The sequence below is a fragment of the Syngnathus acus genome, unplaced genomic scaffold (genome assembly GCF_901709675.1).
Source record: "Syngnathus acus unplaced genomic scaffold, fSynAcu1.2, whole genome shotgun sequence".
In the NCBI taxonomy this organism is placed as follows: domain Eukaryota; kingdom Metazoa; phylum Chordata; class Actinopteri; order Syngnathiformes; family Syngnathidae; genus Syngnathus; species Syngnathus acus.
Window position 1 is genome coordinate 124,552 of NW_023590221.1, and position 118,062 is coordinate 242,613.

Here is a 118,062-nt window from a genome sequence, read left to right on the forward strand (position 1 = left end):
CCCTAAATAGCCCGCGGACCGGCTGGCGGGACTTCCGTGAATGCCTATCCGCCCTCCGAGCACTCCTGCCGGGCCTGAGTTTGAGACCGCGCCCGGTCAGTTATGGGACCCTAAATAGCCCGCGGACCGGCTGGCGGGACTTCCGTGAATGCCTATACGCCCTCCGAGCACTCCTGCCGGGCGTGGGTTTGAGACCCTTATGGGACCCTATTTGGCCCGCGGACCGGCTGGCGGGATTTCCGTGAAAGCCTGTCCGCCCTCCGAGCACTCCTGCCGGGCGTGGGTTAGAGACCGCGCCCGGTCACTTATGGGACCCTAATTGGCCCGCGGACCGGCTGGCGGTACCTCCGTGAATACCTATCCGCCGTCCGAGCACTCCTGCCGGGCCTGAGTTAGAGACCGCGCCCGGTCACTTATGGGACCCTAAATGGCCCGCGGACCGGCTGGCGGTACCACCGTGAAAGCCTATCCGCCCTCCGAGCACTCCTGCCGGGCGTGAGTTCTTGGGTGCTTCAGAGTGCCGGGTTTATCACTGCGCATGCAGAAATGACCACCTGCAACGTTTGGTTTATGTTTTATAAGCATTTTTTGTTTTATTGCTTAAATCGCATTTTCTCGACGAGCTGAGCACGTTTTCTGGATGGTGCCTCTCCCGTCACTCTGGTTAGGTTGGCATAGTAAAAAGCGCTCTTGGGGGCTTCAGAGTGCCCAGTTTATCACTGCGCATGCAGAAATGACCACCTGCAACGTTTGGTTTATGTTTTATAAGCATTTTTAGTTTTATTGCTTAAATCGCATTTTCTCGACGAGCTGAGCACGTTTTCTGGATGGTGCCTCTCCCGTCACTCTGGTTAGGTTGGCAAAGTAAAAAGCGCTCTTGGGTGCTTCAGAGTGCCGAGTTTATCACTGCACATAAAGAAATGACCACCTGCAACGTTTGGTTTATGTTTTATGAGCATTTTTAATTGTATTGCTTAGAGCGCATTTTCTCGACGAGCTGAGCACTATTTCTAGTAAAAAGCGCTCTTGGGTGCTTCAGAGTGCCGGGTTTATCACTGCGCATGCAGAAATGACCACCTGCAACGTTTGGTTTATGTTTTATAAGCATTTTTTGTTTTATTGCTTAAATCGCATTTTCTCGACGAGCTGAGCACGTTTTCTGGATGGTGCCTCTCCCGTCACTCTGGTTAGGTTGGCATAGTAAAAAGCGCTCTTGGGGGCTTCAGAGTGCCCAGTTTATCACTGCGCATGCAGAAATGACCACCTGCAACGTTTGGTTTATGTTTTATAAGCATTTTTAGTTTTATTGCTTAAATCGCATTTTCTCGACGAGCTGAGCACGTTTTCTGGATGGTGCCTCTCCCGTCACTCTGGTTAGGTTGGCATAGTAAAAAGCGCTCTTGGGGGCTTCAGAGTGCCCAGTTTATCACTGCGCATGCAGAAAAGACCACCTGCAACGTTTGGTTTATGTTTTATAAGCATTTTTAGTTTTATTGCTTAAATCGCATTTTCTCGACGAGCTGAGCACGTTTTCTGGATGGTGCCTCTCCCGTCACTCTGGTTAGGTTGGCAAAGTAAAAAGCGCTCTTCGGTGCTTCAGAGTGCCGAGTTTATCACTGCACATAAAGAAATGACCACCTGCAACGTTTGGTTTATGTTTTATGAGCATTTTTAATTGTATTGCTTAGAGCGCATTTTCTCGACGAGCTGAGCACTATTTCTAGTAAAAAGCGCTCTTGGGTGCTTCAGAGTGCCGGGTTTATCACTGCGCATGCAGAAATGACCACCTGCAACGTTTGGTTTATGTTTTAAAAGCATTTTTTGTTTTATTGCTTAAATCGCATTTTCTCGACGAGCTGAGCACGTTTTCTGGATGGTGCCTCTCCCGTCACTCTGGTTAGGTTGGCAAAGTAAAAAGCGCTCTTGGGTGCTTCAGAGTGCCGAGTTTATCACTGCGCATGAAGAAATGACCACCTGCAACGTTTGGTTTATGTTTTATAAGCATTTTTAATTGTATTGCTTAGAGTGCATTTTCTCGACGAGCTGAGCACGTTTTCTAGTAAAAAGCGCTCTTGGGTGCTTCAGAGTGCCGAGTTGAGTGCGTGGTTTAGCGTCCGCCCCCGGTCCCTTATGGGACCCTATTTGGCCCGCGGACCGGCTGGCGGGAGCTCCGTGAAAGCCTGTCCGCCCTCCGAGCACTCCTGCCGGGCGTGGGTTAGAGACCGCGCCCGATCACTTATGGGACCCTAATTGGCCCGCGGACCGGCTGGCGGTACCTCCGTGAATGCCTATCCGCCGTCCGAGCACTCCTGCCGGGCCTGAGTTAGAGACCGCGCCCGGTCACTTATGGGACCCTAAATGGCCCGCGGACCGGCTGGCGGTACCACCGTGAAAGCCTATCCGCCCTCCGAGCACTCCTGCCGGGCGTGAGTTCGAGACCGCGCCCGGTCACTCATGGGACCCTAAATGGCCCGCGACCGGCTGGCGGGAGCTCCGTGAAAGCCTGTCCGCCCTCCGAGCACTCCTGCCGGGCGTGGGTTAGAGACCGCGCCCGGTCACTTATGGGACCCTAAATGGCCCGCGGACCTGCTGGCGGTACCACCGTGAAAGCCTATCCGCCCTCCGAGCACTCCTGCCGGGCGTGAGTTCGAGACCGCGCCCGGTCACTTATGGGACCCTAAATAGCCCGCGGACCGGCTGGCGGGACCTCCGTGAATGCCTATCCGCCCTCCGAGCACTCCTGCTGGGCCTGAGTTTGAGACCGCGCCCGGTCATGTATGGGACCCTGAATGGCCCGCGGACCGGCTGGCGGTACCTCCGTGAATGCCTATCCGCCGTCCGAGCACTCCTGCCGGGCCTGAGTTAGAGACCGCGCCCGGTCACTTATGGGACCCTAATTGGCCCGCGGACCGGCTGGCGGTACCTCCGTGAATGCCTATCCGCCGTCCGAGCACTCCTGCTGGGCCTGAGTTAGAGACCGCGCCCGGTCACTTATGGGACCCTAAATGGCCCGCGGACCGGCTGGCGGTACCACCGTGAAAGCCTATCCGCCCTCCGAGCACTCCTGCCGGGCGTGAGTTCGAGACCGCGCCCGGTCACTTATGGGACCCTAAATGGCCCGCGGACCTGCTGGCGGTACCTCCGTGAATGCCTATCCGCCCTCCGAGCACTCCTGCCGGGCCTGAGTTCGAGACCGCGCCCGGTCATGTATGGGACCCTGAATGGCCCGCGGACCGGCTGGCGGGACGTCCGTGGATGCCTATCCGCCCTCCGAGCACTCCCGCCGGGCGTGGGTTAGAGACCGCGCCCGGTCATGTATGGGACCCTGAATGGCCCGCGGACCGGCTGGCGGGACCTCCGTGAATGCCTATCCGCCCTCCGAGCACTCCTGCCGGGCGTGGGTTAGAGACCGCGCCCGGTCAGTTATGGGACCCTAAATAGCCCGCGGACCGGCTGGCGGGACCTCCGTGAATGCCTATCCGCCCTCCGAGCACTCCTGCCGGTCCTGAGTTTGAGACCGCGCCCGGTCAGTGTTGGGACCCTAAATAGCCCGCGGACCGGCTGGCGGGACTTCCGTGAATGCCTATCCGCCCTCCGAGCACTCCTGCCGGGCCTGAGTTTGAGACCGCGCCCGGTCAGTTATGGGACCCTAAATAGCCCGCGGACCGGCTGGCGGGACCTCCGTGAATGCCTATCCGCCCTCCGAGCACTCCTGCCGGGCGTGGGTTTGAGACCGCGCCCGGTCAGTTATGGGACCCTAAATAGCCCGCGGACCGGCTGGCGGTACCTCCGTGAAAGCCTATCCGCCCTCCGAGCACTCCTGCCGGGCGTGAGTTAGAGACCGCGCACGGTCACTTATGGGACCCTAAATGGCCCGCGGACCGGCTGGCGGTACCACCGTGAAAGCCTATCCGCCCTCCGAGCACTCCTGCCGGGTGTGAGTTCGAGACCGCGCCCGGTCACTTATGGGACCCTAAATGGCCCGCGGACCTGCTGGCGGTACCTCCGTGAATGCCTATCCGCCCTCCGAGCACTCCTGCCGGGCCTGAGTTCGAGACCGCGCCCGGTCATGTATGGGACCCTGAATGGCCCGCGGACCGGCTGGCGGGACGTCCGTGGATGCCTATCCGCCCTCCGAGCACTCCCGCCGGGCGTGGGTTAGAGACCGCGCCCGGTCATGTATGGGACCCTGATTGGCCCGCGGACCGGCTGGCGGGACCTCCGTGAATGCCTATCCGCCCTCCGAGCACTCCTGCCGGGCGTGAGTTCGAGACCGCGCCCGGTCACTTATGGGACCCTAAATGGCCCGCGGACCTGCTGGCGGTACCTCCGTGAATGCCTATCCGCCCTCCGAGCACTCCTGCCGGGCCTGAGTTTGAGACCGCGCCCGGTCAGTTATGGGACCCTAAATAGCCCGCGGACCAGCTGGCGGGACCTCCGTGAATGCCTATCCGCCCTCCGAGCACTCCTGCCGGACGTGGGTTTGAGACCGCGCCCGGTCAGTTATGGGACCCTAAATAGCCCGCGGACCAGCTGGCGGTACTTCCGTGAAAGCCTATCCGCCCTCCGAGCACTCCTGCCGGGCGTGAGTTAGAGACCGCGCACGGTCACTTATGGGACCCTAAATGGCCCGCGGACCTGCTGGCGGGGCTTCCGTGAAAGCCTATCCGCCTTCCGAGCGCTCTTGCCGGGCGTGAGTTAGCGTCCGCGCCCGTTCGCCTCACGTCACTGTGGTTAAGTTGGCATAGTAAAAAGCGCTCTTGGGTCCTTCAGAGTGCGGAGTTTATCACTGCGCATGAAGAAATGACAACCTGCAACGTTTGGTTTATGTTTTATAAGCATTTTTAGTTTTATTGCTTAAATCGCATTTTCTCGACGAGCTGAGCACGTTTTCTGGATGGTGCCTCTCCCGTCACTCTGGTTAGGTTGGCAAAGTAAAAAGCGCTCTTGGGTGCTTCAGAGTGCCGAGTTTATCACTGCACATAAAGAAATGACCACCTGCAACGTTTGGTTTATGTTTTATGAGCATTTTTAATTGTATTGCTTAGAGCGCATTTTCTCGACGAGCTGAGCACTATTTCTAGTAAAAAGCGCTCTTGGGTGCTTCAGAGTGCCGGGTTTATCACTGCGCATGCAGAAATGACCACCTGCAACGTTTGGTTTATGTTTTATAAGCATTTTTTGTTTTATTGCTTAAATCGCATTTTCTCGACGAGCTGAGCACGTTTTCTGGATGGTGCCTCTCCCGTCACTCTGGTTAGGTTGGCATAGTAAAAAGTGCTCTTGGGGGCTTCAGAGTGCCCAGTTTATCACTGCGCATGCAGAAATGACCACCTGCAACGTTTGGTTTATGTTTTATAAGCATTTTTAGTTTTATTGCTTAAATCGCATTTTCTCGACGAGCTGAGCACGTTTTCTGGATGGTGCCTCTCCCGTCACTCTGGTTAGGTTGGCAAAGTAAAAAGCGCTCTTGGGTGCTTCAGAGTGCCGAGTTTATCACTGCACATAAAGAAATGACCACCTGCAACGTTTGGTTTATGTTTTATGAGCATTTTTAATTGTATTGCTTAGAGCGCATTTTCTCGACGAGCTGAGCACTATTTCTAGTAAAAAGCGCTCTTGGGTGCTTCAGAGTGCCGGGTTTATCACTGCGCATGCAGAAATGACCACCTGCAACGTTTGGTTTATGTTTTATAAGCATTTTTTGTTTTATTGCTTAAATCGCATTTTCTCGACGAGCTGAGCACGTTTTCTGGATGGTGCCTCTCCCGTCACTCTGGTTAGGTTGGCAAAGTAAAAAGCGCTCTTGGGTGCTTCAGAGTGCCGAGTTTATCACTGCGCATGAAGAAATGACCACCTGCAACGTTTGGTTTATGTTTTATGAGCATTTTTAATTGTATTGCTTCGAGCGCATTTTCTCGACGAGCTGAGCACGTTTTCTAGTAAAAAGCGCTCTTGGGTGCTTCAGAGTGCCGGGTTTATCACTGCGCATGAAGAAATGACCACCTGCAACGTGTGGTTTATGTTTTATAAGCATTTTTAATTTTATTGCTTAAATCGCATTTTCTCGACGAGCTGAGCACGTTTTCTGGATGGTGCCTCTCCCGTCCCTCTGGTGAGGTTGGCATAGTAAAAAGCGCTCTTGGGGGCTTCAGAGTGCCGAGTTTATCACTGCGCATGAAGAAATGACCACCTGCAACGTGTGGTTTATGTTTTATAAGCATTTTTAATTTTATTGCTTAAATCGCATTTTCTCGACGAGCTGAGCACGTTTTCTGGATGGTGGCTCTCCCGTCGCTCTGGTTAGGTTGGCATAGTAAAAAGCGCTCTTGGGGGCTTCAGAGTGCCGAGTTTATCACTGCGCATGTAGAAATGACCACCTGCAACGTTTGGTTTATGTTTTATAAGCATTTTTAGTTTTATTGCTTAAATCGCATTTTCTCGACGAGCTGAGCACGTTTTCTGGATGGTGCCTCTCCCGTCACTCTGGTTAGGTTGGCAAAGTAGAAAGTGCTCTTGGTTGCTTCAGAGTGCCGAGTTTATCACTGCGCATGAAGAAATGACCACCTGCAACGTTTGGTTTATGTTTTATAAGCATTTTTAATTGTATTGCTTAGAGCGCATTTTCTCGACGAGTTGAGCACGTTTTCTAGTAAAAAGCGCTCCTGGGGGCTTCAGAGTGCCGAGTTTATCACTGCGCATGAAGAAATGACCACCTGCAACGTTTGGTTTATGTTCTATAAGCATTTTTAGTTTTATTGCTTAAATCGCATTTTCTCGACGAGCTGAGCACGTTTTCTGGATGGTGCCTCTCCCGTCACTCTGGTTAGGTTGGCACAGTAAAAAGTGCTCTTGGGGGCTTCAGAGTGCCCAGTTTATCACTGCGCATGCAGAAATGACCACCTGCAACGTTTGGTTTATGTTTTATAAGCATTTTTAATTTTATTGCTTAAATCGCATTTTCTCGACGAGCTGAGCACGTTTTCTGGATGGTGCCTCTCCCGTCACTCTGGTTAGGTTGGCAAAGTAAAAAGCGCTCTTGGGTGCTTCAGAGTGCCGAGTTTATCACTGCACATGAAGAAATGACCACCTGCAACGTTTGGTTTATGTTTTATGAGCATTTTTAATTGTATTGCTTAGAGCGCATTTTCTCGACGAGCTGAGCACGTTTTCTAGTTAAAAGCGCTGTTGGGTGCTTCTGAGTGCCGAGTTTATCACTGCGCATGCAGAAATGACCACCTGCAACGTTTGGTTTATGTTTTATAAGCATTTTTAATTTTATTGCTTAGATCGCATTTTCTCGACGAGCTGAGCACGTTTTCTGGATGGTGCCTCTCCCGTCACTCTTGTTAGGTTGGCATAGTAAAAAGCGCTCTTGGGGGCTTCAGAGTGCCGAGTTTAGACTTAGACTTAGACTTAGACAGAACTTTATTGTCATTTTGTCAACACTAGGTGTGTACAAAACGAAATTTCGTTGCATATGGCTTTCAACAATGTAGTGGTATTTCGGCTGGTTAAAAAGTGACATTCTATATATAAAAATATGAAATAAGATAATTATAAAGTACAAAGTGCAGCAGTGATAAAGTATGTAAACAGTGCAGGAGACAAAAGCAGTATTTACAAGTGTGCAGAGGAATGCTACGTTTGAATGTTCAACAGTCTGACGACAGCAGGGAAAAAACTATTGCAGAACCTGGTGGACCTGCAGCGGATGCTGCGAAACCTCTTCCCAGAGGACAGCAGGGAGAACAGTCCATGGTGGGGGTGTGATGGGTCCCTGATAATATTACGGGCTCGGGACACGCAGCGCTGGGATGACAAGTCCTGAATGGAGGGAAGAGGAGCCCCGATGATCCTCTCTGCTGTCCTCACCACTCTCCTCAGGTTCTTCCAATCGGAGGCGCTGCAACCTCCACACCACACCGAGAGACAGCTTGTCAGAATGCTCTCTATGGTGCTTCGGTAGAACGTCCTCATGATGGGTGGGGGCAGGTGGGCTCTCCTCATCCTCCGCAGGAAGTACAAGCGCTTCTGTGCCCTCTTGACCAGTGTTGTGGTGTTCACAGTCCAGGTGAGGTCGTCTGTGATGTGGACTCCCAGGAATTTAGTGCTGCTGACCACCTCCACAGCTGAGCTGTTGATGATCAGTGGAGCGTGGTGAGGCTGGTTCTTCCTGAAGTCGACGATGATCTCCTTCGTCTTCTCCACATTCAGGATCAGGCTATTTTCTCTGCACCAGCCCACCAACTGCTCCACCTCCTCTCTGTAGTCCAGGTCGTTGTTGTCCCTGATGAGGCCCACCACCGTTGTGTCGTCTGCAAACTTCACGATGTGATTGGTGGTGAACCTGGGGGCGCAGTCGTGTGTCATCAGGGTGAACAGCAGGGGGCTCAGGACGCAGCCCTGAGGGGAGCCTGTGCTGAGGGTGATGACATCTGAGGTGTTCTGTCCGACCCGGACTGACTGAGGTCTGTTGGTGAGGAAGTCTAGCAGCCAGTTCCGAAGGGGGGTGCTGAAGCCCAGGTGTTCCAGTTTTTCCACCAGATGTTGTGGAATGATGGTGTTAAACGCTGAGCTGAAGTCCAGGAACAGCAACCGCACGTGGGTGTTCCTCTCCTCCAGGTGAGCCAGGCTCAGGTGAAGAACGGAGGAGATGGCATCCTCAGTAGAGCGGTTCTGCCGGTAGGCAAACTGGAACGGATCGAATGTTGGGGGGAGTCTGGAGACGATGTGATCTTTGAGCAGCCTTTCGAAGCACTTCATCATGATGGGAGTCAGTGCCACAGGTCTGTAGTCATTCCATGAGGTGATTTGAGGTTTCTTCGGCACCGGAATGATGGAGGCAGCCTTGAAGCACACTGGCACTTTGGCTTGGTCCAGCGAGATGTTAAAAATGTCTGTGATGACACCAGCCAGCTGGCCTGCACATTCCTTGAACACCCGCCCAGGTATGTTGTCGGGGCCTGGGGCCTTACGTGGGTTGACTCTTCTCAGAGTCTTCCACACGTCGGCTGAGTCAAGGCAGAGGGCCTCCTCTTCCTGGTGGGGAACAGTTTTAACTGCAGGAGTGCTGTTTAGTGCCTCAAAACGCCCAAAGAAGTTATTTAGACCATTTAGGAAGTCAGTATCAACCTCACCCACCGGGGGGGAGGGTAAGTTGTAGTCCGTGATCGCCCGTATGCCTTGCCACATACTCCTGGTGTTATTGGCGTCGTGGAAAAAATCCTGAATTTTCCGACTGTGGCTTCGCTTCGCTAGCCTGATGGCACGGTTCAAGTTGGCTCTCGCTGTCCTCAGTGCCTCCTTGTCGCCAGACTTGAAGGCTGAGTTCCGTGCTCGTAGCGTATGACGTACATCCTCAGTCATCCAGGGTCGTTGGTTGGCTCGGGTGATGATGTTCTTAGTGGTGCTGACGTCCTCGGAGCATTTGTTGATGTAGGCTGACACAGTCATGGCGTACTCATCAATGTCGATCTGATTGTCATATGTTGCTGCTGATTTGAACATGTCCCAGTCAGAGCACTCAAAGCAGTCCTGGAGTGCCTCCATGGCCCCCTCAGACCACACCCTCACCTCCTTCACTGTGGGTTTTGCTCTGATCAGCAGGGGCCTGTATGCAGGGATTAGCATAACAGATAGGTGGTCTGAAGAGCCGAGGTGGGGGCGGGGGGCTGCTCTGAATGCATCCTTTATATTGGTGTAAACCAAGTCCAGAGTGTTCTCTCCCCGAGTTGGAAAATCCACGTGTTGGTAAAAATGAGGGAGAATAGTCTTCATGCTAGCCTGGTTGAAGTCCCCAGCAATGATGAAAACCCCCTCTGTGTGCGTGGATTGCAGCTCACTGATTGTCCGATAGAGAACCCTCATGGCCTCTTTAGTGTTAGCGCTAGGAGGCACGTACACAGCCGTGATGCTAACAACAGTAAACTCTCTGGGCAGGTAGAAGGGTCTGCAGTTAACAGTCAAAAGCTCGATGTCCGAAGAGCAGAAGCTGGCGACAGATCTAGCATTTTTGCACCAGTTGTTGTTGATGTAGACACACAGCCCACCTCCTCGGGATTTACCGCTTAGCTCGCTGTTTCTGTCGGCGCGGAATGTAGCGAGCCCCTCCAGGCTAACGGCGTTGTCCGGCATTGATGAGTTCAGCCATGTCTCCGTCAGGATGAGAGCGCAGCAGTTTCTAACTTCCCTCTTTGAAGAGAGTTCCAGTTTAGATGGTCCATTTTATTATCCAGTGAGCGGACGTTGGAGAGGAAGATGGATGGAAGCGGCGGTTTGTAGGGGTTAGCTCTAAGCTTAGCCGTTAGCCCACCTCGACAGCCGCGCTTTCGCCGCCGGTCACACCGCCTACGCTTACTCCTCCTCCGGCGTGTGCTGCCCGGCGAGCCCGCTGCGTCGTGAGCTTCTGGGGCTAGCGCCCTAAGCACTCCGAGGCTACGCAAACAGACTAGGGTAGTTGTGGCTACGAGTCCGAAAACACTTGATGACCGTACCTCCAGCAGGCGCTGGCGATCATACACTAATCTACTGGATGGATAAACTAAACTTTGTGTTGTTTGTAGTGTCCTAGGCGACATATTTTGTGAAAATCCTCGTCGATTGTTGAGACCCGTGGCGGCCGCGGCCAACTGGGGCGCCGCCATCTACCATGCTACTATTTTGCGAGCAAGCAAAGCAAGATAGCTGGGCCAAGTTTGAGAACCAGTTAGTGTTCTCGAACCTCATAGCTGGTTGAAGCGCTGGTCTTGGAAAGCAGGGTCGAGTCCTGATTTTGATTCTCCTTTATGTACAAGTTTGAATGTGACAACAGTCATGCCTAACGAGCAAAAGGACAAGGTGTGTCTTTTCATCAAAAAAGATGTGGCCAAAGATTCTCTCAGAAGCGACATTTAAAAACACATGCAAGAACACACACAGGTGAGAAACCTTTTTCCTGCTCAGTTTGTGGTCAAAGAATCTCTCAGAACAGTCACTTAAAAATAAACACAAGAACACACACAGGTGAGAAACCTTTTTCCTGCTCAGTTCCTGGCCCAAGATTGTTAGGGTTGACAAATTGTCTTGATTGTACGATTGTGTTGGAATGGAGACTATATTGATTAACCAGTTGCTGAGGGGGAAAAAATATTCTGTTTGTTCCCACAACATCGTAAACAAAGTGCTAAGACCTCTGCACTGGTTAACCAGCTGCAGAGGAAGCAATCAAGTTGTTCTGTTTCCCCCAACATCATAAAACACCCCCTGCTCTGATTTGACCAGATGTCGGGGGTTCACCAAACCTGTCCACTCTCAGCCCCCCCCCCCTGTTTTCTCTCAATCAATATGTCCTTATATGTTCAGAGTTTCTGAATAGATATTTGAAAGAGTAATATGGGAAATGACTTTAAAATATACGTATGTAGTCTCCGCTCAGCATCCGTCGCCATTTAACGAATGCCAGTTTCAAGGCTGAATTCGTGTGTCACGTGATGTGCGTTCGCGTCGCACCGGGAGTCACGTCATGCAGCCCTATAATTGGCAATAAAAAAATAAAAAAACTTTCTAAGGATGCAGCCTGTGAATTTGGACTCAGCGAGTGAATCCTTTTTTGCAAGACCAGTTCTCTTGCTAGCAATGAGGCTTTAGCACCTACCGCTAATCAAAAATTCAAACACACTACTATCAGGCAGGGTTATGTTGCGTTTTGTTCAAGATGTCCGTCGTTGAGCAAAGAAAACAAAGATGTGGAGTAATAGTTGGTTCTTTATTTGCAAGATCTTGGGTTGATTCACGGCAGTCAGTACAAGTGCAATTCAGCAGAGGAGAACAACCACGTCAGACTCCAGATCAGAAGGTTTTATATTCTCCGCAAGCAGGAATACGGAAGGGAAGAAAAGGGAGGGGAAAAGAAGGAAAAACATATCCTCATAAGAATGTCTTGTTGTCTACTGAATGTTTTGTATCAATGTGTCATGACGTTAATAAGCTCTGCCTTATGTGTAATGGAAAAGTTACCAAGCTGTGTGTGCCGTGTCTGTGCTCTGATGGAGCAACTATGTTTTCATAAATTAATATAAAATTAATATGAAATATTTAGACATTGCTGTTGCTCCCTTTTCAGTATGTATACTGCTGGGGCCTGAATTTCCCCACCCCCGGGGATCTATAAAGTTTCAATCAATCAATCAATCAATCAATCAATCAATCAATCAATCAATCAATCATCTGACTTAGCTCCCACAATAGCTCCTACAAGATGTCTCCCGGGTCTCTTAGCTGGCTCGTATCTTTGTTTGTTAGCCTTGGAAACTCCTCTATCTTGTTTAGCAGTGTGTCCTCAATTGCTTCTGAGGAACGGTGACACTCTTCAACCCGTTCCCAAATCATCTTTACGCCTCCAGCGGGTACTCCATGAACCCTTTTCACCTGTTCTGCAGATCTTGGACCTAGCCACCTTGTTAGTAGGTCTAACTCCTCTCTTTCTGATAAATTTAAGTCTTTAGTCGTGCCAATAAATGATGCTTTCTATGCCCAATAGTTTTGCGGTTTGTCGTCAAATTGCAGTAAACCAGCGCTGACGAGTTACCGTATTTTCACGATTAAAACGCGCACCGTAATAAAAGGCGCAGTCTCCGTTATGTGTTTCATGACTGTGTTTAACACACATAGGGCGCACCGCGTCATAGGGCGCGGGTTTTATATATACAATCCACGCCCACACTTGCCCCTTCAACGTTCTCATGGCGCTCTTAACTACGTCCGCCTTACAACAACATACACACACACACGCACATATACACACACACACACACACACACACGCACACACACACACACACACACGCACACACAGGGCAGTGACTCTCCAATACACATAGATACCAAATGGTCAGGTGACGCTTTCCCGCCTTTTCCGGACAGTATAAAACCTTCTGATCTGGAGATGGGGGGTGTTGTTACATCTGCTGAAGTGCCATGCGTACTGACCGCCATTAAACAACCCAAGATCTTGCCAATAAAGAACCAACCGTTACCCCACATCTTTGTTTTCCTGACCAAACAACGGACATCATCAACAACACACAACAGTCGTTGATGGAATCAAACCGGCACTTTCTTAACTGTGAAGCGGACATTCTAACCAGTGTACCACCGAGCTGCCAAAGAGTATAAATATTACTATATTGAGTCAAATACAAACCAGATTACAGATACAGTGGAGCCTCGGTTTTCGACCACAATCCGTTGCAGAAGGCTGTTGAAGTGAATCGTTCAAATTCCGAATCATGGAAAGAAATTAATCCGTTCCAAGCAAAGAAAAACCCGCCTTTTTAAAGTATTTTTTCATTTGCGCATTTTTGTCCGATCCCGCAACTGCAGTGCTTCGCCGATGCTGGTCGCATTATTGTGACAGAGCGGTCGCTAAAACTTAGAAAATATTTTTAAAGTCCTGATGTACTTTCCAAAATTTAAGTGGGTGGACCTCAGTGCGCAGAGAGCTTAATTTGGTCCGATCGCGCAACCGCAGCGCGCCGGGCGCTCACTGTTGCATTGCTTTAGGAGCAATTTCGAATTTCGTTCGACATCCGAAGCAAAAAATTCTCGAATTTTTTGTTCAAATAATGATTTGTTTGAGAACCAGGCCCCACTGTACAACAATTTAACATCAACTTTCGACGAGGATGGGATTTGAACCCATGCGTGCAGAGCACAATGGATTAGCAATCCATCGCCTTAACCTCTCGGCCACCTCGTCTTGTTCATCTGGTGATGACAATTCACGTTATGTACGTTGTGCCAAGCTACTTTGTGAAGAGAATGAAAATCCGACGAGGATGTGATGAAATTATGAGTGGAGAGCACAATGGAGTAGCAACCCATCGCCTAAATATCTCAGCCATCGCATCTCATGCATGAGTTGTATGGGCGACATGATATGGCATGTACGGTGTAGTATAAGCTACAAGGTAAACTGATACGATACTTTAGATGTGAAACGAAGAAGAGCTAAGCCACAAAAGAAGTGACACTGTCAACAAAGAAAAACGCTTTTTCAATGTTGTCTCACCCCAAATCTTTGGGATCATCAGATCTGCGCAGTTGGATAGTTCCACCAACATTTTAACAACATTCTTTCATGGTCTGCCTGGGTATCTCGGCTGAAGATCCTAAAGAAAAGACCCTAAATTTCTTGTATGCTATTGCATGATCGTATAGCGTTGTGGCCGTAGCATCCCCGGAACGAATCTGGGTCATGGCGTAATTAAATTACCTTGCTGAATTTGTCCGTTGTTCACTGTTACCAAACAGCCTTCTGTTGAACACAAGCTTCCAGACATTACATCCACCTACGTTTTAACATCAACTTTATTTCATAAAGTTCTTCCTAATTCATCTTGGCAAAACTCCCTCAGGCGTTCCCATCTTTTTTTAGGCCTGGCTGCCACGAGGCAGCGGTAGACACACAATTATGACCCTGACAGGACACGTCCAAACCGGCTATGATAGTAATCAGAATTCATTAATCATAATGTCATTAATGTCATATTTGCTACTAGGGGTGTAACGATTCATCGATACACATCGATTAATCGATATAATGCTCTACGATTTATTGGCATCGATGCTAAACGTAAACATCGATTTATATCGCCGTGTTTGACCTCGGACATTAGACGCGACTTTATTTTGAAATCCAGTTCATTGTCGCTTGCTTCCTCTTTCCGGGAGCAGCACGCGGTGTGTTGTGTTGTGAGCAGAGCAGGCACGTGAAAGGGGAGCCGACAACTACGCGGCTCCTGGGCTGGTGCTATGGCTAGTGTCCAAGAAGACGAGGAAATTCGCTCCCCTTTGGGCTTCAAGTCATTCGTTTGGAAGCACTTTGGATTCCAAAGAAAAGATGGCTCAACGGACAATTAAAATTATTGTAAATAAATAGTTCAGTAATGCACTTTAAAGTTAATGGTATTACAAAAAAAGAAAGAATATTCATTTTTCTTTACTTATATGAAAAAAAATATAGGAATTTGATAAAGTTCAGTGTTAAAATAAGCACTTTGTATACTACAATACTCTTGTAATTTCCTAAATAAAGAGTTTGCAGTACCTTGTTGATTTTGCGTATGAATTGTTATAAATCAGGATATTGTTCTATATTTTTTATTTTAAAAAAAATAAAAATAAAAATATCGATCGTGGAGCACTATATCGTGATGTATCATGAATGAATCACAGCAGGCTTTAAGATATCGGCAAATATCGTATCGTGGTTCTTTGTATCGATATGATATCGTATCGTGACAAAACCCGCGATTTACACCCCTATTTGCTACCAATCGGAATGTAACGAAGCTGTTTCCACCCAGTCACGAACTGGGGACTTTCCGCGTGTTAGGCAAACGTGATAATCACTACACTATGGAAACATCTGCTACAGTGGTGCACCTTATTTACTGGACCAAAGGTGAGTGCTACTGGGCACCAGGCGCACCCGAACCATCACTATTTTAGATCTTTACGGTTACTCCCTCATTCATTCACATGTTCGGTAAAACCTCCCCAAATCCCCACTCAAACATGCAAAGCATACGATTCGACATGAAAGCAAATCCATTTGTATAATATAAGGACTTTTGACGTGTGATCTGGTGCTCCCTGTGTGGAGTTTGTAGGTTCTCCCCGTGCCTGCGTAGGTTTTCCCCGGGTTTTCCTCCCACATCACAAAAACATGCTTCGTCAGCCGATTTTGTAATCCAAACTGCCCATAGGTGTGAGTGCAAGTGCGAATTATTGTTTGTCTCTGTGTGCCCTGCGATTGTCTGGCAACCAGTTACAACGTGTCCCCCGCCTACTGTCCGATGACTGCTGGGATAGGCTCCAGCACGCCTGCGACCCCCAGCGGTACAGATAGTAATGGACGGAATGGATGGAATTGAATGCCGATCAGTTTAGGGCCTGAAGAGGGAGCAACAGCAATGTGCAGATACTCTTAGTTTACACAAACATATATACTTCATCATATCAATCAATGTGTAAATAATTTACCCAATCATAGTCGCTCAATCAGACCACAGACACGGCACACAGAGCTTTGTGACTTTCACTTACACATAAGCAGTGAGCACAGACACGGCACACAGAGCTCAGTTAAGTTCAGAGCTCAGTTAAGTTCCATGACACATAGTCACAAAACATTCAGTAAATAACAGTACATTCAGGTGATAACAGAACAGACCTTATCCTTCCGTCCCATTCCCTTCCTAGTTCCTGCTTTTCGTCAGTATAAAGCCTTCTGATTTGAAGTTTGACGTTGTTGTTTCTTCTGCTGAAGTGCCTTGTGCACTGACTGCCATTAAACAACCTAATATCTGTTACAAAAACTGTTACTCCACATTTTTTGTTTTCCTTGCTTAACGATGGACATCTTGAACAAAACGCAACAGGCCGTTTTAGCTATACTATTCACGGCCTCGGCTCGGAAAACTGAGGTTCAATTCCCCAACGCGGAGTCTAAAATCAAAAGGATCATAAGACTTGTTTCCAACCAGGGACCTTCAGCGTGTGAGGGAATGTGATAACCACTACACCATGGAAACTGCGCTGACACACATAGCCTTTTGAAGAGCCTGGCAAAAGTTAAAGAAAAGTGCGAAGCCTGGTTTTCACCCAGTCTCAAATCAGGTACCCTTTAGCGAAACGACTCACAGCCTCGGCTCGGCAAATCGGGCTTCAATTCCCCGACGCGGAGCTTATTTCGTTGTATGAAAAAATTGCTTTTGCTGGCACAGTTTTGAAAAGCAAATCAAAAAGTTCAGAAGTGCCTGCTTTCTTCCTCACTCACTTTTGTTGAACTTTTGCCGGGCTTCTCAAAATGCTTTGGACGTCACCGCAGTTTCCATAGCGTAGTGGTCATCATGTTCTTCTAAGACGCGAAACGCCCCCTGTTTGAGACTGGGTGGAAACAACATTTTCTAAATCTATTTGTCAGTGTTGTCTGCTTTGCAAAGTGTGCCAGGGACACCTCGGCAAACAGGAGCCAGAAGCTCTCTGAGTCAGCAACAACCAGGCGTGCGACACTCCGCTACAATGCTCCCCTGACCACGTGTAGGGCGAAACCAGCCTCTAATCTGTGTTTCCATTTTTTTGTTTTTCCTTCAACTGTCAAGTCAACGCTTTACTTCTTGGCTTGGCCAGCTGACTGCAGACCCACTCCAGAACGGCCTCCAGTTCATCCATCCAAGAAGACATTCAGTGAGTGCAATTTATCAGGGTACAAACTACTGGAGCTTAAACTGTTGGTTCATGGTCACCCCTTATGAATATTAAAACCATTTCATCCCCATATCGCTTATTTCGAGTTGCTTTTATTGTTCATCTTGTCATTCGATGATATTCTCATTCTTTGCTATCCTTTCGCAATCAATCAATAAATCAATAAAGCAATCAACCAACCAATCAATCAATCAATCAATCAATCAATCAATCAAATAATGTTTGCATGCTGTGATTGTGAGCACTCTGAATCTAGCAATCCAAGTTCAAGTCTTGGTGGAACTTCCAATTTGTAGTCATTTACATGGAACAAAAATTTGAAAATTCCAATTCAGTACTTTGTGTACAGCCCTATGAGTGTGTAAGCCCTGCCTCCACTACTTTTGTCAATTTCGTAAAATGAGCCTTAGTTAGTGCATTGTGCTCAGAAAAATTATGCTCCTCGTTTGTTCATTGCCAGGGTTCTATGGTGTAATGGTGAGCACTCTGGACTCTGAATCCAGTGATCTGAGTTCAAGTCTCAGTGGGACCTCAAATAATTTGTCATTTAGCTGGGAAAAATTTGCAGATGGCAGCAGCTTGTGTGCTGCCCCATGAATTCGTATGCTTCCCTACACAGTGTGTAAGATGGCGGCGCGTGCACACGCTGCGGCTTCTCTCTGTCCCGAACGGTGTTTTGTTTTGTCGTTTAATGTGGGTTTGTCCGCCAGTTTTGTGTGTTCGTCTCGTCGTACCGGGTTGTGCTTCAAGTGCGGCTGGCTGGTTCTGCTCGACATCGGCGAAAGCGAGTTTTGTGGCGATCTGCACTTTGAAGCGGGGACATTAAAGGCGCTCGGTCTGCGCCGTCCTGGAGCGTCGCCGGACTCGCCTGCTATTCTTCCCCCGGTTGGGCGTCCGGGCCTGGCTGGCGGCCACCCCAGCTCGCCCGGCCGTGCCTTCCATTCTTCTGGCGGACGTTCGATCGCTGGACATCAACATGCCTGCTGAGTTCTGCGGACCGGACAGTGCGTAGCTGCTGTGCGTCTGGAGCGGATGGCGCGCTATCGGGCGGACCGGGCCATTGTACGAGGGGGAACATCGCGTGGAGGTGGACTGTGCGTCTACATCCGTGAAGAATGGTGCCGGGACTTTGTTGTGGGATGCCAGCACTGCTCGCCACTGGCGAAGTTTGTGATCTCCGGGCTGTTGGGGTCCTGAACTCTCTCCCCGTTGTTTTACTTGTGTGTTAATCGTGTGCTGTGTCTCGTCACCGTGGGATAGGGGGAACGGTATTTCGGTTTCTTTGTGTGTCCTAGCATGAAGGAATTGACAATAAAGCTGACTCTGACTCTGACTCTGACTACACCTGAGGGTTCCATGAGCGCTCTAGACTCTGAATCCAGTGATCTCAGTTCTCGTCTCGGTTGGACCTCAAATCTTTAGTCATATACAATCATATGCAAAAGTTTGGGCACCCCTAATCAATTTCAAGATTTTCTTTATAAATCCTTGGCTGTTCGGATCAGCAATTTCAGTTAAATATATCATATAGCAGACAGACACAGTGATATTTGAGAAGTGAAATGAAGTTTATAGGAGTTACAGATTTGTCAAGAAGAATGGACCATTATACCTTCAACCAGAATCCACACTCTCATTGGAAGCTATAGGAAGTGTTTAGAGCAGTGGTTCTTAACCTTGTTGGAGGTACCGAATCCCACCAGTTCCATATGCGCAATCACCGAAAAAATATTTTTTTTTTTCAAATTCAAGACATAGATGTTTTTTACTGGCACACAAAATGAGCCGTGCATGAACATCACCTTGTTCAAAGAATAAAACCAACACAATGCATGAATTCACAAGAAATGACATACCAGCAAATCAGTGTGACGTCTGCTTTTGCCTTTGCGAGACCAGTTCAGATATGCGGATATATAAATCAGGTGTGTTCGGACCTCTGCAGTGGAGGCTCTGCCAAACCCCTGAAACCCACTCACCGACCCCCCAGGGTTCGACCGAACCCAGGTTAAGAACCACTGGTCTAGAGGCTGTTATTTCTGCAAAAGGAGGATCTACTAAATTTATGTACCTGCCTACTTTTGTTGAAATAATAATTGCACACTGTCAGCAAATCCAATAAACTTAATTTCACTTCTCAAATATCACTGCCGCCATCCACCGTGTACAGATTCGGGCTCGCGCCCAAGATTAAATTGGGCTAATTGATCAACAGCAATGTTTTAAAGAAGGGCTCGTCTGGGAGTTGAACCCAGGACCTCCCACACCCAAAGCGAGAATCATACCCCTAGACCAACGAGCCACAACGAGCACTGGCAGACCGTGTTACATTCCGTGTAACGTTGGCCTGTCAAACGCTCCACACAATGATAGACAACAGTGTTTGCAAGAAGAGCTCGTCCGGGAGCTAAACCCGGGCAATCATGCACCCTAAGCAAGAATCATGCAAGAATCATTCCCCTGTACCAATGAGCCCCATAGTAGACCAGCTGACCCCGTTACATTCCGATTGGTAGCCCATGTGACATTGACCTGAAGACTGAATGTCAGTGATTAATGGAATAAATGTAATCTGGTTGGCCTAAGGCTCCTAATTCCCTAACTTCAAGCCCTAACGCTAACTCTAAAACCCTAACAATAACCAAACTCTAATAATTAACCCCTAACCTGCTAACTCGCTAACGGTAACCCCCTCACCTTTAACCCTAACCTCGAATGCTCCCCCTGAAGGTAGTGCCCTCTAAACCTGAAGGCAGGCATATATGAACCAGACCAGCAGATTGCTCCATTTCAGTACTGTTTTAGAAAAGTTAACAGATGGTTAAAATCCACATAATAGTTATGCGCGCATGTGTACTGTGAGTGTTCCCCTTTCTGCCTCCTCCCTTTCCTTTCTCCTGCTAAGCAGTCCATCTTGCCCCAACACAGGGCATGTTCCTCGTTAGTATCGTGGATAGTATCTCTGCTTGTCGCGTGAAAGGCTGGGGATCGGTTTTCAACCCAAGTGTGTTAACCTATGTTTGCAGCAGAGTTATTATATAGCTGCATTGGTTGTGCGTGCATCTGAACTTAAGTGAGTGACCTGTAAGTTTTTCAAAATGAACTCAAACTTTTATCTGTAGCCGCCTTCTACTGAATCAGTGGTCCCCAACCTTTTTAGCGCCACGGACCGGTTACATGTCAGAAATATTTTCGTGGACCGGCCTTTATATAAATAAATAATACATTTATATACTATGTGCCTTCTTATTTTTACTTTGTGTATTGTTTACTTGAATGTTTTGTTTGTCTGTGGACCAATTGGGTGTAATATGTCTCGTCTCCACCGTGGGATAGTAGGAAACGCAGTTTCGATCTCTTTGTATGTCTTGACGTGAAGAAATTGACAATAAAGGAGACTTTGACTTTGACTTTGATAATGCGTTACAGTAGTCCAGGCGCGACATAATAAACGCATGTATAATAGTTTCCGCATCACCGGTCGAGAGAATCGGACGAATCTTACCAATATTACAGAGGTAAAAAAGCGCAATTTTAGTTATGTTCTTAATGTGCTTTTGAAAGGAGAGCGTTTGGTCAAATATTACCCCGATATTAGATACAGTATCGCTCTGTGATAGTACAGTTATCCATAGTTATAGTGGTTTCCTTAAATAAGTGGTGATAACAAGCTGGACCAATTATCAACATCTCAGTTTTATCTGGGATAAGACGAAGGAAATTGAGAGACATCCATTGCTTGATCTCCGCAAGGCACGCCTCAAGATTACAACAGTCCCGCGGATTTGTCATCGATAACGGCATATATAATTGAGTGTCATCCGCGTAACATTGAAAACTAATGTTATATTTACGTATTATGTCCCCAAGCGGAATCATATACATATTAAATAGAATTGGTCCGAGTACCGATCCCTGCGGGACACCACAAGTAACGTTATAGAGCTCAGAGGTCGCATTACCATGGACTACTCGTTTTGCGATGAATGTGAGATTTGAAACCGGCCTATATCGGCTTATAATCAATAAGCTGCTGCGCTACTACTTTTTCTACTACTACTTTCTACTACTTGAAAGTCTGCACTGAGCAGCTGGCGCCCACCTTTGCACGGATCTTCAACCGTTCTCTGGAGCTGTGTGAGGTGCCCTCGTGCTTCAAGAGCTCCACCATTTTTCCAGTGGCCAAGAAGCCAGCCATCACAGGTTTGAATGACTATAGACCTGTCGCACTGACATCTGTGGTCATGAAATCTTTCGAGAGGTTAGTGCTGAACCACCTGAAGGATGTCACGGGCCCCCTGCTTGACCCCCTCCAGTTTGCCTACCGGGCAAACAGGTCGGTGGATGATGCGGTCAACATGGGACTGCACTACATCCTGCACCACCTGGACACCCCAGGAACGTACGCCAGGATCCTGTTCGTGGACTTCAGCTCGGCGTTCAACACCATCGCTCCTGACATCATCCAACAGAAGCTCATTCAGCTTGCGGTGCCTGCCTCCACCTGTCAGTGGATCACCAGCTTCCTGACCAACAGGAGACAGCGTGTGAGGCTGGGGGGCATCACATCTGACACCCGGACCACCAATACTGGAGCCCCTCAGGGGTGCGTCCTCTCCCCACTGCTCTTCTCTCTCTACACCAACGATTTCTCCTCAGGTGACTCTCCTGTGAAGCTCCTGAAGTATGCAGACGACACCACTCTCAACGGACTGATCCAGGATGGTGATGAGACTGCGTACAGACAGGAGGTGGAGCGGCTGGTCCATTGGTGCAGCCAAAACCACCTGGAGCTGAACCCGCTCAAGACCGTGGAGATGACAGTGGACTTCAGGCGTGACCCTTCACCACTTTTACCCCTCACTATCCGCAGTAATACTATTCTCTCCAGAGACACCTTCAAGTTCCTGGGAACCACAATCTCTCGGGACCTGAAATGGACCGGCCACATAGACTCTGTCCGGAAGAAGGCCCAGCAGAGGCTGTACTTCCTGAGACACCTCAAGAATTTCAACCTTCCGCGAGAGCTTCTGAAGACCTTCTACACTGCCATCATCCAGTCTGTCCTCTGCACCTCCATCACTGTCTGGTTTAGATCGGCCTCCAAACAAGACAAGCACAGACTGCAACGGACAATCAGGACTGCAGAAAAGATAATTGGAATCAACCTCCCATCTATCCGACTTGTACCTGTCCAGGACCAGGAAACGTGCAAGGAGCATCTCTAAAGACCCTTCTCACCCAGGTTGCAGTCTGTTTGAACTACTCCCCTCCGGACGGCGTTATAGAGCTCGGTACGCCAAAACCAGCAGACACAGAGACAGCTTCTTCCCCCAGGCTGTTGCTCTGATGAACTCACACCACTCTTAGAGTCTCAGAGTCATTACTGTGCAATGACATCCTGCTCTCCACACCTTTTTTGAATTTCTCTACACTGTTTGTACTATGTGTCCTCTCTGCATCCATTGCAGCCTGGTCATCCTGGATAAGGGACCTTCCCATCTGTGGTCTCTTCTCAAGGTTTCTCATTTGCCCTAGTTGGAGTTTTTCCTTGCCCTTTTGGGAGTTTGAGATCAGGGGATGTTTGAGAATATTTGCCATTTTTCACATGTCCTGAGTGTTGTTAGTCACCTAAATGTTGAACAGAGGGTGTGATTTACCGAAGTCAAATTCCTTGTTTGGCACGCTCAAACATGGCGAATAAAAAACTCTTGAATCTTGAATCTTTCAAGAAGTTTTGCTATGAATGGGAGGTTTGAAACTGGCCTATAATTACTGAGACAGTCCGGGTCAAGATTTGGTCGCTTAAGTAACGGTTTAATGATAGCGGTTTTAAAGGCTGTTGGCACTATCCCAGAGGAGACAGACAGATTGATTATATTTAAGACGGACGGTCCTAAAATTTGAAATAATTCTTTAAATAGTTTGGCTGGAAGCAGGTCGAGTGAACATGTCGTTTGTTTAGCCACACTAACCAATTGCGTAAGCCTTTCAAGGGACACACTTTTAAAATTTGATAGGGTTATTGCATGTTCGTCAGCGCCGGTAATGGGCGGTCTCGACTGAGCGATTGGAACTGTCATCTTGATCTCATCCCTAATGGATTCAATCTTTCAAGCGAAACATTTCATGAACCCGTCGGCTGAGTGGAAGGAGCTATCGGAGGTCGGATGGCACCGCGTCAGCTTTGCCACTGTATCAAATAAGTATTTAGGATTGTTTTTATTGAGATGAATAATTTGCCAGAAATAATTAGTTTTTGCTAAAATAAGCGCATCTTTATATTTCAGGAGGCTGTCGCGCCATGCCTGATGGAAAACCTCAAGTTTGGTTCAACGCCATTTTCGTTCATGCTTTCTACATAATTGCTTAAGCGTCCGTGTTTCACCTGTGATCTGTGTAGTAGGCTTTCTACGGCGAGTTTTCAGACGTAGTGGCGCTACCGATTCGATGGCATTTAACAATGTCGCATTGAATTCATTTGTAAGATTATCAATAGAGCCGATATATGCTTGAAATATATAATTGGAGCCACCGTGTATCACTATATCCGAGTGGCTAGTGTTGTTGGACCTACGCTGTTGACGAGACCTATTGCGAGCTAGCGCCCTTAGATTAGCTTCTATGTCGGGTGCTCTGCCTCCAGGGATACACAATACCGTGGCTGGATTTTTAAGTGTGATGTTTTTCGGGTAATGGAGTCAACTATGACCAAGGTGCGAGAGCCAGTAGGCCGAGATGGCTTGGGACGGCTATGCGTCTTAACTGGCTCATCGCGGTTAGCAAGCCGCTTGGGGGTAATGCTAACTGGGCTAGCAGGCTGACTACAGTCCGCATCTGGGTCCGCCACATCTACTGTTATCACACTATTCTGCTCCAGCTGGCGGACACGTCCCTCTAGCAGGGACAACCTCTCTAAGAGAAGGGTGCAGTTGGTGCACAAAGCCGTACAAACCTCTTGATCCGCAGCCATACTTACGTGTCCGATGATCGACGGTAGACAAACAGCCACGAAGCCTCCGCTGAGAGCCAAACAGTGACGTGATTGAAATGGCAGGAATTGACGGTCCGCGACTTTCAACAATAGTAAACTCCCAAAAGTGGAGTAAAAAGCGAGGAAAAACTAGAAAAGCATTGAAGGAATAGGGTCAAAAGACACAAAACCCGCCTAGCCACAATAACAGATACGCTGATATAAGATAATAACAGAGGTTGCTACAACTTCACGATTCAATATGTATTTCTGTGCACTGCAAAATAAATGTCTTTTGATATGTTGCCTAAATAGCTTAATGACCCTTAAGGAACTGTGTAATGCATGCCTGATGTCTTTTCTCTAAATCATGGACACGGCCAGAGTCGTCTTGACCGTTCAGTACTTGATTATATCTTGTGTTTTGACTAAACGTCATATGTCGCCTAGATGTGAGACGCCAGCTTTTCGATTACTACTGAACGCTCTGCACAGAGGGAAATGTTTTGCCTAACAAAGAAAAGATATGGTGGGAGCATGATTAAACTAAGAATATAATGATGTGAGCAAAGACATGGAGTATCAAAAGAACTAACTTTGCATAGTCAGGGAACAGTAATAGATTAATGATGTGACAGTCAAAAGCTCACATAAATTCGTACAAAATGACAAAATTGAAAGAATGAGGTCCGACAGTATATGTGCAAGGATGGAGGAGAATGTTTACAGGAAGGTCACTTGGAGATAAAAACCAGCTGGTGCCAGAGGGAGACAGCCAAGGACTCGGCCAAAGATGATCACCAAGGCCGAAAGACGGGATGGAAGACAACAGCCCCCACACACACACCGAATCTTCCATAACCAGCACCCACTCCCATGGAATCAAACTCTACTGCGAACTCGCCCCACCCCAACGACTCATGACCCATCAAACTCGCCCCACACCAACTGAATATAAGCTGACCAAAGAACCTTGAACGTTGCCTTTTCTGAATGGAGACTTTCTGCTCTTGAAGGGTCCAGCGCTGTATTGTACTTTCCTGAAAACAGAGCTTTCTTAACAAGAATTATGATTGAACTCAACCAACCTGTGTAAGTCTAATTTCTGCTTCAGTGTCTTTGCATTTTCCTAAATCTGAAGAAATTAAACGAGCACGCAGTGAGTGAATTGGATAACAGGTGATTGGCAATGGCTTTTGCCGTGAGGCGCAGATAGCGCGCTCCCTAAATTGTGGACCAAATCCAACAGCATATAGAAATGTAGGAATGTAGATCGTCTCTCTAGTGACGCTGCGGCGCTCTACGTGGCAAACCGGAAGTATGATACAAAGTGAGGTTAAAAAGATGTAAAATAACACAAAGTAATAGAGAGCGAGTCACCGAGGTGGCCATCTTACGATGTAATGATATCAACCAATGCATCTATATAATAACTCTGCTGCAAACACTGGTTAACCACCAATCACATCGTGAAGTTTGCAGACGACACAACGGTGGTGGGCCTCATCAGTGACAACAGCGACCTGGACTACAGAGAGGAGGTGGAGCAGTTGGTGGGCTGGTGCAGAGACAATAGTCTGATCCTGAATGTGGAGAAGACGAAGGAGATCATCGTCGACTTCAGGAAGAACCAGCCTCACCACGCTCCATTGATCATCAACAGCTCAGCTGTGGAGGTGGTCAGCAGCACTAAATTCTTGGGGGTCCACATCACAGACGACCTCACCTGGACTGTGAACACCACGACACTGGTCAAGAGGGCACAGAAGCGCTTGTACTTCCTGCGGAGGATGAGGAGAGCCCACCTGCCCCCACCCATCATGAGGACGTTCTACCGAAGCACCATAGAGAGCATTCTGACAAGCTGTCTCTCGGTGTGGTGTGGAGGTTGCAGCGCCTCCGATTGGAAGAACGTGAGGAGAGTGGTGAGGACAGCAGAGAGGATCATCGGGGCTCCTCTTCCCTCCATTCAGGACTTGTCATCCCAGCGCTGCGTGTCCCGAGCCCGAAATATTATCAGTGACCCATCACACCCCCACCATGGACTGTTCTCCCTGCTGCCCTCTGGGAAGAGGTTTCGCAGCATCCGCTGCAGGTCCACCAGGTTCTGCAATAGTTTTTTCCCTGCTGTCGTCAGACTGTTGAACATTCAACTTAGCATTCCTCTGCACACTTTGTAAATACTGTTTTGTTTCCTGCACTGTTTACATACTTTATCACTGCTGCACTTTATACTTATCTTATTTCATATTTTTATATAGAATGTCACTTTTTATTCAGCCGCAATATCACCACATTGTTGGAAGCCGTATGCAACGTAATTTCGTTTTGTGTGCACCCAGTGTTTACAAAATGACAATAAAGTTTGTCTAAGTCTAAGTTAACGCACATGGATTGAAAACCTGCTTAAATGCTATTTCGCACAAAGAAGTGAACCCCCCGTCGTGGAATCGAACCCCGGTCTTCCGCGTGACAGGCGGAGATACTTTCCACTATACTAACGAGGACTGTGCGCTGTAGGGGGCAAATTGCTACTTGGCGGGAGAAAGGAATGGGAGGAGGGGGGAGGGTGGGGGGCGAGAACGCTCACGGAACACATGCGCGCATAACTATTATGTGGATTCTGTAAAGGTTTCTAAAACACTTCTGAAATGGGGCAATCTGCTGGTACGGTTCGCATATGCCTGCCTTCAAGTTTAGAGAGCACTACCTTTAGTGGGAGCATTAGAGATTAAAGGTGAGGGGGTTATGGTAGGCGGGTTAGCAGGTTAAGGTTTAATTATTAGGGTTTGTTAATTGTTAGTGTTTTAGGGTTAGCGTTAGGGCTTGAAGTTGGGGAATTGGGAGCCTTAGGCCAACCAGATTCCATTTACCGTTTTTTTCCGTGTATAATGCGCCCCCATGTATAATACGCACCCTAAAAATCGCATGTTGATGCTGGAAAAAAGCCTGTACCCATGTATAATACGCACCCAATTTTTCTTTTTTTTTTTTTTTTTTTTTTTTTTTTTTTTTTAAGTCCCAATGATCGTCACACACGCAGGGAGGCAATGGGTCCCATTTTTATAGTCTTTGGTATGGTCTTAACTAGGCTGGATGTATATTTTTTTGTTGGCGTTGATTTCTCCGACTGCCCATAAAGGCACCACCGCGATCAGATGAAAAGAGAGGAAAGTGACGTGTGGACATGTGAAAAAGGCGGCTCTGTATGGGAGAGACGTTGAAGAGGAATAAAAACACCCTTGGAAACCAAAACTTGCCCCTCGTGACTCGGAGCCGCAACAAATGTTTCGGATTTGTGTAGGGTACATTGTGACAGCAAACGAGCAGGTGATCGAGCAAGCGTCTGATACGAGAGCATTGCGTTCGTATGGAGCGTGTTTGAAGTGAACAGCAGAGACGAAAGGAACAAGGCAAAGTGTTGTGAAATAAAATATTACCTGTAATACGCATTTTGTTATTTGCTGATTGTATTAAACTATCACATTCATTGTCAGTCAAGAAGAGAAGAGGACTATTATCCCTTCTTTGACGAAATGACCAGAGCACAGTACAAACACACTATTGTCGGTCAGTTTTGTTGTACCATGATTTTCTTAAAAAAAAAAAAAAAACAAAAAAAAAAAAATTTTTTTTGAAAAAAATTAAAAAAAAATTTGTACCCATGTATAATGCGCACCCCAGATTTTAGGACAATAAATTAGTTAAATTTTGCGCATTATACACGGAAAAAAACGGTATTCCATGAATCACTGACATTTAGTCTTCAGGGCTTCCAATCGGAATGTAACGGGGTCAGCTGGTCTACTATGGGGCTCATTGGTGCAGGGGAATGATTCTCGCCTAGGGTTCTTTGATTACCCGGGTTAAACTCCCGGACGAGCTCTTCTTTGAAACACTGTTGTCTGTCGTTGTGTGGACTGTTTGACAGGCCAATGTTACACAGAATGTAACATGGTCTGCGAGCTTTCTTTGAGGCTCGTTGGTCTAGGGCAGGGGTGTCAAACTCATTTTTGTCGCGGGCCACATTGTAGTCAAAGTTTCCCTCGACGGGCCATTATGACTGTCAACCCAAATAAATAAGCGCCTCATATTATATACACTATAAGCTACAAAACAAACTGAAAAATAATTGTTTTTTCAAATCAGACTCGTGGAAACTTTTCAAATATTTCAAAAATAATTTTAAGAAGATTCTTGAAAGTTACGACAATTTGCAATTTTAGTATGACATAAATTTAATGCACAATTTGTCGTTGCGGGCCACAGAAAATGATACGGTGGGCCATAACTGGCCCTCGGGCCTCGAGTTTGACACCGGTGGTCTCGGGGTATGAATCTTGCTTTGGGTGTGAGTGTCCAACTCCCAGATGATCCCTTCGTTAAAACATTGCTGTTGATCAACTAGCCCCATTTCATCTGAGGTGCATGTCACATGGGCTGTCAATTGAAACGAAACGGGTTGAATTAATTTACCTTGGGTCTCTTAAATCTGTTGTTTTGATTCTCATCACTTGCCGTCATGTGTCATCCATTCGCCACTCACCCTACAAGACTGTATCGACTGTAAACTTGTGTGGAAAACTGTCATTGTCCAAAGGAAGGCTGTTTAGCAACAGTGACCAGCAGACAAATTCAACAAGGTAATTTGATTAAACCATAACCTGGATTCGAATCGAACACAACCATTAACCACTACACGATCATGGCCTGTATGCAGTAGCGTTAAATAAGTTGCGCATATTGGCCATGATCGTATAGTGGTTAGTACTCTGCGTTGTGGCCGTAGCAACCCCCGTTCGAATCCGGGTCATGGCATAATCAAATTTCTTTGAAGAATTTCTCCCTGGGTCACTATTGCTAAACTGCCATCTTTTGGACAATGACGATTTTCCACACAAGTTTACGGTCAAGAGCCGTAACTTGTCGGGCGAGTGACGCAATGAATAAAGCATCATGGCATATTCAAATAATGTCACCCATTTTTTTTTTTTTGTCATTTTTGCAAAAGGGTTACACACAAGCTTACAAACCACATATTCCCGTGGGGCCCGTGGAGCAATGGGTAACGCATCTGTCTACAGATCAGAAGATTCCAGGACTCCTGGCCAGCTCACATGCCATTTTGACGTCGTGATGGCGCCGCGGATGGCAGCCACGGTGAGTCGCTCTCTGTTTATTTGTCTTATTTTGTGTGTTTTCTGTGTCCTCTGCTGTCCATCCCGGATCACTTTTACTAGAGAAGCGCTGTTAAACATCGGACAGTCTTCTTCTGGTATTTTCTCTCCTGTTCTCTTCGATTCAGACTGTTTGTCGGAGATTCTAGCCGGAGCGGCGGTGCTGTACAAGCTAGCACGACGACGGCGGCGCGGAAAACGAGCGGGAGCACTCGTAAGGCTGAGGCAGAGAGGGTTCCGTTCTGCCCTACCGTCAATTCATCTGGCGAATGTCCGCTCCCTGGCGAACAAGATGGACGAACTGCTGCTCCTCACTTCAAGGAACACGGACTTCAGCAGATCCGCCGCGCTGTGCTTTGTGGAAACGTGGCTCAGCGAACGAACGCCCCACCACGCCGTGGAGCTAGCGGGCTTCAGGCTAACGCGAGCAGATCGCAGCGCGGAGCTCTCCGGAAAATCAAAGGGAGGTGGTCTCTGTTTCTACATTAATGAACGTTGGTGTACTGATGTCACGGTGTTGAAAGAGTTTTGCAGCCCTCTCCTAGAAACACTTTTCATAAACTGCCGGCCGTTCTATTCACCACGGGAGTTCTCCTCGATCGTCATGGCGGCTGTTTACATCCCACCACACGCACGTGCGAGTGAAGCCACGCAGATGCTGGCTGACCAGGTAACAGACATGGAGAAACTTCTACCAAACTCACTAATCATTGTTCTGGGTGATCTTAACAGGGCGAACCTCGCACACGAACTCCCCAGATACAAACAGCACGTAACGTGTCCCACCAGAGGGGCACAGACTCTGGACCACTGCTACACCGTGATCAAGGATGCATACCACTCTGCGGCTCGTGCAGCTTTAGGACTCTCGGACCACTGTCTAGTTCATCTGATCCCGGCCTACAGGCAGAAACTAAAAACTTCTAAGCCTGTGGTGAGGACTGTGAGGAAGTGGACAGTGGAGTCAAGGCAGGACCTCCAAGCCTGCTTTGACTGCACCGATTGGGGAGCTTTCGAAGCTGCAACTTCAGACTTGCATGAACTCACTGACACTGTCACATCATACATCAGTTTTTGTGAGGATCTGTGTGTGCAGACTAAGACCTTCTGCACGTACAACAACGACAAACCTTGGTTTACACCGAACCTCAGGAGGTTGCGCAAAGTCAAGGAGGAGGCCTTCAGGAGCGGCGACCGCGACCTGTTCAGGCAGACCAGAAACACACTGAACCGAGAGGTCAGGAAAGCCAAGAGGTGTTACGGGGAGAACCTGAAGAGACACCTCTCTGCCAATCCTGATCCCTCAACAGTGTGGAAAGGTCTGCAGAGCATCACGGGCTACAAGAAACGAACCCCCCGTCCTGTGGAGAGCCCAAGGCTTGCTGACCAGCTGAATAAGTTCTACTGCAGGTTTGATCGGTCCTCCCACACAACGGGACTTCCTGCAGCACAATCTACATACTCACCTCTCCCCACAACTGCTCTGTCCACACCTCTATCATCGTTGTCACCCACTCTCTCTCTTGCAGAGGCCGCGCCCGCACTCCAGGTCCGCGAGGAGGAAGTGCGCCAGATGTTCCGGAGACAAAAGACCAGGAAGGCACCGGGCCCAGACGGCGTGTCACCTTCCTGCTTGAAAGTCTGCGCTGAACAGCTGGCGCCCACCTTTGCACGGATCTTCAACCGTTCTCTGGAGCTGTGTGAGGTGCCCTCGTGCTTCAAGAGCTCCACCATCGTTCCAGTGGCCAAGAAGCCCGCCATCACAGGTTTGAATGACTATAGACCCGTCGCACTGACATCTGTGGTCATGAAATCTTTCGAGAGGTTAGTGCTGAACCACCTGAAGGAGGTCACGGGCCCCCTGCTTGACCCCCTCCAGTTTGCCTACCGGGCAAACAGGTCAGTGGATGATGCGGTCAACATGGGACTGCACTACATCCTGCACCACCTGGACACTCCAGGAACGTACGCCAGGATCCTGTTCGTGGACTTCAGCTCGGCGTTCAACACCATCGCTCCTGACATCCTCCAACAGAAGCTCATCCAGCTTGCGGTGCCTGCCCCCACCTGTCAGTGGATCACCAGCTTCCTGACCAACAGGAGACAGCGTGTGAGGCTGGGGGGCATCACATCTGACACCCGGACCACCAATACTGGAGCCCCTCAGGGGTGCGTCCTCTCCCCACTGCTCTTCTCTCTCTACACCAATGATTTCTCCTCAGATGACTCTCCTGTGAAGCTCCTGAAGTATGCAGACGACACCACTCTCATCGGACTGATCCAGGACGGTGATGAGACTGCGTACAGACAGGAGGTGGAGCGGCTGGTCCACTGGTGCAACCAAAACCATCTGGAGCTGAACCCGCTCAAGACCGTGGAGATGACAGTGGATTTCAGGCGAGACCCTTCACCACTTTTACCCCTCACTATCCGCAGTAATACTATTCTCTCCACAGACACCTTCAAGTTCCTGGGAACCACAATCTCTCGGGACCTGAAATGGACCGGCCACATAGACTCTGTCCGGAAGAAGGCCCAGCAGAGGCTGTACTTCCTGAGACAGCTCAAGAAGTTCAACCTGCCGCGAGAGCTTCTGAAGACCTTCTACACTGCCATCATCCAGTCTGTCCTCTGCACCTCCATCACTGTCTGGTTTGGATCAGCCTCCAAACAAGACAAGCACAGACTGCAACGGACAATCAGGACTGCAGAAAAGATCATTGGAATCAACCTCCCTTCTATCCAAGACTTGTACCTGTCCAGGACCAGGAAACGTGCAAGGAACATCTCTACAGACCCTTCTCACCCAGGTTGCAGTCTGTTTGAACTACTCCCCTCCGGACGGCGTTATAGAGCTCGGTACGCCAAAACCAGCAGACACCGAGACAGCTTCTTCCCCCAGGCTGTTGCTCTGATGAACTCACACCACTCATAGAGTCTCAGAGGCATTACTGTGCAATAACATCCTGCTCTTCACACCTTTTGAATTTGTCTACACTGTTTTTGCCATTATTCACATGTCCTGAGTGTTGTTAGTCACCTATATGTTGAACAGAGGGTGTGTTTTACCGAAGTCAAATTCCTTGTTTGGCACGCTCAAACATGGCGAATAAAAACTCTTGAATCTTGAATCTTGAATTTTGTGGTCAACATTAGCTATGTGTAATTTATGTGAACTTTTGGGTTGAAGTAACTCACAGACACTGTCAACAAATAGTCTTTCCAATTTTGTCTCATCTCAAGTCTTAGGGATCATCGGATCTGCGTAGTTATTGGATAGTTCCACCAACATTTTAATATCAACATTCTTTCATGGTCTGCCTGGGTGTCGTGGCTGAAAATCCTAGAGAAAAGACCCTAAACATGCAACTGCATATTGGCCATAATATAGCATTGAGGCGGCTGCAACCCCAGTTTGAATCTGGTTAATAGCAGAATAAACTTGTTACAGTTATTTTTTATTCACCCTAAACAGTCTTACGTTGGACCATGACAAATTTACATACACACAAGCTTACAGAAAATGACAACTTCCCGTGGGGCTCGTGGCTCGTTCCTTGCTCTGAACGGACAGCCAAAACGATTCCTAACACTTACTAATCAAGTCCTAACCAATTCCTGTGTGTGTATGGGGGGGGGGCAAAGGAACCAATCAGATGACCCGAATCCATGCATGGCCGATGACGGCAGTGATCAACACAGTGATATTTGAGAAGTGAAATGAAGTTTATAGGATTTGCAGACAGTGTGCAATCATTATTTAAACAAAAGTAGGCAGGTGCATACATTTGGAAACCCCAACAGAAAAATGACATCAATATTTAGTAGATCCTCCTTTTGAAGAAATAACAACCTCTAAACCAGTGGTTCTTAACCTGGGTTTGGTCAAACTCTAGGGGGTCGGTGAGTCGGTCTCAGGGGTTCAGCAGAGCCTCTACTGCGGAGGTCCGAACACACGTGATTTATAAATTCGTGATAACGCATATCTGAACTGGTCTCGCAAAGGCAACAGCAGAAGTCCTACTGATTTGCTGGTATGTCATTTGTCGTGAATTCATGCATTGTGTTGGTTTTATTCTTTCAACAAGGTGGTGTTCATGCACTTCTGCATGAGTTCCGCTCCAACTCTTTCGGCGCAGCTGTTAGGTAGATATGATGACCATGGAAAGTTCTTTGCGAATTATCAATCTTTGCCTTTCATGTTCATCGGGACTACACTTTTAATAGGTACCTACACTGGGCCGCCTTCCTGCAAGGAGGCGACTCTGCCTAGCCTGTGTGATAACGTGTGACCTTGTAGTCTTAACTGAGAGCGACTTCTGCATATGTGCAAAGGGTGTCATAGAGAAGAGAAAGCTAATAAAGCAAGAGAAGGGTTACAGCGATATAACGGCATAGCTCAAGCTACCTAGCTAATCACATGTGCCAAAGAGGCCTATTCTAACAAACCGTTGGTGAGAATGGGTATACAGGGAAGCCTGTAAGCAAGTCCGTCACTCGTATACTCCATCGCTTCTCGGCCTTTTGGCTAAAATCAAGTGTAGTATCTGTTCTTGGGTTTGGGGGATTAAGAGAGCTGACCATAGAAGAGAGAATTTTAACCATAAAAGTGGTGATTTGACCCTTGCTTTTACTAATCAGTTCTGTTTTCATCCCAACAATGAAGGTGCTTTTAGAGTTGGACCGAGCCATTTTTTACGTCATCTGGAAATCCAAGTTGGAGAGACTGAAGAGGGACACCATGAAGAAAAACAAAAAAAAGGGAGGAAAAGGAGTGCCGGACTTAAAGCTCTTGCAGATATGTTGCCCTGCACCTGCGAAGCGCGCTCGTTACACCAAATGCACCGAAAAGCCAAGCAATGACACGATTCTGGATGGGCTCATACCTCCGGAAACTAAAGCTAATAACCACCGACCAAAGAATTCCTGTGTCTTTTAACCTGCCACCTTCTTATTCCTTAATCAAGAAGTTTTTGAAGAACTTTAAATTAGAACAAGAAAATAGTGAAATTTTAACAAATCCCAGATCTATGATCTCTGTCGTACAGGAGCGGGAAGCGGTGTGTCCAGTGCGCGGGCTTGCATTCGGCGAGCCCACAACAGTTTGGCACAACGTCAACCACCCCGCCCTCTCGAAACAAACTTCGGGACCTGTCATGGATGGTGGCCCATGATGTCCTCCCAGTCAGGTCCGTTATGCACTCTCGGGGCATGTGAGCGCTCTCAACGTGCCCCTGATCTGGCTGTGGCACCCAGGAGTCGGTGTGGCACCTGCTCTGGTAGTGCAGGGCTGCCGTAGACCTGTTGGCGACCTGCCATGTTGTCTGGGGCTTCATGCCCCTGGTCGGGTCACCCATGGCAAACGGATCCTAGGTGAGGGGCCAGACAAAGCACGGCTCTCGCAAGCCCCTTATGAAGAAAAACATAATTGGATTTCGTTTTCCCTCACCCGGACGCAGGTCACCGGGGCCCCCCTCTGGAGCCAGGCCTGGAGGTGGGGCTCGAAGGCGAGCGTCTGGTGGCCGGGCCTTCGCCCATGGGGCCCGGCCGGGCACAGCCCGAAAAGGAAACATGGGACACCCTTCCCATGGGCTCACCACCTGTGGGAGGGGCCAAAGGGGTCGGGTGCAGTGTAAGCTGGGCGGCGGCCAAAGGCAGGGACCTTGGCGGACCGATCCCTGGCTGCAGAAGCTGGCTCTTGGGACATGGAATCTCACCTCTCTGGCTGAAAAGGAGCCCGAGCTGGTGTGCGAGGCAGAAAAGTTCCGACAAGACATAGTCGGACTTGCCTCCACACACAGTTTGGGTTCCGGTACAAGCTAGCCCTGGACTCTCTTCCACTCTGGAGTTGCCCACGGTGAGAGGCGTCGAGCAGGTGTGGGTATACTTATTGCCCTCCGGCTGGGCGCCTGAACATTGGAGTTCACCACGGTGACCGAGAGACAACCCTAACCCTAACCCTCCGCCTTCGGGTGGGGGGATGGGTCCTGACTTTTGTTTGTGTCTATGCACCAAACGGCAGCTCAGAGTACCCACCCTTTTTTGAGTCCTTGGAAGAAGTGCTGGAGAGCGCTCTGTCTGGGGACTCTATCGTTTTACTGGGTGACTTCAATGCTCACGTGGGCAATGACAGTGAGACCTGGAAGAGCGTGATTGGGAGGAACAGCCCCCAGATCTGAACCCGAGCAGTTTTCTATTATTGGACTTCTGTTCTTGACACAGATTGTCAATAATGAACATCATGTTCAAACATAAGGGTGTCCATGTGTGCACTCTGTAACAGGACACCCTAGGCCACAGTTCAATGATCGACTTTGTAGTCATGTCATCGGATTTGCGGCCGCATGTTTTGGACAGGGGCGGAGCTGTCAACTGATCACCACCTGGTGGTGGGTTGGCTCCGACGGTGGGGGAAGATGCCGGTCCGATCTGGCAGGCCCAAACGTATTGTGAGGGTCTGCTGGAAACGTCTGGGAGAATCCCCTGTCAGGAAGAGCTTCAACTCCCACCTCCGGCAGAGCTTTTCCCACGTTCCGGAGGAGGCGGGGGACATTGAGTCCGAGTGGACCATGTTCCGTGCCTCCATTGTTGAGGCAGCCGACCGGAGCTGTGGCCGTAAGGTGGTTGGTGCCTGTCGTGGCGGCAATCCCCGAACCCGCTGGTGGACACCGGTGTTAAGGCATGCTGTCAAGCTGAAGAAGGAGTCCTATCGGGCCATTTTGGCCTGCGGGACCCCGGAGGCAGCTGGCAGGTACCGGATGGCCAAGCGGTACGCGGTACGCGGCTTCGGCGGTAGCTGAGGCAAAAACCCGGGCGTGGGAGGAGTTTGGCGAGGCCATGGAGAACGACTTCCGGACGGCTTCGAGGAAATTCTGGTCCACCATCCGGCGTCTCAGGAGGGGGAAGCAGTGCACCGTCAACACTGTTTACAGTGGGGATGGCGTGCTGCTGACCTCGACTCGGGACGTCGTGAGTCGGTGGGGAGAGTACTTCGAAGACCTCCTCAATTCCACCGACACGCCTTCCATTGTGGAAGCAGGGCCTGGAGACTCTGAGGTGGACTCTCCAAACTCTGGGGTCGAACTCACTGAGGTAATTAAAAAACTCCTCGGGGGCAAGGCCCCAGGGGTAGATGAGATCCGCCCAGAGTTTTTAAAGGCTCTGGATGTTGTGGGACTGTCATGGCTGACACGCCTCTACAGCATTGCGTGGACATCGGGGACGGTGCCTCTGGATTGGCAGACTGGCGTCGTGGTTCCCCTCTTTAAGAAGGGGGACCGGAGGGTGAGTTCCAACCATAGGGGAATCACACTCCTCAGCCTCCCTGGTAAGGTCTATTCAGGGGTGCTGGAGAGGATGGTCCGTCGGGAGGTCGAACCTCGGATTCAGGAGGAGCAGTCTAGCTTTCGTCCTGGCCGTGGAAGAGTGGACCAGCTCTACACCATCGGCAGGATCCTCGAGGGGGCATGGGAGTTCGCCCAACCAGTCCACATGTGTTTTGTGGACTTGGAGAGGGCGTTCGACCGTGTCCCTCGGGAAGTTCTGTAGAGGGTGCTTCGGGAGTACGGAGTGCTGAGCCAACTGATAAGGGCGGTTCGGTCCCTGTATCACCGATGCCAGAGTTTGGTCCGCATTTCCGGCAGTAAGTCGGATTTGTTCCCAGTGAGGTTTGGACTCCGCCAAGTCTGCCCTTTGTCACCGACTCTGTTCATAACTTTTATGGACAGAATTTCTAGACGCAGCCAAGGCGTTGAGGGTGTCCGGTTTGGGGACCTCCGTATTGCGTCTCTCATTTTTGCAGACAACGTGGTTCTGTTGGCTTTTTCAAGCCGTGATCTCCAGCTCTCACTGGGGCGGTTCGCAGCCGAGTGTGAAGCGGTCGGGATGAGGGTCAGCACCTCCAAATCCGAGGCCATGGTCCTCGGTCGGAAAAGCGTGGGATGCCCTCTCCGGATCGGGTATGAGATCCTGCCCCAAGTGGAGGAGTTCAAGTATCTTGGGGTCTTGTTCCCGAGTGAGGGCAGGATGGAGCGCGGGATCGACAGGCGGATCGGTGCAGCGTCAGCAGTAATGCGGACTCTGTACCGGTCCGTCGTGGTGAAGAGAGAGCTGAGCCAAAAGGCAAAATTTACCGGTCGATCTACGCTCCTATCCTCACCTATGGTCACGAGCTTTGGGTCGTGACCGAAAGAACGAGATCCCGGATACAAGCGGCCGAAATGAGTTTCCTTCGCAGGGTGTCCGTGGTCTCCCTTAGAGATAAGGTGAGAAGCTCGGTCATCCGGGAGGGACTCGGAGTAGAGCCGCTGCTCCTCCACGTTGAGAGGAGCCAGATGAGGTGGCTCGGGCAGCTCACCAGGATGCCTCCTGGACGCCTCCCTGGGGAAGTGTTCCGGGCATATCCCACCAGTAGGAGACCTCACGGCCTACCCAGGACGTGCTGGAGAGACTATGTCTCTCGGCTGGCCTGGGAACGCCTTGGGATCCCCCGGGTTGAACTGGATGAAGTGGCTGGGGAGGGGGAAGTATGGTAGTCCCTCCTAAAGCTGCTGCCCCCACGACCCGACCCGGATAAGCCGAATAGAATGGAAAAATGGATGGATGATAAACGAGGGATTGTCTGTCTGCACTCGGCATAATTTCTCTGTTGATGTGTACATGATCACATATGTGTCGGTATGAATTATGTGAACGTATGACTGTTGCACGGAGTATGATATAGGCGGCTATCCGTTGCGATATTGATATTTTAACAAAGAAAGAACGCTCCGCTTTCGCAGAGCATCAACAAACTGAGATATACTCTTCTTGTTCCTCTCCACGGAAATCTTCAGTAAAAGGCGAAAGATTTATTCGATCTGAAGAGAAACGACTGATCTGATAATCTGGGTCAAAACGGGCCACCCCACTGCTGGTCTCACCAAATTCACAGGCGGTCTCACACTCAAATGGCAGCATCATTCCTTCTAATACAAACAATAGACGTTGATAGAGTTACTATACTTAGAAGGACTCAACCTAAATAGAAGGTTTAAACGAGTATTTTGTGTTGATGGCATGAGTGAGTCTTTTGGGTTGTGTCGCTCTTGTATGCATGTCCTGCAGTTCAGTATTATTTCGTTCACTTGCTGGCTGAGTCCCGGCCACCACACAGATTGACGTGCACGTGCTTTACATTTCACGACACCTAAGTGTCTTTCGTGTAATTTGAATAGCACGTCGTTCCTCATTGCAGAAGGTATTATCAGTCGTGTGTCCTTTAGCAGTAAGCCATCTTACACTGTTAATGTAGCTCGCGCCGGCCAGTAGTTTTTCAGCGCTGGTTCCCGTTTTGCATGTGCTGGCCATCCTTCCATGCACATGGTCATGACACGCGAGCAGACACTGTCGGCTTTCAACTGCCCTTTCAGGTTTTCTGTATATGATGAGCTGACAGGTAGACTCTCAGTGACACAGTCTACAAAGATGTTTGTGCTCTCCATCAGCTCCTGGTCATCAGTGGACATGCGTGATTTTACAGGTGCAAGTGAAAGTGTGTCTGCTGTCCAAAGCGATTTTCCTGGTACGTGCACGATGGAGTATGAGTAGCGCATCAGCCTCATCCTGAAACCCTGGATTCTCTGTGGCAAAAGATCCAGTGCTTGGGCTCCGAGCAGGCTGAGAAGGGGTTTATGGTCGGTCTCCAGGCAAAATTCCTTTCCGATAAGGAAATCCCGAAACCGTTCACAGGCCCATGTGAGGCCCATGTGAGGCCCATGTGAGGCCCAGAGCCTCCTTCTCCACCTGTGCGTATCATTGCTCAGTTGGAGTGAGTGACCGTGATGTGTAAGCCACAGGCTTCAATCCTTCCCCCCATTTCTGGAGAATTACACCCCCCAACCCATACGATGATGCATCAGCAGATACTTTGGTGTCTCTGCCCGGGTCATACATAGCCAGCACCGGAGGAGAGGACAGCGCTTTCCTTAGGTCTTCAAACGCTGCTGCCTGGTCCACGTCCCAGACCCAGCAGTTTTTCTTTGAGAAGAGGTCACGAAGCGGTTTATCTTTTTCAGCTAGCTGGGGAATAAACCTTCCCAGCTGGTTGACCATGCCAAGAAAACTCCTTAATTCACTAGCATTTGTGGTCTCTGTCATGTCTGTGATGGCCTCTGTCTTTCTTGGGTCAGGGCGGATGCCTGTGGCTGTGATTATATGGCCCAGGAAGACTACTTCGCTCTTGGAGATTTCACACTTGTCCACATTCAGTGTGATGCCTGCTTTTTCTAGTCTTTGTAGCACGGCATTAAGTCGAGTGTCATGCTCTTCCTGGTCCCGCCCCCACACCAACAGATCATCGATGTGACAAACCACACTGTTCCTGCACTGGAAATGTTCGGGCGCAGAAGCGATGCCAAATGGAAGGCGGTTAAAGTGGAACCGTCCGAAGGGCGTTATGAATGTAGTGTACTTGGCTGACTCCTCCGTTAATGGAATCTGCCAAAATCCCAAGTTGGCATCCAACTTGCTGAACAGTTTTGCTCCAGTCAGCGTTCCCAGGCTTTGTTCCACAGATGGGAGAATGTATTTTCCACGGCACATATACACATTCAAGCCGGTTAAATCCACACACAACCGCACCTTTCTTTTGTCCTTTTTGGGCACGACCACCATGCCGGCACACCAATCAGTTGGCTCCTCCACCCGGCTGATGACGCCCAGAGCTTCCATGCGCTGGAGCTCGCTCTTGACTTCACCCACCAGAGGTAGTGGAATCCTCCTGGGTTTTTTTTACTGAATATGGCACGGCACCTGGCTTGAGCTTTATGGTGTATGGTTGTTGTAGCTTACCCAGACCGCTGCGCAACTTGGGGTAACTTGCCTTGAGGGTCTCCTTGTCTATGCTGTCGACTCGGATAAGCAAGCCAAGGGCTTTAATGGCTGGCAACCCAAGCAATGGCGTGCTCAGGTTTTGAACAACATAAACACAACCTTCTCCATGGTCTGCTTGGCTCCTTTCCTCAGCTGCAGTCTGGTGAACCCTGACACGTCCAGTGGAATCCGTCCTGGACCCAACAAGGGTTTTTCTGGCTTTTTGAGAACAGGCTGCTTTGTGTTGGAAAATAAGTTTTTAAACTCAGTCTGTGATACAGCAGTAACATCCGCACCAGTATCGAGTTTGAAGGTGACATTTTTATCTATTATGGTTATATCAGCAGTCCATGTATGGCTATCTGATGTCACTGAGCCCAGAAAGAAGCTTTCCTCCTCTTCCTCTATACCGTGCACAGCTTTACCTGCATGACACACGCTGGTAGTGACCTTTTTTTCCACACGTGTGGCACTTGGCATCGTTGGCAAGGCACTCGTGCTTAGAGTGAGGTGCGACACCACATTTGTAGCACTGGTTTATGTTGTTGAGTGGCTTAGCTCCATTACTTTTGAACTTATTGAATCTTGGCTTTTCTTTTTGCTTTCGGCCTTTACATACTCTGTCTACAGAGTAAACATCCATCTGCTTTACACCAGTGGCGTCACTCCTCAGTGTGTTTTGCTGCTTTTTAATCTCCTCAGATTGTCTAGCCATGTTATAGCCTTTTCAAGATTCAAATCTCTCCATTTGCATGCGTTCTGAGAGCCGTGTGTCAGCCAGTCCAACCACTATCCTGTCCCTGATCAGCTCATCATGCAATGTCCCATAATTACAGTGTTCAGCTAATGCATACAGAGTGGTGATAACAGTCTCAACAGTCTCATTTGTTTCCTGTTTTCGCATATTAAAGCGTGCTCGTTCATAAACAATGTTCTTTTTCACTATAAAGAACGAGTGGAAACCATCTCTCACTTTAATGTAGTCACGCTGGTCTGCTTCAGTGACCTTCAAGCCTCTCAAAACGTCATCTGCTTCGTCTCCCATACAGTATATCAAGGTATTCACCTGATTTTCTTCGGCGCTTGCTGTTAAGTTGCTTGCCTGACGGAATCTCTCATAACTCCTTATCCATTTTGTCCACTCGTGCGGCTTGGACAAATCAAAGGACTCCGGTGGTTGAATGCTAAACGTAGCGCTGGCTGTGTTAGCCATCATGCTAGCTCCTTCCCCACTCCGCTCGTCTTCTCCGTCACTCATTTGTCTTCCTCACCCGTCTCGTCCTTTCCCTCCGCGGTGGACGTTTCTCCATGTGGGTTACTGTTTCACAGCACTTCTGACACCATGTTGTGTTTATACGGAGTAGAGATGAAGGCTAATGCAACTTCTTTATTCAGCAACTTTTTATTTCCTCCCCACTCGTGTCTCACATAGCAGTACAATACCCTGGTGCACCACAGCGCCCCCAACTGTCAATAATTATGCGAGACCTCCAATAACACATAGTTTCAACATACGATAATACCACAGCAGGGAAGAGAATCTTCCGCGGATCCGCGGATTTCCGTGTTTTTTTCCGTCGGGAGTATCATTTTTGTGAATCGTGTAGATCCGTTGAGAAAATTGTTTTTATATGGGGGGGCTGGCAGCAGTATTGCAACGACAACTGAATTATTTTCGGCAGCATTTTGGCGCTACTTTCGTCACATCATCAGCCCCCCCCAGTGGGGCATGTGGCACCCATACCCCGGCTACTTTTCAGTGTTTTTCTTCATTTGCCGTTCTCATCCCTGATGTTTAGCTCTGCTTCAAAATGAGGCTTGTCATCTTTCTTTGGTAACTGTGATTTCTTCTGTGGCTCATCACCTGACACCTACCCACAGTTTGCGGTATATTTGTCTCCCTAGACTCAATATATATATTTGTGTGTGTGTATATAAACAGTGATCTCCAAGTACCACCATCATGTGTTCTTTTTTTTTTTTTTAACAACGATTACTTCTAGAACATTCCTTGAAAATAATACGTCCTCATCAGTCAGCTGTTTTAGAACAGGCCTGTCGGCTACTCATGTGGTAGTTGGGGGCTGCCTTTTGCCGATGGGCACAACTGTAGTGTCACTGCTAATGCAAATTTCCTGTGTTGCAGAGAAGAACTAGCGGACACACATAGTCATTGCCTGTCTTTTTGTACCTTTAATCAGGATTCTGCTATTGGCTGTAATGAAGATTTGGCACACAAAACGTACGTATATTCCTGAATTGTAAAAGCAGTGCTTTCAGGCCTCCTCATTTCAACATTGTTTTAGTGATCAACACACCAAAACATCTGCAACAGAGGAAACTTGGCATTTTTTCTTTTGGTTTTTGTTGAACTGAAAACTGACATTGGAGGGTTCTGCAGTCCATCTCGGGCCATGGTAAAGGGGCTGATCGGAAACCAGTTTATGGGGACAAGGACCGGGTGGATGAACTCAATCTGTTCTTCAACAGATTTGATTCCGCCCCTTCACCTCGCTCCGCACCTCATTCTGCCACATTCGACACTCCAGCCCCCCCCGCCAGCTCACCAACCCCCTCTCACCCCCACCGGAGTCACTCTTCTGTTTCCACTCCATCACCCCGGTCTTCCGACATCCCCCTCTCCTTTACAGATCTTCAGGTGAGGAGTCACCTCAGAAAGATCGAGGCAGGGAAGACCCCGGACCCAGACGGCATCTGGCCGAGACTGCTCAGGGACTGTGCAGACCAGCTGAGTGGTGTGGTCAGGTACCTGTTCAACCTGAGCCTGAACAAGGTCCCAGGACTGTGGAAGACCTCCTGCGTGGTCGCTGTACCGAAGGTGCCGAGCCCCAAGGAGCCTAACCACTTCAGGCCTATTGCCTTGACTTCCCACCTGATGAAGACTATGGAGAGGATCATCCTGGGTCACCTGCGTTCACTAGTAGGAGCGCAGCTGGACCCCCTCCAGTTTGCTTACCGGCCTGGTGTTGGGGTGGACGATGCAGTGATTTATTTACTGCACAGAACACTGCTTCACCTGGAGGACAACAGGAGCACTGGGAGGATCATGTTCTTCGATTTCTCCAGCGCTTTTAACACCATCCAGCCGTCACTGCTTAGGGTGAAGATAAAGAAGCCGGGTGTGGACCAGCGCCTGGCTGCATGGACAACGGACTTCCTCACCGACCGGCCGCAGTACGTGAGGTTACATCGTTGTGAGTCTGACGTGGTGCGCTGCAGCACTGGTGTTCCCCAGGGTACGGTGCTCTCTCATTTCCTTTTCACCCTGTTCACTTCAGACTTTACCCATGACACCGCTCACTGCCACATCCAGAAGTTCTCCGACGACACGGCCATTGTTGGAAATGTCTCGTAGGGGAACGATCTGTAATATCGATTGATCATCAAGGACTTTGTTAGCTAGTGTGAGCTCAACCAGCTTCAGCTGAACACCAGCAAGACAAAGGAGTTGATTGTGAGCTTCGGGAGGACAGCACCCATCTTCACTCCGGTGAACATCCAGGGATCGGGCATTGAGGTAGTGGAGAACTACAAATTTCTGGGTGTTCCCCTTAACAACAAACTGGACTGGACTGATCACACCCACGCCCTGTACAAAAAGGGCCAGAGTCGCCTCCACCTGCTGAGGAGACTGAGGTCCTTCGGTGTGTGCAGGGCTCTCCTCCGGACCTTCTATGACTCTGTGGTGGCCTCGGCCATCATCTACGCTGTGGTCTGCTGGGGTGGGGGCAGTACTGACTGGGACAGGGGGAGACTGAATAAGATGGTCAGAAGAGCGAGCTCTGTTCTGGGCTGTCCCCTGGACTCCATTGAGGTTGTGGGTGAGAGGAGGACGTTGATTAAGCTTAAATCCATCATGGACAACACCTCTCACCCCCTCCATGAGATTGTGCGGTCCCTGAGCAGCTCCTTTAGCGGCAGACTTTTGCACCCTCGGTGTAGGAAGGAACGGTTCCGCAGGTCCTTCATTCCCTCTGCTGTCAGACTTTACAACATGCATGCCACCTGATAAAATGAATGTGTTTTGCCTCTACTAGCAGCACTTGTGTTTATCCTTGTCTGTTATTTACCCTTTTTTGTAATTCTGTCACTTGTTTTATTCTTGCACTCGTATTATTCTTGCACTCATATGCGCTGCTGTGACAAGTGAATTTCCCCGCTGTGGGATGTATAAAGTTCAATCAATCAAGAGTTGGTTCAGACTGAAGTAAAGTTTTTGATTTCTAAAGCATGACACATTAAATTGACTATGACGGGACTCGAACGCTCAATCGTCTGATCCGAAGTCAGACGCCTTATCCATGAGGCCACATCGCCATGTGAAAGACTCAATTTTTTAAGTGTGGCCTTGATAAGACTAAGAATTCAACGGCTCCCGACAAGCAGGGACACCCAATGTGGGGCTTGAACCCACGACCCTGAGGTTAAGAGTCGCATGCTCTACTAACTGAGCTAACCAGGCTTCTCCTATTGAGAATTGTTTCATTATTTCACTTTTTTTAATGGGTTTGGTTCACGAAAACCAGCAGCCACGTTTTAAATCTAGCCTCTGAAACACATTCGTTGATAAGACTAAACATTTAAAGGTTCCCAACAAGTGGCAGCTGTCCAATGTTGTCTCTAGTTGCAAACCCCAGCCCAAGTTGGAAACCCTAATTGGAAACCCTTGCCCCAGTTGGAATTCCTAGTTTGAAACCCTACCCGGAGTTGGAACCCTAGTTGGAAACCCTAGCCCTAGTTGGAAACGCTGGCCCTAGTGTGTAATAGAGAAAGCATTTTTTCTTTTGGTTTTTGTCACTTTGTTGCACTGAAAACGGAGATTGGGGGGGAGTCAGCACAACAAAAAAAGAAATCAGAAACCAAAACCCTTTCTGACAGTATACAAGAGTTGGTTCAGACTGAAATAAAGTCATTGATTTCATATGAATTATATTAAATTGACCATGAAGGGACTTGAACCCTCAAGCTTCTTCTTCTTCTTTCGTGTAACGTCAGATGTCCAACTCGGTGTCGCGTAGCCATGCCCGCATCTCTGGTCCTAGATCGAAGAGGCTGGCTTCCGAGGGTGGTCCATATAAGGGGCAGATGTTGATTATATGGTCGGCGGTCTGCTCAGGGTCACACTCGCATGCCGCACTGTCCGCCAAGCCCCACGTCTTCATTGATGACCCAAAGCGACTGACCCCAGTCCGTAGGCGGTTCAGCGTGGTCCATTGCCGGCGTGGTAGGTCGTCTCCTCCGATGGCGCCATCTCCTGGGTCCCAAATGTAGCGGTGGACTCGGGAGGGTCCGGCCGACTCCCACTCCTGCTTCCAAGCTGCTGCCAACCATGCATCTCTGGAGATGTCCTCAGAGGTGGAGTTGAGCATCTCTTGTGCTGCCTTGTTGTAAGGGTGGCGGGACTTGAGTCTGCTTGGAGGTGCTGGTGTTATTGTGGTGTTGTGCAAGATGTGCCAGTCATATTTTTGTGCCTTCCTGGCCAGGGCGAGGGTGGCAGCCTCCCGTCGGAGGCCGGCCGGTGCTATTCCCGCGAGGACCGGCAAGAGGGACACAGGAGTAGGTTTCAAGCATCCAGTTATTATCCGGAGGGAGGTATTAATAGCCACGTCGACCTTTCTCGCATGCGGGCTTCTGCTCCAGACTGGGCTGCAGTATTCTGCTGCAGAGAAGACCAGGGCTTAAGTGGATATTCGCAGCGTCTTAGCGGAGGCTCCCCAGGTTGTTCCAGCGAGGCGGCGGATCAGCGCGGCTCTGGATGTCACCTTGGCCTTGACTTCTTCCAGGTGTTGTTTGAAGGATAATGTCCGATCCAGACGCACTCCAAGGTACTTCGGGGCTTGCTGGACCTCCAGACATTTGTTGTCAACGCGCACCTCAAGTTCCCTCCTGGCTTCTCTGGTGCTAAGGTGGTATGCCGCTGCGACTGTCTTTCCGACGCTGAGCTGTAGACGCCACCTCCGAAGGTATGCTACCAGTGTGCCCATGTCTTCATTAAGACCCTCTTCCATCGCCTTCCACGTTGGTCGGCTCAGCATGATGGCAAGGTCGTCTGCGTAGCCATACTTTCTCGATGCTGTATCAGGTAGGTCGTGGATGTAAACATTGAACAGCATCGGCGAGAGGACAGACCCCTGCGGTACCCCGTTCCTCAGTCTTCTGAGCCTACTGCACTGGCCACTGCTGGTCTGGAGGATGCAGCTGCGGTTGGAAATTGTCTCCATGATGAACTTCACCATGTGCCGGTCTGGTATTGTCCTCAGCAGCTTCAGGTGGAGTCCCCGGTGCCACACGGTGTCATATGCAGCCGTCAGATCCAGGTACACTACCCCAGCTTTCTCACTGTCCTGGAAGCTGTCCTCGATGTCCTGACAGAGTAGTGTTACCTGGTCTGCTGTTGATCTTCCATGACGGAAACCAGCTTGTTCCCGTGGGAGCTGTGAGTCCACCACTGGCTCGATGCGGCTATGGATCATCTTCTCCAAGATCTTAAATGGGACACAGAGCAGCGAGATTGGTCTGTATGACTTAGGATCTTCTGCAGGTTTATTTGGCTTCGGCAGAGCTATGACAGAGGCACGGCGCCAAGTCTTTGGGAGCTTTAATCTCCGGTAGCATGATGTAAAGAAAGCACAGAGCCAACCAGATGTTGTTGTGCTCTGGTGGATGACAAACTCTGGGTGGATGTTGTCACGGCCAGGGGATTTGCCTGGCTTGAGCTTGCTCAAGGCCTCACTGAGTTCCTCTGCTGTGAATTCTCCCGAGAGGTTGGAATCGACATTGGCCGCTCCCGAGAGGCCAGACACCTCACACGATATCAGTCGGGCAAAAACTTTGTCAGCATCCGGGAAGCGGCCGTTCTTCAGGAGATGGGATGCAATGGCATTTGCTGTGACTGGGCAGCTGTGGGGTGTTGTATTTCTGCCTGTGAGCTGGTTGATGGTCTGCCACGCCTTGCGACTAGAATGGGTGAAGTCGATTGATTCGACGACTTCTGTCCATCTAGCCCTACGGGTGATATCCAGCTTCTGGAGCAGTGCTGCTGCAGTCATGTCCACCTCTTCTCTGGAGCTAGCCCTCTGGTGATCACACAGAAGGCGGCTGCATTCCTTGTCCCAACCTGGGATGTAGTTCCTGTTATAGCCCCGTGGGATGGTCTTCTTTGCCGCACCCAGGAGGACCTGGCAGTAGGCTGCATAGGCCGCATCCAGATCGGCTGTGTCTGGGTCTGGCAGGCCAGCTGACCTTCTTTCAGTCTCCTCAGCATACGACTCCCAGTTGGCCTTTCGGAAGTTCCATCGCTTGACGGGTTTCCCTGGTACCGGTTCCACCAGTGCTGGGACTTTAATGATGGATGGCCGGTGATGTGATCGGGGAAACCTATCCAGGATGCGTCTCTCCAGTTTCGGGTCGTTACAGTGGCAGATGGCGAAGGCCAGGTCCGGGTTGGTGGAGGTGTTCCAGTGTGCAGAGAAGAACGTTGGAGGCTCCTTGGGGTCGTACAGCAGCAGAGCATCAGTGTTGGAGGCCCATTCACTCAGCGCCACTCCATTAGGTGTTGTGTGGTTGTAACCCCAGTCTGTGTGCTGACAGTTGAAGTCACCTACATAGATGGCAGGTGCAGTTATTGATGGGAGTGATGTCACGGACAGCTCCGATGGTGGGGGTTTGTATACATTGACTGATGTTTCCTGGATTTTTGGAACCAGCCACTCGATGTTAGAGCCTGGTGGGGATTGGCTGCTGGCTGACCAGCTTAATTCAGTCCTGACGAACGTTGCCACACCGTGTTGCTTGCTGTAGATCAGCGGTGTCCAAACTACGGCCCGCGGGCCAACTGCGGCCGGCGGCCCAGTTTTTATTGGCCCGCAGCAAATTCTGAAAACATAATAGAATATGGCCCGCACAAGAAGCTTGAGCTGAACTCTGTTGCACTTCTCAGTTTCCACACTAGATGGAGCCCGCCACACAAAGCGTTTGACGTCCCATTAGCCCCCCCCCAGAAGAGAAGCGAACGCGCAGCGTTTGACGTCCCATTAGCACCCCCCCCCCCACCCCGGACCTTGCAAAAAGTTTGGACACCCCTGCTGTAGATGGACCCAGCAAGATGGAACCCAGGAATCTTGAGGATGTTGTCGGATGTGCAGTGTGTCTCCTGCAGGAGCAGAACCGCTGCCTCGTTGGAATCAGCCAGGTGACGCAGGACTTCGAGTTTGGCGGTTGTTAGGCCCTCAACATTGAGTTGAAGCACTGACAGGCCTCGGTTTTCGACGGTCGGGATTACTGCCCGTCCGCCGGTCCTAAGCCTGCCAGCTCGAGCTCGACGAGCTCGACGTTTGGTTGACGACATTTGTTTCACAAGTTGGTCTTGCACCATTTCTTGCTACTTGCAGAGGAGGCCACGTGGAGGCTGTCGTCTTCTCCTCCCTCAAGCTTCTGATCCGAAGTCAGACGTCTTATCCATTAGGCCACATAGCCATATGAAAGACTGTACCAAGTGAAACATGGCAACAACTTCTGATGACTGCAGCCTTTTGTGGCAAGTGAAGTTCACAATTGTTACAGACATAAATGGCCTGTGGATTAATCAATTTACAGTAAAAGGGAATTGTAATGCAATTGACATATTACCTTGTTAGTGCAAGTGGTCGTGCATCAGTCTCAAAATCTGAAGGTCGTGAGTTCGACCCTCACACGGGGCACACTTTTATATAGTCCTAACTCGAGCCCTAGTTGGAAACCCTCATGCTCGTTGGAAACCCCAGTTGGAAACCCCAGTTGGAAACCCCAGTTGGAAACCCCAGTTGGAAACCCCAGTTGGAAACCCCAGTTGGAAACCCCAGTTGGAAACCCCAGTTGGAAACCCCAGTTGGAAACCCCAGTTGGAAACCCCAGTTGGAAACCCCAGTTGGAAACCCTGGCCACAGTTTGAAACCTTAGTTGGCCTCCCTAACCTGAGTTGGAAACCCTAGTTTCAGAATGGTCAGACTTAAAGTCACTTTTTCTTTCTGTGAAGTTCAGTTTGATTGAAATGGCCGGTGGTTGGATCAATTTTACAGTAAAAAAGAGTTTTAACACCGCAAATGCACAGCCTCATAGTGCAGGTGCTAGCATGTCAGTCTCACAATCTGAAGGTCAAGAGTTCGGTCCTCAGGTGGGGCAGACTTTTTATATACCTAGTCCAAACTAGCCCTGACCCTAACTCTAGCCCTAGTTGGAAACCCTAGTCCTAGTTGGAAACCTTAGCTGGAAACCCTATTTTCAGTAGGGAGCAGGTTGCTCAGACTAAAATAACTTTTTCTTCTTGTAAGGGGTAGGGCAGCAAAGTAAGCAGGGATTGTGAATATCAGCAAGCACAGGTTGCTCGACTGGAGTCAAGAGAAACAAATTAAAAATTGTACATACGATGAAAAATTTGCCTCTTTCTTTTGGCTTTTGTCACTGACATTTGGGGTCACCACAACAAAGATCAAAACAGCACACAAACAGTTTACCTAGTATATTTTCCTCTTTCAATTTGATGATACACTAGACATGAAGACCTGTTTAGATTTAGACACGCCTGGAAGTCGATGCCGGCGCTTGGGGCCGTGTGGCGGTGAACTATTTCTGTTATAGTTATTTGATATATTTTATTTCTTGTAGCAACTTGTATATGTTTTTATCGTTACAGTTCAGTAGTTGTTGGCTCGTTGAACTCTTTTTTGTTAAATAAAGAGCCGTTTACCAAACCCACGTCTTTCCTGGTACTTTGTTAACGCTAAACAATATTGTTATATAGTAATCTGTGGAATAATGACAAGGCTGACATCAGCGGCGCACGCGCGGCGTTGTTGACAAAGGACGAGGAATTTGATTGATGGATTTAATGATTTGGAGTGACACAGATGGTTTGATAATATTGTTGTTTATATGATAGTTATTTGATATATACTTTATATATCGTTATATGGGTCTGTGGAATATTCAGGATATTTAGACGTCAGCGGCGCGACACATACGTGGCATCGTTTCCATAAAGGACGATCGATGGATTTTTTATTTTTTTTATTTTTTATTTCGAACATTAAAGAAATACAAGAAAAAAGTAAAAATACAGAGAATGATAACTCCATAGTACAATAGAACATAAAAAGAAAGAAAAAATAAAGATATTGCATTATAATTTTCCCTTTATCGTAAAATCATATTTGTTCAAAATGGAGTAGAAGGAAGCCTAAGCTTATCTGACTCTACCCCATGTAACGACATGTTTCTGTTTGATTCTGTCAAAAAATTCGACCATAGTCAAATATATTAAAGAGAAAAAATATATATATATATTTTATATATATATATATATATATATATATATATATATATATATATTCTTTAGATAAATACAAAAGCAACTTAAACAACTTCACAGCATGTTACGGTATCCCGTCAATATTTTGTCCTTATACATTTTTTTAAACTTAGGTAAGGTACTACAGTTCTTTAGTTCTTCACTGCTGGTGTTCCATAATTCCACACCTTTAACTGTTATACAATGTAACTTTAAGTTTGTTCTCACCAAATCTCTTTTAAACATAAGTGTTCCTCTTAAATAATAGGTACTTTCCCTCCACTCAAACAACCTCTGGATACTGTTTGGCAATTGATTATTTTTTATTTTGTACATGAGTTTGATGGTTTTAAAATCGACTAGGTCGTTGTATTTCAGTGAGTTCAGTTTAATAAAGAGAGGGTTAGATGGTTCTCTATAATCAGCATTATTTGCAAGTCGTATTGGTTTTTTTTGAAGAATGAAGATTGGATCTGTTTGTTTTGTATGTATTGCCCCACACCTCCACACAGTACATAATGTATGGGAGTATGAAGGAGCAGTACAAGGAATATAATGATGACTGCTTTATAAGGTATTTTACTTTATATAATACTGCTAGTGATTTTGAAATTTTTGATTTGATATACATTATATGTGGTTTCCAACTTAATTTATTATCTATAAGCACTCCAAGAAATTTTACTTCATTTACTCTTTCTATTTCTATATTATTTATTGTAAGAATTTTGTCTGTTAGTCGGACGGTTTCCAAATATAATATACTTTGTTTTACTTAAATTTAGTGTAAGTTTATTTGTGTCAAACCAACAATTTAATGAATTGGAGTGACACAGATAGTTTGATAAACGTGTTATTTATGTAATAGTTATTTGAATAACTCTGAATGTTACGTCAGACCCGTCCTCAGCTCTTTGTTTGTGTTTATGTCACATTAGCATACCTATCGTTTAGCCTGTTGTTGCTCGTTCATGTCTGTTCTTGGTGTTGGATTTTTCGAATAAATTTACCCCAAAATGCGACTTATACTCCGGAGTGACTTATATTGTTAGGGTAGTGTTCACTCTAACTTATTTTGCAAGAACCACACTGGAGACAAGTTAGTCGTTTCAGACACCTGCAGGCGGAGAGTTCACTCGTCGCTGTGCTTACAGCGATGGTCGAATGAAGTCTGAAGTCAGGCCTCATCAGGTGCATATTTATTGAGAAGAAACACAGTGGGGTTGAAAGTGGGGGTGTGGGAACACAGGATGGGGTGAAGCCGCTCCCCTGCTGATCAAAGCATAGCAGGGGGCCTTTTACGACTTTGTGGAAACAAAGCAACTTTGATTGCTTCCTCTGCAGCTAGTCAATCAGGTGAAAAGATCTTAGCACTTTGGTCTACTACTTTTGGTAAGACAGGACAAGCTAGGTAAATTATTACAGGTTACATTCCAACATAATCATACGATGAAGATATTCTGCAAACCCTAACATATCCCCCCTGTTTTATCGTATGAGTATGTCAACCCCGACCAATCAAACATAAGTGTAGCTGCCATAAGAAAATGCACTGATATGTAACGTTTTGAGCTAAGCTCTGTTTCCAAGTGGGAACCAATTTTTGTTTTTGTGTTAGCGGTTCCTTTTTTGTGAGTTACACAAGGGCGAGTGTGTCTGATTTTGAGCCACCGGGTGGCGACGTTTTCCGTTTTGTATAAGCAAGTGATGAAGAAGGCAAGGAATGCTTATTTAGTTTCCTTTCTGATAGCATTTTTGTTTATTGGTGAAACCGGAGTTTTGAAGACCTGTATTGTCAAGATTTACGTTTTTCTTCGTTTTCTCCCTCGAGCAAATGCGGCAATGAGGTAATCCTTAGCTGTTAGCCATGATGTTAGCCATGCTATGTTATGTTAGCAAGAACATGACGAATGTGTTTTAAGTGCATGAGCAGATTTAAGTTATTTTGTGTGTAACGTTTATTGTTCTCTGTGAGAACGTTTTATGTTAATAGTCTTTATGTCTTTTAGTTCTCACGGCATGTGTGTGGAGAAGGAGTTTAATAAATGCCCGTTTTGAAGAACTGCTTGTACGCCTGATTGACAAGAGGGAGCTACAGTGAGAACTCAGCCAGCCCGGCGCCAGAACAAGACGGTGTTCGGCAGAGCTACAAGCAAGTCACTTCACTCACCTCTTCCATCGGACAGATAAGAGACTGTACATTCACCTGCCTACACAAGTAGCTACCTGAGTCCAGAGAGCTTGGGGTGCCAGTCAACAATAAGTAAACATTTGAACAAGTTAAATGTTTAAAGGTGGACTAGCCTCAATTGCTGTAAAGGGACCTACAAGTGCTAAATTGTGCAATGTTATGGTGATGTGTGCATGTTGTAAGGTTTAAGTGCTTGCTTATTTGCACCTAGTAATGTCTGATTGAGGTGTGAACGACCATTCATAGCATTTGAAAACAAGTTCATTTGCGAACATTTAAAGGTGTAGAACAACATTTAAGTGATTAAGTCATTGCAATGAAAAATTAAGTTTATTGTACATTTAGTCAATATATTAGACAGGTTGGTTGATAAAGTAAATTACAGGAGTCAGTAGTAATTCAAGATAGCCTACTGTAGTCAAGTGATAAAACTATAACATCATTACATTAGTAAATCAGATAAATACTGAGTTCATGAGACTTCCTAAAATGGATGTGTCCAAGATAGAAGGGATAACTCCAATCTTAGAAGGCATTGAGGATGCTGATAGTGAGCAAGCAGATAAAACTCTTAAGGGGGAGACTGAAATAAGTGAAGGCAAACGACCTGCCCCAGAAGATGAAATAAGAAGAAGTGAAAGATCTAGAAGGCTCACTGAGAAGGGACAAGAACTCGAAGAGACTAAACTCAAAGGTCTCCAACATCGTTTCTCACGTACCTATGACAAGTGGAAGATTCTTGCTAAGAAATCAAGGAAGGAGATAGAGGGAGCCTCTTCTCAAGAGAACCTACAAACTCTCATCAACAAGATAAAAGAAGCATCAAATGATGTACAGCAGGCGTACGAAGACCTGCGCAAATGCATAATCCCTGATAAAGAGACACGCCGTCGAACAGACACCTGCGACACTGTCTCAAGGCAGATATTAGAGCATGCTTGGAACCATCTCCAAGACAAAGATAACGAGCAAGAAATAGAGTGGTTTGAGACTGGCTCTGTGTTCTCATTAGAAGTATCAGAAGCATGCAGTGCAAGCTCAAGATCATCACTCTCAAGTAGATCCTCATGTAAATCTTCAAAAATAAGTGAAGCTGCAGCAGAATTAGCAGCAAATGAAGCCACTTTGGAAGTCCAAGAGCAAGTGGAGCGTGAGGAACGTGAACTCAGAAACCTAGAAGCTGAGTACAGACAAAGGCTTGCACAACAAGAAGAAGAATGTGCTGCAAATAAACAGGTCTTGGAAGAAAAGCGCAGAAAGATAGAACGCTTAGAGACCATAAAAAAGATGAATGCCGCCAAGGCCAAACTAGAAGTGTATAAACAAGAACAAGGCTCAACCTCAGACTTGCTGGATCTATTCAAGGATTATAAGCCCAAACGAGAAAGGCTTACATTCGACTCAAAACCTGCTGTCACGCCACAACTAATCACAAGGATGCAATCTTCTATAACTACTCCCAAAGAGGATAGCACAACTGATTTCGCCAAGGTACTAGCAGAGTCCTTCAGTGTAAGCCGTCTCCCAGCACCAGAGCCTGCTGTTTTCAGTGGAAATCCACTAAAGTACAAGGGCTGGAAAATGTCCTTTCAAACGCTGATAGGCAGAAAGAATATACCAGCGAATGAAAAAATCTACTACCTACAAAAATATGTTGGTGGACCAGCAAGGAAAGCCATTGAGGGATACTTCCTTCTGGGAACAGATGCAGCCTATCAGGCAGCGCTCGATGTCCTGGAAAAAAGATATGGAAGCTCCTTTATGGTTGCTAAGGCTTTCAGAGATAAGCTGGCCTCATGGCCAAACATAGGACCCAAGGAAAGCATTCAGCTACGAGAGTTCTCAGACTTCCTTCAAGGCTGTCAAGCAGCCATGTCGCAAATAAAGAGCCTGGAGGTCCTTAACGACTGTGGTGAAAACCAACGAATGCTCTCCAAGCTCCCCGACTGGCTTACAGCAAGATGGAACCGAAGGGTGACCAGGATGGAAAAGGAAAATGAGACTTTCCCCAGCTTCGATCAGTTCGTGGAATTCGTCACAGAGGAAGCCGATATAGCTTGTAATCCGATTACCTCCCTTCACGCTCTGAAGTCTGGAGATGGTGGAAAGGAGAAGCCACAAAAAACACGAAGTGTTGGTGCTAAGGTGCTAGCAAGTAGCTCTGAAGAGAAAACAGATGCTAAAGGATGTGTATTCTGTGAGAAGTCAAATCATGGCTTACAGACATGTCGAAAGTTCTTGAAAGAGACAACTGCAGAACGAGTCAAGTTTGTGAAAACAAACAAGCTCTGCTTTGGATGTTTGAAATCAGGACATCAGTCCAAGAACTGTGAGAAGAGAAGCATTTGTGAGACATGCAAAAGGAAGCATCCAACATGTCTACATGAAAATCGTCCAAGGGAAGACGATAGGAAAGAACAAGAGGATGGCGAAAGAAAGGAGAGTGGGAGACGCTTTAAGAAAAAGGAAGACTTATCAGAGTCTGAAGAGAAAGAAGAGACACCAGTAGAGGCAACAGCTAACAGAGTGGTGCAAGACAAGAGGAGCACCTATTCCTCCACAGTTGTTCCTGTATGGCTGTCCACAGCAAGTAATCCAGAGCAGGAAGTGCTCGTATACGCTCTATTGGACAACCAAAGCGACACCACCTTCATCCTGCAAGAAACGGCAGAAGTGTTAGTTACAGAGAAACAGCCTGTGCAATTAAAGCTCTCCACGATGTCATCCAAAGATACCGTCATCCAGAGTCAGAAGTTAACTGGACTGCAGGTCAGAGGTTATAATGAGACAAGGAAAATATCTCTCCCAGTAACCTACACAAGAGAGTTTATTCCTGCAAACCTAAGTCATGTCCCCATACCTGAGACAGCAAGATCATGGCCTCACCTAGAGCACCTTGCTGGAGAGATCACTCCTTTATGTGACTGTGAGATTGGCCTGCTCATAGGCTACAACTGTTCTCAGGCCCTGTTGCCCAGAGAAGTGGTGTCAGGAAAGGATAATGAGCCTTTCGCTCAACGAACAGACTTGGGCTGGAGTATAGTTGGCTGTGCAGATCCCTGCGTCGATTATGGAGATGCAATTGGAAGCAGCCACAGGATCGTTGTGAAACAAGTGACTCCACACATTGAGTCACAGGCTTATCAACCAAGTGAAGTACGATACATATATCGAACACAAATCAAGGAAGTCATCACACCACCAGAAGTCATTAAGGCACTCGAATCAGACTTCAACGAAAGAATAGCCGAAGATGCTCATATCTCACAGGAAGATCTACGTTTTCTATCCATAATGGAGGAAGGAATCAAAGCGAAGCCAGACGGACGTTGCGAAATGCCTCTCCCATTTAAAGAAGAAAGGCCAAGCCTGCCACAGAACAGAATCTGTGCAGATCACCGTCTCAAGTGTCTCAGAAAGAGATTGGAGAGGGACGAGCAATATCGGAAGGACTACAAGACCTTCATGAGTGAGATGATTGCACGCGGAGATGCAGAGAAAGTCACAGAAGAACTTCCCAGCGGAGACATCAAGGTGGGAGAGATGTTAGCAGAAGACACTGAAGTTCTAAAGGCCTTCGTGGGCAAGACCTTGACGACGGAAGACTCACTGCTTGATCGCTTCCAGAAGTTCTCCAGCTGGATGATGTTAGTCAAAGCCATCGCTAGACTCAAACGACGTGTCAAAGAGCTCAAGGGTCTGACAGAAAGAATCAATGAAGCCACGAGTCTCGAAGAAAGAAAAGAAGCAGAAATCAAGATCAATGACATAGTGATTATAAAGGATGAAAATACACCAAGAAATGAATGGAAGCTGGCTAAGGTCACACAAGTGTACCCAAGTGAAGATGGTCATGTGAGGAAGATACAGTTATTGATCAGCGACTCAGAACTAAATGACACTGGAAAACGAGTCAACAAGCAAACCTACCTGGAGAGACCTATACATAAGACTGTGACCTTGCTTGAAGCAGGATGAGAGCCTCCAGTCTACCCTCTCTAGAGCTCCCCTCCCTAGCGCCACCTAGCTTATGACCTAATCCTTAGTTATAGTTACCTTAATTATACTTACCTCAGTTATACTTGCCCCTTTTTCTCTTAGTCCTACTCATCTCAGATAGTTGAAGAAAATCACAAGTGATTTGGTGGGAGTGTAGCTGCCATAAGAAAATGCACTGATATGTAACGTTTTGAGCTAAGCTCTGTTTCCAAGTGGGAACCAATTTTTGTTTTTGTGTTAGCGGTTCCTTTTTTGTGAGTTACACAAGGGCGAGTGTGTCTGATTTTGAGCCACCGGGTGGCGACGTTTTCCGTTTTGTATAAGCAAGTGATGAAGAAGGCAAGGAATGCTTATTTAGTTTCCTTTCTGATAGCATTTTTGTTTATTGGTGAAACCGGAGTTTTGAAGACCTGTATTGTCAAGATTTACGTTTTTCTTCGTTTTCTCCCTCGAGCAAATGCGGCAATGAGGTAATCCTTAGCTGTTAGCCATGATGTTAGCCATGCTATGTTATGTTAGCAAGAACATGACGAATGTGTTTTAAGTGCATGAGCAGATTTAAGTTATTTTGTGTGTAACGTTTATTGTTCTCTGTGAGAACGTTTTATGTTAATAGTCTTTATGTCTTTTAGTTCTCACGGCATGTGTGTGGAGAAGGAGTTTAATAAATGCCCGTTTTGAAGAACTGCTTGTACGCCTGATTGACAAGAGGGAGCTACAATAAGAAAGAAAATACAATGACAGCAACAATTTCCAGTGAAGACGAGGTATTTCCCTCAATGCTCCAGTCCAAATTTTGTGTGCAACTGAAAAACCTGCGGCCAGATTAAAATGCAGGAAAAGAGTTACACGGCCCCTCTGCCTTAGGCGACCAGAATGTTACCAATAAAAAAAGAAAAAGAAAAACACAGAAACAGTACGTCATTGTACCCATCACTTGCAAGGCATTTTCGATGGTCAAATCATCAAGTTTCTGTAAAAGAATGCTGAGCTAAACAGCATCTACGCAATCCACGTCTCGCAGCACATCATAGTCATCACATCCGTCATCTCTGAGAAGTTGTATATGCACTTGTGCCACGGTAGAAGACACAAACCTTGTCACAGCAGACTTCAAACACGGGATAACACAGGTCGTAAACAAGCACAACAATACCAGCACAGCAAGCACAGGCGTCACAAGTCTCAACAGCAACTGCCACCACGCGCCAGAGAATAGCCATGAAAAGAAATCCCATTGATGTGGGATGTTATCCTCCGACATGGCCTGCTGCAAATTCCTCAGTGAGTTCATGGCTTCCTTGATGTGCGTGTCGTTATCTCCTGGAATGTATGTGCAACAGGAAGTCCCAATGATGTGGCACACACCACCTTGTGCTGCCGTCAACAAGTCCAGAACCATCCTGTTTTGCAAGACCATTAGTCTAATAGCCTGGATCTCTCTATTTTGTCCATCATCGACTTGCAGTGAGAGGTTCACAAAGGATTGAAAACGATAGTTCAGTGTCTCGATGAAGAGAGATTGTTTTCCAACTCCGATCCAAGGAAAAAGCGCATGAACAACTTTGTTTCCGACAGGCCATATTTTATGGTCGTCCGGAACATTTGCACCCCAGACAGGGTCATGGGGGTCAAAGGTTGTAATCGCCCTGCGGCGACGTCCAGAAGAGTTGTGTGCTGTCGTCAGCTGACGATGTTGAATCCTGTAGGTGTGGTCTGTCACCCACACTGGTGCACACACTCCTGTCCAGTTGGCGGGCAGCATCGGATAAACCTTGTGACCACAAAGCCACCAGCCGTTCTGTATGAAGTATGTTCCGTTTGATGGTGCAGCCATGTTGGTCGGAGAGCCCTCACCACCTGAAATGGCTCTCTTATCTTGACACTCAGTGGCGATGTCCAAAGCTCCCATCCAGTTCCCTCCTGGAGAGCAGTCTCTGTCAATGCATTTGTGGGTCTCACTTCCTTGGATGTAACACGTATAGTTCACTCCAGGTGGCCGGTCTGTGAAGGCCACCTGCGGCAGTGTCCGTCCTTTAACAGTCACATTGAGATTTGTCCAGAAAAGCTGATCACAGGTACCTTCCGCAAGTCCAGGGCGGGACGGGTCGGCATCACTGACTGTGACAGCACGGTGTTGATATCCAACTCCTCCCATGGATGCCATGCATTTCGCTTCAGTGACATTCATTGCTCTGGCCTCCAAGTGAACTTGTGTGGAGGACGGCGGGAGTTTGGAACACACATAGCAGCCCTCCTGTGTGTGCGATCTCACAGTGAATTTGACGTAGCGGTACCACGTGTTGGTTTCGTATGGGTTTCTCGGGTCCCATGACCAATCCTCAAAGTTCTCATCGTGTGACCATCGTTTTCCACGGTCAACATTGTCACTTGGTCTGTTCAGTTGAGTCCATAGACCATAGCACGCTCCAACCACAACGCAGCAGAGGATCCATCTGGCATATGGAGCCCCGTTGCTGCTAGGATGGCAGAGACACCGGGACATCCCCTCGCCTAGCGGAGTGGGGATCGTTGTTTTCTTCACCAACATTGAGACGTCCCACCCTAAACGATAGGACTCCTTTGAAGTTAGCCTTCCCCACCACTCCGAATTAGGGGTCCAGCACTCTCTGCAACTTGCAGTGGCTGAGGTGAATCCAGCTGGGCCGTTCAGCTATCTTTACTGCGGTGGGGGTAGTCAGCAGGACTTGGAATGGTCCCTCCCACCGTGGGCTGGCCCAGCTCTTTCTTTTGATGACTTTGATGTAGACCCAGTCTCCTGGCTTGACGCTGTTGTCGACCTGTGAGGATGAAAGATCAGGCGGCAGTAAATTTGCATTTGACACCTCTGTCAGTCTGAGCGTTCTAATCATGCAGTCTGCCAAAGACTGTTCTTCATCTGTGGACCATTGTCACTGTAAATGGTTTGGGGGATGCCATGAGTCGGTATGATGGCTTTGCAAATGGCTTTTGCCACTGTTAAGGCATCCGCACGTTTAGACGGAACTATTTCCACCCATTTGGAAAATGCATCAATCATCACTAGGCAGTATTTGTGAGGTCCACTTTGTGTGAGCTCAATAAAATCCATGTGCATGATTTGAAATGGGTAAGACGGTTTTGGAAATGAGCCTCTCTTAGGTCTCATGTTTCCTTGTGGATTATGTTTCACACAAACGGGACATGCTTTACAAAAATTTTTTAAGTAAACATCCAAACCAAAGGTAGTGAATTGTTGATGTATGATGGACCTCATCCCCCCTGTCGACACATGGCAAGGCCCATGCGTCGCAATTGCCGCTGCTTTAAAAAGTGACTTAGGCAAAACAGGTTTGTCATCGACGCGGAGGATATTATCTGTGTCCGCTATTGCTCCTTTTGTCGTCCACATTCGTTTTTCCACCATTGGAGCATTGCCCTGCATATCTGTCAGTATAGTCTTATCTATGAGTTGCGTGTCCTCTGAATCTATTAAAAAAAATTCATGGCCATGTTTCCCTGCTGCCGCTTCTTTAGCAATTCTGTCCGCTAGTCTGTTTCCATTCGAGGCTTCGTCTGTGCCTGTGGTGTGAGCAGCACATTTACACACAGCCAGTTTAGCAGGTAAATGAATGGCCTGCAACAAGTCTTTTAACAAGGAGGCGTGGGTAACTGGCTTACCAGTTGATGTTGTCAACCCCCTGCGCTCCCATTGTTTTGCAAAATAGAACAGAGTAGAAAACGCATACTGACTGTCTGTGTATACAGTGACTTCCTTATCTTCCGCCAATTCACAAGCTCTTGTTAGTGCAATTAGCTCAGCAGCCTGCGCTGACCTGCTGTATGGAAGCTCCTCTGCTTCAGCGATCTGGTATGGCAATTTCACAATTGCATACCCACTTTGATTGTTCCCTTTATATATTTATTTCTTCCTTAGCATTTAACGTACTCAAAATCACTCTTTCTTCAAAGTCGCTCTACTAATTTTGGATAGAAGTGTCCAACAACGCCAACCATTCAACCTGTATTTTCCCTTCATTCAGGCAATCAGTCATCAATGCTCATTTGCATCTCACACGCAGTCTCCAAGAAGGAGACTTTCTATCACATCGGTCCCAATACATCCAAGCTCACCACACAACATTCACATACCGTTTCCATCTCAAGGTTCTTGATAGAACAATCCACCAATCCAAAAAAAAAACTCAACACGCAAAAAAAAAACTGCTGGCAAATCAATCAGAAGTTTTCCTTCACAATTTTGATTCTTCCAATTCCTGAAAGCATGTTCTGTCGTTTCTTACTTAACATGCACTAGTGTGGATCAGTTTCTGCTCGCAAACAGATTTCTCTCTTTTCCTCTCATTTTTATCTTTCAAAAGCGTTTCTGTTCTGCGGTGCAAATTGGATAGACCACAGTCTAGCAAATTTCTGTGCACTAAAAGTTTAGCCAATTTTCATAATTTTAACACGCATGCACAGCTCTCGCGCGCGTAAGGTAGATCCCAGCACCAATGATTCGTCACAGGCTGGCCATTTCCTGTGGTCGATCATGAGCTGGTCCCTCCCACGCACACGAGGACAGCACATTCTAAGTTTTATTTATCTTCTAGAAGCCAGTTGCATTCATTTACCACTAGATTTGCAAATTTTAACTTTAGTGTACATACACAATTTGATCTCTGGTCATTTGTCATTGGGCATACAACAGCATTGTCATACTCTTTGCATGGACAGGAGCTCTAACAATCTAAAAACGTTCTAATAATCTGACAATGACATGTCTTGCTTTCATATGGACATCTGTTATTTCTTCCTCTGTAGGAGCACAAGAGATCACAGGGGAGGAATCTAGTCACGCTGACAATTTGGCTTTTCCTCTGCCCCTTCCTCCACCCTTTGATAGGTGTCGTTTTGCCTGACGACACTCTCTTGCGAAGTGTCCCCGTCTCCCACAGTTCCAACAGTTGTCAGAATCTGATGGGGGTTTTGAGTTACATTGCGGCCTGCGACCTTGTTGGCCTCTACCTCTTCCTCTGGCCTGCTGGGACCCATGAAAGAAGACTGTTGTATCTTCATCTAGGTCAACATCATCATCATCGCCTAGATGAAATACATCAGAACTTTTGGCCCATTGCGTAGTTGTTGTCACACTTGCAATATCTATTTCCACCAAATGTTTCCTCACCCAGTTGCCGAAGTCGGGGGGGGAAACAGTGATGAGCGCGTTTTTAAGACGTTGCTGATAAGCACTCTCAGCCGCATCATCGAATGGGGTGCCACTGTGCACCCAGAATTCTTTTTCAAATCTTAATTGAATGGCGGTCTCGTCACTTTTTATCTTTCCAGGTTTTGTCTCCTGAATTTGTTCTCTTTTCTCTTGTGAAGCTTTCAACCACATTCTAGCACAAATCAATTCTTTCTCTTTACTTTTCTTTTTCAGTCCCTTTGACTTCCTATTCACACTCTCCTCCAAAACATCAACCACTATCTTCCACACTTCAGCTTTCAACTTCCCTTCTACTCCATACTTTTTCTTCCACTTTGGCATGTATTGCATACAATTAAGAAATTTACATGCCATGTACTTCTCATCTCCTTCAAGAGCTAGGGATTTACCGGTTTTGTTTCCCATCTTAATTAGGTATTATAGGTTTATACAATTTTTTTCATTTTTATTTTCTTTGAGGATCCTCAATGCAGGTTTAAATTGACCTTCCACCAAATTCTCTTTGCGGTCAATTTATCCTACCAGTCGCACTCTCAACCACACAAACACCAGCGCTTTTTATTTTTAGGCCTATCCAGGATGGGTGTAAAACCCTCCCAAACAGCTTGGAAGAACGGACAAAAAAAAAAAGAAAGAATCTACGCCCTTCTTCAATTAGGAAAAAGAGACTCTGTCTTTTCTTAGCCCGTTCCTTCCACTGGGACTAGAATCCCAACTGTTTCATAGCTTGGAAAAACCAAAGCCGTATCTCATAGCCCGGACAAACCAAAGCCGTATCTCATAGCTAGGACAAACCAAAGCCGTATCTCATAGCTAGGACAAACCAAAGCCGTATCTCATAGCTCGGACAAACCAAAGCCGTATCAGCGCTTTTTTCTTTGACTTACTTGTCCCCTGGTTCGTTGCACTGCCGGGTCCCGTCAATCCACCTCTGTCAGACGAAGGCAGACCTAAGACGCTGGCCCAGCGAAGGATTTCCTTCCCAGGTCTTTCTTTACCAGGTCCTCCTAATGGACGCTGGCCCGTCGACGGTGTACAGCGCCTCGTCCTCCGTCAGCCAGATGGCGGGTATGAGGGTCCCGGGTTTCGGCACCAAAATGTTAGGGTAGTGTTCACTCTAACTTATTTTGCAAGAACCACACTGGAGACAAGTTAGTCGTTTCAGACACCTGCAGGCGGAGAGTTCACTCGTCGCTGTGCTTACAGCGATGGTCGAATGAAGTCTGAAGTCAGGCCTCATCAGGTGCATATTTATTGAGAAGAAACACAGTGGGGTTGAAAGTGGGGGTGTGGGAACACAGGATGGGGTGAAGCCGCTCCCCTGCTGATCAAAGCATAGCAGGGGGCCTTTTACGACTTTGTGGAAACAAAGCAACTTTGATTGCTTCCTCTGCAGCTAGTCAATCAGGTGAAAAGATCTTAGCACTTTGGTCTACTACTTTTGGTAAGACAGGACAAGCTAGGTAAATTATTACAGGTTACATTCCAACATAATCATACGATGAAGATATTCTGCAAACCCTAACATATATATATATATATATATATTTTTTTTTTACTTTATTGTGCATTTTATGGCTAGTGCGAGGCGGCTCGGTGGTGCACTGGGTAGCACGTCCGCCTCACAGTTAGGAGGGTGTGGGTTCGATTCCACCTCCGGCCCTCCCTGTGCGGAGTTTGCATGTTCTCCCCGGGCCCGCGTGGGTTTTCTCCGGGCACTCCGGTTTCCTCCCACATCCCAAAAACATGCTTGGTAGGCCGATTGAAGACTCCAAATTGTCCCTAGGTGTGAGTGCGAATGGTTGTTTGTCTCTGTGTGCCCTGCGATTGGCTGGCAACCGGTTCAGGGTGTCCCCCGCCGACTGCCCGATGACGGCTGGGATAGGCTCCAGCACGCCCGCGACCCCCGTGGGGACTAAGCGGTTCGGAAAATGGATGGATGGAAGGATGGCTAGTGCGCCGTATTAAAAAAAAAAAACAAGATGGCGCCGCGGTAGTGGCGACACGTTTGCAGCAGCTCCGTCGACTCGTCTGTATATTGTCTCGTTTTATATGTTTTTTTGGACTATTTTCTTTTTTTCTCAGTCCTGTGTTTTCTGTGGAAACGTGTGCTTTCTTTTTCTACCGGGCAGAAACATGTTTGCAAAAACAGTGAGGCTGGCCCCTTTATTTTTCCTATTTTTCACCTGGTTCATCACCCCAGCGACGACCGAAACAGGAAGTAAACGCTCCATTGTTTACACCCGTGATCAGTTGTTAGCCCTCTGTAGCCAAGGGAAGCTAACCGGCTGCAAGCCCGATGTTCCCCTCGAGCTGAAGAGGAGGAAAAGAGGACAACGCTCGGGTGTTATGTGCCGGAAGAAGAAACGCCGCTTCAAGCCCACACTCCCCACCATCATCACCGGGAATGTGAGATCCATCTGTAATAAGATGGATGAGCTAACGGCGCTGGCACGGCACCAACGGGAATACCGGGAATGCAGCATGCTTCTGTTCACGGAGACCTGGCTAACGGAGCAAACACCGGACTCTGCCGTCGCTCTGGACGGATTTAACCTGATAAGGGCAGACAGGACACGAGAGAGCGGTAAGAGGAAAGGAGGGGGGCTTGCTGTGTTTGTGAACGATAGATGGTGTAACCCTGGGCACATCACTATCAAAGAGCAACTCTGCAGCGCGGACATTGAGCTGCTAGCCGTTAGCATGAGGCCACACTACCTGCCGCGGGAACTCTCGCACGGTATCGCGATAACTGCGTACGTTTCCCCTAATGCTAATGCCGACGCAGCTCGCGATGTCCTGCACAGCAGTGTAAGCAGGCTGCAAACACAGCATCCACATGCCCTCCTCCTTATTACCGGGGACTTCAATCATGCCTCTCCTTCATCCACACTTCCAACTTTCAGCCAATATGTCACCTGCAGCACCAGAGGAAATAAAACACTGGACCTTTTTTATGCCAACCTTAAGGAGGCATATACATCATCCCCCCTCCCCCCCTTGGAAGATCTGATCACGATCTGATCCACCTTCTGCCCCTGTATCAGCCTCTGGTGCACAGGCAACCAGCAGTCACCCACACCAGACAGATCTGGTCTGAAGAGTCTCTGGAGACTCTTCAGGACTGTTTTGAGACCACGGTGTGGGACGTGTTCTGTGAGGACTACGGGGACGACATCGACAGTCTCACCAGCTGTGTCACAGACTACATAAACTTTTGTGTAGACTCCACCATACCCACAAAAACAGTCAGAGTTTTTGCAAACAGCAAACCTTGGATCACCCCTGAGATTAAAGACCTGCTCAGGGACAAAAGGAGGGTCTTTAAATCAGGAGACAGGGACCTGCTGAAGACGGTGCAGAGGGACCTGAAGAAGAAGATCAGGGAGGGGAAGAGCAACTACAGGAGGAGGATGGAAGACCAACTGCAGCGGGACGATGTCAGCGGGGTCTGGAGGAGCCTGAACACCATCTCAGGACGTAGCAACTCCAGACCTGCGCTGGACAGGAATCAGGAGTGGGTGAATGACCTGAACCGGTTCTTCAACCGGTTTGAACAACCATCCACTCCTTCCCCCACCCACCCAGCCCTGCTGCAACTTCCCCCGACTGGAGCCTCTTCTGCTCCGAGGACTCTCACCTCAACCCCGCCCCCTGCTACTCCCCCTCCAAAACCCCCCAGCCCACTCTCAACTCCACCGAACCCAACAACCACCCCCCCTGCAACCCCCACCCCCCACCCCACCCAACACCTCCCCACCCAGCATGGTGCTCTCCACAGCCCAGGTGGAGAGAGGACTGGCCAGGCTCAAGGTGAAGAAGGCGACGGGTCCAGATGGCATCACCTCCAGGCTGCTCAGATCCTGCTCCAGGCAACTGTGCAGGATCGTGGAGCACATATTCAACATGAGCCTGAGGCTGCACAGGGTGCCACAGCTGTAGAAGACGTCCTGCGTGGTACCGGTGCCCAAGTCATCTCGCCCCAGCGACTTCAACCACTACCGGCCGGTGGCCCTGACATCCCACCTGGCGAAGACCCTGGAGAGGCTGGTCCTCCACCACCTGCGCCCCCTGGTGAGCTCCTCCGCCGACCCCCTGCAGTTTGCCTACCGGCCGAGCATCGGGGTTGAGGACGCCGTCATCTTCCTCATGCAGAGGTCCCTGGCCCACCTGGAGCGGGCTGGAAGCACTGTGAGGATCATGTTTTATGATTTCTCCAGTGCCTTCAACACCATCCAGCCAGAACTGCTGGGGAACAAACTGCACCATGCTGGAGTCTGCCAGCAGCTGACATCATGGGTCCTGGACTTCCTCACAAACAGACCACAGTTTGTGAGGACAGGAGGCCGTGTGTCTGACACGGTGGTCTGCAGCACAAGAGCTCCACAGGGGACCGTCCTGGCCCCCCTCCTCTTCACCATCTACACAGCTGACTTCACCCACCACACATCAACCTGCCACCTCCAGAAGTTCTCGGACGACTCCGCCATCGTCGGTCTCATTAACAACGGAGACGAGACGGAGTACCGAGAACTGAATCACAGATTCGTGGACTGGTGCCAGCGGAACCGCCTCCAGATTAACTCTGGAAAAACAAAGGAGCTGGTGGCGGACTTCCGCCGGCGCAAAGTCCCCCCCTCGCCGGTGAACATCCAGGGAACGGACATAGAGATTGTGGACTCTTACAAGTACCTGGGTGTTCACCTGAACAAGAAACTGGACTGGACTGTTAACACTCAGGCCCTATACAAGAAGGGCCAAAGCAGACTCCACCTGCTGCGCAGACTGAGGTCCTTCGGAGTGAGGGACGGCCTCCTGAGGACCTTCTACGACTCTGTGGTGGCGTCCGCCATTTTTTATGGGGTGGTCTGCTGGAGCAGCGGCATCACTGCAGCGGAGAGGAAGAGACTGGACAAGGTGGTGAAGAAAGCCGGCTCTGTCCTGGGCTGCAGTCTGGACCGGGTGGAGGTGGTGGGGGAGAGGAGGATGGTGGCTAAACTGTCCTCCATCATGGACAATGTCTCCCACCCCCTTTATGAGACTGTCAGAGCCCTGGAGAGCTCCACCAGTGACCGGCTTCGTCACCCACGATGCACCACCGAGAGGCATCGCAGGTCCTTCCTCCCTGCTGCCATCAGACTGTACAACCAGGCCGATCACTGTGGCTAACGGACAATAATAACATGCAATAGTAACGTGCAATAACCATGTGTGCAATCATATGTGCAATATCTGTCTACCTCACACTCTTTTTACCTGCTTTTTTGCACAGTTTTTCTTCCTTTGCACTATTTTTTATCTAATATTTTTTTATCTCCACTGTATATTGTGTATTGTGTATATACTGTCCATATTTTTTAATTATGTATATCTTTTACTTTTTTAAATCTTTTACCCCCTTCCCCGCATGCGTGTGTGTGAGTGTGTGTGTGTATATGTTAAGTGTACTGCTGCTAACACAGGAGTTTCCCCATTGAGGGAATAATAAAGGATTATCTAATCTAATCTATTCCGGAGCGACTTTTAGTCCGAAAAATACGGTAGTTATATATACACTTAATCTGTCAAGAAGTAATTTTTCTAAAACTTTGGAGAGTATACTAGCTAGAGCTATTGGTCTACAGTTAGCAATACATCCTACTTTACCAGCCTTGTCTTTTATAACAGGGACCAGAACAACAGACATCATGGAGTCAGGTAGAGTACCGTGAGTCAGCAAGCCATGAGAAACAGAGAGACAGCAGCGCTGTCAATCGGGGGCCAGCTAACTTTAAATGCTCTGCTGTGATGTTATCCAGACCACTGGCTTCTCTGTCAGAAAGTTGTCCTATGGCAATAGACACCTCATGACAATTAAAACAAATACTTTCCTCTTCAATTAGGCCTACATGATAGGGCTCGCTTTTCAGACTGTTAAATAGTGCTGAATAATGCTACCTCCACCTACCTTTGTACTTGGCATTCATTTTCTTTTTATATTCAAGGACAGGTCCCTGTCTGGGCCTACCAACTATTACCCAAGCCTTGTGGGCCTCATTGGCCTCTGCATGGTGGCCAGCTACCCATTTATTCCACCCGGGCTTGATGTTCTTAGCCTTTCTATGGCGGGAGAATAAAGACCTGCTAGCAACCAGAAGGGCTCTCACTATATCATGATACATTAAACATAAACTTTTCCCCATATTATCAACTCACTCTTATTTCTCTTCAGATCGAATAAATCTTTGGCCTTTTACTCAAGATTTCCGTGGGGAGGAACCATAAGAATCTATCTAAATTTTTTGATGCTCTGCGAAAGCGGAGCTATCTTTCTCTGTTAAAATATCAATATCGCAACGGATAACTGCCTATATCATACTCCGTGCAACAGTCATACTGTCAAGTAATTCATACCGACACAGAGGTGAACATGTTCACATAAAGAGAAATTATGCTGAGTGCAGACAGACAATCACGTTTAAGACCTCGTTTATCAATGCAGTTTTATTTCTGGTGGTACCCATTTGAATGGGCACATGTCAATCTATTGTAATTTGGCAAAAAATATTGTTTTTGAATCAAAACCAATAACCATCCCCCTCAATTGCACAAGCACTCCTCTTTACTGTTCACAAGCACAATCACAAGTACAAGCCATCTTCATCCATAAGCACATCAGTCTCAAAACAAAATGTGTTCCATCAACTTTTAGTGTCTTAATAGACAATGATGGTATTTATTTACATATTGAAACACAATATCCACCTCCTTCAATGTTACACGTGAATGCACATACAGAGAGAAGTTTTATTCATTTTGATCAGGCTACATGAAGCAAAATATAAAGGTCAATGTAATTCTCATTAATGGAATAAATCACTCCTTTTGACCAGCAGGGGGGTTTGTGTGCACATGAAGCCTCGAGAAATGAACCTATTTGCAAACTGTTTGGTGGGAAAGCCTCAAATCCTAACATCTTACATTTAGATCAGACCCCATCAAGTCATAATTGACTGCTTAATCCTGTAAGAATGAAGCCAACGGATTGAAATGGTTTTCTAACATATGAACTATTGATTTGACCAGTAGAGGGGGTGCACCGTTCCTGGAGGTACTGCAATACCAGGTCCATGTCTCCTAGGCTTGCCATGTGCAGCTGTGAGAGTTGCTGCAGCCATTTGGAGCACAGCCACGGGCTGGGGGGGGGATCTGTCTGTGCTTCCTTACCAGCAAGTTTCTGGAAGTCCACATGGCGTCTTTGATGGTGGCAAAGGTCAGCGACTGCTTTGTAAAGTCTTCTTGCTTGATTTTCAACAGGCTCACCCCATAGAGTACAAGGTCTGCATTCAGCGCTTCCCTTGCTGGGAATTGCAGGTCGCCAACAGGTCTACGGCAGCCCTGCACTACCAGAGCAGGTGCCACACCGACTCCTGGGCACCACAGCCAGATCAGGGGCACGTTGAGAGCGCTCACATGCCCCGAGAGTGCATAATGGACCTGACTGGGAGGACATCATGGGCCACCATCCATGACAGGTCCCGAAGTTTGTTTCGAGAGAGCGGGGTGGTTGACGTTGTGCCAAACTGTTGTGGGCTCGCCGAATGCAAGCCCGCGCACTGGACACACCGCTTCCCGCTCCTGTACGACAGAGATCATAGATCTGTGATTTGTTAAAATTTCACTATTTTCTTGCTCTAATTTAAAGTTCTTCAAAAACTTCTTGATTAAGGAATAAGAAGGTGGCAGGTTAAAAGACACAGGAATTCTTTGGTCGGTGGTTATTAGCTTTAGTTTCCGGAGGTATGAGCCCATCCAGAATCGTGTCATTGCTTGGCTTTTCGGTGCATTTTGTGTAAGGAGCGCGCTTCGCAGGTGCAGGGCAACATATCTGCTTCCGAGGAAGTGCTTTAAGTCCGGCACATTCAATAATAATTCCACTGACACACATTTTCTCCTTACCTTTAAAATTTGGCATTGTACCCCTTCACGGAGGTCGGTGAGAATTTCAGCATATTTAAGTGCGAGCGTGGGCTGCCGCACGTTCCGTCCGAGCCGCGCCGGTTCTCCGGTCGGATCCGAATGGCGAAAATCCGGCCTCTCCTCCACGGAGGTCGGTGAGAATTTCAGAATATATATCCACTTCACCCCCAAACCGCAAAATATAGTAGGTGAAGAAGGTGTATTTTTTAATTTTTTTTTTTAAATGATCCTTCGATGTCGGCTCTTCCTATCATTGTGAAGCAGAATTCACCAAGCGTTGGATTGTTCACCCACTAATAGGGAACGTGAGCTGGGTTTAGACCGTCGTGAGACAGGTTAGTTTTACCCTACTGATAATGTGTCGTCGCAATAGCAATCCTGCTCAGTACGAGAGGAACCGCAGGTTCAGACATTTGGTGTGTGTGCTTGGCTGAGGAGCCAATGGTGCGAAGCTACCATCTGCGGGATTATGACTGAACGCCTCTAAGTCAGAATCCCGCCTAGACGCGGCGATACCACTAGCGCCGCGGCACTCCGGTTGGTCCAGCGATAGCCGGTGGGTGTCTGACGCCCCCAGTGCGCAGAGCCGTACGATACTGGCCCGGGGTGCTCCAGTAGGATTTTGGGGCATCCCACTCCCGGTAAACGATATAGCATGTTTGAGAAGAGCCCGGTGCTAAATGACTTGCATACGAACTGATTCTGGGTCAGGGTCTCGTAAGTAGCAGAGTAGCTACCTCGCTGCGATCTATTGAGAGTCAGCCCTCGATCCAACCTTTTGTCGGCCGGAGCACCTCCGGGGGCCGGTCGGCAACCCCCCCCCCCTGCTGGAGGTGGCGGGTACCAGGGGCGGGGTGGAACTTTGTCGAATTTAGGGAGGCTGCCGCGGGAGGGAGGCCGGCCCGGCGATGAGGCAGCGTCGGCGGGCGGCGGGCGGAGGCAGCCTCCCCTTAGTGTAACTTAGCCTCCGGAGAATGACAGCGGGCGCGCGTAAGAGGCGAGTCCGGGGATGAGGCAGCATCCACGGGCGGCGGGCGGAGGCAGCCTCCCCTTAGTGTAACTTAGCCTCCGGAGAATGACAGCGGGCGCGCGTAAGAGGCGAGTCCGGGGATGAGGCAGCATCCACGGGCGGCGGGCGGAGGCAGCCTCCCCTTAGTGTAACTTAGCCTCCGGAGAATGACAGCGGGCGCGCGTAAGAGGCGAGTCCGGGGATGAGGCAGCATCCACGGGCGGCGGGCGGAGGCAGCCTCCCCTTAGTGTAACTTAGCCTCCGGAGAATGACAGCGGGCGCGCGTAAGAGGCGAGTCCGGGGATGAGGCAGCATCCACGGGCGGCGGGCGGAGGCAGCCTCCCCTTAGTGTAACTTAGCCTCCGGAGAATGACAGCGGGCGCGCGTAAGAGGCGAGTCCGGGGATGAGGCAGCATCCACGGGCGGCGGGCGGAGGCAGCCTCCCCTTAGTGTAACTTAGCCTCCGGAGAATGACAGCGGGCGCGCGTAAGAGGCTCGTCCGGGGATGAGGCAGCATCCTCGGGCGGCAGGCGGGAGGAGGCAGCCTCCCCTTAGTGTAACTTTGCCTCCGGAGAATGACAGCGGGCGCGCGTAAGAGGCGAGTCCGGGGACCAGGCACCCTCCCCGGACACCGAACGAAGCAACGTCCCCCTCCCGCGGTGACAAAAAAAATCCACTCCTGGTACCATCCGGCGTCTCAGGAGGGGGAAGCAGTGCAACGTCAACACTGTTTACAGTGGGGATGGCGTGCTGCTGACCTCGATTCGGGACGTCGTGTGTCGGTGGGGAGAATACTTCGAAGACCTCCTCAATTCCACCTACACGCCTTCCATTGTGGAAGCAGGGCCTGGGGACTCTGAGGCGGACTCTCCAATCTCTGGGGTCGAAGTCACTGAGGTAGTTAAAAAACTCCTCGGTGGCGAGGTGGATGAGATCCGCCCGGAGTTCTTAAGGGCTCTGGATGTTGTGGGGCTGTCATGGCTGACACGCCTCTACAACATTGCGTGGACATCAGGGACAGTGCCTCTGGATTGGCAGACTGGGGTGGTGGTTCCCCTCTTTAAGAAGGGGGACCGGAGGGTGTGTTCCAATTACAGGGGGACTACACTCCTCAGCCTCCCTGGTAAGGTCTATTCAGGGGTGCTGGAGAGGAGGGTCCGTCGGGAGGTCGAACCTCGTATTCAGGAGGAGCAGTGTGGCTTTCGTCGTGGCCGTGGAACAGTGGACCAGCTCTTCACCCTCAGCAGGATCCTCAAGGGTGCATGGGAGTTCGCCCAACCAGTCCACATGTGTTTTGTGGACTTGGAGAAGGCGTTCGACCGTGTCCCTTGGGAGGTTCTGTGGGGAGTGCTTCGGGAGTACGGGGTACCGAGCCAACTGATAAGGGCGGTTCGGTCCCTGTATCACCGATGCCAGAGTTTGGTCCGCATTTCCGGCAGTAAGTCGGATTCGTTCCCAGTGAGAGTTGGACTACGCCAAGGCTGCCCTTTGTCACCGATTCTGTTAATAATTTTTATGGACAGAATTTCTAGGCGCAGCCGAGGCATTGAGGAGGTCCAGTTTGGAAACCTAGGCATCGCGTCTCTTCTTTTTGCAGATGACGTGGTGCTGTTGGCTTCTTCAGGCCGTGATCTCCAGCTCTCACTGGAGCGGTTCGCAGCCGAGTGTGAAGCGGTTGGGATGAGGGTCAGCACCTCCAAATCCGAGTCCATGGTCCTCGATCGGAAAAGGGTGGAATGCCCTCTCCGGATCGGGGATGAGATCCTGCCCCAAGTGGAGGAGTTTAAGTATCTTGGGGTCTTGTTCACGAGTGAGGGGAGGATGGAGCGCGAGATCGACAGGCGGATTGGTGCAGCGTCGGCAGTAATGCGGACTCTGTACTGGTCCGTCGTGGTAAAGAGAGAGCTGAGCCAAAAGGCAAAGCTCTCAATTTACCGGTCGATTTCCGCTCCTACCCTCACCTATGGTCACGAGCTATGGGTCGTGACCGAAAGAACGAGATCCCGGATACAAGCGGCCGAAATGAGTTTTCTCCGCAGGATGTCCGGGCTCTCCCTTAGAGATAGGGTGAGAAGCTCGGTCATCCGGGAGAGACTCGGAGTAGAGTCGCTACTCCTCCACGTTCAGAGGAGCCAGATGAGGTGGCTCGGGCATCTCATCAGGATGCCTCCTGGACGCCTCCCTGGGAGGTGTTCCGGGCATGTCCCACCGGTAGGAGACCCCGTGGACGACCCCGGACGCGCTGGAGAGACTATGTCTCTCAGCTGGCCTGGGAACGCCTTGGGATCTCCCGGGATGAGCTGGATGAAGTGGCTGGGGAGAGGGAAGTCTGGGAGTCCCTCCTAAAGCTGCTGCCCCCGCGACCCGACCCCGGATAAGCGGAAGAAGATGGATGGAAATGTTGTCAGCAGGATTTGAACCTAAGAGGGGAGACCCCCTATGGGTTTCTAGTACATCGCCTTAACCACTCGGCCACAACAACACAAACTGTAATACCCACTGTTAAAATGGATGTGGTGAGTATCTCATAATACACCACGAGATTCTAATAAAAATTATGGATCATTGTCTGCAGGACCTGAACCTGCCAGGTGAGACCCCAACAGATTTCAAGTCTATCGCCTTAACCAGTCGGCCACAACAACACACACTGGCGAGGTCTTCACATTGTCAAAATGCATATTGCGAGGAGCTAACAAGATTCTAATTCAAAATCTGAAATGTCAGCAGGAACCAAACCTGCGAGGGGAGACCCAATGGATCTCTAGTCCATCACCTAAACCTCTCGGCCACAACAACACACTGTGACACACAATGTTTAAATGCATGTGGTGAGTATCTCATAATACAACACGAGATTCTAAATCATTGTTGGCAGGACTCGAACCTGCGAGGGGAGGCCCCAATGGATTTCTAGTCCATCGCCTTAACCACTCGGCCACAACAACACACTGTGTAGTACACACCGTACAAATGTGGTGAGTATCTCAGCTGAGACTGGAAGGTTGTGGTTTCAAACCCCGGCCGGGTCATACCAAAGACTATAAAAATGGGACCCATTGCCTCCCTGCTTGGCATTCAGCATTAAGGGTTAGAATTGGGGGGTTAGATCACCAAATGATTCCCGAGCACGGCACCGCTGCTGCTCACTGCTCCCCTCTCCCCCAGGGGATGGATTAAAATCACACGGGGATGGGTTAAATGCAGAGGACGAATTTCACCACACCCAGATGTGTGTGTGACGATCATTGGGACTTTAACTTTTAACTTTAACTTAATATTACACCATGAGAATAAATTTGGATCGTTGTCGGCAGGACCCGGACCTACGAGGTGAGACCCCAATGTATTTCTAGTCCATCTCCTTAACCACTCGGCCACAAGCACACTATGTAATAATAATAAATACATGGTGGATAAGGCGATGGACTTGAAATCCATCGGAACTTCTAATACTATCTTCGCCGCTGATTGTACTTCAGTCCATTTCTGGTAAGGTCCACCATCAAATTGCATTCAAATTCAATTAATCCAATGATCTGTTCCCATTCAAAGAAACAGAGTTAACATGATACCAATTCCAGTAGCGGTCTGCTCCTGGCATTTGTCCATGTCTATATGAAGGGTGGTGTTGAAGAAGTCCAGCTTGGCCATGAGTCTCTGGTGCATGGACACCATCTCATTCTTCTGCTTGGACAGGGCTAAGTTTTGTCTCAGCAAGCTCATGCTGGGAGGAAAATATTGTCATTTTTGGATACAGTTCACACATTCATGTGTGTGCGTGCGTGTGTGTGTTTCCTACTTGGCTGCTTTCTGTCCCTGCTGCAGTCTCAGTCTCTGCCATTCCTCCTTCAGGGAACGGATGGTGTGCCACACCTGGCCACAAGTCCTCCTCAGAGGGCTGTAAGGCAGAACGCGCTTTGGATCCTTTTCTGGTAAAGAAGAAGACTACAATAATTTTACCATTAATAACTATCATAAAATCTAGCTTTATGTAGTATATCTGATAGGTTTTACACAAAAAATAATATGATAATAAGGGGGTTAAAATAAATCAAAGTGTGGAAAAAAAGAGTAATTTTGTAAATTTAATTTAAAATTGATAGTTAAATGGTGACAAATTCAATATTTGTGTTTCGTACACAGTATTTTTACAATATAATTGATATTAATGTTTTTTTTATTTTCCCATTAGCCCTTTTTTAATGTTCAAACTGAATAATGTTACATTGGCTCACGCGATGAAGCATACTTTTCAGTAATACAATTTCTGCCTTATTTTCTATGTTGGTAATTCTAATACTAAGAATGTTTAAAGAGTTCCACTATTCTATGGCACACACTAAGAATAAAATACATTTTAATTCCAACAAAAGGAGGAGGAAGACTCATGGAGAAAACGGATGTTTTCAGGGAGGACGCGAGGAGTCAACGGTGGTTCGGAACTACAAGATGAGCGATCAAACAGGAAAACGAGAGGGAAGTCTGTCCGCCGCCCATCTATCTCCTGCACATAGTGTGAGATTTGAGACATGATGTGGTGTGTCTGACTTCATAAGACCAAGTCGGGTTGTTGTGATGCGTCTAGTGTGTTGGTGGAGTGCCCAGTGCATGTCACTTCTCACTGTCAACCCTCACCGCTGGCTAGCAGTATGCGAACGGGAGAGCCGAGTGCGTAAGTCTCTCCCTGCCAGTACATAGCCTCTTTAACAGCAAGCCCTATGTAGTGCCTCCATGCGGCGACACATGGTAAGTGGGTACAACACGGACCCAGGCTAAACTACAAGGGACTCGGAGGAGGTTTGGCCCCTAGACGTGCGGCACGCAGGCCCACCGGTGTGTGGACACGCCCTGGTGCCCACGAACCAGACCCCAACTATGGGTTAAATAGTACCACTGCCCAGTGGGCTCCTCGGGAGAGGAATGGGCTAAGGGAGTCAACCCCTCCAGAAAATCAATTTCCCCTTGGGTTGGTGTCAGGAAGGGCATCCGACTGGAAAAAGTTTTGCTCCAAAAATATTCTCAGTATGGAAGAAAGCCATATCGAGAACCCAGTCCAACCCAGCGGCGCCTGGAAAGCGGACTTTAAACCGATGATGATGATGATGATGTACCATTGACATTTTTTTCATGCGAGAACGATTCAATATGAGTTACGGTGTAATCGATGGCGCACTGCGTGGCCGGCCCGTGAGGCTCCAAGGCTGAGCCGGCCTCCAGCAGCAACTCCGGCTGGGCTGCAGGGATGCTGGTTTCGTCTGCAATTCTCTTCTGCAGTTCGTCCACCATCTCGTCATCTGTGACGCCATACCTCAAGATCTTGGCCGTGGTCATGTTTAAAACCTGAACCATCTCCGAAGAATAGACCATAAATGAAACTGAAATGAGTTGAGAGAACCACTATGCCACTGCCTCTTGAATTTCTTCCAAGTCACGAAACATTCAATATTATTCTAAGCCACATTGAACTTTGACACTGGGATGACAATGACAACTGAGAAAAATGTCCGAAAAAATGAACTGCTGAACCAATATGAGGCACATTCAAATTAAGCATATGTATCAGCATACAGTTACATTCAATAGTTACATATATCAAGCACATTCAAATGATCACTTAATATTAAAAAAATCAAACTTCATATGTTTTCGTCTCAAATCTCATATATTTAACAAATCACCAGCAATATATATTGATAACATCCCTATAATTAACGTGTGTTCTACACAATTCCTTGGCATTATGATTGATGGATCATTGTCCTGGAAATGTCATATCATGACTATTTCCACAAAAATGGCCAAGAGCATTGGTATTGTGCGTAAAACCCTTCATCTAATAAGCTCCGAGGTAGCCATATGCTATACTATTCAATGATCGAGCCGTATATTTACTATTGTAGTATCGCTTGACCTAGTACTCACCAGGCCAAACTTGAGCTCTAAGAGTAATATGTTGTGTACATACGAAACATTCATCTCAAATTGGTCTCTTTGTTCATGGCTCATTGGGGAGAACCCTTCCCCTATTTTTTCATAACTTATTTAGACATAATTCTCAGGTCCATAATTACCCCACACGCAGCTCAAATGACCTCAGACCACCAATAGCCCGTACAGCCCAAACTCAGTTTAACATAGGCTACAGAGGGTCAAAGATTTACAATTCGCTGCCACTATTTTTATGGGACCAATTTAAGAAGGCTCTGAAATCACTTCTCTTAGACACTAAATACTTTCCAAATGGTATGCTAAATGAACCTGGATCCATTCATTATTCTCTTTAGTTATAGTTTTGGTGTATTTTTCCTTATTGTTGTATGTTGTATGCCTTATCCCTGTTATATTTTTTTTTTTCATCTGTATGACATGTATTAGGATGCATATTTCTCTATCCATTGAAATTTTATCTTAAATCAAAGTCAAAGTCAAAGTCTGCTTTATTGTCAATTTCTTCACATGCCAAGACACACAAAGAGATCGAATGTATTCATATATCTGGAGAATGCCACTTCGCAAGCCCCTGGAGGGTTTTTTAGACATTCTCCATCACATTTATTTAATCTATGTACATTTTAAATTGTTTTTGTATGTGAAAATAAACAAACAAACAAACAAACAAAAAACAAACAAACAAGCAAGGTCAGCAGATGTAGCTGTCTGTCAGACCCGAGTGTGAATTTAACTCACACCCTCTGATTTACAATTCTAGTGCTCTTATCACTAAGCTACGCGGCCTTGCTTGGCTAAACTGTGTCAACCTTTTAGAAGATGAACCAAAAGAAACTCTTGAAAATGTAGTCTAACCAGGACTCTAGGCCAGTGAATTTCAACCAGTGTGGACACATTTGTGTGCCATGAGAAACTATCAAATTTCCCTTCATGTCCCCAAAGACAACAACAACTCATCACACAACTGCTGGTCACCAGTACCATGGACAAGATACGTGTAATTACACCCTCAACTATTATAAATTCAGCTTGCACAGCAATTGTTAAGCATATTATCAGGGCTCAGTGAGAAATGAACTCATAACCCCTTGTTTACTAAACCAGTACCCTAACTACTGTGCTACAAGGTCTGATCTACAGCTGTTACTAATAAACTATAAACTATTCATGTACAATATTGCGAAATTAGGATGTGTCACAAATCAATAGGCACGTTTAACTACCATGCTACTATTTTGCGAGCAAGCAAAGCAAGATAGCTGGGCCAAGTTTGAGAACCAGTTAGTGTTCTCGAACCTCATAGCTGGTTGAAGCGCTGGTCTTGGAAAGCAGGGTCGAGTCCTGATTTTGATTCTCCTTTATGTACAAGTTTGAATGTGACAACAGTCATGCCTAACGAGCAAAAGGACAAGGTGTGTCTTTTCATCAAAAAATATGTGGCCAAAGATTCTCTCAGAAGCGACATTTAAAAACACATGCAAGAACACACACAGCTGAGAAACCTTTTTCCTGCTCAGTTTGTGGTCAAAGAATCTCTCAGAACAGTCACTTAAAAATAAACACAACACACACAGGTGAGAAACCTTTTTCCTGCTCAGTTCCTGGCACAAGATTGTTAGGGTTGACAAATTATCTTGATTGTACGATTGTGTTGGAATGGAGACTATATTGATTAACCAGTTGCTGAGGGGGAAAAAATATTCTGTTTGTTCCCACAACATCGTAAACAAAGTGCTAAGACCTCTGCACTGGTTAACCAGCTGCAGAGGAAGCAATCAAGTTGTTCTGTTTCCCCCAACATCATAAAACACCCCCTGCTCTGATTTGACCAGATGTCGGGGGTTCACCAAACCTGTCCACTCTCAGCCCCCCCCCTGTTTTCTCTCAATCAGTATGTCCTTATATGTTGAGAGTTTCTGAATAGATATTTGAAAGAGTAATATGGGAAATGACTTTAAAATATACGTATGTAGTCTCCGCTCAGCATCCGTCGCCATTTAACGAATGCCAGTTTCAAGGCTGAATTCGTGTGTCACGTGATGTGCGTTCGCGTCCCACCGGGAGTCACGTTATGCAGCCCTATAATTGGCAATAAAAAAATAAAAAAAACTTTCTGAGGATGCAGCCTGTGAATTTGGACTCAGCGAGTGAATCCTTTTTTGCAAGACCAGTTCTCTTGCTAGCAATGAGTCTTTAGCACCTACCACTAATCAAAAATTCAAACACACTACTATCAGGCAGGGTTATGTTGCGTTTTGTTCAAGATGTCCGTCGTTGAGCAAAGAAAACAAAGATGTGGAGTAATAGTTGGTTCTTTATTTGCAAGATCTTGGGTTGATTCACGGCAGTCAGTACAAGTGCAATTCAGCAGAGGAGAACAACCACGTCAGACTCCAGATCAGAAAGTTTTATATTCTCCGCAAGCAGGAATACGGAAGGGAAGAAAAGGGAGGGGAAAAGAAGGAAAAACATATCCTCATAAGAATGTCTTGTTGTCTACTGAATGTTTTGTATCAATGTGTCATGACGTTAATAAGCTCTGCCTTATGTGTAATGGAAAAGTTACCAAGCTGTGTGTGCCGTGTCTGTGCTCTGATGGAGCAACTATGTTTTCATAAATTAATATGTAATTAATATGAAATATTTAGACATTGCTGTTGCTCCCTTTTCAGTATGAATACTGCTGGGGCCTGAATTTCCCCACCCCCGGGGATCTATAAAGTTTCAATCAATCAATCAATCAATCAATCAATCAATCAATCAATCAATCATCTGACTTAGCTCCCACAATAGCTCCTACAAGATGTCTCCCGGGTCTCTTAGCTGGCTCGTATCTTTGTTTGTTAGCCTTGGAAACTCCTCTATCTTGTTTAGCAGTGTGTCCTCAATTGCTTCTGAGGAACGGTGACACTCTTCAACCCGTTCCCAAATCATCTTTACGCCTCCAGCGGGTACTCCATGAACCCTTTTCACCTGCTCTGCAGATCTTGGACCTAGCCACCTTGTTAGTAGGTCTAACTCCTCTCTTTCTGATAAATTTAAGTCTTTAGTCGTGCCAATAAATGATGCTTTCTATGCCCAATAGTTTTGCGGTTTGTCGTCAAATTGCAGTAAACCAGCGCTGACGAGTTACCGTATTTTCACGATTAAAACACGCACCGTAATAAAAGGCGCAGTCTCCGTTATGTGTGCCATGACTGTGTTTAACACACATAGGGCGCACCGCGTCATAGGGCGCGGGTTTTATATATACAATCCACGCCCACACTTGCCCCTTTAACGTTCTCATGGCGCTCTTAACTACGTCCGCCTTACAACAACATACACACACACACACGCACATATCATCATCATCATCATCGGCGGTCACTCGTAGTCGAGTATGACGGTCCTCCTTCTTGGTCTTTGTGGGTCTTCAGGTGGTTGAAGAGGCCGATCCTGGACCCGATAACTCTGGAGCAGTGTGGACAGGGGAATGTAATGGTGGTGGGTTTGGGTTGGGCCTGCTTGGTGGGGCTCTCTCCTTTCTGCGTCTGCGTTTGTCTTGAGCGGCATGGTGGAGGTCAACGTTATATTGAGCGGCGCCGTCACGGACAAGGTTTCTCCACGTCGTCCTGTCTGCGGCCTTGTCTTCCCAAGTTTTAAGGTTTATGTGGCACTTCTTCAGGTTTGCTTTTATGTTGTCCTTGAACCTCTTCTTCTGACCTCCCGGGGCCCGCTTTCCTTCAGCGAGCTGGGAATAAAGAACTTGTTTTGGGAGGCGAGAGTCAGGCATGCGGATTACATGGCCAATCCATCTCAGTTGGTTTTGGGCAATGGTGGCAGTGATGGTAAGCAAGCCAGCCTCCTCCAGGACGCTGGTGTTGGTGCGTCGGTCCTTCCAGCTGATCCTGAGGATTTTCCGGAGGCATCTCTGATGGTAGGTCTCCAGTGCCCTTAAGTGCCTGCTGTATGTGGTCCAGGCTTCTGACCCATACAGAAGGGTGGGGAGGACCACAGCTTTGTAGACCAGGATTTTGGTCTTTGCTTGGAGGTCACGATTCTCGAAGACTCGCTTCCGTAGCCTTGAGAAAGCCCCACTGGCACAGCTGAGGCGATGGTCAATTTCATCATCAATGGTGGCTTTAGATGACAGGAGGCTGCCAAGATAGGGGAAGTGGTCAACCTTTTCCAGTCGGATGTTATCAATAGACATGCTTGGGAGGCGGACAAGCAAACTGCAGTTTGGTAGTGGTTGGTGGAGGATTTGGGTCTTTTTTATGTTAATGGCCAAACCAAGCTGTTTGTATGCCTTCGCGAAGGCAGACAGAATACTCTGTAGGTCTTCTTCCGACAGGGCCACAAGGGCAGTCGTCCGCATACTGCAGCTCCATGATGGATATGGTGGTGGTTTGACCTTTAGCCCTGAGTCGGTTGATGTTGAGGAGTTGACCGTCAGTTCTGTACATGATTTTGACTCCGTGGGGCAGATGCTTGCTTGTATGGCGGAGGATAGCAGCAATAAAGATGGAAAATAGTGTTGGAGCGATGACGCATCCCTGTTTGACACCTGTGTCAACCCTGAAGGGTTCCGTCTCGTCTCCACTGCCGCTGAGCACTGTGGCTGACATGTTATCATGCAGTAGTCTCAGTACTCTGATGTATTTGTCTGGGCAGCCAATCTTGGATAGAACCAGCCAAAGGGCCTGACGGTTAACTGAATCGAAGGCTTTGGTGAGGTCTATGAAGGCCATGTATAGTGGTTGATTTTGTTCCCGGCATTTTTCTTGCAGTTGTCGAGCAATGAAAACCATGTCTGTGGTGCCTCTGCTTGGGCGAAATCCACTCTGAGACTCAGGAAGGATGATTTCTGACAGGGGGGTGAGTCTGTTGGCCAGAACCTGAGCGAGGGCTTTCCCTATGGTGGAGAGGAGAGAAATGCCACGGTAATTCCCGCAGTCTGCCTTGTCTCCTTTCTTGAATACGGAGACGATTAAGGCATCTCTGAGCTGCGCAGGGATTTTCTCTTCTTCCCAAATCTTAAGAAGCAGGGCATGGATGTGCCTGAGAAGGTCGGGTCCGCCTTTCTTCAAGACCTCTGCTGGAATTCCATCGGACCCAGCAGCCTTGTTGTTCCTCATCTTCCCAATGGCATCCTGCAGCTCGTTCAGGCTGGGTGGCTCTCCCATGCTTTCAGCTGTGGGCTGTTGTGGTAGTTGATCAAGAGCCTCCATCTCAGGTATAGTGTCCCTGTTTAAGAGGTCCTCGTAGTGTTCTTTCCACCTGTTTGCAATTGCCTCCTTGTCCTTCAGCAGCAGGCCATCCTTTGAGCGAAGGGGGGTTAGGCAGCGGTGGCTGGGACCATACACCGCTCTCGTGGCATCAAAGAAGCCTCTCGTGTCTCCAGAGTCAGCAAGCTGCTCGATCTCCAGAGCCTTCTTTGTCCACCATTGGTTCTTCAGTTTCCTAACCTGTGTTTGGACGGCTGCCTTCGCTTTGGCATGGGCTACTCTTTTCACCTTGCAGTGGATGTCATTTTGCCAGGTGATAAAAGCTTGCCGCTTGTTGTTAATTAGCTGCTGGATCTCAGTGTCATTCTCATCAAACCAGTCTTGATGCGTCCGCTTTTTGTGCCCGAGGATTGTTTTGCAGGTGTTCATTATGGTAGTCGAAAGTGTGCTCCAGTGTGTTTCAGTATCCTCTGGGTAGTGGTTGGGCAGCGCTGCACTAAGAGCCTCCTGCAGCTGTTGTTGGTAGGCGGTGTCATTCAACAGCTCGATGTTTATTCTTGGCATTGTCTTTTCTGCATCCGTTTTTTCCGCATTAGGCGGATGGACATGATGGAGCGAATGAGGCGATGGTCGGTCCAGCAGTCGTCTGCACTGGTCATTGCTCTGGTGTTTAGGACATCGCGGCGGTCTTTAGAGCGGACAATGACATAGTCGATGAGATGCCACAGTTTGGAGCGAGGATGCATCCAAGATGTTTTGAACTTGGTTTTTTGACGGAAAAGTGTGTTGGTGATGACCAGGTTGTGTTCTGAGCACTTGGTTAGTAGTAATGTGCCATTAGAGTTTGTGTTTCCAACCCCTTCTCGTCCCAGCGTACCCCTCCATAGGTGGTGGTTTCGTCCCACTCTGGCGTTGAAGTCTCCAAGCAGGATTAGCTTATCCTCCTTGGGGACGTCCGATAGGACTTTGTCTAGGTCAGCGTAGAAGGCCTCCTTAACTTCGTCCTGTGCATCGAGTGTTGGTGCATAGGCACTAATGACCGTGGCCATCTGATTGTTGGCAAGCATCAGGCGTATGGTCATTAGGCGCTCGTTAATGCCCACAGTTCATGGAGGTGGTTGATGAGGCGGTTCTTGATAGCAAAACCCACACCATGGATTCTTGGCTCAGTTGCAGGTTTTCCTTTCCAAAAGAAAGTATATCCACCTTTTTCCTCCTTCAGCTGCCCTTCATCTGCTAGTCGGGTCTCGGAGAGTGCTGCGATGTCGATCTGGAACTTCCTTAGCTCTCTGGAGATGATGGCAGTTCGCCTTTCAGGTCGATCACTGGCTTGGTTGTCCGTTAGGGTCCGCACGTTCCAGGCTCCAATGTGTACATGTTTTTGTTTCTGACCGCGTGATGGTGATCCCTCTGGATGCGGTATTCCAGACAGGATTTGGGATTATTATTACTTTTGATGAAATAATGATTGCACACTGTCTGCAAATCCAATAAACTTCATTTCACTTCTCAAATATCACTGCCGCCATCCACCGTGTATGGATTCGGGCTAGCGCCCAAAATTAAATTGGGCTAGTTGATCAACAGCAACGTTTTAAAGAAGGGCTTGTCTGGGAGTTGAACCCAGGACCTCCGACACCCAAAGCAAGAATCATACCCCTAGACCAACGAGCCATGACGGAAGCTTGCAGACCATGTTACATTCCGTGTAACGTTGGCCTGTCAAACGCTCCACATAATGATAGACAACAGTGTTTCCAAGAAGAGATCGTCCGGGAGTTAAACCCAGGTAATGATGCACCCTAAGCGAGAATCATTCCCCTGCACCGATGAGCTCCATAGTCGACCAGCTGACCCCGTTACATTCCGATTGGTAGCCCATGGACCTGAAGACTGAATGTCAGTGATTAATGGAATAAATGGAATCTGGTTGGCCTAAGGCTCCTAATTCCCTAACTTCAAGCCCTAACGCTAACTCTAAAACCAGAACAATAACCAAACCCTAATAATTAACCCCTAACCTGCTAACTCGCTAACAGTAACCCCCTCACCTTTAACCCTAACCTCTAATGCGCCCCCTAAAGGTAGTGCCCTCTAAACTTGAAGGCAGGCATATACGAAAAAGACCAGCAGATTGCCCCATTTCAGTACTGTTTTAATAACGTTTACAGATGGTTAAAATCCACATAATAGTTATAAGCGCATGTGTTCTGTGAGCGTTCCCCTTTCTGCTTCCTCCCTTTCCTTTCTCCCGCCAAGCAGTCCATCTTGCCCCAACACAGGGCATGTTCCTTGTTAGTATCGTGGATAGTATCTCTGCTTGTCGCGTGAAAGACTGGGGTTCGGTTTTCAACCCGAGTGCGTTAACCTATGTTTGCAGCAGAGTTATTAGAGAGCTGCATTGGTTGTGCGTGCATCTTAAGTGAGTGACCTGTTAGTTTTTCAAAATGAACTCAAACTTTTATCTGTAGCCACCTTCTACTAAATCACTGGTCCCCAACCTTTTTTGCGCCACGGACCGGTTACGTGTCAGAAATATTTTCGTGGACCGGCCTTTATATAAATAAATAATACATTTATATACTATGTGCCTTCTTATTTTTACTTTGTGTATTGTTTACTTGAATGTTTTGTTTGTCTGTGGACCAATTGGGTGTAATATGTCTTGTCTCCACCGTGGGATAGTAGGAAACGCAGTTTCAATGTCTTTGTATGTCTTGACATGTGAAGAAATTGACAATAAAGCAGACTTTGACTTTGACTTTGATAATGCGTTACAGTAGTCCAGGCGCGACATAATAAACGCATGTATAATAGTTTCCGCATCACGAGAGAATCGGACGAATCTTACGAATATTACGGAGGTAAAAAAGCGCAATTTTAGTTATGTTCTTATTGTGCTTTTGAAAGGAGAGCGTTTGGTCAAATGTTACCCCGAACCTCAAGTATTTTGGCATTTACCTATTCCTATCTATACTATTTACTTGTGAGCTGCTCCATAAAACCATATAGGTAACATCCATGAAGTAATGGCGTGGGTTCTGTAGTGTAGTGGTTAGTGCTCTGTACTCTCACCCCAGCGACCTGAGTTCAAATCCCAGTGGGACCAAAAATATCTTATCTTATCTTATATTAAAATTTGCAACAGAGTTGCTCGTGTGCTCCCCCATAAAACCATATACCATATGCTAGAGTTAGGGTTGTTAGGGCTAGGGTAAGGGCTAGGGCTAGGGTTAGGGTAAGGGCTAGGGTTAGAGTTAGGGTTAGAGCTAGGGTTGGGTTAGAGCTAGGGTTAGGGTTAGGAATAGGGTAAGAGCTAGGGTTAGGAATAGGGTAAGAGCTAGGGTTAGGAATAGGGTTAGAGCTAGGGCTAGGGTTAGGGTTAGGGTAAGAGGTAGGGTTAAGGTTAGAGCTAGGGCTAGGGTTAGGGTAAGAGGTAGGGTTAAGGTTAGAGCTAGGGCTAGGGTTAGGACTCTCACCCCAGCGACCTGAGTTCAAGTCTCAATGGAAAAAAATGGCCAAAAAGAAAGGTGAGGGGTAAGAGCTAGGGTTAGGATTACGGTTAGAGTAAGAGCTAGGGTAAGGATTAGGGTTAGGGTTAGAGCTAGGGTTAAGGTTAGAGCTAGGGTTAGGGTTAGAGCTAGGGTTAGGAATAGGGTAAGAGCTAGGGTTGGGTTAGAGCTAGGGTTAGAGCTAGGGCTAGGGTTAGGAATAGGGTAAGAGGTAGGGTTGAGGTAGGAATAAGGTAAGAGGTAGGGTTGAGGTAGGAATAGGGTTAGAGCTAGGGTTAGGAATAGGGTAAGAGGTAGGGTTAGGGTAAGAGGTAGGGTTAAGGTTAGAGCTAGGGCTAGGGTTAGGACTCTCACCCCAGCGACCTGAGTTCAAGTCTCAGTGGAAAAAAATGGCCAAAAAGAAAGGTGAGGGGTTAGAGCTAGGGTAAGAGCTAGGATTAGGGTTAGGTTTAAGGTTAGAGCTAGGGTTAGGGTTAGGAATAGGGTAAGAGCTAGGATTAGGATTAGAGCTAGGGTTACGGTTAGGATTAGGGTAAGAGTTAGGGTTAGGGTTACAGTTAGGGTTAGAGCTAGGGTTAGGGTTAGGAATAGGGTAAGAGCTAGGGTTAGAGCTAGGGTTAGGAATAGGGTAAGAGGTAGGGTTAAGGTTAGAGCTAGGGCTAGGGTTAGGGTTAGGAATAGGGTAAGAGGTAGGGTTAAGGTTAGAGCTAGGGCTAGGGTTAGGGTAAGAGGTAGGGTTAAGGTTAGAGCTAGGGCTAGGGTTAGGACTCTCACCCCAGCGACCTGAGTTCAAGTCTCAGTGGAAGAAAATGGCCAAAAAGAAAGGTGAGTTTGTAAAACTGCAGTTTAAGGTCAGTACTCGTTTTCAATATTGATTTTTTTTTTTTTTTTTTTTAATTCCACCACTTTTAAATAGTCCATTACATTCATATCTGCTCCTGTCTAGTATTTACCAAAATCCAAATTTGGTTCCAACAAGATTGGTTCTACAGGACATTATTGTAATAAATAACTCCTTATGAGCACAAGTGTAGATAGTTTTTTTCTCTCTTTAGTTTGCTGTTAGAAACTGTACCCTTGATCCGTGTGTTTGCTGTCCTAATAAGATAAGTTTAACATATTTTTTTCTGTACTTAAAAATCATCATTTCAGATGGGCTGATGCCAGAAGTCATAGAAGTGACCTCTTGTACCTTCACATCTCGTGGCCCAAGTAATGAAAAGTCTGCCAAAAAGTGAGGTGAGTTTGGAGTAATCCTTTTCAATATATAACTTTATCATGGTTGCTTTTAAATTGTCCAATTGTTACTACTGTATCAGTATCTAATTATCCTCACATATGCTGCTTACTAAGATTTAGATGACCCAAGCAAGATATATTAAACACCACGACTTTTTTTCTTAGACATGTAAGGTCTAAAGTTTAGACCTTTATTCAATCATAGTTGAATTTTGTGATAAAATGAAAATTAACCCATCCAAATTTATTTATATCATCTTTGTTTGTCTATGTGTAGCACGTTATCAAAGCAAATTCCCCATACATGTAAAACACTGTCTGAAAAAAGTTTTTTTCAGATTTTTATTTTCCCTGATTTTGCAACAACTTGTATCTGTTCTTAATGGTTTTGTCAGAGAAATGGTGCATCCCAATGTGCTGCCTGTGCAACCTCTGTAGGGGCCAGGAATTGCTTCATCTACCAGCAGTGACACTCTGGTCAAATGCAAAACTGCTTAAAAGTAGTCAAGAAAATGAGAGACCTCTTTCCCCCACCTCCAAAACTGGGGCCATTCTAATATTGCCCTTTTGTGCATCTATTTTTAATTTTGTTAATATGAAAACAGCTGACACTGAAGACCACCGAGCAACTTAAATGACCGGATTAATATCCCAGATAATAACTGATTTACTTATGTCTATTGTGGGCTCATCACCGTTGACAAAGATAGTTGACTTTTTAAAATATCTCATTTAAATTATTTTGTCGGACTATTGTACATAAAGTGAATGTATTCTTTATGCAGTCTTGTTCTAATTAAGTTGTCAACTAAAAAGTGCTCTTCTTATGCCCTTAGGTAAAGAAAAAGTTGTGAAAAGAAGCTGGACCCCAGAGGAATGTGCTGCAGTAAATAAACATTTAAGGAAGTATATATTGACAAATCAGGTTCCTGGTAAGTTTGACTGCGAGAGATGCATTGCTGCAGAACCACAAGCACTGAGTAACAGAGACTGGAAAGCTGTTAAGTACTTTGTCAAAAATAGAATAACCACCATGAGGAGAAAATATGAGTGAAAGAGCTTCCCTTAACAGAGGTAGAAACACATGGCTGGTCCTGTTTCACCATTTGTTCACTATTTGTCATGTGTGTATAGGTGGACCTCTTAAGGTTGAAATATTAAAAGCGAGCCCCATTTTAAATCTGTAATCTGTCTTGTATTTGACTCAACATAGTAATATTTACACTCTTTGGCGGCTCGGTGGTACACTGGTTAGCACGTCCGCTTCACAGTTAGGAAAGTGCGGGTTCGATTCCACCAACGGCTGTTGCATGTTGTTGATGATGTCTGTTGTTGGGTCAGGAAAACTAAGATGTGGAGTAACGGTTGGTTCTTTATTGGCAAGATCTTGGGTTGTTTAATGGCCGGTCAATGCACATGGCACTTCAGCAGATGTAACAACACTAGGTCAGGTCTCCAGGTCAGAAGGTTTTATACTGTCCGGAAAAGGCGGGAAAGCTTCACCTGACCATTTGGTATCTATGTGTATTGGAGAGTCACTGCCCTGTGTGTGTGTGTGTGTGTGTGCGTGTGTGTGTGTGTGTGTGTGTGTGTGTGTGTGTGTGTCTGTGTGTGTGTGTGTGTTCCATCAGCACACAGGGCGTGTGATGCGTCAGTGCAGTCGTGTTGGAGTCGTAGTGCCTGTAGTTTGTGCATGCTGCATGCTGCGTCTGCTTGCCACTTTTCTGCTTTCAGCTACCGCCACCGGCTAGCCCTCTGTTTCCGGGGGTGAAAAGAGGAGCCGAGTGTATAAGCCGGTACACAGCCTCTCCATTGCCAAGACTTGCACACGCCTCCTCGTGGCCACACACGGCAACTGGCACCTTGTGGTCCCAGGCTAAGTTGTGCAGGATCTCGGAGCAGCAGTGGGCCCCAGAGATGTGGCATGTAGGCCCACCGGTGTGTGGACACGCCCTACTGCCCATCAACCACTGTGGGTAAACAGCTCCAGCTATGGGTAAAATAGTGAAGACCTCAACGGTGGACCAGGCGAAGGATGATAGCTGACCTAAGGGGTGGCGTCACAACGGCTGGGAAGGCGGATGAAGGCTGCAGCAGAAAAGGGTCACCAGTCGTCTGGGTCTCCTTGCCACTGGACTCTGACCCCGATCTGTCAAGGACAGTGTGGTGACTGTCTGTGCACCAGTCTCCCCACTTTAAACAAAGTCACGCACAGGCGTCTTTTTCAGGGAGTCCACCTTACATCCCGGATTAAAGTCCTGTGGCGACCAGTAAGTGGCAACGGGGGCAGGATTGTGAAGTCTGGAAGCCCCTAGTCACAAGCTGGCACATCAGGCGGTGGATGTTAGATGACGGCAACAGTTCTTAGTGCTTATGCACCTACCCTCGTTTCCGATGAGGACAAAAAAGAGGCCTTATATGCCTGTCTGGATGAGGTATTGTCAAAAATCCCCAAGGAGGACAAGATTATTATATTGGGAGATTTCAATGCCAGAGTGGGCCGAGACCACCACCTCTGGAAGGGCACCATTGGAAAGGAAGGCATTGGAAACATCAACTCCAATGGGGTTTTGCTTCTTAGCAAATGTGCTCAATACGACCTTACCATCACCGCGAGCCCCGGGCGGGCAAAAGAAACGTTTTAAGGACAACCTCAAGACCAGTCTCAAGAAATTCCAAATAACATCTCAGGACTGGGAGCGCATCGCCTTGAACAGGAACTGCTGGAGGGTAGCGGTGCAAGAAGGGGCAGCACATCATGAAAAGGAACTCCGCCGTGTCCCAGAAACCAAACAACAACTCCGTAAGGAAAGACAAAAACAGGCTCCAGCACGACCACAACCCACCACCACTTTCCCCTGCCCACACTGCACAAAAATATGTGGATCCCGGATCGGCCTCTACGCCCACCTGCGGACCCACAAGTAGACGACCCTGAGAAGAAGACAGTCATACTCGTCCCGAGTGTCCGCCGATGATGGTGTGTGTGTGTGTGTGTGTGTGTGCGTGTGTGTGTGTGTGTGTGTGTGAGAGCGAGAGAGAGCGAGAAAGAGTGCGAGAGAGAGAGAGAGAGAGAGAGAGAGAGCGAGAGAGAGAGCGAGAGAGAGCGAGAGAGAACGCTCAACCGTAGCGTGCCGCCGACCGCCCAACTGCACCGCGCTGGTCGCATTATTGTGACAGAGCCGTCGCTGAAATTTAGAATTTTTGTTCGAATTCCGATTTGTTCGAGAACCGGGACGTTCGGAAACCGAGGTTTGACTGTACTCCCAGACTTCCCTGCCACTTGTGCGCTGTACAGAAAGCCAATTATGGGACTAAATTGGAATAGCTGGTCTCTGGACACTGGAAAAACTGGTTTCAGATACCCAGCAATTGACACATTAGCAATTAAAAAAAAAGAAGAAAAAAAAAAAAAAAAAGAATTCAAAACTTCTGGCTCCCACACCAGCATATGCCTGCCATGGTCTGGACCTTGTGGTTCCATAGTGTAATGGTTAGCACACTGGACTCTGAATCCACTGATCCGAGTTCAAGTCTCAGTGGAACCTCAACCTTTTTGGCATTTACCTATTCCTATCTATACTGATTGTGAGCTGCTCTATAAAACCATATACGTAACTTCCATGAATTAATGGCATGAGTTCCATAGTGTAGTGGTAAGTGCTCTGGACTCTCACCCCAGTGACCCGAGTTCAAGTCTCAGTGGAACCTCAACTATATTGGCATTTGCCTATTCCTATATATATGCTTGTGAGCTGCTCCATAAAACCATATACATAACTTCCATGAAACAATGGTGTGGTTTCCATACTGTAGTGGTTAGTGCTCTGTACTCTCACCCCAGCGACCTGAGTTCAAGTCTCAGTGGAACCTCAACTATTTTGGCATTTACCTATTCCTATCTATACTGGCTTGTGAGCTGCTCCATAAAACCATATACGTAACTTCCATGAAATAATGTCGTGCGTTCCATAGTGTAGTGGTTAGTGCTCTGGATTCCCACCCCAGTGACCGGAGTTCAAGTCTAAGTGGAACATCAACTATTTTGGCATTTACCTATTCCTATGTATATATACTATACGTTTCTTTTGCCCGCCCGGGGCTCGCGGACCTCTCTCCAGCTGGGAGTATAACATCTGTTTGGGGAGGCGGGTGTCAGCCATGCGGATGAGATGTCCTGTCAATCGGAGTTGGTGCTGCATTATTAAGGTGGTGATGCTCGGTATCCTGGCTTCCTCCAGAACGCTGATGTTTGTGCGTCTGTCCTCCCATTTGATCCTGAGTATTTTCCTCAAGGTTCTCTGGTGGTGTTGTTCAAGAGCTCTTAGTTGCCTGCTGTAGGTTGTCCATGATTCTGCCCCATAAAGTAAGGTGGGGAGAACCACAGCTTTGTAAACCAGGAGGTTGGTGTCAACCCGGAGGTCTCTGTCTTTAAAGACTCTTTTCCGCAGTCTGGCATACGCTCCACTGGCAGAGCTCAGGCGATGGTTGACCTCAGAGTCAATGTCCGCTTTGGAGGAGAGAAGGCAGCCGAGGTAGGGGAAGTGGTGAACATATTCAAGTGCAGTGTTGTCCACATTTATGATGGGCGGAGTAGATGGCTGGTTGGGTGGGGGTTGATGTAGCACCTGGGTCTTCTTGATGTTCACGGTCAGACCCAGGGCTCTGTATGCCTTAGCGAAGGAGTTCAGGATGCCCTGGAGGTCTTCTGCAGAGTGTGCTGCAATGGCATTATCGTCTGCATACTGAAGCTCCACGACCGTGGTGGTTCTGATCTTGGTTTTGGCTTTGAACCTGTTAAGGTTGAAGAGCCTCCCATCAGTTCTGTACCAAATTGGGATTCCGTGTGGTAGTTCTTCGTTGATGAGGTGGAGTATGGCGGCAATGAACACAGAGAACAGGGTGGGTGCAATGATGCATCCCTGTTTGACCCCTGTCTCTACAGTGAAAGGCTCAGTCAAGGAGCTGTTGTTGAGCACTGTGGCTGTCATTCCGTCATGTAATAAACGCAGTATTCTGACGTATTTATCCGGGCAACCATACTTCAGAAGGATTTTGTCAGGTCTATGAAAGCCATGAACAAAGGCTGTTTATGCTCACGGCATTATTCCTAGAGTTGGCGTGCTGTAAAAATCATGTCTGCAGTGCCTCTAGATGGGCGAAAACCGCACTGCGATTCTGGGAGAACTTCCTCAGACAGTGGCAGTAGGCGATTGGCAAGAACACGAGCAAGTACTTTGCCAACTGTTGAAAGGAGCGAGATGCCCCTATAGTTTCCGCAATCCGCTTTGTCCCCTTTCTTGAAAATGGTCACTATCAGAGCATCCCTGTGCTCCGAGGGGAGTACTTCTTTTTCCCAGACCTTCAGAAAGAAGGAATGGAGGTGGCGCTGGAGCTCTACTCCACCTTCCTTTAGGACCTCAGCTGGGATCCCATCTGGCCCAGAGGCCTTGTTGTTCTTCAGGCTCCTGATGGCATCTTGGACCTCTGCTAAAGTGGGAGGTTCACCCATGTCTTCCCTGATGGGACTCTGAGGGATGTGACTGAGGAAATCTGACTGAGTTGTGCTGTCACGGTTGAGGAGTTCCTGAAAGTGCTCTCTCCACCGGTTGTTTATGGACTCATTGTCCTTCAACAGCTCCTGCCCGTCTTTAGAGCGTAGGGGGTTTTGGCCGCGATGGCTTGGGCCGTAGACAGCCTTAGTAGCGCTGAAAAAGCCTCTGGTGTCACCAGAGTCTGACAAACTCTAGATTTCCAGTGCCCTTTCTGTCCACCAGGAGTTTTTAATCTGTCTCACCCGGCTCTGGACGTCAGCCTTGGCTCTGGAGTTAGCCTGTCTCTTTGCTGTGCAGGTGATGTCATTTTGCCAGACACGAAAGGTTTCCCTTTTCTTGGAGATGAGCTGTTCTATCTCCGTGTCGTTCTCATCAAACCAGTCCTGATGCTTTCTGGCCTTGTACCCGAGAGTGGCACGGCAGGTGTCGAGGATGGAAGACTTGAGCAGGCTCCAGTGTTCGTCAATGTCCTCAGGGTATTCCTGATTGAGGCTTTCTCCAAGAGAGGCCTGAAACTGCTGCAGGGCGGCAGTTTTGTTCAGGGTCTCAAGGTTTAGTCTCTGCCGGCTCAGCTTCTTTTGCAGTCTCCTCTTCCTCTTGAGTCTGATGGACATCGTGGATCGTATCAGGCGGTGATCTGTCCAGCAGGCCTCTGAATCCATCATGGCTTTTGTGATGCTCACGTCGCGCTGATCCCTGGCCCTGACAATGACATAGTCAATAAGATGCCATTGTTTAGAACGAGGGTGTCTCCATGAACCATTGAGTTTGTTCTTCTGGCGAAAGATGGTATTGGTGATGGTAAGGTCGTATTGAGCACATTTGCTAAGAAGCAAAACCCCATTGGAGTTGATGTTTCCAATGCCTTCCTTTCCAATGGTGCCCTTCCAGAGGTGGTGGTCTCGGCCCACTCTGGCATTGAAATCTCCCAATATAATAATCTTGTCCTCCTTGGGGATTTTTGACAATACCTCATCCAGACAGGCATATAAGGCCTCTTTTTTGTCCTCATCGGAAACGAGGGTAGGTGCATAAGCACTAAGAACTGTTGCCGTCATCTAACATCCACCGCCTGATGTGCCAGCTTGTGACTAGGGGCTTCCAGACTTCACAATCCTGCCCCCGTTGCCACTTACTGGTCGCCACAGGACTTTAATCCGGGATGTAAGGTGGACTCCCTGAAAAAGACGCCTGTGCGTGACTTTGTTTAAAGTGGGGAGACTGGTGCACAGACAGTCACCACACTGTCCTTGACAGATCGGGGTCAGAGTCCAGTGGCAAGGAGACCAAGACGACTGGTGACCCTTTTCTGCTGCAGCCTTCATCCGCCTTCCCAGCCGTTGTGACGCCACCCCTTAGGTCAGCTATCATCCTCCGCCTGGTCCACCGTTGAGGTCTTCACTATTTTACCCATAGCTGGAGCTGTTTACCCACAGTGGTTGATGGGCAGTAGGGCGTGTCCACACACCGGTGGGCCTACATGCCACATCTCTGGGGCCCACTGCTGCTCCGAGATCCTGCACAACTTAGCCTGGGACCACAAGGTGCCAGTTGCCGTGTGTGGCCACGAGGAGGCGTGTGCAAGTCTTGGCAATGGAGAGGCTGTGTACCGGCTTATACACTCGGCTCCTCTTTTCACCCCCGGAAACAGAGGGCTAGCCGGTGGCGGTAGCTGAAAGCAGAAAAGTGGCAAGCAGACGCAGCATGCAGCATGCACAAACTACAGGCACTACGACTCCAACACGACTGCACTGACGCATCACACGCCCTGTGTGCTGATGGAACACACACACACACACACACACACACACACACACACACACACACACACACACACACACACACACGCACACACACACACACACACAGGGCAGTGACTCTCCAATACACATAGATACCAAATGCTCAGGTGAAGCTTTCCCGCCTTTTCCGGACAGTATAAAACCTTCTGACCTGGAGACCTGACCTAGTGTTGTTACATCTGCTGAAGTGCCATGTGCATTGACCGGCCATTAAACAACCCAAGATCTTGCCAATAAAGAACCAACCGTTACTCCACATCTTAGTTTTCCTGACCCAACAACAGACATCATCAACAACATGCAACAGCCGTTGGTGGAATCGAACCCGCACTTTCCTAACTGTGAAGCGGACGTGCTAACCAGTGTACCACCGAGCCGCCAAAGAGTATAAATATTACTATGTTGAGTCAAATACAAGACAGATTACAGATTTAAAATGGGGCTCGCTTTTAATATTTCAACCTTAAGAGGTCCACCTATACACACATGACAAATAGTGAACAAATGGTGAAACAGGACCAGCCATGTGTTTCTACCTCTGTTAAGGGAAGCTCTTTCACTCATATTTTCTCCTCATGGTGGTTATTCTATTTTTGACAAAGTACTTAACAGCTTTCCAGTCTCTGTTACTCAGTGCTTGTGGTTCTGCAGCAATGCATCTCTCGCAGTCAAACTTACCAGGAACCTGATTTGTCAATATATACTTCCTTAAATGTTTATTTACTGCAGCACATTCCTCTGGGGTCCAGCTTCTTTTCACAACTTTTTCTTTACCTAAGGGCATAAGAAGAGCACTTTTTAGTTGACAACTTAATTAGAACAAGACTGCATAAAGAATACATTCACTTTATGTACAATAGTCCGACAAAATAATTTAAATGAGATATTTTAAAAAGTCAACTATCTTTGTCAACGGTGATGAGCCCACAATAGACATAAGTAAATCAGTTATTATCTGGGATATTAATCCGGTCATTTAAGTTGCTCGGTGGTCTTCAGTGTCAGCTGTTTTCATATTAACAAAATTAAAAATAGATGCACAAAAGGGCAATATTAGAATGGCCCCAGTTTTGGAGGTGGGGGAAAGAGGTCTCTCATTTTCTTGACTACTTTTAAGCAGTTTTGCATTTGACCAGAGTGTCACTGCTGGTAGATGAAGCAATTCCTGGCCCCTACAGAGGTTGCACAGGCAGCACATTGGGATGCACCATTTCTCTGACAAAACCATTAAGAACAGATACAAGTTGTTGCAAAATCAGGGAAAATAAAAATCTGAAAAAAACTTTTTTCAGACAGTGTTTTACATGTATGGGGAATTTGCTTTGATAACGTGCTACACATAGACAAACAAAGATGATATGAATAAATTTGGATGGGTTAATTTTCATTTTATCACAAAATTCAACTATGATTGAATAAAGGTCTAAACTTTAGACCTTACATGTCTAAGAAAAAAAGTCGTGGTGTTTAATATATCTTGCTTGGGTCATCTAAATCTTAGTAAGCAGCATATGTGAGGATAATTAGATACTGATACAGTAGTAACAATTGGACAATTTAAAAGCAACCATGATAAAGTTATATATTGAAAAGGATTACTCCAAACTCACCTCACTTTTTGGCAGACTTTTCATTACTTGGGCCACGAGATGTGAAGGTACAAGAGGTCACTTCTATGACTTCTGGCATCAGCCCATCTGAAATGATGATTTTTAAGTACAGAAAAAAATATGTTAAACTTATCTTATTAGGACAGCAAACACACGGATCAAGGGTACAGTTTCTAACAGCAAACTAAAGAGAGAAAAAAACTATCTACACTTGTGCTCATAAGGAGTTATTTATTACAATAATGTCCTGTAGAACCAATCTTGTTGGAACCAAATTTGGATTTTGGTAAATACTAGACAGGAGCAGATATGAATGTAATGGACTATTTAAAAGTGGTGGAATTAAAAAAAAATAAAATAAAAATCAATATTGAAAACGAGTACTGACCTTAAACTGCAGTTTTACAAACTCACCTTTCTTTTTGGCCATTTTCTTCCACTGAGACTTGAACTCAGGTCGCTGGGGTGAGAGTCCTAACCCTAGCCCTAGCTCTAACCTTAACCCTACCTCTTACCCTAACCCTAGCCCTAGCTCTAACCTTAACCCTACCTCTTACCCTATTCCTAACCCTAACCCTAGCCCTAGCTCTAACCTTAACCCTACCTCTTACCCTATTCCTAACCCTAGCTCTAACCCTAGCTCTTACCCTATTCCTAACCCTAACCCTAGCTCTAACCCTAACTGTAACCCTAACCCTAACTCTTACCCTAATCCTAACCGTAACCCTAGCTCTAATCCTAATCCTAGCTCTTACCCTATTCCTAACCCTAACCCTAGCTCTAACCTTAAACCTAACCCTAACCCTAATCCTAGCTCTTACCCTAGCTCTAACCCCTCACCTTTCTTTTTGGCCATTTTTTTCCACTGAGACTTGAACTCAGGTCGCTGGGGTGAGAGTCCTAACCCTAGCCCTAGCTCTAACCTTAACCCTACCTCTTACCCTAACCCTACCTCTTACCCTATTCCTAACCCTAGCTCTAACCCTATTCCTACCTCAACCCTACCTCTTACCCTATTCCTACCTCAACCCTACCTCTTACCCTATTCCTAACCCTAGCCCTAGCTCTAACCCTAGCTCTAACCCAACCCTAGCTCTTACCCTATTCCTAACCCTAACCCTAGCTCTAACCCTAACCCTAGCTCTAACCTTAACCCTAGCTCTAACCCTAACCCTAATCCTTACCCTAGCTCTTACTCTAACCGTAATCCTAACCCTAGCTCTTACCCCTCACCTTTCTTTTTGGCCATTTTTTTTCCATTGAGACTTGAACTCAGGTCGCTGGGGTGAGAGTCCTAACCCTAGCCCTAGCTCTAACCTTAACCCTACCTCTTACCCTAACCCTAGCCCTAGCTCTAACCTTAACCCTACCTCTTTCCCTAACCCTAACCCTAGCCCTAGCTCTAACCCTATTCCTAACCCTAGCTCTTACCCTATTCCTAACCCTAGCTCTTACCCTATTCCTAACCCTAACCCTAGCTCTAACCCTAACCCTAGCTCTAACCCAACCCTAGCTCTAACCCTAGCCCTTACCCTAACCCTTACCCTAGCCCTAGCCCTAACAACCCTAACTCTAGCATATGGTATATGGTTTTATGGGGAGCACACGAGCAACTCTGTTGCAAATTTTAATATAAGATAAGATAAGATATTTTTGGTCCCACTGGGATTTGAACTCAGGTCGCTGGGGTGAGAGTACAGAGCACTAACCACTACACTACAGAACCCACGCCATTACTTCATGGATGTTACCTATATGGTTTTATGGAGCAGCTCACAAGTAAATAGTATAGATAGGAATAGGTAAATGCCAAAATACTTGAGGTTCCACTGAGACTTGAACTCTGGTCGCTGGGGTGAGAGTCCAGAGCACTAACCACTAGAGTATGTAACCCACACCATTAATCCATGGAAGTTAGCTATATGGTTTTATGGAGCAGCTCACAAGCAAATAGCATAGATAGGAATAGGTAAATGTCAAAATAGTTCAGGTTCCACTGAGACTTGAACTCAGGTCACTGGGGTGAGAGACCAGAGCATTAACCACTACACTATGGAACGCACACCAATATTCCATGGAAGTTACGTATATGGTTTTATGGAGCAGCTCACAAGCCAGATATAGGAATAGTATAAATAGGAATAGGTAAATGCCAAAATAGTTGAGGTTCCACTGAGACTTGAACGCAGGGCGCTGGGGTGAGAGTCTAGAGTACTAACCACTACAGTATGGAACCCACACTATTAATCCATGGAAGTTACCTATATGGTTTTATAGAGCAGCTCACAAGCAAATAGCATACATGGGAATAGGTAAATGCCAAAATAGTTGAGGTTCCACTGAGACTTGAACTCAAGTCGCTGGGGTGAGAGTCCACAGCACAAACCACTACAGTATGGAACCCACGGCATTACGTCATGGAAGTTACGTATATGGTTTTATGGACCAGCTCACAAGCAAATAGTATATACACATAGGAATAGGTAAATAGAGACTTGAACTCCGGTCACTGGGGTGAGAATCCAGAGCACTAACCACTACACTATGGAACGCACGACATTATTTCATGGAAGTTACGTATATGGTTTTATGGAGCAGCTCACAAGCCAGTATAGATAGGAATAGGTAAATGCCAAAATAGTTGAGGTTCCACTGAGACTTGAACTCAGGTCGCTGGGGTGAGAGTACAGAGCACTAACCACTACAGTATGGAAACCACACCATTGTTTCATGGAAGTTATGTATATGGTTTTATGGAGCAGCTCACAAGCATATATATAGGAATAGGCAAATGCCAAAATAGTTGAGGTTCCACTGAGACTTGAACTCGGGTCGCTGGGGTGAGAGTCCAGAGCACTTACCACTACACTATGGAACTCATGCCATTAACTCATGGAAGTTACGTATATGGTTTTATAGAGCAGCTCACAAGCAGTATAGATAGGAATAGGTAAATGCCAAAAAGGTTGAGGTTCCACTGAGAATTGAACTCGGATCAGTGGATTCAGAGTCCAGTGTGCTAACCATTACACTATGGAACCACAAGGTCCAGACCATGGCAGGCATATGCTGGTGTGGGAGCCAGAAGTTTTGAATTCTTTTTTTTTTTTTTTTCTTCTTTTTTTTTAATTGCTAATGTGTCAATTGCTGGGTATCTGAAACCAGTTTTTCCAGTGTCCAGAGACCAGCTATTCCAATTTAGTCCCATAATTGGCTTTCTGTACAGCGCACAAGTGGCAGGGAAGTCTGGGAGTACAGTCAAACCTCGGTTTCCGAACGTCCCGGTTCTCGAACAAATCGGAATTCGAACAAAACAATTCGAGATTTTTTTGCTTCGGTTGTCCAACAAAATTCGGAGGTTGAACCTCGCAAGATGAGCCGAAAGGACCCGAGAAAACCCGACCGCGCGGCCCGGATGCCGACTGACTCCGTTCGTTATTGTAATTTCGTTACTTTGAGGATTGTATTAACCCCTAATCATGCCTCCAAAGAAAGCAAGTGGGAGCAGTAAAGCCATCCTAAAACACAAAGGCGCTCTTTAAGCAATGCGACAGTGAGCGCCCGGCGCGCTGCGGTTGCCCGACCGCACCAAATTAAGCTCCCTGCGCACTGAGATCCACTTAAATTTTAGAAAGTACATCAGAACTTTAAAAATATTTTCTAAATTTCAGCGACGGCTCTGTCACAATAATGCGACCAGCGCGGTGCAGTTGGGCGGTCGGCGGCACGCTACGGTTGAGCGTTCTCTCTCGCTCTCGCTCTCTCTCGCTCTCTCTCTCGCTCTCTCTCTCTCTCTCTCTCTCGCACTCTTTCTCGCTCTCTCTCGCTCTCACACACACACACACACACACACACGCACACACACACACACACACACACACACACACACACACACACACACACCATCATCGGCGGACACTCGGGACGAGTATGACTGTCTTCTTCTCAGGGTCGTCTACTTGTGGGTCCGCAGGTGGGCGTAGAGGCCGATCCGGGATCCACATATTTTTGTGCAGTGTGGGCAGGGGAAAGTGGTGGTGGGTTGTGGTCGTGCTGGAGCCTGTTTTTGTCTTTCCTTACGGAGTTGTTGTTTGGTTTCTGGGACACGGCGGAGTTCCTTTTCATGATGTGCTGCCCCTTCTTGCACCGCTACCCTCCAGCAGTTCCTGTTCAAGGCGATGCGCTCCCAGTCCTGAGATGTTATTTGGAATTTCTTGAGACTGGTCTTGAGGTTGTCCTTAAAACGTTTCTTTTGCCCGCCCGGGGCTCGCGGACCTCTCTCCAGCTGGGAGTATAACATCTGTTTGGGGAGGCGGGTGTCAGCCATGCGGATGAGATGTCCTGTCCATCGGAGTTGGTGCTGCATTATTAAGGTGGTGATGCTCGGTATCCTGGCTTCCTCCAGAACGCTGATGTTTGTGCGTCTGTCCTCCCATTTGATCCTGAGTATTTTCCTCAAGGTTCTCTGGTGGTGTTGTTCAAGAGCTCTTAGTTGCCTGCTGTAGGTTGTCCATGATTCTGCCCCATAAAGTAAGGTGGGGAGAACCACAGCTTTGTAAACCAGGAGGTTGGTGTCAACCCGGAGGTCTCTGTCTTTAAAGACTCTTTTCCGCAGTCTGGCATACGCTCCACTGGCACAGCTCAGGCGATGGTTGACCTCAGAGTCAATGTCCGCTTTGGAGGAGAGAAGGCAGCCGAGGTAGGGGAAGTGGTGAACATATTCAAGTGCAGTGTTGTCCACATTTATGATGGGCGGAGTAGATGGCTGGTTGGGTGGGGGTTGATGTAGCACCTGGGTCTTCTTGATGTTCACGGTCAGACCCAGGGCTCTGTATGCCTTAGCGAAGGAGTTCAGGATGCCCTGGAGGTCTTCTGCAGAGTGTGCTGCAATGGCATTATCGTCTGCATACTGAAGCTCCACGACCGTGGTGGTTCTGATCTTGGTTTTGGCTTTGAACCTGTTAAGGTTGAAGAGCCTGCCATCAGTTCTGTACCAAATTGGGATTCCGTGTGGTAGTTCTTCGTTGATGAGGTGGAGTATGGCGGCAATGAACACAGAGAACAGGGTGGGTGCAATGATGCATCCCTGTTTGACCCCTGTCTCTACAGTGAAAGGCTCAGTCAAGGAGCTGTTGTTGAGCACTGTGGCTGTCATTCCGTCATGTAATAAACGCAGTATTCTGACGTATTTATCCGGGCAACCATACTTCAGAAGGATTTTGTCAGGTCTATGAAAGCCATGAACAAAGGCTGTTTATGCTCACGGCATTATTCCTAGAGTTGGCGTGCTGTAAAAATCATGTCTGCAGTGCCTCTAGATGGGCGAAAACCGCACTGCGATTCTGGGAGAACTTCCTCAGACAGTGGCAGTAGGCGATTGGCAAGAACACGAGCAAGTACTTTGCCAACTGTTGAAAGGAGCGAGATGCCGCTATAGTTTCCGCAATCCGCTTTGTCCCCTTTCTTGAAAATGGTCACTATCAGAGCATCCCTGTGCTCCGAGGGGAGTACTTCTTTTTCCCAGACCTTCAGAAAGAAGGAATGGAGGTGGCGCTGGAGCTCTACTCCACCTTCCTTTAGGACCTCAGCTGGGATCCCATCTGGCCCAGAGGCCTTGTTGTTCTTCAGGCTCCTGATGGCATCTTGGACCTCTGCTAAAGTGGGAGGTTCACCCATGTCTTCCCTGATGGGACTCTGAGGGATGTGACTGAGGAAATCTGACTGAGTTGTGCTGTCACGGTTGAGGAGTTCCTGAAAGTGCTCTCTCCACCGGTTGTTTATGGACTCATTGTCCTTCAACAGCTCCTGCCCGTCTTTAGAGCGTAGGGGGTTTTGGCCGCGATGGCTTGGGCCGTAGACAGCCTTAGTAGCGCTGAAAAAGCCTCTGGTGTCACCAGAGTCTGACAAACTCTAGATTTCCAGTGCCCTTTCTGTCCACCAGGAGTTTTTAATCTGTCTCACCCGGCTCTGGACGTCAGCCTTGGCTCTGGAGTTAGCCTGTCTCTTTGCTGTGCAGGTGATGTCATTTTGCCAGACACGAAAGGTTTCCCTTTTCTTGGAGATGAGCTGTTCTATCTCCGTGTCGTTCTCATCAAACCAGTCCTGATGCTTTCTGGCCTTGTACCCGAGAGTGGCACGGCAGGTGTCGAGGATGGAAAACTTGAGCAGGCTCCAGTGTTCGTCAATGTCCTCAGGGTATTCCTGATTGAGGCTTTCTCCAAGAGAGGCCTGAAACTGCTGCAGGGCGGCAGTTTTGTTCAGGGTCTCAAGGTTTAGTCTCTGCCGGCTCAGCTTCTTTTGCAGTCTCCTCTTCCTCTTGAGTCTGATGGACATCGTGGATCGTATCAGGCGGTGATCTGTCCAGCAGGCCTCTGAATCCATCGTGGCTTTTGTGATGCTCACGTCGCGCTGATCCCTGGCCCTGACAATGACATAGTCAATAAGATGCCATTGTTTAGAACGAGGGTGTCTCCATGAACCATTGAGTTTGTTCTTCTGGCGAAAGATGGTATTGGTGATGGTAAGGTCGTATTGAGCACATTTGCTAAGAAGCAAAACCCCATTGGAGTTGATGTTTCCAATGCCTTCCTTTCCAATGGTGCCCTTCCAGAGGTGGTGGTCTCGGCCCACTCTGGCATTGAAATCTCCCAATATAATAATCTTGTCCTCCTTGGGGATTTTTGACAATACCTCATCCAGACAGGCATATAAGGCCTCTTTTTTGTCCTCATCGGAAACGAGGGTAGGTGCATAAGCACTAAGAACTGTTGCCGTCATCTAACATCCACCGCCTGATGTGCCAGCTTGTGACTAGGGGCTTCCAGACTTCACAATCCTGCCCGGCGCGATAGCCTCCTGAAATACAAAGATGCGCTTATTTTAGCAAAAACTAATTATTTCTCGCAAATTATTAATCTCAATAAAAACAATCCTAAATACTTATTTGATACAGTGGCAAAGCTGACGTGGTGCCATCCGACCTCCGATAGCTCCTTCCACTCAGCCGACGGGTTCATGAAATTTTTCGCTTGAAAGATTGAATCCATTAGGGATGAGATCAAGATGACAGTTCCAATCGCTCAGTCGAGACCGCCCATTACCGGCGCTGACGAACATGCAATAACCCTATCAAATTTTAAAAGTGTGTCCGTTGAAAGGCTCACGCAATTGGTTAGTGCGGCTAAGCAAACGACATGTTCACTCGACCCGCTCCCAGCCAAACTATTTAAAGAATTACTTCAAATTTTAGGACCGTCCGTCTTAAATATAATTAATCTGTCTGTCTCCTCTGGACAGCCTTTAAAACCGCTATCATTAAACCGCTACTTAAGCGACCAAATCTCGACCCGGACTGTCTCAGTAATTATAGGCCGGTTTCAAATCTCCCATTCGTAGCAAAACAACGAGTAGTCCATGGTAATGCGACCTCTGAGCTCTATAACGTCACTTGTGGTGTCCCGCAGGGATCGGTACTCGGACCAATTCTATTTAATATGTATATGATTCCGCTTGGGGACATAATACGTAAATATAACATTAGTTTTCAATGTTAGGCGGATGACACTCAATTATATATGCCGTTATCGATGACAAATCCGCAGGACTGTTGTAATCTTGAGGCGTGCCTTGCGGAGATCAAGCAATGGATGTCTCTCAATTTCCTTCGTCTTATCCCAGATAAAACTGAGATGTTGATAATTGGTCCAGCTTGTTATCACCACTTATTTAAGGAAACCACTATAACTATGGATAACTGTACTATCACTCAGAGCGATACTGTAACTAATCTCGGGGTAACATTTGACCAAACGCTCTCCTTTCAAAAGCACAATAAGAACATAACTAAAATTGCGCTTTTTTACCTCCGTAATATTCGTAAGATTCGTCCGATTCTCTCGTGATGCGGAAACTATTATACATGCGTTTATTATGTCGCGCCTGGACTACTGTAACGCATTATCAAAGTCAAAGTCAAAGTCTGCTTTATTGTCAATTTCTTCACATGTCAAGACATACAAAGACATTGAAACTGCGTTTCCTACTATCCCACGGTGGAGACAAGACATATTACACCCAATTGGTCCACAGACAAACAAAACATTCAAGTAAACAATACACAAAGTAAAAATAAGAAGGCACATAGTATATAAATGTATTATTTATTTATATAAAGGCCGGTCCACGAAAATATTTCTGACACGTAACCGGTCCGTGGCGCAAAAAAGGTTGGGGACCAGTGATTTAGTAGAAGGTGGCTACAGATAAAAGTTTGAGTTCATTTTGAAAAACTAACAGGTCACTCACTTAAGATGCACGCACAACCAATGCAGCTCTCTAATAACTCTGCTGCAAACATAGGTTAACGCACTTGGGTTGAAAACCGAACCCCAGTCTTTCACGCGACAAGCAGAGATACTATCCACGATACTAACAAGGAACATGCCCTGTGTTGGGGCAAGATGGACTGCTTGGCGGGAGAAAGGAAAGGGAGGAAGCAGAAAGGGGAACGCTCACAGAACACATGCGCTTATAACTATTATGTGGATTTTAACCATCTGTAAACGTTATTAAAACAGTACTGAAATGGGGCAATCTGCTGGTCTTTTTCGTATATGCCTGCCTTCAAGTTTAGAGGGCACTACCTTTAGGGGGCGCATTAGAGGTTAGGGTTAAAGGTGAGGGGGTTACCGTTAGCGAGTTAGCAGGTTAGGGGTTAATTATTAGGGTTTGGTTATTGTTCTGGTTTTAGAGTTAGCGTTAGGGCTTGAAGTTAGGGAATTAGGAGCCTTAGGCCAACCAGATTCCATTTATTCCATTAATCACTGACATTCAGTCTTCAGGTCCATGGGCTACCAATCGGAATGTAACGGGGTCAGCTGGTCGACTATGGAGCTCATCGGTGCAGGGGAATGATTCTCGCTTAGGGTGCATCATTACCTGGGTTTAACTCCCGGACGATCTCTTCTTGGAAACACTGTTGTCTATCATTACGTGGAGCGTTTGACAGGCCAACGTTACACGGAATGTAACATGGTCTGCAAGCTTCCGTCATGGCTCGTTGGTCTAGGGGTATGATTCTTGCTTTGGGTGTCGGAGGTCCTGGGTTCAACTCCCAGACAAGCCCTTCTTTAAAACGTTGCTGTTGATCAACTAGCCCAATTTAATTTTGGGCGCTAGCCCGAATCCATACACGGTGGATGGCGGCAGTGATATTTGAGAAGTGAAATGAAGTTTATTGGATTTGCAGACAGTGTGCAATCATTATTTCATCAAAAGTAGGCAGGTACATAAATTTGGGCACCCCAAGAGAAAAATGACAATATTTCAATATCAATATTTAGTAGATCCTCCTTTTGCAGAAATAACAGCCTCTCGACCAGTGGTTCTTAACCTGGGTTCGGTCGAACCCTAGGGGTTCGGTGAGTCGGTTTCAGGGGTTCGGCAGAGCCTCCACTCCGGAGGTCCAAACACACCTGATTAATAAATTCGCATATCTGAACTGGTCTCGCAAAGGCAACAGCAGAAGTCACACTGATTTGCTGGTATGTCATTTGTTGTGAATTCATGCATTGTGTTGGTTCTATTCTTTGAACAAGGTGATGTTTATGCACGGCTCATTTTGTGCACCAGTAAAAACATCTCTGTCTTCAATTTGAAAAAAATAAATATATATTCACAAAAGAGGGGTTCGGTGAATGGGCATATGAAACTGGTGGGGTTCAGTGCCTCCAACAAGGTTAAGAATCACTGCTCTAGACACTTCCTATAGCTTCCAATGAGTGTGGATTCTGGTTGAAGGTATATTTCACCATTCTTCTTGACAAATCTGAAAGTCCCATAAACTTCATTTCACTTCTCAAATATCATTGTGTCTGTCCGCTATATAATATATTTTACTGATATTGCCTCTGAACAGGCGAGCAAGTGCTCCTCCGGCCGTCATGACTACATTCTACCGTGGCACCATTGAGAGCATCCTCTCCAGTTGTATCGCTGTTTGGGGTGGTAGCTGCACTGAATACAACATGAAGGCCCTGCAGCGCATAGTGAACACAGCTGGTAAGATTATTGGTGCTTCACTCCCCTCCCTGAAGGACATTTACACCTCCCATCTCACCCGCAAGGCGACCGCGATCGTGAGTGATGTGAGTCACCCCGCTCACTCTTTGTTTGATCTTCTGCCCTCTGGGAAGAGGTACAGGAGCCTGCGCTTCCGCACCACCAGACTCACCAACAGCTTCATACTCCAGGCTGTTATGATCCTGAACTCTCTCCCCCCTTCTGCGTAGCGTCCTGTACTTTTGCGGTATATTCTGACTGTCTGCTGTATGCACACTTGCTCCATTTTTGCTCCTCTTATTTATTATGTTATTTATTTATTTATTATTTATTCATCACTCTTATTTATTCATTGTTTGTGCCTTCTTGTTTTTATTTTTCGTGTTGTTTACTTGTATGTATATTGTGTACTATGTCTTGTCACCGTGGGATAGTGGGAACGTAATTTCGATTTCTTTGTGTGTCTTGGAATGTGAAGAAATTGACAATAAAGCAGACTTTGACTTTGACTTTTGACTTTGATAAAGGAAAATCTTGAAATAGATTTTGCATACAAATGATACTTTTGCATATGACCGTATATGTAACTCGGAGAACATGTGATTGATTACTTTATCAAATACTATTTGACTAAATATTTGAGGTCCCACTGAAACTTAAAACTCGGATCACGGGATTCAGAGTCCAGAGTGCTAATCATAACACCATGGAATAGACACACACACGCACGCGCACACACGCACGCGCACACACGCACGCGCGCACACGCACACGCACACACACACACACACGCATCCTTGTTAACCTCCCTCTGCAGGACCCAAAGTACTTTACTGAGTTGTGGGGTCCACCCTTTCTAGTGGTCCAAGAACTATGAAAAAAATCAGGCAAGTCTCAAAAAAAATCTTGTTACTAAAAATCACTTTCAATAAACACAATTCAAAACTTTATTTTACATGTCAGTTTTTCAGTCACATGTGGGGCCTGTTTCTAACCTTCAGGCTTTGCGGGGTCCACCTTTACACACATGAGATTTTTAGTCAGTTATGGGGCTCGCTTTTAATATTTCAACCTTAAGAGGTCCACCTATACACACATGACAAATAGTGAACAAATGGTGAAACAGGACCAGCCATGTGTTTCTACCTCTGTTAAGGGAAGCTCTTTCACTCATATTTTCTCCTCATGGTGGTTATTCTATTTTTGACAAAGTACTTAACAGCTTTCCAGTCTCTGTTACTCAGTGCTTGTGGTTCTGCAGCAATGCATCTCTCGCAGTCAAACTTACCAGGAACCTGATTTGTCAATATATACTTCCTTAAATGTTTATTTACTGCAGCACATTCCTCTGGGGTCCAGCTTCTTTTCACAACTTTTTCTTTACCTAAGGGCATAAGAAGAGCACTTTTTAGTTGACAACTTAATTAGAACAAGACTGCATAAAGAATACATTCACTTTATGTACAATAGTCCGACAAAATAATTTAAATGAGATATTTTAAAAAGTCAACTATCTTTGTCAACGGTGATGAGCCCACAATAGACATAAGTAAATCAGTTATTATCTGGGATATTAATCCGGTCATTTAAGTTGCTCGGTGGTCTTCAGTGTCAGCTGTTTTCATATTAACAAAATTAAAAATAGATGCACAAAAGGGCAATATTAGAATGGCCCCAGTTTTGGAGGTGGGGGAAAGAGGTCTCTCATTTTCTTGACTACTTTTAAGCAGTTTTGCATTTGACCAGAGTGTCACTGCTGGTAGATGAAGCAATTCCTGGCCCCTACAGAGGTTGCACAGGCAGCACATTGGGATGCACCATTTCTCTGACAAAACCATTAAGAACAGATACAAGTTGTTGCAAAATCAGGGAAAATAAAAATCTGAAAAAAACTTTTTTCAGACAGTGTTTTACATGTATGGGGAATTTGCTTTGATAACGTGCTACACATAGACAAACAAAGATGATATAAATAAATTTGGATGGGTTAATTTTCATTTTATCACAAAATTCAACTATGATTGAATAAAGGTCTAAACTTTAGACCTTACATGTCTTAGAAAAAAAGTCGTGGTGTTTAATATATCTTGCTTGGGTCATCTAAATCTTAGTAAGCAGCATATGTGAGGATAATTAGATACTGATACAGTAGTAACAATTGGACAATTTAAAAGCAACCGTGATAAAGTTATATATTGAAAAGGATTACTCTAAACTCACCTCACTTTTTGGCAGACTTTTCATTACTTGGGCCACGAGATGTGAAGGTACAAGAGGTCACTTCTATGACTTCTGGCATCAGCCCATCTGAAATGATGATTTTTAAGTACAGAACAAAATATGTTAAACTTATCTTATTAGGACAGCAAACACACGGATCAAGGGTACAGTTTCTAACAGCAAACTAAAGAGAAAAAAAAACTATCTACACTTGTGCTCATAAGGAGTTATTTATTACAATAATGTCCTGTAGAACCAATCTTGTTGGAACCAAATTTGGATTTTGGTAAATACTAGACAGGAGCAGATATGAATGTAATGGACTATTTACTGTACTTTACTTATATATACTGTAGTGGTTTGTGCTGTGGACTCTCACCCCAGCGACTTGAGTTCAAGTCTCAGTGGAACCTCAACTATTTTGGCATTTACCTATTCCCATGTATGCTATTTGCTTGTGAGCTGCTCTATAAAACCATATAGGTAACTTCCATGGATTAATAGTGTGGGTTCCATACTGTAGTGGTTAGTACTCTAGACTCTCACCCCAGCGCCCTGCGTTCAAGTCTCAGTGGAACCTCAACTATTTTGGCATTTACCTATTCCTATTTATACTATTCCTATATCTGGCTTGTGAGCTGCTCCATAAAACCATATACGTAACTTCCATGGAATATTGGTGTGCGTTCCATAGTGTAGTGGTTAATGCTTTGGTCTCTCACCCCAGTGACCTGAGTTCAAGTCTCAGTGGAACCTGAACTATTTTGACATTTACCTATTCCTATCTATGCTATTTGCTTGTGAGCTGCTCCATAAAACCAGATAGCTAACTTCCATTGATTAATGGTGCGGGTTACATACTCTAGTGGTTAGTGCTCTGGACTCTCACCCCAGCGACCAGAGTTCAAGTCTCAGTGGAACCTCAAGTATTTTGGCATTTACCTATTCCTATCTATACTATTTACTTGTGAGCTGCTCCATAAAACCATATAGGTAACATCCATGAAGTAATGGCGTGGGTTCTGTAGTGTAGTGGTTAGTGCTCTGTACTCTCACCCCAGCGACCTGAGTTCAAATCCCAGTGGGACCAAAAATATCTTATCCTTGAAAAATTTGCAACAGAGTTGCTCGTGTGCTCCCCCATAAAACCATATACCATATGCTAGGGTAAGGGCTAGGGTAAGGGCTAGGGTTAGGAATAGGGTAAGAGCTAGGGTTAGGAATAGGGTAAGAGGTAGGGTTAGGGTTAGAGCTAGGGCTAGGGTTAGGGTAAGAGGTAGGGTTAAGGTTAGAGCTAGGGTTAGGGTAAGAGGTAGGGTTAAGGTTAGAGCTAGGGCTAGGGTTAGGACTCTCACCCCAGCGACCTGAGTTCAAGTCTCAATGGAAAAAAATGGCCAAACAGAAAGGTGAGGGGTAAGAGCTAGGGTTAGGATTACGGTTAGAGTAAGAGCTAGGGTAAGGATTAGGGTTAAGGTTAGAGCTAGGGGTTAGGGTTAGGAATAGGGTTAGGGTAAGAGCTAGGGCTAGGGTTAGGAATAGGGCTAGGGTTAGGAATAGGGTAAGAGGTAGGGTTGAGGTAGGAATAGGGTTAGAGCTAGGGTTAGGAATAGGGTAAGAGGTAGGGTTAGGGTAAGAGGTAGGGTTAAGGTTAGAGCTAGGGCTAGGGTTAGGACTCTCACCCCAGCGACCTGAGTTCAAGTCTCAGTGGAAAAAAATGGCCAAAAAGAAAGGTGAGGGGTTAGAGCTAGGGTAAGAGCTAGGATTAGGGTTAGGGTTAGGTTTAAGGTTAGAGCTAGGGTTAGGGTTAGGAATAGGGTAAGAGCTAGGATTAGGATTAGAGCTAGGGTTACGGTTAGGATTAGGGTAAGAGTTAGGGTTACAGTTAGGGTTAGAGCTAGGGTTAGGGTTAGGAATAGGGTAAGAGCTAGGGTTAGAGCTAGGGTTAGGGTTAGGAATAGGGTAAGAGGTAGGGTTAAGGTTAGAGCTAGGGCTAGGGTTAGGGTAAGAGGTAGGGTTAAGGTTAGAGCTAGGGCTAGGGTTAGGACTCTCACCCCAGCGACCTGAGTTCAAGTCTCAGTGGAAGAAAATGGCCAAAAAGAAAGGTGAGTTTGTAAAACTGCAGTTTAAGGTCAGTACTCGTTTTCAATATTGATTTTTATATATATATTTTTTAATTCCACCACTTTTAAATAGTCCATTACATTCATATCTGCTCCTGTCTAGTATTTACCAAAATCCAAATTTGGTTCCAACAAGATTGGTTCTACAGGACATTATTGTAATAAATAACTCCTTATGAGCACAAGTGTAGATAGTTTTTTTTTCTCTTTAGTTTGCTGTTAGAAACTGTACCCTTGATCCGTGTGTTTGCTGTCCTAATAAGATAAGTTTAACATATTTTTTTCTGTACTTAAAAATCATCATTTCAGATGGGCTGATGCCAGAAGTCATAGAAGTGACCTCTTGTACCTTCACATCTCGTGGCCCAAGTAATGAAAAGTCTGCCAAAAAGTGAGGTGAGTTTAGAGTAATCCTTTTCAATATATAACTTTATCACGGTTGCTTTTAAATTGTCCAATTGTTACTACTGTATCAGTATCTAATTATCCTCACATATGCTGCTTACTAAGATTTAGATGACCCAAGCAAGATATATTAAACACCACGACTTTTTTTCTAAGACATGTAAGGTCTAAAGTTTAGACCTTTATTCAATCATAGTTGAATTTTGTGATAAAATGAAAATTAACCCATCCAAAATATGAGTGAAAGAGCTTCCCTTAACAGAGGTAGAAACACATGGCTGGTCCTGTTTCACCATTTGTTCACTATTTGTCATGTGTGTATAGGTGGACCTCTTAAGGTTGAAATATTAAAAGCGAGCCCCATTTTAAATCTGTAATCTGTCTTGTATTTGACTCAACATAGTAATATTTATACTCTTTGGTGGCTCGGTGGTACACTGGTTAGCACGTCCGCTTCACAGTTAGGAAAGTGCGGGTTCGATTCCACCAACGGCTGTTGCATGTTGTTGATGATGTCTGTTGTTGGGTCAGGAAAACTAAGATGTGGAGTAACGGTTGGTTCTTTATTGGCAAGATCTTGGGTTGTTTAATGGCCGGTCAATGCACATGGCACTTCAGCAGATGTAACAACACTAGGTCAGGTCTCCAGGTCAGAAGGTTTTATACTGTCCGGAAAAGGCGGGAAAGCTTCACCTGAGCATTTGGTATCTATGTGTATTGGAGAGTCACTGCCCTGTGTGTGTGTGTGTGTGTGCGTGTGTGTGTGTGTGTGTGTGTGTGTGTGTGTGTGTGTTCCATCAGCACACAGGGCGTGTGATGCGTCAGTGCAGTCGTGTTGGAGTCGTAGTGCCTGTAGTTTGTGCATGCTGCATGCTGCGTCTGCTTGCCACTTTTCTGCTTTCAGCTACCGCCACCGGCTAGCCCTCTGTTTCCGGGGGTGAAAAGAGGAGCCGAGTGTATAAGCCGGTACACAGCCTCTCCATTGCCAAGACTTGCACACGCCTCCTCGTGGCCACACACGGCAACTGGCACCTTGTGGTCCCAGGCTAAGTTGTGCAGGATCTCGGAGCAGCAGTGGGCCCCAGAGATGTGGCATGTAGGCCCACCGGTGTGTGGACACGCCCTACTGCCCATCAACCACTGTGGGTAAACAGCTCCAGCTATGGGTAAAATAGTGAAGACCTCAACGGTGGACCAGGCGGAGGATGATAGCTGACCTAAGGGGTGGCGTCACAACGGCTGGGAAGGCGGATGAAGGCTGCAGCAGAAAAGGGTCACCAGTCATCTTGGTCTCCTTGCCACTGGACTCTGACCCCGATCTGTCAAGGACAGTGTGGTGACTGTCTGTGCACCAGTCTCCCCACTTTAAACAAAGTCACGCACAGGCGTCTTTTTCAGGGAGTCCACCTTACATCCCGGATTAAAGTCCTGTGGCGACCAGTAAGTGGCAACGGGGGCAGGATTGTGAAGTCTGGAAGCCCCTAGTCACAAGCTGGCACATCAGGCGGTGGATGTTAGATGACGGCAACAGTTCTTAGTGCTTATGCACCTACCCTCGTTTCCGATGAGGACAAAAAAGAGGCCTTATATGCCTGTCTGGATGAGGTATTGTCAAAAATCCCCAAGGAGGACAAGATTATTATATTGGGAGATTTCAATGCCAGAGTGGGCCGAGACCACCACCTCTGGAAGGGCACCATTGGAAAGGAAGGCATTGGAAACATCAACTCCAATGGGGTTTTGCTTCTTAGCAAATGTGCTCAATACGACCTTACCATCACCAATACCATCTTTCGCCAGAAGAACAAACTCAATGGTTCATGGAGACACCCTCGTTCTAAACAATGGCATCTTATTGACTATGTCATTGTCAGGGCCAGGGATCAGCGCGACGTGAGCATCACAAAAGCCACGATGGATTCAGAGGCCTGCTGGACAGATCACCGCCTGATACGATCCACGATGTCCATCAGACTCAAGAGGAAGAGGAGACTGCAAAAGAAGCTGAGCCGGCAGAGACTAAACCTTGAGACCCTGAACAAAACTGCCGCCCTGCAGCAGTTTCAGGCCTCTCTTGGAGAAAGCCTCAATCAGGAATACCCTGAGGACATTGACGAACACTGGAGCCTGCTCAAGTCTTCCATCCTCGACACCTGCCGTGCCACTCTCGGGTACAAGGCCAGAAAGCATCAGGACTGGTTTGATGAGAACGACACGGAGATAGAACAGCTCATCTCCAAGAAAAGGGAAACCTTTCGTGTCTGGCAAAATGACATCACCTGCACAGCAAAGAGACAGGCTAACTCCAGAGCCAAGGCTGACGTCCAGAGCCGGGTGAGACAGATTAAAAACTCCTGGTGGACAGAAAGGGCACTGGAAATCTAGAGTTTGTCAGACTCTGGTGACACCAGAGGCTTTTTCAGCGCTACTAAGGCTGTCTACGGCCCAAGCCATCGCGGCCAAAACCCCCTACGCTCTAAAGACGGGCAGGAGCTGTTGAAGGACAATGAGTCCATAAACAACCGGTGGAGAGAGCACTTTCAGGAACTCCTCAACCGTGACAGCACAACTCAGTCAGATTTCCTCAGTCACATCCCTCAGAGTCCCATCAGGGAAGACATGGGTGAACCTCCCACTTTAGCAGAGGTCCAAGATGCCATCAGGAGCCTGAAGAACAACAAGGCCTCTGGGCCAGATGGGATCCCAGCTGAGGTCCTAAAGGAAGGTGGAGTAGAGCTCCAGCGCCACCTCCATTCCTTCTTTCTGAAGGTCTGGGAAAAAGAAGTACTCCCCTCGGAGCACAGGGATGCTCTGATAGTGACCATTTTCAAGAAAGGGGACAAAGCGGATTGCGGAAACTATAGGGGCATCTCGCTCCTTTCAACAGTTGGCAAAGTACTTGCTCGTGTTCTTGCCAATCGCCTACTGCCACTGTCTGAGGAAGTTCTCCCAGAATCGCAGTGCGGTTTTCGCCCATCTAGAGGCACTGCAGACATGATTTTTACAGCACGCCAACTCTAGGAATAATGCCGTGAGCATAAACAGCCTTTGTTCATGGCTTTCATAGACCTGACAAAATCCTTCTGAAGTATGGTTGCCCGGATAAATACGTCAGAATACTGCGTTTATTACATGACGGAATGACAGCCACAGTGCTCAACAACAGCTCCTTGACTGAGCCTTTCACTGTAGAGACAGGGGTCAAACAGGGATGCATCATTGCACCCACCCTGTTCTCTGTGTTCATTGCCGCCATACTCCACCTCATCAACGAAGAACTACCACACGGAATCCCAATTTGGTACAGAACTGATGGCAGGCTCTTCAACCTTAACAGGTTCAAAGCCAAAACCAAGATCAGAACCACCACGGTCGTGGAGCTTCAGTATGCAGACGATAATGCCATTGCAGCACACTCTGCAGAAGACCTCCAGGGCATCCTGAACTCCTTCGCTAAGGCATACAGAGCCCTGGGTCTGACCGTGAACATCAAGAAGACCCAGGTGCTACATCAACCCCCACCCAACCAGCCATCTACTCCGCCCATCATAAATGTGGACAACACTGCACTTGAATATGTTCACCACTTCCCCTACCTCGGCTGCCTTCTCTCCTCCAAAGCGGACATTGACTCTGAGGTCAACCATCGCCTGAGCTGTGCCAGTGGAGCGTATGCCAGACTGCGGAAAAGAGTCTTTAAAGACAGAGACCTCCGGGTTGACACCAACCTCCTGGTTTACAAAGCTGTGGTTCTCCCCACCTTACTTTATGGGGCAGAATCATGGACAACCTACAGCAGGCAACTAAGAGCTCTTGAACAACACCACCAGAGAACCTTGAGGAAAATACTCAGGATCAAATGGGAGGACAGACGCACAAACATCAGCGTTCTGGAGGAAGCCAGGATACCGAGCATCACCACCTTAATAATGCAGCACCAACTCCGATGGACAGGACATCTCATCCGCATGGCTGACACCCGCCTCCCCAAACAGATGTTATACTCCCAGCTGGAGAGAGGTCCGCGAGCCCCGGGCGGGCAAAAGAAACGTTTTAAGGACAACCTCAAGACCAGTCTCAAGAAATTCCAAATAACATCTCAGGACTGGGAGCGCATCGCCTTGAACAGGAACTGCTGGAGGGTAGCGGTGCAAGAAGGGGCAGCACATCATGAAAAGGAACTCCGCCGTGTCCCAGAAACCAAACAACAACTCCGTAAGGAAAGACAAAAACAGGCTCCAGCACGACCACAACCCACCACCACTTTCCCCTGCCCACACTGCACAAAAATATGTGGATCCCGGATCGGCCTCTACGCCCACCTGCGGACCCACAAGTAGACGACCCTGAGAAGAAGACAGTCATACTCGTCCCGAGTGTCCGCCGATGATGGTGTGTGTGTGTGTGTGTGTGTGTGTGTGTGTTCGTGTGTGTGTGTGTGTGTGTGTGTGTGTGAGAGCGAGAGAGAGCGAGAAAGAGTGCGAGAGAGAGAGAGAGAGAGCGAGAGAGAGAGCGAGAGAGAGCGAGAGCGAGAGAGAACGCTCAACCGTAGCGTGCCGCCGACCGCCCAACTGCACCGCGCTGGTCGCATTATTGTGACAGAGCCGTCGCTGAAATTTAGAAAATATTTTTAAAGTTCTGATGTACTTTCTAAAATTTAAGTGGATCTCAGTGCGCAGGGAGCTTAATTTGGTGCGGTCGGGCAACCGCAGCGCGCCGGGCGCTCACTGTCGCATTGCTTAAAGAGCGCCTTTGTGTTTTAGGATGGCTTTACTGCTCCCACTTGCTTTCTTTGGAGGCATGATTAGGGGTTAATACAATCCTCAAAGTAACGAAATTACAATAACGAACGGAGTCAGTCGGCATCCGGGCCGCGCGGTCGGGTTTTCTCGGGTCCTTTCGGCTCATCTTGCGAGGTTCAACCTCCGAATTTTGTTGGACAACCGAAGCAAAAAAATCTCGAATTTTTTTGTTCGAATTCCGATTTGTTCGAGAACCGGGACGTTCGAAAACCGAGGTTTGACTGTACTCCCAGACTTCCCTGCCACTTGTGCGCTGTACAGAAAGCCAATTATGGGACTAAATTGGAATAGCTGGTCTCTGGACACTGGAAAAACTGGTTTCAGATACCCAGCAATTGACACATTAGCAATTAAAAAAAAAGAAGAAAAAAAAAAAAAAAAGAATTCAAAACTTCTGGCTCCCACACCAGCATATGCCTGCCATGGTCTGGACCTTGTGGTTCCATAGTGTAATGGTTAGCACACTGGACTCTGAATCCACTGATCCGAGTTCAAGTCTCAGTGGAACCTCAACCTTTTTGGCATTTACCTATTCCTATCTATACTGCTTGTGAGCTGCTCTATAAAACCATATACGTAACTTCCATGAATTAATGGCATGAGTTCCATAGTGTAGTGGTAAGTGCTCTGGACTCTCACCCCAGCGACCCGAGTTCAAGTCTCAGTGGAACCTCAACTATTTTGGCATTTGCCTATTCCTATATATATGCTTGTGAGCTGCTCCATAAAACCATATACATAACTTCCATGAAACAATGGTGTGGTTTCTATACTGTAGTGGTTAGTGCTCTGTACTCTCACCCCAGCGACCTGAGTTCAAGTCTCAGTGGAACCTCAACTATTTTGGCATTTACCTATTCCTATCTATACTGGCTTGTGAGCTGCTCCATAAAACCATATACGTAACTTCCATGAAATAATGTCGTGCGTTCCATAGTGTAGTGGTTAGTGCTCTGGATTCCCACCCCAGTGACCGGAGTTCAAGTCTCAGTGGAACATCAACTATTTTGGCATTTACCTATTCCTATGTATATATACTATTTGCTTGTGAGCTGGTCCATAAAACCATATACGTAACTTCCATGATGTAATGCCGTGGGTTCCATACTGTAGTGGTTTGTGCTGTGGACTCTCACCCCAGCGACTTGAGTTCAAGTCTCAGTGGAACCTCAACTATTTTGGCATTTACCTATTCCCATGTATGCTATTTGCTTGTGAGCTGCTCTATAAAACCATATAGGTAACTTCCATGGATTAATAGTGTGGGTTCCATACTGTAGTGGTTAGTACTCTAGACTCTCACCCCAGCGCCCTGCGTTCAAGTCTCAGTGGAACCTCAACTATTTTGGCATTTACCTATTCCTATTTATACTATTCCTATATCTGGCTTGTGAGCTGCTCCATAAAACCATATACGTAACTTCCATGGAATATTGGTGTGCGTTCCATAGTGTAGTGGTTAATGCTCTGGTCTCTCACCCCAGTGACCTGAGTTCAAGTCTCAGTGGAACCTGAACTATTTTGACATTTACCTATTCCTATCTATGCTATTTGCTTGTGAGCTGCTCCATAAAACCATATAGCTAACTTCCACGGATTAATGGTGTGGGTTACATACTCTAGTGGTTAGTGCTCTGGACTCTCACCCCAGCGACCAGAGTTCAAGTCTCAGTGGAACCTCAAGTATTTTGGCATTTACCTATTCCTATCTATACTATTTACTTGTGAGCTGCTCCATAAAACCATATAGGTAACATCCATGAAGTAATGGCGTGGGTTCTGTAGTGTAGTGGTTAGTGCTCTGTACTCTCACCCCAGCGACCTGAGTTCAAATCCCAGTGGGACCAAAAATATCTTATCCTTGAAAAATTTGCAACAGAGTTGCTCGTGTGCTCCCCCATAAAACCATATACCATATGCTAGAGTTAGGGTTGTTAGGGCTAGGGTAAGGGCTAGGGTTAGAGTTAGGGTTAGAGCTAGGGTTGGGTTAGAGCTAGGGTTAGGAATAGGGTAAGAGGTAGGGTTAAGGTTAGAGCTAGGGCTAGGGTTAGGGTAAGAGGTAGGGTTAAGGTTAGAGCTAGGGCTAGGGTTAGGACTCTCACCCCAGCGACCTGAGTTCAAGTCTCAATGGAAAAAAATGGCCAAAAAGAAAGGTGAGGGGTAAGAGCTAGGGTTAGGATTACGGTTAGAGTAAGAGCTAGGGTAAGGATTAGGGTTAGAGCTAGGGTTAGGAATAGGGTTAGAGCTAGGGTTAGGAATAGGGTAAGAGGTAGGGTTAGGGTAAGAGGTAGGGTTAAGGTTAGAGCTAGGGCTAGGGTTAGGACTCTCACCCCAGCGACCTGAGTTCAAGTCTCAGTTGAAAAAAATGGCCAAAAAGAAAGGTGAGGGGTTAGAGCTAGGGTAAGAGCTAGGATTAGGGTTAGGTTTAAGGTTAGAGCTAGGGTTAGGAATAGGGTAAGAGCTAGGATTAGGATTAGAGCTAGGGTTACGGTTAGGATTAGGGTAAGAGTTAGGGTTAGAGCTAGGGTTAGGGTTAGGAATAGGGTAAGAGCTAGGGTTAGAGCTAGGGTTAGGGTTAGGAATAGGGTAAGAGGTAGGGTTAAGGTTAGAG

At 47.3% G+C, this 118,062-nt stretch overlaps 1 protein-coding gene, 3 long non-coding RNA genes, 7 other non-coding genes and 1 pseudogene across 13 annotated transcripts; 4 read left to right on the plus strand and 8 right to left on the minus strand.

The window, feature by feature from the left end:
• Window positions 1-13,655: 13,655 nt before the first annotated feature.
• On the minus strand, window positions 13,656-13,737 carry trnas-gcu. The gene has a single exon. It is a non-coding gene; the product is annotated as a tRNA-Ser (tRNA).
• A 3,975-nt stretch (window positions 13,738-17,712) lies between these two features.
• trnaq-cug lies at window positions 17,713-17,784 on the plus strand. The gene has a single exon. It is a non-coding gene; the product is annotated as a tRNA-Gln (tRNA).
• A 1,698-nt stretch (window positions 17,785-19,482) lies between these two features.
• On the minus strand, window positions 19,483-19,554 carry trnap-ugg. The gene has a single exon. It is a non-coding gene; the product is annotated as a tRNA-Pro (tRNA).
• Window positions 19,555-26,632: 7,078 nt separating this feature from the next.
• LOC119118831 lies at window positions 26,633-43,814 on the minus strand. The gene is made up of 3 exons (XR_005096984.1): window positions 43,804-43,814; window positions 32,086-32,088; window positions 26,633-26,732 (listed from the first exon to the last, which is right to left on the minus strand). It is a non-coding gene; the product is annotated as an uncharacterized LOC119118831 (long non-coding RNA).
• LOC119118839 lies at window positions 33,911-34,029 on the plus strand (annotated as a pseudogene).
• Window positions 38,167-38,278, minus strand: LOC119118842. Its single transcript, XR_005096990.1, has one exon. It is a non-coding gene; the product is annotated as a U5 spliceosomal RNA (small nuclear RNA).
• Window positions 43,815-53,407: 9,593 nt separating the features above from the next.
• Window positions 53,408-57,513, plus strand: LOC119118830. Of its 3 annotated transcripts, none has more exons than XM_037245618.1 (3): window positions 53,408-55,903; window positions 55,979-56,486; window positions 56,549-57,502. In XM_037245618.1, the coding sequence occupies exons 1-3, from the start codon at window positions 54,077-54,079 to the stop codon at window positions 56,554-56,556; spliced, it is 2,343 nt and encodes a 780-aa protein (XP_037101513.1). In that variant the 5' UTR covers window positions 53,408-54,076; the 3' UTR covers window positions 56,557-57,502. The 3 variants fall into 3 exon arrangements, 2 of the variants coding, with proteins under 2 accessions (XP_037101513.1, XP_037101512.1); XR_005096983.1 differs by having other exon boundaries at window positions 53,409-55,903; window positions 55,979-57,258; window positions 57,421-57,513; XM_037245617.1 differs by having other exon boundaries at window positions 53,409-55,903; window positions 55,979-57,502.
• Window positions 57,514-68,190: 10,677 nt separating this feature from the next.
• LOC119118838 lies at window positions 68,191-68,302 on the plus strand. Its single transcript, XR_005096988.1, has one exon. It is a non-coding gene; the product is annotated as a U5 spliceosomal RNA (small nuclear RNA).
• Window positions 68,303-73,831: 5,529 nt separating this feature from the next.
• On the minus strand, window positions 73,832-73,913 carry trnas-aga. The gene has a single exon. It is a non-coding gene; the product is annotated as a tRNA-Ser (tRNA).
• A 20,861-nt stretch (window positions 73,914-94,774) lies between these two features.
• LOC119118825 lies at window positions 94,775-95,961 on the minus strand. Its single transcript, XR_005096979.1, has 2 exons — window positions 95,846-95,961; window positions 94,775-95,009 (listed from the first exon to the last, which is right to left on the minus strand). It is a non-coding gene; the product is annotated as an uncharacterized LOC119118825 (long non-coding RNA).
• Window positions 95,962-98,814: 2,853 nt separating this feature from the next.
• trnaq-cug lies at window positions 98,815-98,886 on the minus strand. Its single transcript has one exon. It is a non-coding gene; the product is annotated as a tRNA-Gln (tRNA).
• A 7,924-nt stretch (window positions 98,887-106,810) lies between these two features.
• LOC119118824 lies at window positions 106,811-108,232 on the minus strand. The gene is made up of 2 exons (XR_005096978.1): window positions 108,125-108,232; window positions 106,811-107,288 (listed from the first exon to the last, which is right to left on the minus strand). It is a non-coding gene; the product is annotated as an uncharacterized LOC119118824 (long non-coding RNA).
• Window positions 108,233-118,062: the final 9,830 nt, after the last annotated feature.

Bases quoted from the DNA above. Each gene is read 5' to 3' on its own strand.
- LOC119118830 (XM_037245617.1), top strand. From the start codon at position 54,077: ATGAATGCCGCCAAGGCCAAACTAGAAGTGTATAAACAAGAACAAGGC. The intron at 55,904-55,978 runs GTGACTCCACAC...CAAATCAAGGAA, and splicing joins ACAGGATCGTTGTGAAACAA to GTCATCACACCACCAGAAGT.